Source organism: Lampetra planeri, chromosome 2 (assembly GCF_965212315.1).
Source record: "Lampetra planeri chromosome 2, kcLamPlan1.2.h2, whole genome shotgun sequence".
In the NCBI taxonomy this organism is placed as follows: domain Eukaryota; kingdom Metazoa; phylum Chordata; class Hyperoartia; order Petromyzontiformes; family Petromyzontidae; genus Lampetra; species Lampetra planeri.
The window spans coordinates 36,685,477-36,802,461 of NC_136108.1; the positions used below are offsets into that span (position 1 = coordinate 36,685,477).

General features: G+C 46.7%; 5 protein-coding genes across 9 annotated transcripts; all 5 read left to right on the top strand.

The window, feature by feature from the left end:
• The first annotated feature begins 15,358 nt into the window (after positions 1 to 15,358).
• LOC144733117 (transmembrane protein 200A-like) lies at positions 15,359 to 21,704 on the top strand. Its single transcript, XM_078614884.1, has one exon. The coding sequence runs from the start codon at positions 15,501 to 15,503 to the stop codon at positions 17,082 to 17,084; it is 1,584 nt and encodes a 527-aa protein (XP_078471010.1). The 5' UTR covers positions 15,359 to 15,500; the 3' UTR covers positions 17,085 to 21,704.
• A 16,198-nt stretch (positions 21,705 to 37,902) lies between these two features.
• On the top strand, positions 37,903 to 46,325 carry PPP1R8 (protein phosphatase 1 regulatory subunit 8). Of its 4 annotated transcripts, none has more exons than XM_078614893.1 (7): positions 37,903 to 38,023; positions 39,480 to 39,540; positions 40,871 to 41,024; positions 41,470 to 41,693; positions 42,968 to 43,112; positions 43,719 to 43,783; positions 44,530 to 46,325. In XM_078614893.1, the coding sequence occupies exons 1-7, from the start codon at positions 37,965 to 37,967 to the stop codon at positions 44,932 to 44,934; spliced, it is 1,113 nt and encodes a 370-aa protein (XP_078471019.1). In that variant the 5' UTR covers positions 37,903 to 37,964; the 3' UTR covers positions 44,935 to 46,325. The 4 variants fall into 4 exon arrangements, with proteins under 4 accessions (XP_078471019.1, XP_078471023.1, XP_078471042.1 ...); XM_078614897.1 differs by lacking the exon at positions 37,903 to 38,023 and adding an exon at positions 39,055 to 39,078; XM_078614916.1 differs by lacking the exons at positions 37,903 to 38,023; positions 39,480 to 39,540 and having other exon boundaries at positions 40,893 to 41,024; positions 41,592 to 41,693.
• Positions 46,326 to 47,314: 989 nt separating this feature from the next.
• LOC144733149 (tRNA selenocysteine 1-associated protein 1-like) lies at positions 47,315 to 69,282 on the top strand. Of its 2 annotated transcripts, none has more exons than XM_078614938.1 (9): positions 47,315 to 47,782; positions 50,386 to 50,483; positions 53,134 to 53,233; positions 55,631 to 55,692; positions 56,841 to 56,909; positions 60,357 to 60,488; positions 64,376 to 64,495; positions 65,999 to 66,022; positions 68,159 to 69,282. In XM_078614938.1, exons 1-8 carry the CDS (start codon positions 47,759 to 47,761, stop codon positions 66,006 to 66,008), a joined length of 615 nt encoding a protein of 204 aa, XP_078471064.1. In that variant the 5' UTR covers positions 47,315 to 47,758; the 3' UTR covers positions 66,009 to 66,022; positions 68,159 to 69,282. The 2 variants fall into 2 exon arrangements, with proteins under 2 accessions (XP_078471064.1, XP_078471054.1); XM_078614928.1 differs by having other exon boundaries at positions 47,347 to 47,782; positions 65,964 to 66,022.
• Positions 69,283 to 70,146: 864 nt separating this feature from the next.
• Positions 70,147 to 82,555, top strand: LOC144733162 (myelin and lymphocyte protein-like). The gene is made up of 4 exons (XM_078614948.1): positions 70,147 to 70,473; positions 72,249 to 72,419; positions 79,568 to 79,690; positions 81,911 to 82,555. Exons 1-4 carry the CDS (start codon positions 70,366 to 70,368, stop codon positions 81,983 to 81,985), a joined length of 477 nt encoding a protein of 158 aa, XP_078471074.1. The 5' UTR covers positions 70,147 to 70,365; the 3' UTR covers positions 81,986 to 82,555.
• Positions 82,556 to 85,630: 3,075 nt separating this feature from the next.
• On the top strand, positions 85,631 to 107,094 carry LOC144733171 (syntaxin-12-like). The gene is made up of 10 exons (XM_078614961.1): positions 85,631 to 85,871; positions 90,565 to 90,705; positions 91,227 to 91,296; positions 92,274 to 92,373; positions 92,955 to 93,098; positions 97,276 to 97,334; positions 100,257 to 100,359; positions 100,703 to 100,775; positions 101,689 to 101,771; positions 104,147 to 107,094. The coding sequence occupies exons 2-10, from the start codon at positions 90,582 to 90,584 to the stop codon at positions 104,237 to 104,239; spliced, it is 849 nt and encodes a 282-aa protein (XP_078471087.1). The 5' UTR covers positions 85,631 to 85,871; positions 90,565 to 90,581; the 3' UTR covers positions 104,240 to 107,094.
• Positions 107,095 to 116,985: the final 9,891 nt, after the last annotated feature.

A 116,985-nucleotide genomic window follows, 5' to 3' on the forward strand; every position in this document is an offset into this window, starting at 1 on the left:
CTTTTGTAGTTTATTACTTTAGCATACATACTATAATCACCCAGGAATGGCTGTCCTTAATGCTCGTGACGTCACTCCACCAACTAGTCACCCCTCATTAATATTCATGAGCAGGTGACGCCCTCCAAATGGACCCCCCCCCCCGCCATTATTATTAGCTACTATAATGAGCCAAGAATGTCTGTGTGCAACGCTCGTGACGTCACTCCACGTCGACCAGCTCCCCTCATTAATAATCATGAACAGGTTACGTCCTGCACATTGTTGTAAATATGCCCCTTTTTAATTTTTTTTTAATATTAAGAATAATTAGGCCAATTTTTATATATATATATCTTTTTCTTGTTGTTTAATTAAATAATGAAAACAACCCTCCCAAGCACACCAGGAATCTGTAAAACGGGGAAGGCCATTAAACAACAAGATTCCAGAGCAAAGAGAGGTCAGAGACCACTTAGAGATATGCAGATGAACGAAAGGTCAATGGCCTAACCTTCCCAAAACGGTCTGGAGATGCACAGATAACGTAACGGTTTTCCTTAACGGAAAATAGGGGCCTTCTATTAGTAATTCCTTATATTACTCGTACTCGCCGCACATATATTATTTTGTATTATATCTTTCTATCTACCTGACCAAAACAATTTTAATTACGAATTCCAACAGTTAAGGAAGCGTAAGTGGCAACTTAATTACACTTAACCTCAAGACATAAAAAAAATAACTCGAGTTAAACAGTGCAATCCCTGTATACAGATAGACAACAAACATCAATAAATTCTATGAAATACGTGTTAATAACCATGGTAAATCACAAACCGAATAATAATTATTAAGTGTTAGAACAACGGTCATCCAGAAGAATAGGAAGTCAAAATAGGTCAACCACGCACAACTAAAGAATATGCATTCCATAGAACCAAAAATCTCCTCGGCCACCTTTGTCTCCCCGGAGTCGGGGCGAACACAGATGACAACCATGAAACCCATAGAGGGCGTCTGTTCTCTTGTTGTTTGTTTTCCTTTCGCAGAGAGGAGAGGTTGTTTTACGTTTTGGGTTTTAAACACAAACAGACAAAGGCTTGACGTTAAACAGTACACTCTGGGTCACCAAGGACGAGGGGAGGGGGCAATCAGAACATAGACATTGTTTTGCCTTTTCGCTCTCCATCTACGTAACTTCAGCAAATGAACCAAATATACGAACCCCTCCCATCACGAAAAACTTAAGTTCAAACTAAAACTATTCTCCAGCATCGAAATATAACTTAAAATAGAACTCCAATCCCTGGAGACAAACGCATAACCAAGCTTGGCAAAACCCTCAAAATAATGACGTAACGAGGATCATTACGAATATCCATTAAACATAAACCGAATAATAACCACGGTACACTAAGAACAAGGGAACTCATAAAAAAAATATATCAAGAATAAATGTAACACACAGGACCACATAAATGTATTGCATAAAATCTCCTCAGCCACCTTTATCTTCCAACAGCTTGGCACAAACACATACCGCCTGAATACGTATGGGGGGTCTGGCCTCGAGATGACCCCCACTCAGGGCGGCCATAAGGAGAGACCGCAGGGAGGGGCCGAGAGGGCACCTGGGTTTCGTGTTTTCGAAGGGTAGGGGACTTCACCTCTTGGTTTAACACAAACAGATAAACTTGACGGAAACCACCCGCTCGGGGTCACCAAAGGATGGAAAAGAAAGGGGGGGGGCAATAACTCATGGCCACGGGGTAAGAGCAGAACAGAATACGCATATATTTTTTATCTATTTTTTTTTCCCTCTCGCAAGAAACACAAGGGAGGAAATTCAGATAAAAGGGGAGACACTGACACACATAGAGCATCTCGCCCATCATCACCGACGGAGGAGCGCCACCATCATCTCAGCATCTCAACACAGAAGACTCAAGAAAATCAGCAAGCATGATGGGGCCCGCTGAATAGCGAGTCGTCGAGGTGCGAGTGAAACTGACGGAGACTTCAGTTATCATCCTCGAGCAATAGCGAAGACACTCAACGACAACTCAACTTCAACCTAACGTCACCCAACAACGAACGAGAGCTTCGTTCTTCGCCAAAGAACCCGGAGTCGGCGAGCGCGCACAGCCGCGCCGTCCATCACCGAGCGCCAAGGTGCCAGCCTGCCCGCGCACGAGTGAACGAGCTTCGCCCCTTCTTCCTGTCACCAAGCCGAGGTGACAGCCTGCCCGCGCACGAGTGAACGAGCGCTGCCGTGCCGTCAGTCACCGTACGGGTGTCCGCTCCGAGGGAGGAGTCGGAAAGCGAGCAGCTCACCGCAGCCACGCTCGAGCGAGAGGGACCTTCTCCGAAAGTCGTTCATATCCACAACCCCCCCCCCACTCAAAAACCCACACACGCACGCTTCGACGTCACGAACTTACCTAAGAGACTATCTATTCCACCCACACCATCATATCAACCCTAGTCAATTATCAGAAGACTAATTACCAATTACATGAACCATCAGCTGGCCGTGAGGAATCGTGGCCCATCGAGTGATTAAGAGTCCGTCGGTTATAAGAGTGTGAAGTTTGTTTTTGTTCTCTTATCGCATAAACGACCAATAGATTCGTCGACGCAACTCTCGAATCTTCATTACGAATCGACACGTTTACAGAGAAAGAATATATTGTCAAACCTGTTTCTTTGCCATAGAGTCTCGCCGAAGAATTAATCAAAGCAGAGCCAGATACGCACTACCACGAATACACGCACCCACCCACTATTGTCAAACATCTCGTTAACAAATATAATCTTGCCGACGAATCGATTGACGTATGCTTCGCCTTCGGGGTACAATAAGTGCCTTTACTGCCCGTCATATGAATATCGTTGCCTGCTTGTTTTAAAACTCGGCCGTTCGCCGGTTGTGCTCGATACATGGGGGAACTAATGAGATGTCTGGTGGAAAAGTAGAATTACGATTGTTAGAAGAATGTTAGCCTTCGGTTTCGTTAATTGCATAATCTCGCCAATGAATCTATTGACGTATACTTTGCCTTTGTATGTTAGAGTATCACATGTTTGTTTAGAATAAAATTGTTAACACAGAAGTATCTCGAGTGTTTCTTTCCAAGTCCATGCAAAACTGTATCCTGCGATGAGATATGAAATTGGAGACCTAACATAACATAAACACACTTAAGATAATCAGTAAATGTTTAATCAAAGATAATCGTTTTATCCCGATTGATACAACTCTGGATAACGAAGCTAAGCCTAATTATCATAACTGCACACATTAACATAATCGCAAGCATCCGCATAAATTACTACGATTATCTCCGTGATTATCATAATGTATGCATATAATTACACACATTATCATAATTTATGCGAATTACGCATTTTTCGGAAATTTATTATGTTTTATTACTTTTATCAAAATTTCATAATTACAACATATACAACAACATGGAGCACCCTCCCCCCTCAATAATCATGAGCAGGTAACGTCCCTACACATCGAACAGTCCCCCTCATTAATAATCATAAGGTGACGTCCTCCAAATGGACACCCCCCCCCCCCATTCATAATTATTAGCGGCTAACGTCACACCACACCCGAGAAAGCTGTCTCGAGTGTGGACCAATCAACTTCAAGGACAGTGCATATCATTACCATTATCAGAGTTTTTTCTTTTTGTGTGCATTTTGACTGCTTGTGTTGTGGTTATTGCAAACATGATGCCTTGTATCAAGGTGTCAGTTGTGTACCAGTTTAAAGGGTAAAACCTACTATTACCAGACGTAATTTTCCCTGGGCTAACAAGAGCAGCACGAATGTTTTCCTGTGTGAATCTCTCATGCATTCAACACTTAATGTCAATGCTGCTCTATTTATTTTTCCACCGTCTTTTGACAAAAACTGTGGGCGATGGGATGCACACAACGTGTGTCCCCTCTGCCTGCCCTGTTCCGCTCGCCAGCCCTTTCCAGTCAAGGTTGTATGTTTGTCAAATTGACATCTCTTATCACAGCTAGCAGCGTGTGTCTTCACAGATACATGCCTCCATAATAACGTGTCTAGCTCACACTGGCACATATGTGCGTCTGTGTGTGTGTGCATGACGGCAGGCATACACTCTGGGGAGCGGTAGTGTTGCAGTTTGCTCGCTGTGCTACGAAACCAGCGACGCGAGTTCGATCCCCGCTCACAGCCTCAACTGAGTACCTGGTGCGCTGTGTAAGCATTTTCGCTAGAGATACAAAGGCGGCCCAGCGTTGTGCTGGCTAACCCCCCCACCCCCCACATGTGCCGTTACAGTTATACGGGGGGGGGGGGATCTTTGTGTTTGTTTGATGGGAGGCATCCACTGAGTCGTGCTCCCCAAATCCTCCCTCCTCCGCGAGTCGATGGCTCAGCATTCCATTCGCCTAAGGTAACAGTTTTCTATCTTTTTGGCATATATTAAATCTTGACTTAAAGCTTTCGTGACTGCAGGAAAGTCACGTAGATAGGTTCAAAGATAATTAAATAAACGACGGCGTTTCAATCGCAACACAAGCGGTCGTCTTCAGGAAAAGGGGGGGGGGGTTAGCTTAATAGCTTCCAATTATTATTTTTGAACCTATCTGCGTGACTTTACCGAAAGACCCAAATAATATTTGGCATATATTATAAACTAGCTTATATGTTGCCCGGGCCAAAAAAATATTTCAAAACTACTCTAACAGCAGTGCGTACTGACTGTGGTGGTACCTGCTATTATTAGAACAGTGCATACTGTGGTGGTACCTGCTTTCACTGCAGCAGTGCATATTGTGGTGGTACCTGCTATGATTACAGCAGTGCATACCGACTGACGGTGCCTGCTATCACTACAGTAGTACATGCTGACTTTATATCAGTGTTTATCGACTCATGAGCACAAAGTACTCACCTGACAGAGTGGCGTGGTGACACCTAGTCCCGAGTAGAGCCTCCGGCCTCGCCTAGATTGTCCAGCCGGCCAAGGTGGCACCTTGGCAGGCTGGGGCTGGGCTGCTAGCCCTGACTCCCCCCCCCCTCCAGCCACGATCTCCCCGGTCGCTCTGCAGTAATATCTCCAGCCTATAGTGGTAGCATCTACCGACTGTATAGTAGTAACTGCATGCATCGGGGTGGGGGGGGGCATCACACAGTGAAGAATTCACCTGAGCGTTTAGTGTATTTTTATAGCATTTTTAACCCGAAAGAATATGTCCCCCTCACTCCCACCAAAGGCCTGAAATTTGGTATGGGCCGTCTCCCCCACCAAAGGCGCGTGAGTTGGTACAGTCATGCATGCGTCATAAATAAATAAATAAAAAGGAAGTGCACGCAAATCGCACTAAATCGCTAATTAAATTAATTAAAAGTTAACGGATGTGAAAAAGGAATAGCGCTTGCTCACGGCGGGGCTTACGGCGTGGTGCATGCCTATTTGTATTTTACGTAACCCCACCGTTGGAGAGCCAAATCCTTCGCAAGCGCGCGAACTCACAAACAAATCCACAAACTCTGCCACAAACCCACAAACAATTTTTGACTTTTATACATATAGATAATCTTGATTTGAAGCTTTCATGACTGCAGGCGCATTTGGCGTCATATGTTCCAACACCATGTGAGACTAGGCTCGAAAAAAAGCTGTCTCGGGTGTGGACCAATACATTTCAAGGACAGTGCATACATTATCAGAGTTGTATTTTTTGTTTGCATTCCGACCGCAGGTATTGTGGTCAATGCAAACATGACTCCTGATTAAAAAAAAGGTGTCAGTTTTGTTGCCAGATTAAAGAGTAAAAAAACAATTATCAATACATTCACTTTATGTCTTATGGCTCTTACATGTCTGGTGCTTTCTGCCAAGTCTGAGATGCAGTTGGAGGAGCTACTGCTGAAAATGGACCTTGCTTCTAAGAGATGGGGTCTTATAAACCTGCCTGGGTAGTTTATGTCATTGAATGCTCACTTCCCTCTACTCTGCATGAGTGATAGGGCAGTTGATAGAGTTCCTGAGCAGTGTGCTCATGCCCAGCTCCGGTTTGGCAGCAGATGTCTTGCTGCGTCGAAGCTGCCTGGTCTATTGTTTCATACGAAGCTCCGAGTCTTCTCAGCCTCAGTTATGGTCTCCCTTCTCTATGCTTGCGAAACATGGAGCCTTCAAAATGAACATCTGCACCGATTTGAAACATTCAGGCTGGCCTTCCTACGATCCATCTTTAGTTTAACCTGCAGACTGGATCACAGTGTGAGGAGTTCACAGATCCTTGCAATCTCTGGACACATTACCATCAGTGAGCTCCTCGGCAGACAAGGCTTCGTTGGCTGGGTCATGTAGCCCGCATGCCCAGCCACCGCATGCCCAAGCAACTTCTGTTTGGCCGGATAGAGGGGGCTAAACGGGCTTGGCACGGGCTACAGAGGAGATGGACTGATGTGATACAGAATAATTTGGAGCTGATTGGACTTGACGATGCCTGGTACCAGCGGTGTCAAGATCGCCTCAGTGGAGGAGGTTCGTGAAGGACGCTACTTGGCAGTTGGAGGCAGTCGCCCTCCAACAACAACGAGCAGACCGCTAAAGCGCAGCAAGTTGGCACAGTGGGGAGCACAGTCGGTGCATCTGCCAATCATCTCAGTCAGTCAACCCATGGCACCTGGGTCCGTTCCGTGAACCTCCTGCCAGTGAGCCTTTGACACTTCACGTGGCCTCGAGGTGCACCTAGCCTGGCACAAACGCCGTGGTGGCGGCACCACCACTTAGGGGCGAATGGCGGTTGGGAAGCAGTGGTATGGTGATTAGCGCACAACGTTACCAACGCAGCAACCTGAGTTCGATTGCAGGCCATGGCTAACAACAATGGTGAATGATATCCGTATTGGTCCTCGGCCTCCCTTGGGTTGACTCGGCCTAAAATATTACTTTATGCACTGTGTTACCATCAGCACTGGGGAGACAAAAGCGGAAGGGTCTGATACTGACCACACCACCTCGTGCTCCATACTGGCGTTTATAGGAGCTCACGAACAGAAATTGTTCCTTTGGTCTGTAAGGCAAATGGACGATCACTGCTTTCATCTTTTCCACCACACTGCAGGTCACAGCAACACACCCACCCACTCACTCACCCACTCACTCACCCACCTACTCACCCACCCATTCACTCACTCACACACTCACCCACCCCACTGCAGGTCACAACACTATTTCTGCTTTTTCCCTCACATTGCTCTATTTTGGCATTCTCTCAGCGTCTCCTTTCCCCAAGATCTTATAATCGCCGTGCTCAGTCCTAGTAAAACGGTAATAGTTCTGCTTGTTGCCGGCCGCTTTGTGTTTTCGGCCTGTGCTCAGCAACCGGAATGAAATCAATCTCGACAGAAGCCTTGCTGTGCCACGCGCTGTCGAGACGCCTCCCCGTTGTTGTTCAGCAGCAGCAGCGATGCCAACAATCACGAGGATCAGTAATCACCTGTTTCTCGCCACTCGACAATAGGGGCCCACACTTAGAGCGCAGCCATTCGCAATAATTACGCGATTAGGGTGCATCAATGTGTCATTCTCAAGCAGTACCCCTCACACACGATCACCAATACAGGCATCAGCGCTACCATCGCCATCACTATCATCACCAGCATCACCTGCACCATCGAGACCATCAACAGCAGCAACATCAACACCAGTTTCACCTGCAGCGACACCAGCACCATCACCAGCACTATCACAGCCTCAGACAATCACCAAATCTCCCTAAATGCTCCTGATCTCGTCAAATTTGGGAAGCTAAGCTGAAATTAGCCTGGTTAGTATTCAGATGGGACGCTGCCTATGAATCTCAGGTGTTTTAAGCTTGGACTGCGAGGGGGTTTTCTCAGGGTTGTCGTATTTATTACCGCAAGCTAAACACTCATTCATGGAATTGGCCAAACATCCAATGAAGGACCCTGCTACTACATAATCTTAAAACTCTGTGAGGATTTTCTGGAAAATTAAATGCATTCTTTGTATTATTTTCATATTCCAGCATACCCAGATTCAAGGCATCGTATTTACTGCCACGAGGAGTAAGTGGGCTTGGGCCTGGCGCGAGTGATGGTGGCCCCTGGTGCAGTGGCATGAGCTCGCATGCAGCTTCTGAGTGGATTGTTGCATCGCGGGATCGTGAGAGATGGCGATGGAGTGGGGGAGGTCCTCATCCAGCATTGGATTGGTCACGGCTGATGATGATGATGGTGATGATATTCCGTCTCCGTCATGAGCATCCACGCCAGCTCATGGCTCCCAGCGCAGCGTGTGGTGGCTGACGTCGCGAGACACGAGCCCTGGTGACTCGGCGTTTGATCTCGCAGCTCCGCGCCGCGCCTCCGTCTTGATCTTTAGCGACCCCTATTTCCGCGGCACTCAATTACATCTGAGTAAATATAATGCGGGGAAATGAAACCTACAGCAGCCTCATCGCACTCGTGATGATTGTTAATGATTTTAAAATAATGGTTCTACAAGCTCCCGTTTCTGTGATGTATTGAGCGCGCCATCATCTATCCAGTGCCGATCAAATTGGCACAGCCTGGTGAGGTCCTGGGAAGTGGTTTCCGTTTGCAAGGCCTGTCCCCCGCCGCATAAATGTGGAATTGCCGTCGGTGGTTCGCTACCACCGACGGGGTTGAACGCTGCTCATTTGAGGATTGGTCACACTTTGAGACAACTGTGATGAGAGTAGGTTCATGGCTCACGCAGCTGATGCCACTGCGCTGCGTCGATGCTTCCTTCCTTCTGCGAGATCCCTTCGCAAGGATGATGAACACGTGTGGTGGCATGGGCGCTTCGCATAATGACGACGGCGATGATGGTGGTGGTGATGATGATGATGACGTCAATTTTCATCTGTAGATATTACATGCTGCAAACATTGATGCTGATTTAGGACAATTACCCGAAACTTTCCACGTCATACGTTTAATTACGTCTGATAATGACGACTGCCACGTTGTCATATTCGGTCCCACCATGGGAATGAGGAATTCCCCCCACTCGCTCAGCGCTGTAAACGGAAGATGAGCGCCGCTTGAATGCTCATTTGAGGCGCAGGAGATCAGCCGGACTCGTGTTGTGTGATGAAGATGTCGGGGGCATTCGGACCCCTCGCGTGCCCCGGGAGAAGAGTCCCGTGGGCCTGGCAGCCGCGCGCTGCACGAGAGGGAGAAGCCTCCGGGGAAATCGCGAAGCGCAGGTGGCAGCCGCGTTCACAAAGCCGGAGCGATGTTCGGCTCAAAGAGCACCGGGGCGTCGGTTCTCAAATCCCGTTTACAGCCCTGAGCCAGTGGTGGAAATTCCTATGGTGAGGGCGAGTCCCCCACAAAGTGGTACTATTTTAACGACCCATGAGAGATGATGGGCCAGGATTGAACTTGTAACCTTCCGATTGCGAGCAGCTGGCTCCCCCGCCGTGCCACGAGGAGCGAGCGCCATCAATGATGCAGTCGTTACAAATTACATTACACGAGGTGATGATGACGATGAGGGCTATGAACTGCGACAGTAAGGGGGTGATATTATTGATAATGCTGATGATGTATAGCAGTCGGGTTCTGATGTGATTATGCCTGTGATTATGCACATTTAATCGTGATTATCTGGAATATTTAAATGCACAAACAAAACGCGTCATTCCGTCCAGCGGACGAATCTTCTCACTTAGCCCCGGGTCGTGCGTGGGTGGTGGCGAAGGCGGTGGCGGCGATGGTGGTGGTGATGTTAGCTGAGTGCTGGGGTAGCAGTGGGTGGTGAGTGAGAGGCGGGGGGAGACGGCGATGGGGGGGGGGATAAGCGGATGAGGAGGAAGTAGTGGGGGGTTGGGCCGCGCAGCAGAGATACAATTAATGTAATGAGCGCGGCCGCGAGAGAGATGATGTCGTCAGGACTGTGAGAGGCTCGCTGACTCCCCTGCCTCGCGCTCTGGGCACAGCTCCGGACTCCGGATAGCAGCAGCGAGAGTTGTGGATGGAGGCAGGGGAAGGCTGGTGAGAGGTAATTGTCTTATCCGCGCGTCCGCCTTCTCTCACCTCCACTCCTCCCACGCTCTCTGCTTCCCAATCTTCTTCCTCCTGCTCCTCTTCCCTCGAGATAGCCACGGCGGCTTCCTATTCATCCAGCTGAGCAGGGAGGGCGGTTCGTCTTAAGAAGACACGACTGACTCTCCCCTCTATGGCGAGATTTCTCCTCCCTCCTCTGCCTCTCCCCCAACCCTCTCACTCCTTTAGAAGATTAATACCACGGAGCGCCGCTGGCATAGCCGGCTTGAGCATCATCCCCGTGTTTCTCTCTCGCTGTGTGGGAGCGCGCCTGTCAGTGTGTGTGTAGATTCTGCACATCGGCTCTCTTGCGCACGATTCATCATCAGGCGTGGGGCAGCAGCATCTCGCGCCCGACTCCGCCTGCGCCGACTCTTCGCCATCCGAGACGGAATCAATCCACGCGCGCCCACGCCCATTATCTCCACGTATTTATCCATCTGGCTCATTTATTAACTGGCCAATTGCAAGCGCGAATATTTTTATGATCATTTTCTCGACGTTATTTCGCGAGCGGAGAACAAGGGGGCTCGATGCCGGAGCCCGTCTCGACCGCAGCGATGGTCGGATGCCTCTGCTGAAGAGACCGTCCGCTTGGTGAGTACGAGACGAGGGGGAGAAGCTGTGGCGGCCAATGCCACTGCTGGACGATGCGTGCCCCCATAGGCGGCGAGCACAGCAGCGATATCTCGAGGAGGTGGTGCTCGTGACGAGGCTGGGAGATGCGCTTTGTGTTCGCTCGGCACGGGAGGGGGGAGCCGCGGTCGGGGAGCGGGAGACGAGGCTCGTGCCTTGCGCTGCTGCTGCTGTGGGCTCTCGGTGCGCTCATTACGGGTGCCTCGCATCGGTGCGTGGGTGCGTCCGTGCGTGCGTGCCTGTGTGTCTGTGTGTGTCTGTGCGTGCCTGTGTGTGTCTGTGCGTGCCTGTGTGCCTGTGTGTGTCTGTGCGTGCCTGTGTGTGTGTGTGCCTGTGCGTGCCTGTGTGTGCCTGTGTGTGTCTGTGCGTGCCTGTGTGTCTGTGTGTGTGTGCGTGCCTGTGTGTGCCTGTGCGTGCCTGTGTGTGCCTGTTTGTGGCTGTGTGTGTCTGTGTGCGCCTGTGTGCGCCTGTGTGTGCCTGGGTGTGCCTGTGTGTGTCTGTGTGAGGGGAGAGTGGTGGTGTAGCGGTTAACGTGCTGCGCTACGAACCTGGCGATCCGAATTCGACTCCCGCTCACGGTCAGCATCAGTGACGAATATCTGAACTGGTCCTGGACCTCCCCTAGGTCGACTCAGCATCAAAATGAGTACATGTGTGTAAATATCGCCACTAGGGAGACAAAGGCGGCCGGGAGTGGTGCTGTTAACCCACTCCCTCGTGTGCCGTTCTGGCTTTCATAGATGCTCGTTAACAGCACTTGCCCAAAAAGTCTGTAAAGGTTATACGGGGGATCTTTGTCTTGTATAGTGGGGACCAGTGCTGCAGTGGTTATCACGAAACCGGCGACCCGAATTGGATTCCCGTTCACGGCCAACACCAGGGACGATTATATGAACCGGTCCTGGGTCTCTTCAAGGTCGACTCAGCCTTCAAATGTTTGCCTGGTGTGATGTTTTAACATATCGCCACTAGAGAGGCAAAGGCAGCTAGACGATGTTCTGGCCACCCACCCCCTCGTGTATCGTACTCGTCCCAACAGTCTGTTTTGGCTATGCGGGTTATCTGTATTTGTTTGTATGTATTTCTATATACCTCTATACCCGAGTACCTAATGCGGTATATAAACATCAGCACAAGGGATACAAAGGCGGTCGGGAGTGGTGTCACCCACACGAACCCCTTGTGTGCCGTTCAACCTTAATAGGTGAACGCTAACAGCACTGGCGAAGCGAGGATCGATGCGTGGCTGTGTGCGTGTGACCGGTGGTCCGTCACGCTAAGCGCCTTAAATCATCGCGATCATCGCGATGATCGCGATCATCGCGTTGATGATCGCCACCCAATTCAGCGCCTCGCGGACCTCTCGGCGGCACGCGGCTCGATCGCACCCCGCCCCTCTCTCTCTCTCCCTCTCATCTACCTGTCCCTCTTCCCGTCTCTCTCCCTCTCAGGGCAATGCCGATTATCTCGGTTGGCTACGTGCGGTGCGAAAGAAGTTCAACACGTACCATACGTATAGGGATAGCGCGTTAGCCACTTGTTGGTGCGAATCCAGCGGCCCACTGATTGACGCCGCCGTGCGCATTCACCGCAGTGACTCCACGCGCCGCGTGCTTCACAGCGGACGTCAAAGACCCATTGTGTGCCGGCGTCCGGGTTCAATTTTGCCAAATTAGAGAATTACTCAATTGGGACTATACGTAGTGATCATTGCCCCCTACTGGTTGACTATTGCACATTTGCAGATTTGGTGTTGAGTCGCCTTGTGCCCACAGGGACAGCTGCCACTGGAGGGGTCCCTTTTTTAATGTGTAAAGAAGGGAGGTCTCTTAAAAAACCAACACATCATGATCAATATCTCGCTCCCTCCTCCCCATGTCTCTCCTCCTGTCTCTCCCTCCATCTCTCCTCTCTACCTCTCTTCTATCCCGCTCATAACACTCATCGTATCCCTCGTCTCCTTCCATCCTCTCCACGTCCCCTGTGTGTGCTTCTCCCATCTCCTTCTGTTCCTATGCTCCCCTCCCCGCTCCCACTCTCCATTCTGTCGCTTCTCTCGCGCCTTCCTCTCGCGATCCCTCCTCTGCCTGTCTCTGGCACTGTCCCTCTCTCATCACTCCACCTCTCTTCTCTCCCTCTAACAGTGATGACGATATCCGGTATATAGCGCGCACAAATACCGCGATGCTGACATGACCCTTCTCCGCCTCTCGACCTCATTGCGTGCGGCAGTCGGTACAGACATTTTAACCCAGAATAAAACAAGACGCCGCAGCCCCTTCAACGTCGAGGCGATGTCTGTGAGCTGACCGTGGATAGACCATGGTGAATGATGATTAGAACTGCGTGTATTTATCATCACGTTTTTTTTATCTCGGTGCGGGAGCAATGATGGGATCGAGTCCGTGGGGGTAGCAGTGGAGTGATGCTCACAACAATGAACAGAGCTTCAGGTATAAAACACAAACAACAAAATGGTACATTTGCCACTCAATGATCAGCTAACCCATAACACATGGGTTTGGTCACTGACTTCCTGCCAGTGAGCATTCAAACATTCGTTACTCTACATGGCTTCAGGGTGCACCTAGCCTGGCACAAGCACCAACGAAACCCCGGACTGGGTTCGATTTAATTGATTGTCATCCGCAAGATGTGGCCATATAAACTAAGATAATGCGTGGAGCGGCGCTTATCTCTGATGACAGCCCTGAGGCAGTGGTGCAAGTTCCACATTCCTATTGCAGGAGCCACAAACAGTTGTGCGTCATGTCAAGAGATGAAGACATCTCAATGCAGAGAGCAGTGCACCACTCTGAGTCAGAGAATGTCCCCGGAGTCGCCGAGCGAGTTGAGTAGGCCATGCGAGGGACAGTCCTTGTGTATGCCCGGCAGAGACTGCTTGCCACTCGAACCCACATGCTGCCATCTGCAGAGATGGCATGACCCAAATTGTAAAATGCAACGTGGCCGTTCTCTTGGTCGCTCGAGACAGAGCTGACACTGCCCCCTCGCGACACTCGAGAACACGGCTGAATCGCAATCGGTTGAAACCCAGATACGAACACATCCCCCTAGGGTGCCGGTTGAGAGCTCTTCCGCAGTTATTATGATCTCCCTTACTCACCCCGTTCCTTGTTACAACAACAGGGGATCACTAATTCCATAGAACAGGTGACATCACCTTCTAGGCCAGGTTCCACAAGCGTGAGCCCTCGCACCAATTGTAACCCGACTCCCCTTGGGTTCCGATCCTTGCATCATTACGCACCGCACACGCCTCATGATTGCCACATGAGTCCCACATAGCAAAGCGAGTCCAGAATAAGAGCACTCCCAACAGCCGCCGTTTGTCTTATTCTCGGTGTATTGGAACATTATTATTTGGTTCTTTCGGTTAAGTCACGTCTAAAGATAAAATAATAAATTAAATTAAATAATAGAATACGACGTTTCGATTGCAACACAAGCAATCATCATCAGGTATAATGAAATAGCGACATAAAATCTAACCAGAAAACTATAGACAGACATATTAGCAGACAGATATCACCAAGATACATAGAGAGAGCAACACAGGTAACAGAGAGAGGTGGTCGTCTCTGTGGGGTGGCCTTAAATAGACAGAGGAGGGCGGACGCAGAGAGAGGGAGGGGGGTTAGAGAAAAAATTAGCATATCAATGAGTGGACAACAAAACGTGGTGCTGCAAGTGCGATGACACGGCAAGCAAGCCTGAAAATCAGGAGAAGGACACACTAAAATTAAATAACCTAGTAAAATATCGAAATGTAATGTAATACAACACAGAGGGTCGGTCAACACAGTTCTAAAATTAAGATTGAACCACTTCTACGGGGAAGTTTTAAACTTATCTTCTTTTTTCTCTCTCTCTGACTACTTGTTCTCTCTGCCTGTGTCCTCTTTTTGGAATGTTCACACTTAAATTCTAACTTAGCAATCTTTGAAATACGTAATCAACCAGGCTATGCGTTAATTGTGTGTTGACCGACCCTCTCTGTTGTATTACATTACATTTCGATATTTTACTAGGTTATTTAATTTTAGTGTGTCCTTCTCCTGATTTTCAGGCTTGCTTGCCGTGTCATCGCACTTGCAGTACCACGTTTTGTTGTCCACTCATTGATATGCTAATTTTTTCTCTAACCCCCCTCCCTCTCTCTGCGTCCGCCCTCCTCTGTCTATTTAAGGCCACCCCACAGAGACGACCACCTCTCTCTGTTACCTGTGTTGCTCTCTCTATGTATCTTGGTGATATCTGTCTGCTAATATGTCTGTCTATAGTTTTCTGGTTAGATTTTATGTCGCTATTTCATTATACCTGATGATGATTGCTTGTGTTGCAATCGAAACGTCGTATTCTATTATTTCATTTAATTTATTATTTTATCTTTAGACGTGACTTAACCGAAAGAACCAAATAATAATTCCTGCAGTCACGAAAGTTCTAAAATTAGTATTGGAACATGTTTAGCAACCATCCGGCACGTATAGCGTGCAAGGACTGAATTTGTATTTTAACAGAGAAGGCTGCCACTTTGTAGGGTTCCGTGGTTCGTATGCTTCACTCTCAGAACTATTGCTGGGTCATGGAGCTCCCAGCGTCGGATGTTGTGCCGAACAGTACGAGGCTAACCCGAGGCGCGCACGTGAGCACTGACAGAGAGGGTTGGGGCCGCACAGAGCGGCGGCGCCGCGGGTTTGGGGAACGGCTCGCTCAGCCGCCGCGCTCTCCCCCCAGGTGCTCGGCTCGCCCCGCGGTGATGTCCGCGGCCGGGGCACTGCTCCGCGGATTCAGCTCCCGGAATCGGAGCCAGGGAGGAGGAGGAGGTGGCGGGGGCGCCGCACAGCCTGAAGGCTCCAAGCGCCACCTGCGAGGCCGCGGCCGCGGCCGTGGCCGGCGGAGAAAGTACGACCCGGACGTGGTGGTGGTGAAGGGCAAGGTGCGCGTCCTCAGCTTCTCGGGGGTGTTCACCGCCTTCGGGGTCCTCATCTTGGTGGTCGGCGTGGCCATGGCCGCCATTGGCTATTGGCCTAAGGGCAGCGTGACCCGTGCCCTCTCCTCCAGCCCCACGACCGCATCGACCGCTTCCTCCTCTTCAACCTCATCCTCCGCCGCCGGCAACGCCACCTCCGTGACCGAGCGGCACAACGGCACCGGGGAGGCTGCGCCCAGCCCCAACGTGACCTCGTCCGCGACCCCAGGCCGCACCTCTGGCCCCGAGCAGGGCTTTCTGGCCGCGCAGCTTCACTCGTACCGCATGAAAGTGCTGGGGCCGCTCACCATGGGCATCGGCATCTTCATCTTCATCTGCGGCATCGCGGCCCTCTACGAAAACCGCGACCGTGAGACCAAGGTCATCCACTTGCGTGACATCTACTCGGCCATCATCGACACGCACCACCACCACCACAACCACCGCGGCGCCAAGGGGGCCGCGGCGCCATCTCGCGGCCAAGTCAACGGCCTCGCGGGACGACAGGGCGCCGACCAAATCGCTCGCTGCTACGATGCTCAGTGCGCGGCGCGGCTCACGGCCAGCATGCTCCTCACCCTGCCGTGCGCTATCAGCGACCCAAAGTTTTCAGCGGATCTGTGCGACGACCTCCGCCACGGAGACCCCTTGGGCATCCTGGGCGCTCCGTTCCGCGGCGGCCGCTCTGGCTCACTCTACACCATCCACTCGGAGACCTGTCCCCGCAGCCCGCGCAGCCCCCGCAGCCCCCGCGAGGAGAAGGGCCTCTCCAGCAAGGCGTCCAAAGCTCCGTGTCGAGCCACTTCCATCGTGTCCTCGTCCATCACCGCGTTCACGCTTCCCGTCATCAAGCTCAACAACTGCGTCATCGATGACGCCGGTGACCTCGCCGTCGCGCCTCCGCATCGCTCCGACGCGACGGCGGAGGGCGGAGGCGCTGATGGGGACCGAGAGAGAGCCAGGTCCTTGTCTCTCGTGGACGTTAGCATTGCCTCCGGCGCACAGGGACAGACGGAAGGTTCCCCCGTGGCCACAGATGGACCTGAATCTGTCCCGGATGCGTCTCCTTACGGGGAAGGGGGAGACGTGGACGTTGAGAAGGAAGACGTGGTGCCGCCACTTCGCGTCGGCTCGGGTGCGGAGCCCTCGGAGCAGCCGAAAATCGCCTCCTCCGCCGCGTCCTCGCCTCCTGCCTCGTCCCCCACCTCGTCTCCCTCCTCCTACCGGCCCATGAAGCGGCAGTACTCCAACAAGGAGAAGCTCATCATGATCTCGCGCTTGAACCGCAACGTGAGCTTCGAGGTAGAAGAGGAATTTGTGCGTCCCGCCTCTCCGCCACATTGCCCCAACCCTTCCGAGACGCATCTCTAAATAAATACCGAAACCCATCGTGGCATGAGATTTGAGGAGGCTACCAATGCCGCCCTGGGTGAAGTGTGCTATCCTTCCACGAGTCCGCCCGAGACTACGAAACCAGGACAGGAGTTGGAGCCTCCTCAACCTGGAAACAGGAGCCAATGCCGACTCCGTGTCCAACGGATTAGGGATGCTGCTCACGACTCAGATACGCATCCTCTGTGAGCCCCATAATTCATTGGGGACAGCATAGACACGGAAGGATTAGTTGGATATTTGGGGGCCGCATTTAACTTTTTATTGCACGTCCCACGTCTCGCACAGCTAGCAATGTTTACATTAAGAGAGATAATTCTGATCTTGCCTGATTGCGCCCACGCTTACACGGTGAGCTGGTGTTTGTAGAAATCAACTTCACAGCCACGTGGTGTATGAGAGGGTGTCTTATGGGAGGGTGTTGTATGTAATAGGCAAGCGGCCCACGCACGTGAAGACTCAACCAAGACGAAGTTGCGCGCTGCTGTTCCCGAGGTCTGCGGCCCGGGGGAAGCGAAGCGCGATGAAGCATGCTGACAGTCAACGAGTCGATTAATTGGTCAATTAGTGAAACAATCGCCATGCTGAGTCTTTAACATCTGCCGTTTTCTTTGCAGAAAGCGATTAAATGCAGCGGTGAGTGGTTAGTGAAGAGAACCTCGAGACGAAGAACATCACTGCCCCATGTCACTGTGTCTCTCTGTCTCTATGTGAGTCTTTGTGTATATTTTCGTCTCTTAGTGCGCATTGGTCCTATGTATGCCACAAAGTCTAATCTTTACGTGCCTGTAAATCTTCATCTCTGTCTCTCTCTCACTTGGCGTTTTAATTGTGACTGTGTATCTGTTTCTGTGTATCTGTCTCTGTGTATCTGTCTCTGTGTATCTGTCTCTGTGTATCTGTCTCTGTGAATCTGTCTCTGTGTATCTGTCTCTGTGTATCTGTCTCTGTGTATCTGTCTCTGTGTATCTGTCTCTGTGAATCTGTCTCTGGGTCTCGATTGGAGGTCACTGTGTGGGTGGACAATCCCTCTGTCGTGTTGAAGTCACGCACAAGAGGAGGGCTAATGTCTATTTTTATAGCTGTTTTTGCGCCAGCGATTTAGAGAGCGGTGATGGTGTTTATCCAAACACTGGACAGAAATGTATGGCCTCTGTATATACCTTGAATATCTAAATATTTTTGTCCCGCCAGGGCGTCTATAGGGAAACTCAACGAAGTGAGATTTATTTATTTATTTGCCTCTTGCAGGGGAGTTCTGGCAGAGGACGACAGAACATGCTCTTACAATTTGGCACAAGTCCGGCGCGCTACGATTGTCACTGTATGAATTCCCAATGTCGTAAGTCTCTTATTTATTCGGAACTACGACAAGGCTTCTCTTGAACCGAACGTACGCCACCTCTAGGACGTCGTACGTTGTTCGGTACTATTATGGAGCCCCGGAGCAGAGGGACACCTGTGAACAACATGGATCGTGGCATTGTATGGTGGATGGTGGAGACTGAGGGGAGACAATGGTTCATGATGATGGTGATGGTCTCATGAAAATGCCTGTGCATGAACCTGATTCGCTTCTTGATGACAACGCAGCTTGCTTACTCGGGTATATGACCGCACCGCTTCACTTAACTCATTCGCAAAGCCTTCCTGAGTCTCGTGGCTCGTTTTCTGGAGGCACCTGCATTAGACGCATTACTTATTCCGTTTTGAAATTTGTATTCGCATAAGTAAATAATCCTGAGTGCCAGGATATATCCTACGCATTCTTCAAATCAGCAACATACTTGCTATACTGGCTGCCTACCTTCCATGCACTTGTGTATGCTCTTGGAAAAATTGACGTTCGATCTAAATGCTTTATTTTGTGTAAATATGCTTTTAATTGTTAGCGCAGACATGAGCCGAGTCCCCGGCGTATTGGCCACGCAGCCCGCGTGGCACCCGCCGCGGGGTCTCTGCTTGAGCCGGGGCTGTCGCTCGGAGCTGCTTTCAGGGCTCCGATGGTGCGTTGCTCCGCCGAGCGCGTTGCGCTACTCAGCAGAGGGAGGCGGTGGAATGTCGCCTCGCACATTCGCGCAGGCTCTGGTCGCCGTTGATCTGGCTGCGTCATCCCTTCGTCTTGCCCAATGGAGCACGGAGGCTGCGCCGTGTAGCATTTGACTTTCTAGGTCAGGGCAAGCGGCACACGCAAACAAATGCACGCGCAGGCACAAACACAGTATTTACACGTTTGAACCAAGTATACAGCAGTTTGTTTTGGCAGAGTAACTCCTGCCATTATTCGCACGCGTTACATGTGCGTCAACAGCTGGCACATGCACGCGTGGACACATTCTGACACTGGAACCCTGTATTGAGGCTTATTGGAGGTAAAGACATTGGGATATATATGAGACAGATACAAACATGTATAACTATTTTAAACCTATATATATACCACTATTACAGGTCGACTGGGCCTGAAATGAGTACCTGGTGCGGTGCGCAGACATCAACAAAGACGGCGGAGCGTGGTGCTGGCCACCCACCCCCACGTGTGCCGAGCTGGCCTTCACAAGGTCTCGCTAACAGCACCTGCACCAACAATCTGTTAAGGCTATACGGGGGATCTTTGTCTTTTTTTACGTATGGAGCCGATGCTGCAGCGGTTCGCAAGGTCCTACAAGCCCAGCAGTCCAGGGCTTGATTCGCAGCCACGGCTAACATCAGTGGTCAGCCTTAGCATCGGTCGACCCAATGAGTAGCCGGCGCGGTGTGTAAACTTTGGTTCCGTAGGGAGACAGAGGCGGCCGTCGAGTGGCGCTGGCCACACCGAAGCGCCTTAACTGGTGCTCTTCCATAGCACTTGCCTCCAGCAGCGTGCGGCTTCAGCGGGGGATCGTTACCTCGCTTCATACAGGCCTACTGCTACACGTGTGGTGGCAGGCACGTGCCACTGATGGAGAGACAGAAATACTCTGTGTCCCATGCGGCTGAGTGTAACCTGCAGGAGAGATTGGTGCATTGATGTGTTCGAGTGAGGCGCGTTCACATCTGGCCGTGTAGAGTAACAGGCGCACGGGGACTTGTGTTCATTATTTAGTGATGTCACCCGACCCAGCAGCTGACATTCCCAAGAGCGCAGGAGAGCTCAGCTAAAAGCTCATTCGCTTCCCTTTTCCTCCAACTTGCCTGCACCGTTGCCATATCATTGTACAGTCCTTTGTCGATCCACTGCTAGATGAAGGCCTCTCAATACCTTTCGGTTATGAAGTTTGTTTGACCATACTTCACCACGCTGGTCAATCCGGCTTGGTGAAGTGGGGTGCGACCAGGATGGCTTCTGATATCATGCGTCGCTGGTGTTAGCCGTGGCTGGGAATCAAACTCAGGTAGTTAGGTTAAGTACATGGGAAGGCAATCTCACTTTCGTTTGGCCTGCACTCCTCGCTACTGGTGAGCAGGGGAGGTGTGCGAACCCACACCTGGTGAGCGAGCACTTTGGCATTGCGTGTACATTGACGCATGGGGTTCATCCCTCTGATTAGCACGGTTGGCTACGTGCGGTGCGAAAGAAGTTCAACACACTGTACATACATACAATGGGAACTGATTGTCAAGAGGAGGAGGAGGAGGCTAGGGGCGCAGTCATGGTGAGTGTTGGCGTTCATGAATACAGGGCTCGCTGCTGGGTTCAAGCAAAGTTGTGCCTCGGATTCATGGAGTCGAGTTATGCTTTGGAATGTGGCAAATGCAACGTTTATGGTTGGGCTAAGACTACGGTTTATGATATGGCTCTAATTATAAGGCGAGCGGCTGGTCGTATACACAGCGTAAGTGAACAATTCCATTAGTTTCCCACGTGAATCGCTCGCTGTAAAACACAGAACGCAGTCACTCCATGTGGTCATACGAACTCGACCGGGCCTTGGAGGGCGAGTTAATGAAACCTAAAGCCTCTGTCTTGATCGCGTTGTAGCAGGGACTGTGTTGTTTCTTCTTTCCTTATTTCACATCTACAATACAGCGCAGTGTGAATATACCTGGTGACCTGAGTACATATATATTTTACATACACAAACACACATCATTATTCACACACACACATTATTATTATTATTATACACAAACATCACTCACCATGGACTCACGGTTCTGCGAGGGCTTCGCCACAGTCCATGAGTTGACACGATTCAGTCTCAGTTTATTAAAACGTTCCTGGGAAGAAATGAGGTATCCACATTTTGGACATCACTTTTGTTAAAAAACGATCCTCAAGTTGGGCACTCGCCGTGACGTTGACATTGAGAGCAGGCTGGGCCGCAAGTTAGGCTGTCGGAAGGTGCTGGCTTAGCCTCACCTGGTGTAGAATCTGGGCCACGTATACGGGCAGGTTTAGCCTCACCTGGTGTAGAATGGGCTGGTTAAACCTCACCTGGTGTAGAATTGGCTGGTTTAGCCTCACCTGGTGTAGAATCTGGGCCACGTATACGGGCTGGTTTAGCCTCACCTGGTGTAGAATGGGCTGGTTAAACCTCACCTGGTGTAGACTGGGCTGGCTTAGCCTCACCTGGTGTAGAATCTGGGCCACGTATACGGGCAGGTTTAGCCTCACCTGGTGTAGAATGGGCTGGTTAAACCTCACCTGGTGTAGAATTGGCTGGTTTAGCCTCACCTGGTGTAGAATATGGGCCACGTATACGGGCTGGTTTGGCCTCACCTGGTGTAGAATGGGCTGGCTTAGCCTCACCTGGTGTAGAATCTGGGCCATGTATACGGGCTGGTTTAGCCTCACCTGGTGTAGAATGGGCTGGTTAAACCTCACCTGGTGTAGACCGGGCTGGACTAAGCTCACCTGGTGTAGAATCTGGGCCACGTGAAACGCAAAGAGTATATTTAGATTTGCCTGATGCGCAAACGCGGGATGTGTGCGTGCGAGTGTGATAGTCACGCGTCTCCGTCTACAACAACAATTTGTGTTAATTAGTCGCTATGTTCCTGCACTTGGTATACTTTGTAAAGACGTAAACGTGCAATTTTTCAGTACTGTAATTTTAAATTGAAATGTTAATTGTGTGGAACTTGACATTGGATGGCAATCGGAAGGCTTTGCTGTAAACGCGTTTAATTGGTGGGTAGTGAGTGTGTGATTGAGAGCAGGGTGATTTGTCCCAGTGTGGTGTCACAGTGGGACGTGCCAACACGCCAGCACGTGACCCTGGGGAGGGGGGGGGGGCACATTGGTTCCACTTGAATGGGACAATTGTTTTCATACCTTTTTTTGCATGGCCAATAAAGTTAGTTAGTATGTGATATGTTTTCAAATGGTTAATCACTCACAAATATCGACTATTGGTATAGGTGCTTTTGGAACCCGTATGGTGGCAACATCCGCTTGCCACCCCAGGCCCGATTTCCGTACCAGTGATACATCTGGACGAATGCTCTCGGCCCACCGGGAACGAGGTGGGACCAGGCGGTTGTGTTAACTGGATGCTGTTCCTGACATTTATTTACACATCAAAGCCTAACTGAGTCTCAAGACTCTTTTTTAAGAGATCCTGTATTGGAATGTTTGGCCAATTACATTTTAAGAAAAAATAAGAACGGAGTTTACATTACTGCGAATAAAGCAGCCGCTCGCCTTTTGGCGTTGTTCTCTGGTGTGACCCTGGTGGTGAGACGAGGCCCTCAAGAAGGCCGCTGTCTCTGGTGTAGGCCAATCCGCTTCAAAGACAATGCAGAGATTATCAGAGCATGTTTGTTTGCATGTTCACAAGTACGCGTGGTTCATGCAGACTTGATTACTTGCAAAATATTTTTATTTGGTATTTGAACATCTTATCACCTGTTTTATTGCCAGAAAGGGTAAACCCTATTCTTATTTTTCATACTTTGATACTGACAAAATGGTCCCATTTTGTACATTTTAAGAGTTTGTTATAATGTGGAAAGACACTGAAGTACCCAGGGAAACCCCTCACGTGCGAGGGGGCAACAATCCGGCATCTGCCACACTCGTGGCGTTGTCCACTTGCTGATTGGTCCAGCTGAAACGAACGATCTTCACCTGCAGTCTGTGCGTGGAGCTGAGAGATCGATGGAGGCTATACGTGAGGTCTGGTTGAATATATGGTGGTGAATGTTGGTATATACATCATGAAATGTGTCAACACGGAATAAAAACGTGACGTTGGAAAATGTTACCACGTGTTTGTTCATCACGTGAAGGAGTCGCGTTCGTTACGCATCTGTGTTCCCACTTGGATGACATTCATGTGTAACTGTATTTAGGAAGAGGGCATTGACTGGGATGTTTCGATAAATATCTAGGAGCTTTCTCATATCGAATGATAGCAGTCCACAGAGGGGACCACCACAGACACTCGAGAACACCACGACAATATATTGATATCCTTCCACAAACTCGCTTTCTGTACTGCCTTCTAGAGGAAACTGCCTCGTTATCTTGCCTTACGGCTTTCATCTCTGTATGATCCGCCAACTCCACTACCACCCTGGATTGCAGGGTCATCTCTCCAGAATGCCCCATTAATCATCAAGCGAATGCTTAGAATTCAGCAATGAACCTAAAGTACATTGATCATTCAGGCGGTGTTGAGAGATTATGGGCCGCATTGACGCGAGGGATTAGTCATCACAATAGACCCTTTGTTTCATTCGGCCTCGTGGCTCGGCGGTAGAGCGAGTGGCTCGCAGTGGCAAGGCTGCGAGTTCACATCCTGGCTGGAGGTTGCCCCAGCCCATCATCTCTCCGTGGCCAATGATAAAATATGTGACCACTTTGCGGGGAAGTCAACAGTGGATGTCCTTTGGATAAAAGTTCCCCCATCATAAGAATGTGGAATTTCCGCCACTGGCTCATGGCTGTAAACGGGGGATGAGCACCGCCTCAATGTTCATTTGAGCAGGAAATCACTTTGATTTGTTTTAACTTGAAATCGTGCATTTCATGACGCAGTGTTTGGCTTGTGGGAGGAAACAGGAGTAACCCGGAGACATTCCACGCATGCGAGGCGGTAACGCCTCGCATGCGTGGATGCCGGATTATGCTGCGAGCACTTGGCCTTCCCCTGGCCGCCACTCAGGAATCATGCCAAGACAGTGAATTTGACCGACGGTAATTGTCCGTGCAAAGCCACGTGCATTTAAACACAGGGCAGACAACGCGGTGATTTGCGAGCCGCGTGTGGCCTCGGCGCCTCCTCGAAGCAGCAGTCACGACGCGCATGCCAACACGCCTTGCTGCAGGAGACGCACCGCACGCCCCATACGAGACAAAGATCCCCCGTCTAGCCTTCACACAAGTTTGGGACATGTGCTGTTAGTGAGCGCCTATGAAGGGCAGCACGACACACGAGGGGGTGGGTGGCCATAACGACGCCCGACCGCATTTGTCTCCTCAGTGACGATGTTTATACGTCGCACCAGGTACTAATTTGAGGCTGAATCGACCTAGGGGAGAACCAAACTCGGGTTGCGGGGTTCGTAGTGCAGCGCACTAACCGGTACGTGACACGACGCCATGCACACGCGAACGCCCCCCGTGTCGCCTCTCTTGACGAGGGAAGCGAGCGCACGAGGGGTGGCGTGGTCAGCATCACGCACGCACGGTCAGGCTCTCTGCGTAGCAACGGTCAGGCTCTCTGCGTAGCAACGGCCAAGCTTTCTGCGTAGCAACGGCCAAGCTCTCTGCGTAGCAACGGTCAAGCCCTCTGTGTAGCAACGGTCAAGCTCTCTGCGTAGCAACGGCCAAGCTCTCTGCATAGCAACGGTCAAGCTCTCTGAGTAGCAACGGTCAAGCTCTCTGCGTAGCAACGGTCAGGCCCTGTGCTCAAATTCTGTTGACTTGATGACCGCAGCAGAATTTTAGGCTGAGTTGAAATTGATGGAAAGACAGAGATGGTTCAATTTCTAATGTGTGTTATTGTGCATTTACGGGAGCCGAAACCGGGATGTTTGGACTCAAAGCGCAGGAGCGCGCGAACCACGACGACGCCTCTCTGCCCGTTATTAAAATGCGCCGGGATGTTGACGCTTTTCCAAAGGGTCCCCAATCGGGCGTCATCTGGGTTCACTCTGCATCTCACCCATCCGCACTTCTCCCTCCACCACTGCTCATCGCGCGATTCAGGGTCACCAGTCGAGAACTTCCAGCGTCTGTCTCGCCTGGTCGGTGTCGTCCGTGCTGCGTGTGGTCTCTGCGTGCTGTCTTGTGTTTGTGTCTCGCATGGAACTTGACGGCGGTGTTGGTGAGTCACGTTGTGGTGCAGTCTTTGACGTAGCACAGAAAGTAGGTTGCCGACATTACTCGATGTACAACAGAGGTCGAGCATTATCCATTCCATATCTGTGGGCTTACTCTGCACTCCTCAATTTATTCCAACATGGAACACAATAATCAGCCATGGTCAATCCACTGCTAGAATATGGTTTCTCAAGGCGCCGCCACCTCTCACGGTCCTGGGCCAATATCAAGTGAAAACTAATTTTCTAAATTCACAAAATTAAATTCTTTAGAACTGCTTTTTGCGTTTAGTTTGTTATCCATGCCCCGCACCTGCGATTAGCGCGGTTGGCTACGTACGGTGCGAAAGAAGTGCAACATAAATACACCCACATCACGAGCGGATTTCATCGCTCCATCTCCGTGGTGGATGCCCTCTCGGACGGGTTTCCTTCTTTGAATTCCACGGTCATTGATTACATTGTAACCACGTGGATGTATTTATATACAACGATACTGTATTTTAAAAAGTGCATTTAGACCTACCGGTAAAATCGGTGGAAAACACTGACGGTTTGGAGTAAGTATCTGATAAACAAAGCATCTGATAAACAAAGCACGCATCGCACAACATATCGGAGTTGGGTGAGGCGTGAATGACGGCCTCCCCGCGGCTGCGGAGCTGAGCGAGCGACGATTCCCACCTCGCGCCCACAGCGCCCGTGGCGTGGGCGCGGCGCAGATTGCGAGTGGGAGTGGAGCGTGGTGTGTGTGTTGTGTGGTGTGTGTGTGGTGTTGGTGTGTGGTGTGTGTGTGGTGTGTGTGGTGTTGGTGTGTGTGTGGTACTCATTTTAGTCCGCGTCGACTTAGGGGAGGCCCAGGACCGGTTAAATAATGCCGTCCTACATGTAGTGTAGCCTTACACGCCGATGGCGTCAGTGCTGTTCGCCCTATTAACGCCCGCAGGTAGCCAGCATCACGCGTGGCTGTCCCAGATTAACCCCGTGGGGATAGCCCAGCCCATTGAGATTCACTGACCAGGTTTTCGCGAGGGGTCGCTGGGAACACCGCGGCTACGCGAAGCCTCCACTGTGATTCGTCACCTCCACTCTCAATAGTTAATTACCCCTCGCGGCAAGAAGCACTTCTTCGATTCCCCGGGGTGCCTCTTTTTACAGGCATTCATCTCAATGAACTTCTCTAACTTGCTAGCCCTACGCACGGTCACATCTCCGAAGCTGACGCGGTATTGAGCCATACATAAAACGGATATTGTATGAACTTATTTCCCACCGTATGTAGCCAACTGGGCCAATCGGAGGCTGCGGGGCTACAGAGGGTAGTGCACGAGTCCAAATGTTGTAATGTACTTCTATACGCCCTCACGTGTGCTTCCCGAAATCATCAACCTCACTGAGCAGAAGAGTGGTGCAGTATGGAAAAGTAATCCCTCATCCAGCAGTGGTTTGACATGAGTCCTGTTCGTGTGTAGTGCAGTGGCTTCGAAAACGATATTTGTAGAGGAACCTTCTTTTATTGAGACACACCATCTCGCCTTGCACACACTCTGGAGCATCGGCGGCGCTGACTGAGACAGCTGACAGGCTGTCCAGCAGCGCAATGTCGACGAGACGAAAGCACCGACGAGACGATCCAATCCCAAACCGGCAGCCTCGAGCTCCCACTCTCGGCCAAATGGGCCCCTCAATGACCGTTGCCCCAGTTCCTCCATTCTGCCGACACGTCCGTGTATCCTGTCGCTCACTGGCGTGTTGTGCTCTTTGATCACCGCAATTGTCGTTTCTGGTCACCAGCTGGCGCTACTACACTACACATGCACAGTACGTGTCTCTCACTTTGGAAACATGAATCGATAGCACCCAGTACACAGCACAACACATCACGAATTATGCAAGTCCCATCAATGAATACATATTTTAAAATTTAATCTGGGAATGTTACAAGACAGGGTGTATCGCAGTCGAGGCAGATAACCAGAGAGGCCGATTAAGAATATTAAGCGATTATAACAGCTCATGGTGAAAGCAGTTGTTGTTAGGTGTAGTGATGTTAATGGTGGTGGTATTGGTAATGTCGGTGGTGGTGTGTGGTTGTAGTTCATGTCGCTGTGTTATATTGGTAGGTGTAGTGATGTTACTGATAGGTGGTTGTTTTGGTGGTGGTGGTAATAATGGTAATGGTGGTAGTCTTAGTGGTAGAGCTAATTATTTTTGTCAAAGTAAAGGACTGGTAGGAATGGACAGGTAGATGAGAGAGATAATAATTATGAATGCGATTTTTCACGTGTGAATACTTCAAGAATCAGACACAATGTCCTCTCGAGGGGTGGAGCCATAGGTAAAAGTTCCTCATGAATGATCAGCACGAGACTAAAAGAACACCAAATAAATATTAAATACTCCCAAATACAACTGTCAGCAGTAGCAGAGCACGCGTGCCAACAAGGACACTCAATTGATTTTGATCATGTTGAAGTTCTGTGCAAAATCAGCTACTACTGGCCAAGACTAATTAGAGAATCTATCTAAATTGAAATAAATTTTTTTAACCGTTCGGATAGGTACTGACTTAATGCTGCATGGAAGCTAATCAAATAATACATTGTGGCCTGTATAGACAGGCCACCATACTTCAATAGGGATTACCGTTGGTACGGCTATTTTAATACACACAATGGACAATGGATAAACAGGAAGGACAAGATCAAAGTGCTTGCATAATGCGCATGCATAATGTACGGTTGCCTTATTAATCCCCCCCACCCACTTTGCGCAAGAGCACAGAAGTGTGGTCACCACATCTACGCCTCCATTTAAGGAATGAAACAGGTGGACTTCACAAATCTGGCTATCGCCTGATGAAGCTAGTTGGCGAAACGTCGTACTCAGATTGTAAATGTTGTTGCTCGGCTTTCCAACACACCGGTGTGCTGTACTAGTGGCGAATTGGCATGTTTTGTTTACGTGACAACCCAAAAACACTTTTATTATGGAAAGTCCCTCATATTCTAGCCTGAACAGGTGAGGGCCTGAACATGTGAGCCTTGACCTGTTGCTTGAATATGGTTGGTACTTGAATGCTCCGTATGTGCATTGGGGGAGCGTTCCAGTTGGTCAGTGCAGCTACGGAGAAACTCCACTCAGCCCGGGCGTCTTGGTTCTGGGCACAACGAGAAGAGTGGAGAGGTATGGTGGGAGACCTGGAGAGCTCGGTGACATGGGACATCGATTCTGTAGTCTATCCCTGATTTGATGGGAAGCCAGTGCAAAGTTTTTAGCAAAGCCATAAAAGCCACGTGACCGCGTCTGATGCGCAGGACGGCGCGTGGCACATTGCTTGTTTGTTGAGGTGTTTTTCAGACGTCCGAGTTAGGATGGCATTGCAATAATCAAGGTTAGTGCAGAAAATGCTATATAAGCCAGAGTGTTTGCTTGTAGCAGCAGTCAACATGAAGCGGATGGACCATATGGCCCTGAGATGGCCATTGCATTCCCTTATTGTATTGAGAATATGGTTGTCAAGTGAGAATGTAAAGTGATTCCAAGGATTTACAAGTGAATTGAGGGATTGGTGGTGGAGCCAGAGATGAGTACATCTTGGGGAGTGGTGAGCCGCTGCCTGACCAATACAAATGACAACGGATTTTTTTGGATTCAAAAGAAGTTGATTTGTGCCAAGACCAGTGCACAATTTGCGAGGTTGAGTGAGCCCTGTGTGGAGTTTAGGGAAGGGTATTATTGAGTGCCATCGGCATCGGTGTGATCGATTATATTATATTTCTGTGTATGATAGAAATATCTACCAATGTGAAATGCCAATGTGGAGATCTGCTCGCCACGACATCTGCACATCGGCTACTGTGGGCTCTTTGCACGTGTTTGTGACGTGTGTGAAACCCGTGGTGTTGCAGCCTGCACTATTATTATGTTTTCTTGGTTCTTTCGGTAAAGTCACGTTGAATGGAAATAATAAAAGAATAAAAATAAAACATAATAAAATAATAAAAATAAAACATAATTAAATAATTCTCACGACGTTTTCTTTTTATTATTTTATTATTTCCATTCAACGTGACTTTACCGAAAGAACCAAGAAGATGAATCCCTGCAGTCACGAAAGCTTTAAATCGAAATGTATTATTATGTTATGATGATGATGAGGTTTTTCTCGTCATTTCCAGATTTGACTCCCGTTGGCATTTTTAAATCAGCCTTACGTGTGGTGGGGTAGAGTGTGGATAAACACACCTGCTCTTTGAAAGCGACAGCGTGCGGCGGTTACGGAAGGGCGGTGTGTGGGCTCACGCGGTGTTCGCGCTGCGTCTCTCCGAGCGTGTGAATTGGCAGGACGCGGATGCAGCAGGCTTAGAGCCTCTAAGGCTTAGAGCCTCTAAGCCTCGCGTTCCCCGTGCACGCGGTGCGTGGTGATTCATCCTCTCGGTTATAGCCTCCGCGAAGCGCAACGCAATGGCTACGTAATCTAAATGTATTTGGCGAGTGTGTGAGTCTTAGTATGTATATGCATGTGCGTGTAAGGGGGGGGGGGGTAGTGGTGGCCCAGTGGTTAGCGGATTGCGCTATGAACCAAGCGACCTGAGTTTGATTCCCGCTCACGACCAGCGCTAGTGACGATTATCTGACCTGATCCTGGCCCTCCCCAAATGAGTAGCTGGGGTGATGTGTACACACTGCCACTAGGGAGACAAAGGCGGCCGGGCATAGTGCTGGCCACCCCACCCCGTCATGTCCCGTGCTCGCTTTCATAGGTGCTCGCTAATGGAACTTGATGTAACAGTCTGGGCAGGCTATACGGGCAACTTTGTCTTTGTTTATTTGTAAGTGGGTGTAGGTGTCTGTACATTTGAGAGTGAATATGTTTGAGAGTATGCATTGGAGAGTGTTAGGGTTTGTGCATGTCTGTGTGTATTATCTGCAGAGTGTGTCTATCTCATTATTGAAATGAGTACCTGGTGAGGTGTGAAAGCATCAGTATGGGGGATACAAAAGCGGCCGAGAGTGGTACTAGCCTCATCACCCCCTCGATGCACAATTCTGACCCTAATTGGTGCCCACGAACAGCCCTTGCCGAAACGGTCTATGTCGGCTAAGTTCGGGATATTTGTCGATGTGTGTCTGTGTGATCATTTGCTGATTTATAATGAAACTGCGTGTAATGAACAGCGAGATCTATGCAGGGAATAATTAAGAATGAATACCCACACGTAACTTGCTGTTGCGTAATCTAACATTGCACCCAAATGAGTACTTAATGACTCTGTAATGCAATCTTCCACGAGTGAATACATTAAACAGCGTGAGCTGATTCCCAACTCTGTCCTCTCTGCTACCTCACCCCACAGCCTCCAAACGCCACTCACCCCACAACCTCCAACCACCACTCACCCCACAACCTCCAACCACCACTCACCCCACAACCTCCAACCACCACTCACCCCACAGCCTCCAAACACCACTCACCCCACAACCTCCAACCACCACTCACCCCACAACCTCCAACCACCACTCACCCCACAACCTCCAACCACCACTCACCCCACAACCTCCAACCACCACTCACCCCACAACCTCCAACCACCACTCACCCCACAACCTCCAACCACCACTCACCCCACAACCTCCAACCACCACTCACCCCACAGCCTCCAAACACCACTCACCCCACAGCCTCCAAACACCACTCACCCCACAGCCTCCAACCACCACTCACCCCAAAACCTCCAACCACCACTCACCCCACAACCCCCAACCACCACTCACCCCACAACCTCCAACCACCACTCACCCCACAACCCCCAACCACCACTCACCCCACAACCTCCAATCACCACTCACCCCACAACCTCCAACCACCACTCACCCCACAGCCTCCAAACACCACTCACCCCACAACCTCCAACCACCACTCACCCCACAGCCTCCAACCACCACTCACCCCACAGCCTCCAACCAACACTCACCCCACAGCCTCCAACCACCACTCACCCCACAACCTCCAACCACCACTCACCCCACAGCCTCCAACCACCACTCACCCCACAGCCTCCAACCTCCACTCACCCCACAGCCTCCAACCACCACTCACCCTACAACCTCCAACCACCACTCACCCCACAGCCTCCAACCACCACTCACCCCACAGCCTCCAACCACCACTCACCCCACAACCCCCAATCACCACTCACCCCACAGCCTCTAACCACCACTCACCCCACAGCCTCCAACCACCACTCACCCCACAGCCTCCAACCACCACTCACCCCACAGCCTCCAACCACCACTCACCCCACAACCCCCAACCACCACTCACCCCACAGCCTCCAACCAGGTGAGAGCTTATTGCGACCAACATTATTTTCAAGGGAGACGTAAATATTTAAATATATTAATGAGTCTGTCTGTAAATTCACGTGAATTCAAACCCCAAATATCGCCTACCCACCGTCTTCCCATGCACCTTAATTTCTCTGCCTTCACTGTTCTGTTTGATCTACAAAATATTCGGCCCATAATTTTTTTTTTATTCCTTGCACGATGGAGCTGCCACCGCCAATGTAATATTCTCCTTGACCTTGATCTATGAACTTGCTATGAACTTGGCAATCTAATTGGAGCAGAGTAGAGGCATACCAAGGTGTGCGTTTGTGAGGGTGTTTGGATGGTACCATGTACGCTTGAGGAAACAGCAAATGTTGAACTCAAAAAACAGCTCAAGACTTAGTAATGTAAAATATAAAATATTTCACCTGGATAATTCCTTGAGATGGAACATCCCATTGGCAAGGACGTAATGTACTCTTAGGTTTTTTCGGTAAAGTCACGTAGGTAAAAAAAATACAAATAATAGAAATAGTAATAGAAATAAAATAATAAATTACGACGTTTTGGAGGCAACACAAGTCTCCGTCATCAGGTGGGACCGTCACAGCTAAATTTACTGTATCAAGTGAGGAAAAATCCAACAGACAAGCTCTTAAATACAAGTTGAGGGGGGGAGGGGCTTATCTGAATGTGGTAGCCAGGGAATGGAACAGGGGGGGGCGGGGCTTAAAGAGAACAATGGTGCACATCGACTCGGGGTTGTGGCCGGTGTTAGCTGATAATAAACATAAAAGAAAGCAGTACTGTTAAACGCTGGGGATGTCAACACTCGGTAAAGTATAATAGTACCTGTCAAATAAGATGGTACAAATATGTGTAGTTAAATATTTTTTATATGTGTAATGCGAGCGTAAATGGGGTTTGCTGCTGGGCTCTGGCCCAATCACACGGCCCGGGGTATTGAGGGGCAGAGCCCGGTATGGGGGGCGTGTGGGAGGGGCCGCCGTTCACCTCGGCTCCAATGGGAAGCGAGGTGAATGGGGGTGGAGCCAGCAGGGCAGTATGGGAAGGCCGGATCTGACGATCCGGAAGGGGAGGAGTCAGGGTCACGTGGGGGAGAGGATATAAGTGGGAGCCCGGAAGAGATAAGGGGAGTTGCGGGAGTTAAGAGGCTGAGCCACGTTGGGTGGTGAGAGGAGATCCGCGCCATCGGCCACGTTGCGGAAGGACGTTCAGCACGCCGTCGGCCAGCGGTGTGCGGAGTGCGGGAGTGGAGGAGCTAACGGAGGAGCATGCGTGGGCGCGCGCGAGGAGACGCTGGTCCCTTGTCAGGACCAGCGGGGTGTGAGGAAGAGTAGAGGAGCTGACAAGGGAGCGCGTGTGGGGCGCGCGAGACGATGCTGGTCCGCGGACAGGACCAGCAGGGTGCGGAGAAAAAACCCCATAAAAGACCAACGGAGACCAGCAGTGCCTGACGGAGTCTTTTATTACACATGGTTAATAACATCTTTCCAATGATTACTCAGTTTGCACCCATCATCACTTTTGACTTCACCGAAAAAACCTAAGAGTATGAATCCTTGCAGTCACGAAAGCTTCAAATCTAGAATTAAGGACATAATGTGTTTTCAAAGTGACTTATTGTGTGATGCACCAGCCTTAATAGGCGGTTACTAACTGCACAGGCCTCAACAGTCTCTACAGATAAATGTGGATCTGTGACTTTGACTGAGTAGTTTGGTGAGACGATGAATGATGCAAATTGAGCGAGCGATGTGTGCTGATGTCTTCTACGATGTATCTGAATGTGAGCATCCAAGCGGGCAAGATGAGTGATGCTGAGTGTGTATGTCCTGGAGGATACGTAAGGATATTCATCTTCACCAAACCATATTTTCTCAGCCCGTAAAGAGACCCTATCAGGCGTGGCCAATAGGGATGGGCGATAGAGGGTCACAAGCTGTGAGGGGCGCTTGAAATGTATGATTAGAGTGCTTTAGAGTTTTGAGCCACAGTTCAACAGTCGAGTAGATACGATCGGTAACTCTCATACATACACGTTATGCCGCAGATTACAAATGACCAAAACAATTGTGGGATCATTACCAGATGGTGGCTTTCAAATGCAGCGATTTGCTGCTCAAATGCGCATTGAGGCCGTGCTCATCCTCTGTTGATATTCCTGAGCCAGCGGTGAAAAGTCCACGTTTCTATGGTGGAGGCGAGTCTATTCATAGGACAACCACTGTTGACTTCCCCATAATCGACCTTGAGAGGATGGTGGGCTGAGTCAACCTTGAAGCAGGATTAACTTGCAACCTGTGATTGCGAGCCGCTCACTCCACGGTTGAGCCACCTGGCCCGAACATGCACACTCCACAGTTTTCTGCAAGAATTCTAACCCCGACTCTAACCATAGTGCCCAGCTATAGTGCTTCTTCGCACAGCCCACTTTTCTCTTTTTTGGCTTTTTACTTTTGCTATTCACAAGAAGAAAGCCAGGAGGGCAATGGAATGCTGACGCTGCAGTTTGCATACTCGTATTTATCCACATACGTTTCTATGTCATGTAATGAAGTGTGACCGTTCGGATGATGAAATTAGTGATGCGGTCATTATTTTAGCCGCATGGGGCCCATTCTCAGATTACATTTACATAAGAGTCCGCTGTGCGACAGTTCATTAATCCTCACGGCGCCGCACAGGCCATTGGGTGCGCAGGCGAGCGGGGGCCGCAAAATCGACAGCCGTGGCCGAGCATTGGGTGGTAATTATCTCCATTGGTGATCCTCAGGCGAGTGGTGGAAATTTCGCATTTTTATGCCAAGGACCATTCTCCCATGACACCATAACTGGTCGCTTTCCTTCAGGGGATTAAGCCTCAGGAGGTGGCGCTCGTATTAAGGCGAAGGACGCCGGCCAGCATTTGAACTCACATTGTATCGACTCTGGGTCACGTTGCTCGCAGGACAAGGCAATGTTTTTCTCCCTGCACACCAAATAGCCATGATTTATTAATTGTAGAATACCGTGCACCGTCTGCTTCGCAGTGGACGTTAAAGATCCAGCGACGTCATTCGAAACGAGTAGGCCACTGTGTACCGGCGTCATGGTCCAACACTCAGAAAATTCAAACGTTTACCTGCAAATTACTCAATTGCGATTACACGTGGCAGAAATCAGCGCCCCCACCGAGCAGACGACTACCCACTGGTCTAGAGTCACCTTGTGCCCGAAATGAGGCTGAGTGCCCTTTCGTTTGTTTGGGATGAACATGTACTCATTGTAGTGTCGCGTTGTATAAATAGCTCTAAGATGCCCCGGAGTAAAGGGCGCTTGATCAAAAACAAATCGTGATCATTGCCTCAAAACGTTTCTCGAAGAGGAATTGGCAAAAAAATTCCAAAACAGTATCGTCCTGGGAGAAAAAGTATTCTCATTTACTGGGCTTCCATTACGAATGAAAACGAAATAGATTTTTTTACAAATATAAAATGTATTCTCATCGGTTGAGTAACTTATAGTAGTGTTCTCTATCACAGCCACTACTGGTATAGTGCACTGTGGTTAAATTCGTGCTCTTATTTGAATACGCGTTTAACTGAATATACCCTATTTGATGAAAAAAAGTATAAAGTATGAGTGCATATCTGCATCCTGTTTGCAAGTCGAACATGTATTTTTTCAAAATGACACACGGATTACATGCATCTTATCAATGTTCCAACACATTTTATGTGAGATAAACTGCTTATGCAACAAGAACAACAGTTATGGTGTGACGGTAGGGTGAGCCTGACTCAGCTCATCATCCCTATGATATCAGTAAAACTAGTATCACTTTGTAGTCAAAACTCCTAACTACATTTTTAACTCTAGATTTGAAGCTTTCGTGACTGCAAGGATTCATATTCTTAGGTTACATTTTTAACCACTAAAATCTACCAAGTTGACAGTAGGGGGCACAGCTGGCGCATCTGCCATGCATCTCAATCAACCCATGGCACCTGCGTCTGTCCCGTGACCTCATATCAGCGAGCCTTCGACACTTCACGTGGCCTCAAAGTGCACCTGACCTGGCGCAGGCTCCGTAGTGACGTGGGTGGTGTGAGTGTGTGTGGGTGGAGTCGGTAGTATGAGGGTTATGTGGGTGGTGTGGGTGTCTGTGTGAGTGTGTGGCTGGAGTGAGTGTGTGGGTGGCTGTATTTGTCTGTGGGGAGCGGTAGTGTAGCGGTTAGCGCGCTGCGCTATGAACCTAGCGACCCGGGTTCGATACCCGCTCACGGCCAACACCAGTGACGATTATCTGAACCGGTCCTGGGCCTCCCCTAGGTTGACTCAGCCTCAAATGAGTACCTGGTGCGGTGTGTAAACATCGCCACTGGGGAGACAAAGGCGGTCGGGCGTGGTGCTGGCCACCCACCCCCTCGTGTACCGTTCCGGCCTTCATAGGTGCTCGCTAACAGCACTTGCCCCTACAGTCTGTTAAGGCTATATGGGGGATCTTTGATCTTTGATTTGTCTGTGTGAGGTGAGTGTGTGGGTGGTTGTGGGTGTCTGCAGAACCGGCCCTAGACCTTTGGGGGCCCTAAGCAAAATTTGGTTGGAGGCCTCTTTGATGTATGATTTTTTTCACCCACTAGCTAGCAGTGACTCTAGGGGGCCCTCTGCTGGCCACGGGGCCCTTTGCAATTGCAAAGGTCGCTTAGTGGCTGGGCCGGCTCTGAGTGTCTGTGTGGGTGGAGTGAGTGTGTGGGTGTCTCTGTGTGTGTGGGTGAAGTGAATGTGTGGGTGGGTGGGTGGAGTGTGTGGGTGGGTGGAGTGAGTGTGTGGGTGGTTGTGGGTGTCTGTGTGGGTGAGTGGGTGGAGTGAGTGTGTGGGTGGTTGTGGGTGTCTGTGAGGGTGAGTGGGTGGAGTGAGTGTGTGGGTGGTTGTGGGTGTCTGTGTGGGTGGAGTGAGTGTGTGGGTGTCTCTGTGTGTGTGGGTGGAGTGAGTGTGTGGGTGTCTGTGTGTGTGTGTGGGTGGAGTGAGTGTGTGGGTGGGTGGAGTGAGTGTGTGGGTGGTTGTGGGTGTCTTTGTTAGTGAGTGTGTGGGTGGTTGTGGGTGTCTGTGTGGGTGGCTGTGTGGGTGGAGTGGGTAGAGTGAGTGTGTGGGTGGTTGTGGGTGTCTGTGTGGGTGGAGTGAGTGTGTGGGTGTCTCTGTGTGTGTGGGTGGAGTGAGTGTGTGGGTGTCTGTGTGTGTGGGTGGAGTGAGTGTGTGGGTGGAGTGAGTGTGTGGGTGGTTGTGGGTGTCTGTGTGAGTGAGCGTGTGGGTGGTTGTGGGTGTCTGTGTGGGTGGAGTGGGTAGAGTGAGTGTGTGGGTGGTTGTGGGTGTCTGTGTGGGTGGAGTGACTGTGTGGGTGTCTCTGTGTGTGTGAGTGGAGTGACTGTGTGGGTGTCTCTGTGTGTGTGGGTGGAGTGAGTGTGTGGGTGTCTCTGTGTGTGTGGGTGGAGTGAGTGTGTGGGTGGAGTGAGTGTGTGGGTGGTTGTGGGTGTCTGTGTGAGTGTGTGGGTGGTTGTGGGTGTCTGTGTGAGTGAGTGGGTGGAGTGTGTGGGTGGTTGTGGGTTTCTGTGTGGGTGGAGTGAGTGTGTGGGTGTCTCTGTGTGTGTGGGTGGTTGTGGGTGTCTGTGTGAGTGGGTGGAGTGAATGTGTATGTGGTTGTGGGTGTCTGTGTGGGTGAGTGGGTGGAGTGAGTGTGTGAGTGGGTGGAGTGAGTGTGTGGGTGGTTGTGGGTGTCTGTGTGGGTGGAGTGAGTGTGTGGGTGGTTGTGGGTGTCTGTGTGAGTGGGTGGAGTGAATGTGTGGGTGGTTGTGGGCAGAGCCGGCCCTAGACCTTTGGGGGCTCTAAGCAAAATTTGGTTGGAGGCCCCTTTGATGTATGATTTTTTTCACCCACTAGCTAGCAGTGACTTTAGGGGGCCCTTTGCTGGCCACGGGGCCCTTTGCAATTGCAAGGGTCGCTTAGTGGCTGGGCCGGCTCTGGTTGTGGGTGTCTGTGTGGGTGAGTGGGTGGAGTGAGTGTGTGGGTGGTTGTGGGTGTCTGTGTAGGTGGAGTGAGTGTGTGGCTGTCTCTGTGTGTGTGGGTGGAGTGAGTGTGTGGGTGGTTGTGGGTGTCTGTGTGAGTGGGTGGAGTGAATGTGTGGGTGGTTGTCTGTGAGTGAGTGGGTGGTGTAAGTGGGCGTGGTGAAGGTGAAAGTGGGCGGAACGGAAAAGGGGCGGAGTGAAGTGGAAGATGGCCGCGTCGAGCAGTGGGGATGCGATCATCAAGTCTCTCTTCGAGTGCCCGTCCTGGTGAGGCGACTGCGCCATCGCGACCCCCCTCCCCGGGCCCCGCGGGCTGCACTCGGCCTCGGCCTCCGAGGAGCCGCGAGGCTCCCGCGGTCCCCGGCGCTTCTCGCCCGTTGGCTTCGCTTCGGGCACCCGCCACCTCGCCTAGATGAAGCCTCGGGGCGCGGGCCATGCATGCTCGAACACTTAAATGAGCGAGTATTCGTGGTTGTTTATAGAATGTGTACATTTATAGCTTTACTCAATTTGCGCAATGGACAGGAACGCGCTCAAGTGAGCGTGTGCCGTGCATTTTCAGAGTGGGCATCCTGAGGATGAACAGGGCCCTGTCATGGGAATGTAGAATTTCCTCCTCTGGCTCAGCGCTGCTGCATGGGAGGGGAGCGCGGCCACGCTCGCTTGAGCAGCAGGACGCTCCGACTCGACGAAGAGCCGTAGTGGTGTGCATGGTGCCACACGCGGCACGCAGGGCCGGTGCGGAGGAGTAGGCCAAGATACATTTCAATGGGCTCTAGTGGATAGCCTTCCGCCAGCAGTAGCTTGAGCAAGCAATTGCAGGGCTGCGCCGTATGTTGATTTGAAGCTTTCGTGGCTACAGGAATCCATCCTCTGGTTCTTTCGGTAAAGTCACGTAGGTAGACAATATAATAGATCACGACGTTTCGATCGCAACGCAAATGGCGTGATAAGAATGTGGAATTTGTCTCGCAAGGTTTGGACTCTGCAGCGCACTGATTAAATTCCACGTTCATATGGCGGAGACCAGCCTCCATAGGACGACTGTTGTAATCAAAGGTAGTACAGTGGTGTACTTGTTTTATCTACCATCGGGAAAGATTGAGCCATTGCCGACTGACCTTCGGGAACGTGTGATGTGTATAGCCCTATACTTAACGGCGTGGTAGGGGTGGTGTATGTATACAGTACATTGTGGGAGGTGGTGTATGTATACAGTACATTATGGGAGGTGGTGGAAATTGCCAGCCTGGAAGGTGTTGTCGTTAAAGTGCAGCAAGTGCTCAGCGTGAGGAATTCTTCCTGCATGAAAGATTCGCAAGGTGAACCATGTGCTCGTCTCAGTGCCTGCGTGTGTGTGCATTGCATTGCACACGTTACCGATGTTTCCTCATTAAAGCGGTCATTGGTGTTAAACAGTCAAATCTATCTGTAGTTTACGACTCGGCCCATCATCTTCTTTCGAGTCAATAAATTGGGCGCCACTTTTGTTGAAAGTTAATAGTGGGTAAGATTTACATTCACAACACGCCGCCCCATGCTTGTTTTTTTACCGAAAGAACCAAGAAGATGAATCCCTGCAGTCACGAAAGCTTTAAATCGAAAAAGTAGGGAGACTAGTTAAGATGCTAAAATACATTTGACCGCTGTATTTGTTGAAGTAATTGCCCTTATGTTGTGGTAAAATGTTGCGCATACACTCAACCTTGTGTCTTCCCCACAGGGCTGGAAAGCCGCCACCCGGGCTGCATCTCGATGTGATTAAAGGCGACAAAATGATTGAGGTGCGATGGTTGTCGTTGTGTTGCTGTTAACAGCTGCAAATCACGCGCTCTGTGAATGCATTCTGCTTCCTCCTGCCCTTTACCAAATTGAATTGTTCCCACACTAATTTTGACCATTGTAAATATTCTATAATTGACGTGACAAGGGGTTTCAAATTCTCAGTAATCTATTGCTTACACATGCACTGAAGAATGAATGACGATTGAATGTCAATGTTAAGGTGATTCTCTAGAATTTATAGGGGTGATATATTTTTTCACAGTATTTTCTCAGATTTAATTTGGCATATGAAGTTTTTAATGCTCACATTGTCATCAATAATTTAACCTGTACATTTCGATTTAAAGCTTTCGTGACTGCAGGGATTCATCTTATTGGTTCTTTCGGTAAAATCACGTAGAAGGGATGTAATAAAATACTAAAAATAAAACATAATAAAATAATTCTCACGACGTTTCGGCCACAACGCAAGCAGCCGTCCTCAGGTGAAGAATGAAACACCACCAAGCTTGGAGCGTATATTTAAGCTGGGTTGGAGGGGGGGAAGAAGAGCGCCTTGACAAAATAATTTGCATATCAAGAGGAATTTAGCATATGTATGGGAAATGCGTAGGAGGTGGGCCGGGGGTTTTCAAAGTCATATTATGCCCATGCATTATGCAGGATTAGCAGCATCAAAGGGAGGGGATGGGGGTAGCATTAATATACGCTCCAAGCTTGGTGGTGTTTCATTCTTCACCTGAGGATGGCTGCTTGCGTTGTAGCCGAAACGTCGTGAGAGTTATTTTATTATGTTTTATTTTTATTATTTTATTACTTCCCTTCTACGTGACTTACCGAAAGAACCAAGAAGATTAACCTGTACATTTTCTTTGTTTCCTTTCTTATCTATAGATGAATCTGTGTATGACTATTTTGTGATACAATTTGGATTTATATAGCATCTAAATGCTACCAAGTCGGAAGGCAGTGGACGGTCTTCAGCCTGTACTGGCACAGAAGTTAACAGAATAGATGGCATAGGGAAGGGAATTCGAGATTATGGAGAGTAAACTTTCCATGAAAGAAGGTTGATATTTGGCTTCAACAAAAGCTGGAATTGAGAGTTTGTGGGGGGAGATTAAAGTGAGATGATAGGCAATATTGAAGTGAATCTGTGACTTATTTGGAGTTAATTGAGGGATCGGAGTAATATGGTAATGTTGCGTGGGGGTGTGGATCATATATCTGACATTTTGTATCATGGAATTTAGAGGTCAAACGATTTGGGGAGGCTGTCGAGGATAATATTTGAGTGTTAATATTGAATGTCGATCTTGTCATGTTTAGAAACTGATAATTGATGAGAAGAAATATTACCTGTTTGGACGGAATCAAGACCTGTGCGATTTCCCCATTGACCACCAATCATGCTCACGTGTCCATGCTGCCCTCGTCTACCACAAACACCTCAAGAGGGTTTTTATCATCGACCTCAATAGCAGTGAGTTGTTTGTTGCATGCTGTGATACACATGGAAATATAGTGAATTCCGTTATCCTGGGTACACTGTCGAGCTGATAACCGTCAGCGTATAATATGGAAATGATGTGATCAATTACGCATTGTCTGACAAAGTTCAAGTTTATTTGTGTAGAACCAGGTGAGATCGCAAGAGACCAGGATAGTCTTATTTTCAAGAATGACCTGTCACCAAAATTACCAAAGCAAACCAATATAGATTACACAAATGAAGCAAATAGAACTCATAGCAAACACCTGTCACGTGATAAAGAAAATATGGCATTAAATAATAAAATGCCTGTTGTGTAAGTCGGCTTTTACATGTTATTTTTAGATTGATTCTAGTACAATTTTATCTAAGAAACGTTAAACATATAGGGTGCCTATTGAACAGATAACGCTCGTGTACCTCGTCACTGTGGCAGCACATGGCTCGTTCCTGGGCCAGATCCGTCTAGAGCCTCACAAGCCACAGCAGGTTCCCGTGGACACCACTCTCACCTTCGGTGCCTCCACACGCACCTACACGCTGCGCGAGCGCCCTCAGACCTTGCCCGGTGGTGCCACGGGCAAGGGGGAGGAGAAGAATGAAGAGGAGGAGATGAAGGGTGGACTGCTTGGCCTCCCGGAGGAGGAGACAGAGCTAGATGTGAGTGAGGTTCCCACTTAACCCGTGTCATCATCAACATCAGCCATTTGTCACAAAATCACCATCCTTCACTGGTCCTGCTGTGTGACTAGCCAACTCCTGCTCATGAATTGACCTCACAACTCTACATCAAATGTGGTTGCCCTCTCGGGCGTCACTAATCTTGTCCATCAGCCGTCCTTGTTTCGAGCGATGTGTCCTGCCTACACCCAACAATTTCCCTTCATCTTAACTTACTGATCATATCTGATTTGCGTTTGTATGTTGGTTCATCTGCTCTTCTGTCTCTCAGTGCAATTTTGAGGAGGGTATCTCCATGTTCGTGCACTTTCCAACTTATGGTCTATTTTTGTTGTCGGTGTTCGTGTTTTTAATTAATGTCAGCAGGTCGCATACACCGATTACAAAAATAATTAAGCAAACTGGGATGCGAGATATATACAGGCAACTAAGAAGTCACGTACAAAAAGTTTACTAAAGTGGGAAATAGGCATTATGGGGAACTTGGGGGAGGGGTGTACGGTGGTGCTCGGTGGTTCTCGCTGGTGGACGTAGACTGGTGATTCAAGCTAATTGTGGTTGATGTCAAGAGCTTGAAGCAATAATTGTGGCTGCTGGTGTGCAAATACTGTAATTCTGAACTCTACAGTAGCAGGGTGTTGGGGATATTTTGCAAGGGGGGGGGGGGGGTGCATTGCTTTTTGCATTATAGGAAGTGGACAGCTGTGCTGCTGAGGCTGGAGGGTAACAACATGGTATCAGATTCCAGCCTGCATTGTCAACCTTTTTGTGCATGCAGAGTTAATGTGCAACTAAGTAACGGTGACTTATACATTTGATATGTAATGTTTTAATGCTTGGCAACATAAGACTCATCTTTAATAGGCATGCAACAATCGACCACCATCTGTCATTTTACGTCACGATTGGGATCTTGATTCGGTTCAAGAATATTGATTTTCATCTTGATTGTACAATCATGTTTGTGGTGCTTATCATTTGTTCTGTCTCATACAGTGTCATTTATTATCTTAGCATCAATGTTAAAACATCAGAAATGTATATGCAACATAATGCATAAATAATAATAAAAAAATGCATGGTTACACGAACCAATCCATATATATTGAGCGTATGAAACAATTATAGTCGATCGATCTTTACACGGCTACTTAATGTCCAATGCAGGGGAGTACTGAGCTTTCATGATTCACTTCGTACGAGGTTTTGGAATTGTCTTTTGATTGGAAAATGTGTATGTTGTGTGCAATCAGAACCTTACGGACTTCAATACCGCGCATAATAAACGCATAGCAACGCTCACCATTGAGGAGGGGAACCTGGACCTGCCTAGGCCGAAGCGTAGGCGGAGGAGCTTCCACGTGAGCTTTAGCGAGGACGAGGAGGTCATCAATCCAGGTACGCGAGTCCACTCGCTCACGCCTGTGATCTGAGCTCTCCCTGCGGCTGCAGACGCAATCGTGTGAACGTGTCTAGCTACAAACGCGTGCGGTTTACAACGGTTAAAAAACACAATTTGAAAGGCAAACTCTTCAGTGATATGTCGGTTTGGAAATCTATATGTATTCGCATTACAGCCTCTCTGACTAAAATCACCCAGTTGACCACCGTGTGTGCAAAGGACAGGTATAATGTGAGCAGCAGAGGGCAGTGCACCAAAATCCATTGTTCTGATCTCCCCTCCACTTTCAACCCGCACTGACCAGTGTGGTAAAGTATGGTCAAACTTCACTAACGGCATGCAACACGAATGCGTATGCCCTCATCCAACGCTGGATTTGACATTTTGGTCAGGGGTAGATTAACCTTTCACGCCTCTGGAGTTGTTACAATTAATACCAATGCATTCCATGCATAGACCTACCCCTTAACTTCAATAGTGTGATGTGTTTTTTCTGAAGCATAATAACAGATATGTAAACTGAAGGCATTATTTGTTTTCCAAAGTTTTACTATATGAGTTTTGTTTGTGATTGTGAAAGGTGCTTTTTGATTTTTTTTCAGAGGACATTGACCCGTCCGTTGGCCGTTTCCGTAACATGATTCAGACGGCCGTTGTCCCACTGAAGGTGCTGTGTATCGCCTACATGACTTCCCACACTGAGATCAGCAAGACAAACACCATTTTCAAGTGGATTGCTTTTGCCGCCTACATAATATTAACCTTTTAATAATATCTATAACCATTATAGTTATTTATCCATTGGTCTTATTAAGTAGAATTTGTTGGATGTTCCTGCATTGGAATGAGTATCCAAATCCATATTTTGTATGTAGGAGAATAATGGAGTTGCCAGAGACAATCTAAGTATACAAGCAGTTGACACTACAACAACTTTACAGATTGGTGAGTGACCAATTTTCTATGCTGCTATCTAATGGCTGCCTCACAGCCCAACAAATTGAAAATCTTCATGATAGGCACTTTAAACCTCACCCCTGATTAGCACGGTTGACTACATATGGTGCGAAAGAAGTTCAACATACATTTAATAACCGGGATCAAAGAGTAGTCGAACACTGAAATAGATATATCAGTTTGTAAGGAGTGTGAAACAGTTTTTGACGGGATTTATAATGAGCCAACCAACTTTTAGCCCTAACCCCGAAGTAGCTAGTCAACCAGTCATTAGTTTTAGCCCTCCAACTGACCATAACCCAACTCCTAACCCCATCTCCAGTGCTTTGCTCATCATTTCACTTTGTCAGCTTTCCAGTGTGGGCATGAAGAGCACAGCCACCACGTGTGGCGTGCCCATGTGCCCTCGTGCACGGGTCGATAAGTCCCGTTCCCCTGTGTGTTTGGCTTGGGCAGAGGAAGCAGGATGGGCCCGGCACGCCGACCAGCCCCGGCGACAGCTCGTCCAAGCGGCTGCACGGCTTCCCGTTCTCCTCGGGGCTCTACTCGGGAATTCCAGGCGGGGAGTCGGGGATGCCCCCAACTTCGCCCAGTGCCCTGGGACCGGGTGCTGGGGCCACCGCGCTCATTGGGGGGTTGCCCCTGCCCTTACCCAATCCGGCACCCGACGTTGAGGTGTTTCCCGAGCAGGACCCTGCACCGAATCTTAATTCGGCTTCCGCGGCGGCCGCTGCGGCTGCGGCTGCTGCCGCTACCGCCGCAGCGGCGGCACCGGAACCCGGACCCACTCTGCCGCGCAAGAAGAAGTATGCCAAGGAGGCGTGGCCCGGCAAGAAGCCTACACCCTCCCTGCTCATCTGATGCCCACATTCCCACACGTGTTGATAAGAAAAACGCGGCCCTCTCGCTGGAACCCCCAATTTTACATACATGCCATTTCCAGAGGCGTTTTAACTTCCATGTATCTGCTTTTGTTCACAGTTCAGTACGGTAGGCTTTCTGCAGAACTGTTGCTGGTTGGCTGTGACATTGTTACATTTAAAATGCCTATGTTGTAAGACTTGTCAGCTGGAGGATCATTGTTGGACTAATATTGATGCTCCTCTGGCAAGTTGTGATGGGTTGGTGTTAAGAGGAAATATATATTATGGAAGCAAAGACGTTCCGTGTGGGAGGTGTCAATCCCAGTTCTTCATGGTTATCACGATCAGTGGTTCCCAACCTTTCTGGATCTGCAGCTACTTCAACCCTCAACATTTTTCTGGACCTCCACGCACCAGTAAGATTTTTAAAATGTCAGCTACGAAATGATATCTCCCAACAATTCTGCTGAGCACTTCCCACGTCATTGTGACCATGGGTTGGGAACCACTGCTCTCGTGCATGCTGGCATTTGCAGGTGTGTGTAGTATTACATTGGAAATACGTGCAAAGCTGAAGCACTCAAGACCAAGAGGGATGCATATTTTAGAGTTCTCATACTTTAGGACTAGGCTTGAATGGTGGCACCTTCCACATGAAATGGGAAGACAACTTGATTGGTGTAATTACATCAGTTTGTACTTGATGCTGTGTATGGTTTTGGTCATAGCTATGAGTGGATATTGCGATTCATATTTTTGATGGTCATCCCAGCACGATGTTTAATAAATGTTAGGACAGAGGTTGCGTTGTCGCCCCGGTGTTCGGTTTACTGTCCTGTTTGAACAGATCAGAGTTGTACTTTTGTGTGTAATTGGCTGCAATGTAAACCTGTTGGCAGTGGTAGCTGTTAAACTTATTTAACAATAATTTTACATTAATTTTTTCCCAGTTTCTTTTGATGAATGTATATTGTGCCCTAAATGTGATGTGTACATTAGGTTGTAACCGAACGTCATCAGTACAGTGATGCCTGCTGGTAAAAATTGGCATCGTTTGTCATATCAGTGCTCAAGTCGGCAACAGACCATACACAAGTGAGGCCACTACTCTATTCTGTGTATTGTCCACGTAAAAGAAAATTTGCAGAGCGAGAATGGATTTGCCATGGCCTATTGTAGACAACAGTGGTATTGTCTGCAGCTTGTAGTTGACACCAAGTGTGGACGATGGTGGGCGTCAAGGTGCAGTTGAAGTGGCACTGCGAACGGGGGCATACCTGCTTCTGGAGTTGTCCAAGTAAGAGCTGTAACGAGCTGTACCAAAAAGGTGCCTATTTTGTATAAATGATGGTGGCACAGATTTTCTACCAAAATAAAAACAAAAAAGCATTTGGTCTGTGATGCATTTGTGTATACAGTCGTGAAAGCAATGATAACGAAAATATTGATGTTTGGCCTTTTTGCAATTTCATAGCTTGGGAGAAAACCCTAAAACTGGAAATCAATTTTGGCATTTAGCGGGAAACTAAATTTAAAACGAGCGGTACTTTTGAGACCTCCATCTGCACATCTGACCCTAACCTAGTTCTTTTTAAAACCCTCATGCCTTCACATCCCAGCTCCACTGCTGTGACCACATCACCACAAAACTCCATGCACTCTCCTCTAATTTCCCTCAACTCCCCTTCGGCAACCAACGCCTTGAGTCAACCTTCGCTAATTGGGAGTTGCTCATTCTCTGCTACCCCTGGTCTGGGAACTCGTTCTCCCAACAATCTGTGCTGTGGAATCCCTGCACCTGTTCAAGTCCAGATTCGATATCTTTATATTTTCCTCCTGTGACTGCCTATATCTTGATAACATGACCACGGTTTTGTATCGTGGGCATATTGCCTGTGATTGTATATAGGTGCTATATAAATCCACATTGTATTATACTGTAATAAGTTTCACTGTTTTAAATTAACTCAATTGGTTAACCCTCAGTCACATTAATATGTGAGGATCCAGATTTAAAATGTGTTATAATAATACGTTGCAGCCCTTTGTAAATTCACTACTAGACGGAGACCTCCCCATGCCTTGTTAGTCCATATTGACAAATTCACGCTGGTCAAGGAGGGTGCTCAGCAATAACCCAGCGGCATATTGGAGCTGGGTCTGCCCTGGTCCATAACACGAAAGCAGTTGTCCAGTAACTGCACGCGGCACACCACACCCAGCATCCCTCGCTCCGTGTGGCTGCTACTGTACAGGAGTCACGTGCCACCCACTGCACTCGACCAGCGACAGAAAATATTGAGTGAGAAACATGAACCCCGAGCTGCAGAGCCCTCCTCCTCGTGTTAGCCGAGGCTGGGAATTGAACCCCGCGGACCATAGCCCAGCGCGCTAACCACAGCGCCACCACTCCAATGTTTGTGTGGAGGGATAAAACATTTGGTGGGCGGCGATACCCTCATCGATATTGCGGTGGGGGCGAGCGATAGTGCGTGTCGGTGTTCCTGTGGTAAACACCGAATCAAGCACCCCCTCAACACTACCACTAACACCACGCCACCACTACCACCACCACAACGCCACTACCACCACCACAACGCATGCCGGACCCCTTCGCCGCCGCTTCGCGATGACGCGGCGCCCGACCTCTGGCTGCCATTTTGCAGTGACGAGAGACGAGGCCGCAGCAGCAGCAGCTCCACCACCACCACCATCACTACTATCACCATCACCACCACCGTCGTCGTATTCTCTCGCTCGTCAGAGACCTTGCTTTGCAGTTGCTTCCCCAGCGAGGAGACACAGAGACAACCAAAGCTACGATGTCAAGTCTCTGGATTGGCGACGTAGGTACCAGGGAATGTCTCGCAGACGCACGGGGATGGATTTGTCGATGCGGCGGTGGGACTTGTGGGGGTTGCGGGCGGTGATTTGAGTCGTCGCTGGCTCGCTGCAGGATGGCGATGGTGGTGGTCGTGGTTCGTCGCGGGCCCTGGGGGCGCGAGTCTGCGGCTGTAACCGAATTTGCAGCCGCCGCCGCGTGAAGCGCGCTGCACTGAAACATGTGCGGAGAGGCCGGGTCAGGCGATGGGGCAGGGAGACAAAGGCGGTTGCGGATGAGGAGGGGACGAGGTCCTCGCTACTCTGTGTACGCGTGGACTGGAGACCAGTGAGGACCTCGGGGTGGGCGACACGAGAGGCCGGGTCCCCCCGGGGAGCAGCAGCAGCGAGCAGCAGCAGCACATGGGCTGGGGGGGGGCTCGGCCTTTGGCGACCCTTTGTGGGGTTCGATTCCGCCTCTTGCGGCAACGCGCTCAGCGCACCGGGTCCGATCCACATCCCAGGTTGGGGACCAGGTCCCGATGAGGCGTTTATCGATCCCGGGCAACCCTGTGAATCACGCACCCTTGCCGCACGATGCTGCCAGCAGCAGCAGCACGGGTTGGTGAGAACCACCAGGGCCCTCTCGGCGGCTCCAGCGGCCCCCCACCGCTCGGTTCACCACCGGCGCCCCCCGCGGGCTGCTGCTGCTGCTGCTCCCCATGCAGAGAAGCGTCTGGGCGACCCGCACTCATTGAAGGGAGATTTGGCTTGTGCCAGGACAGGGCTTGGTAATCGAGTTGGTGTAGAATCAAAGTGTCACGTCAGGTGAACGTGGACTCGCGCCGTCTCATTGACAGCTACGAGTCCATTGATGGAAATTCCACGTTCCTGTTGTGGGGCTGTATCCAAGGGATGGCTCCTGTTGGCTTGCCACAAAGTGGCACCAACGCGACTTGTTTATCTGAGGAACCCAGGGACTGTCCACATTGAAACAGCCCTCGCCCCCCACTATAACCGTGTGTGAAGTAAATGGTAATCCCTTCCTCGGGACTAGAAGTCTTACATTTACAACGATTATAGTTACATTATTACTAGAAAATATATAAAGCCAACATTTGGGCCCCAAAAAATGATAGCGTGGAGTTTAGGTTCACCCGGGTTCAGGGTTAGTCCACGGTTCTGCATCGCTCCAATTGGTGCTAAACGCGATTCCCATCAGTCCACCAAGTAATGAGACCCAATGCAGTCTGACGCTTAAGCTGAAGGAAAGCAGCCAAAGCCGACATATCTATGTTTACTCTACATTATGGGTTGGGAACTTTTAATTTTTTACTATCGAGGGCCAAACTAATTCCCAAACAGATGGGCCGCACGCTGTTAACACGCTAACACCAGTGAGATGAACGCGCCGTGGGTGGCGGAGTCGAACCTCCTCCCCCAGAGCCACGCGCTCAGTGCAGCGGCAGATGCGGACAAGTCGCGCGGACCGCTTACACCAGAGGCGGCACGTGCGTGCGGTGCGACAGACACGGACCATGTCCAACTTGTCAATGTAGCGATTGGAAACAGGAACGTTCTGCGGAAGCGAGACCAGCCCGTACAATGACGACTCGCGCAGCGCTCGTACGGATTTCTGAAATTTAAAACTCGACAGCCAATCAGCGAGAGCCACCGGGCCACGTGACCCGCTCGGCACATGTGGCTGGCGGCCATGTGAAGATGTTGAAGTGAGCCTCGTGGGGTCAGGAGATTTGGCCACCCCTGGTGGTATAAACTCTCGCTCGTCTTCTTGCGTACCTCTCTCGATACAATGCATATGTAGAGTACATGGGTGTAAGACAACCTAACACGCTCAAATCAGTGCGGTTTGTGTGAAGAAAGTTGTGTCATTTGGTTGGTAAAACACCTTCCTGAAGCATATCCATCTTAAAACCAAGTAAAATTTACAGTCGTGGGTTCATTAAACTGTCTGTTACCCACCGTTGATTTGCTACCTGTCATTCCTTTATACATTTTCTCCAGGCACTTTGGTTGCCTTCCACATGACACTAAACTATATTTAAGAATACAAAAGTGATTGTCTTGATCGTAGATAATATAAGTAACAATAAATAACACTGTAACAAGTATTTGTTACCTATTTTCAATGAGAAAGCGGTTGAATTTGTGTCTTTTCGCTCACAAAGTCAGAAAACAACAACATATGAATCAAAATGAACAAGTATTTATACTAAAGTAATACACAAATGGAGAATATAAGTACCAACATAAATAGACGGTCTCCTACCTATATCTGTCCCTCTACATAAAGTATTTTCTACACTTGGTTCATAATTAAGTGGCCAAACATCCCAATGCAGTGATGTCCTCAGAGAGTGTGGAGATCACTCTGGTATTGGGAGATAAATGGTATTATACGACACATTTCTGCGGCTTGTAGTTGTAAGCCCAGTGATGCTGTATGCAGGACACATCAGCTTGGTGTGTGTGTACGATGGGATGTTTAACGGGGGATGTGTTCTTCATTGTTGGCTCTTCCAGGTCGCCTCCAAGAGTGATCGGATGTCTCCGAGTACGACATGTCCATGTACACTCGTGCCTTTTGTCTCCCGCATGCTGAGCCCAGCTGGACCCAGCCATGGACCAGAGTTTCGTGGCACGAGCATTCGCCTCTGTGGGCGAAAATGTTACGGGCGTCAAAATCATCCGGAACCGGCTGACCGGGTAGGAAAGGGCCCTTTGACCTCATTGCCCATGAACTGCAAACACCAAACGTGAAGAGTGTGCTGATGTAAATATATTCTTATGCCCACTATACAGTAAAACCTTGAATTGCGAGCATAATTCGTTCCGGAAACGTGTTCGTAATCCAAAGCACTCGTATATCAAAGCGAATTTCCCCATAAGAAATAATGGAAACTCAGATGATTCGTTCCACAACCCCAAAATACTGTATTCATATAAAGATGATTATACAAAAGACCTTTTTATATTTTTATTATTTAAATTAAATATATAGTAATCAAATTAACTAATTAAATGTAATCGTGGCTGGTGTGAGGGAGACGAGAGAGGAGAGGAGGGTTATTGTGTAGGACGACTTTCACTTGCAGTACAGTTACTAAAGAACAGTCACTACACTTGGACACAAAATAATTTTTTTACGCACACACACACGTGGTCACAACACTATAGTAAACAGTATACGCTCGCACGGATGTTGACTATACGAGTGAGGCACGCCGACTGAGACCGAGCATGGGAAACGATTACCCACAATCCCGCAGCGAGAGAGAGAAGAACCATTCGCTCAGTTGTGATCACGTGACGCTCGGCAGACAAAGCGTATACTGTACGTACTACAGTACTCGTATTGCAAGACCTCGCTCGTTTATCAAATTAATATTCATGTAAAAATTTTGCTCGTCTTGCAAAACACTTGCAGACCAAGTTACTCGCAATCTAAGGTTTTACTGTATATGTATTTAGTCACGTGTTATTTTTTTATTCATGTAAGTTCTACTTGCCTTATATGATACTGTTACCCTAATGCTAATGGAATGTAACAGAATAGACGAGACAGTAACAAGACTAAACGTCTTGAATCATATTAATCTGAAATATAATATTTTATAGAATTGCATTATGGGTGAATCATTTATGTTGAATTCGACTATTTTGTCAGTTATTGTTCTAAGTGTCTGAGCCCTTGGAATTTCAACTGAATTCTAAGAATTCTAAGGTAAGGATTAGGATAGGGTCAGGGTCGGGCAGGTATAAGAGACTGATTGGCTCGTTATGGCTTAGGGTTATACGGTGAGTAGGGAGAGTGCCTAATGTGGTTAAGGGACAGATGTTTGGTTAGGAACAAATCTCAATAGGCTCGTTCGGTAGAAAACTTGATTTGAAGCTTTCGTGACTGCAGGAATTACTCGTTGGTTCTTTCGGTAAAGTCACGTAGAAAGAAAATAATTTATTTTAAATAAAAATTAAAATTTCTACGTGACTATTTTCTTTCTACGTGAATTTACCGAAAGAACCGAAGAGTAGTTTGGTAGAGTTAAGACTAGTGCTTGGTTTGCAAGGTTTCTCTATCCGTTCAGAGTTGCCAATTAAGGCCTTTTGACTCAACTGTTGGTTTCATCCAATAAAAGTTGCACAATCAACTCTTCAGGGTCATGACCACTGTATATTCCAAATCATACTAAAGCTAACGTGTATTTTCCATGTTTAGTCAACGTATTCAGATGGTAGTGCCAACTGATTTAATTCATCAAGTCAGATTAAATTGTCTGCCTGCACAAAACGATTGGCCGCTCTTGAGTTACAAATTCCTATAATAGCGCTTCATAACATGCCCCCTAATAATACATAAAGATACACGGCTGCTTTATGATCAGAAATATTATTTAGACTCATCAGTTTAAAAATCTTGTTTTCAAAGTAAAACTCTGAACCAGTTTCATCAGCAGGGTGTAGATTGCTAATGAACTCATTCTGGTAATGAAACCAAAGATGTCAAAACCAGACTACGATTCTGACAAAATCAGAATTAGAAAGCCAAATCATTGCAGAGTTTGATTGCTGAAACAAAAGCTGATTGAAAACATTGATGTGGGTGTTTTTTGCTGATGGACCTAATTGTTAATTGTATTTATAAATCTATTATCCACAATTCACCAAATTAATATTACCCATTAATTGTTTGCTGCTGGAATGTCTAATAGTTTCTACCATAAAGTTTGAAAAGCTCATTCAATAACTGGTATAATATAAGCTTTTATAATTTTGTTATGTTTTGTCTTGGTTACATTACTGATTTCATATTTTAAACTAAAGTTCTCATATTTTATATATTCCAAGTGTTGGACATTTATATACACTTTTAGTTGTGATCTAGTACATATTTATTAATGTAATTTTTTGAAAATGTAAATTAAGATGATTATCATTATCACACTTTATAAAGGAAAGCTTAACTTTGTCTTAATTGACAAACAGACAATGTTTGCTTTATATATTTATCTCCACATGAAAATAACAGTGTTACTCATTAGGGACGAGAAGGAGGGGAGGGAAGAGGAAGAGAATGGGCAATGGAGAAGAAGTAAGCTTTGAGAGAGAAACGAAAGGAGGTTGAGGGAGTGCTTAATGTACAGGGGAAGAACTTGTGCAACAATCATTGAATACGCTACCGCAGTTGCATGTCACAGTGCTACCACACTCAAGTTTTTGAGCAGCGCTGCGGTAGCATTGGATGAGGATCAATGGGCGTGCAAGACATCGCGAACGAGCCGGCGGAGGCGGTAGTTTACGCAGTGCGGGTGTTGGTGGCTGCACGACAGGCGCTAATTAACGGTGGTGTTTGTCGCAGAGCGCCGGCAGGGTACGGTTTCGTCGAGTTCCTGGATCAGTCCACGGCCGAGCGTTGCCTCCACAGTCTCAATGGACAGCCCATTCCCGGCGCGGCGCACGTGAGTTCCGGCTGCCCCCACCGCCACAGCACACGACCCCTCTACTACACAGATGCCCACTACACCTCGCAACTGCACCTTTCCACCACGTCATGCTTAGCCATCCAGTCTCCCTACGACGTTGAAGATGCCACGGCGGCGAGTTGTTAACTACCTCGCCTGGTGTACAGGAAGTCGTGGGTTCGGTCCCGACCCTGATGCATGTATATTTGGAGTTTGCATGTTCTCCCTGTGGTTGCATGGATTTTTCTTCGGGTCTTCCAGTTTTTCCCTCCACATTTAAACACGTGCGTTTAGAGTATTTGGCTGCTATGTATTTCCAGGTGATGACAAGCCACTTTGTTTAGCTACCATTTGTGGCCAGGTCGCTTCTGAAAAATAAACAAATAGCTCAGTGGGCCTTACCTACAAAAACTTAAAAAAGTTAAAACAGTATTTACCCACCCATCAACACTATGTCTAACATTCCTGGCTGCATGTGCAGGAGCACACCATGGTACTTGATGAGCAGTGCCACGAAGTACATCTTTGCAGTATCAACCACTGCTTATAAACACTACCCTAGGTGCTTGTGCCTGGATTAGTTGTTTCACTTGAATTACAAAAAACCTCTCGTGATACCCATTCAACAATTGTTCATTTGGCAATTGGAAGTGAATGATGTGGTAAGATTTTCAGTTGAGTCGATTACAATGTAATTTTACTTTTATTTGCCATGTTAAGACACTGGTAGGGAGCATTCAAGTTGGCCATCTAAGTAGTGATAGTTAATGTTTTGGACCAGGCCTCTTGAATGTTGCACCTTACTGTGTCCCAGTGGTCCAAGTTTAAAAAATTAGCTGGAACCTCCTGCAAAAGTCTTGAGACTTCAGTGAGGCTTTCCAAGGTAATGAAGCATAATAATATAAAACATTCTTAACAAATAACTAAAATATTAAGTCTCAGTTTTGGTATAATTTTATATTTTGCATCATTTCACCTATTTACGTGTTCAATCCTTAATTGTCTTTGCATTTTGGGATTTTTTTGCCTTTCATTTTCATCCTGAGAAGAGAATGCTCTTACACGGCTCTCACCTTGTAACAAATGAAGGATGTGATTGTGGTTACTCAGTCATTCTCACGCAGGCAGCTCACAACCAATGAGGTACAGATGTGCGAGCCCCTAGAGACAAAGGATAAACACCCACGACGAACGCTCAGTGTCCCCCGCACGAGATCTCTCTGGAACTCTATAAACCCAATGCCTGCGCCTTGAGTGGATTACTAATGCCACGAGGACTTTGTTATATACAAGGCGTGTGCAGATCAATGGTAGCCTGTGGCAGAGCCATATGCAAATTCATATGAATAACTTGACTCAGCTGACCTCACCCAGGGGTTTGTGGTTGAGCTCGGAGTTGTACCCGCAAGGCTACCACAACCTCGATGCTTGCGCGTGCTGTCCAGCCGATGACGTTTTAATTTCCTTGCTTTCCCCCAAGCATTGGTCACTCGTTTTATTGCCGCCATTACGAGTAGGCATGTGACACGTCGTCCTGCCACTCTTGAACATCGGTTCAATCTGATGTTGAAGAGTGGCAGGACATTTGGGGGCTTTGTTTGTCAGCACGATAGACGATGTGTAGATATACACCGTTCCGCTTTGTTGGTTCGCTCCTGATTTTACCTATTCCCTGTCTCTTGACGTCACCCTGCTACCCTCCTCCTATTTTACTTTTCACTTTGTTCTGTCTCCTATTTTACCTCTTGTTTCACCACTTTTGCATTTTCTCAATCTAGAACGCAGCATAGGAACGCTGCGGTATTATGCGTACTGCCAAGTGTCGGTTACTTGACAACTCTCGACTCTGGTACTCAGATTGTAAATGTTGCGGATTTGCTCTCCAACACAATGGTGTGCTGTACTAGTAACGAATTGGCACGTTCTGTTTACGTGACAAATCTTACTAATTTGCTGTGTCGGGTGGTGGCGGGCTTAACAACACATTTATATTTATGTGATTTCACCCAAAAAACCTATATTACGGACTCTGGTTCTGTTTTCCTCTGTACTCTTGTTAAAAACCACAAATAAAAGAAAGTTAAAAATAATTACGAAAAAAGCAAGAGACTCGTAGTATCCTATACCTTATTTAATTATTCATCACATAATTTTGCCATCTCATTTGTATTGTTTTTCATTGTATATATCCTGTTTCTCATTTGCTACATCAGAATAAATGTAAATTGAATGTAATTTCCATTGTGCATAATAATGATGAATAGTGAATTCTCATGAGTGTGATTCTATGCGTGTAGCCTGAGTGTCATCAATGAACTGATGTGTCATTGCATGCCTTGTAAATTGAGTTTTGGATGAATGGTGGCAGAACAAATGCGTGTTTTGACTTTGCAGCACAAACTCTTCAAGCTGAATTACGCGAACCACAACAGGACACCGGTGAACGACGGGGCTAGGTAAGTGCAGCCTCAGGCTCTTCACCTATCTCCCACAATCGTGATGTGAGCACTTTACATTCGAGGCAGCGAGGTGTTGGTGGATCGCACAGATATTGTGTAACTCTCTTCCCGTGGGTATCGGGGTGCCATCACTTGGCTTTCCACGAGAATGTGATTTAGCAAAGTGTGGACTTATGTCCATCTGTTCTAACTCCCTGTGGGTGTGGACGTGCCATACCCTAGCTTGCCAGGAGAAGGTGCTATAGCAAATGTGGATTCCACCTATTGTTTCTATTCTCGCGTATGGCAATACGTTCAGGAGCTAAATACCACTGCCGAGGTCTGATAACCACACGATGGTTCAGGAAAGAGTGTTTGTAGTTTTGATAAACCTAAGAGTAGTTTTGATATTCCTACATTGTAGAAGCACTAAATACAGTTATTTACTATATGGCTCGTAATTTGGTTTGCATGGCCACGATCACACTGTGGCTTGTCTTTAATTCACCATTAATGCACATTGGGCTGTTGATGTTCTGATGGAGTTGATGGTTAAACTGACGTCTTTGAGGAGGAATGTAAAAGCCAGGGAGTGTGGTAGTTGGGTTTGCAATAAGGTGTTTATTCTGGATGTTGGCATTGTTCCACTTTGTTCGCCAGAATTCTTTAGGATCTTGGTGAGATTCTAGGAAGGTGACAGCATGATCCCAGAAGGGAAAATGGGACTTTCAATGGCACCGAAAAAACCTAAGAATATACTTTCAACGGCAACTAGGTATATTTTTGAGATCTTGGTTAATGATGGGTAGGTTGTTGTCGTTGACAACAAAACTTACAAACTCCCTTGCAGTTTGCATGTCTCTGTGGATATTTGGTGGCAGAATGTTCAACAGAAGAGCAAGCCAAGGGGATTGTTATCGGTTCAAGTGTTCCAGTTATAATTCGTATTGCGTTATTTAACTGTGCAACTTGCACAGTTGTGTATGTTTTACGGGTCTCCCTTGATTTCTCTTTGCTTTATTGTTGTATCTTATTTTATTAATTGCTTTAGTCATTTTGTGACCCGGGTCACTCTTCCAAAGCAGACTCTCCTGATTTATTACTTTCTCACCTGGTTAAACAAAATCAACTTGGAATATTGTGTGTATATGTGTGTGTGTTGGCAGGAGTTACTGGGCACAGAGACCCACAACCATGGCTCCTCGGTCAGACGGATTTACGCCTCGCCCCCAAGGGTACGCTCGTTCACCACCTTTTTGTTTTATTTCAGGCTGGGATAATTGTAAGTATTGTAATAGTAATTCATGGGCAGTGACAGGGCCGAGTGTTAGCATATTCTCCGCTCGTTCAGAATCAGAATCTTTATTTCGACTGCAGGAGGAGGAATCCTATGAACGACGACACTCTGTCTCACAGATGTCCGGTGTGGGCGGTTCAGTGGGCGTGTGACACGTCGTGTGCAAAATTAGAGAAGCAGGTAAGCAAGTCACTAAATATCAATACATAAACAAGTCTTATTTATCAAGCTTTAGCAATGCAGCAAAAACAACAACAAACCAGTCCAAGACCACTCGAAGACAACGGCACGCAGCAGTAGTGCCTCAGTACAATGTTACATTAACATTGAACTATCGATACACAGGTAAGGATCAACTCTATCCAGCACTAATCTTCTGCTTCAGGATATTTTTTAAAGGAAGATTTACGATGTTAAGGGACGAAACAAGGTTTCAAGGGTTATTTGTGCAAACCCACCAGGTGGCGCTGGTTACACTGGTCTACAGACAAAATGCTTCAAAAATAAATGTCCAATTTTACTAATTCTGGGTCACTGAGAATGAAAATTATGCTTAAAATTGTTGATTGGCTCTAGTATTCAAGATATGCTCCTGGGTCAGTATATACGACCCTTGACTTGGGAATGGCGGAGGATAAGTGAGTTCTAAAGGGAAGGGATCTCAATTTAAACCAGAAATGACTAAAATACATCTTTGACTGGATCTATGAATACATCTATGACTGGGTTTGGACAGCACTTGCTTTTTGAGCAAAACAGTGAATGATGCAATCTGAACCTGGTATTGCATTATACATCATATGAATTGAATCATGTTATTCCTAGAAGTCATGGATGATGCAATCATAACTAGGCTTACATCCCTCTGCTGAACAAATTGCCCTACATCAGCTCTAGAAATCATACAGTGTTGTGCTCTCTTATTTGTCAGTGTTTGATTTTGCAAAGGGACACATTTCTGTTTAGCCAAAGTGAGCAGAGATGCCTCATACTTGTGTGAACAAAGCAGATAACATCTGCTATGTTTGTGGTGAAGTGACTTTGGCATCACACAAGCGCAGTATAACCACGATGGTTAAGAAAGCATATCACCTTTATTTTGACTGCAAAATTGGAGATCAGGACAAGATGTGGGCCCCACACATATGCTGCAACACTTGCAAAACTAATCTTCATCAGTGCTTGAACAAGAAAAGGAAATATATGCCTTTTGCAGTGCCAACGATTTGGAAAGAGCCAACAGATCATATCAGCAATTGTTACTTCTGCATGGCGCCTCCAGTTGAGAAAGTTGTGTCAAAGAAGAAAAAGTGGACTGCATTATCCAAACATTCCATCAGCTACACGCCCAGTACCCCATGGAGAAGGACTGCCGGTTCCTGATGCACCAGAATCACTTACTTGAGTCAGACGAGGAAGAGGATGAAACTTCTGGTCCTGAACAATCAAGGTCACATGACCCAGATTTTCTCCCATTCTCTTCCTCTGAACCATATCTCATAACACAAAGTGACCTGAAAGACCTTGTCAGGAATTTGGAACTCCCCAAGAGTAAGGCAGAGCTGATGGGCTCCAGACTGCAGCAGTGGAATTTCCTGGCAGGTGATGTTAGGGTTTTCATGTTCTGTGACCGTTAAAAGGATCTTGTCCCATTCTTCTTCAAGGAAGGTGTTCTTTTAGCCTGCAACAACATCGATGGTGTGATGGCAGCCCTCAACCTCGTTCATGATCCAGATGATTGGAGACTGTTCATTGATTCATCGAAGATGAGTCTTAAAGCTGTTTTATTGCATAATGGCAATGTTTTGCCATCAATTCCAGTTAGTCATGCAGACCATATGAAGGAAACCTTTGACAACATGAAACAACTTTTGAGGTGCATAAATTATGACCAACATCAGTGGCAGCTTTGTGGCGATTTGAAGGTTGTTGCTCTCTTGCTTGGTCTGCAGACTGGATACACAAAGTACTGCCTCAGCAGTTCTCCTGCTGTGTTTGTCTCACCTGACGATGATTGCTTATGTTGTGATCGAAACGTCGTGATCTATTAATTTTCTACCTACGTGACTTTATCGAAAGAACCAAAGAGTATGGATTCCTGCAGTCACGAAAGCTTCAAATCAAGAGATGCTCCATTTACTGAATACAAGAGACAAGCCAAGAAGCTTCCCTCCTGATGACGATCGCTTGTGCTGTGATCGAAACGTCATCGTTTTTTGTTATTTTCTTTGAACCATCTACGTGATTTTACCCGAAAGCCAAGAAGCGCCGAGTAGACACTGAATAAGGACTAAACTACGTACTTATATATACGTAATCGTTTTTTTGCCTTTTGTTTCATAATACATCTTATTTTTATAACTTTTTGCTGATACTTTAAGTGTCAAATGAACAGGAGAGATGACATGTAATAATGTAAAGCAACAATAAACGTAAATATCTTGGGAACAGTAGCCAATCAGTTGTTTGAATTCTCATATTTGAATTAAGCACATCAAAATCCATAACAAACAGCACATTTAATCTCTAAAGCATGCGACGTCTAAAAAATAATTTGCGCTGTCTCCTTCACAGTGGATCACGTGACGTAATTTTGAAAAGAAGAGGCCATTGTGGTCCAATTACAATAAAAACAGAATCTGGATTGACTTCGTCTCCAAATATGATCGTATCGCAAGACTACATGCACATCGTCTCTTTTCAAGCTTTTGGCAATATGTTCAGTCGCTAAATGCCAATGTCAAGGTCTGCTAGCCACGACGGCTTGAGGAGCGAGTGCGTGTAGTTTTTATCTTCTTCTTTTGAAGGAGCTCAGAGTACAGTGCTTCACTGTATGGTCCATAGTCTGAATTGCATCGGTGGGAGATGGTCGCCCCATCTCACGGTGGCGCCACTTGTTAAGTATTTTCGTGTCACCTTGAACAGAAATATTAACATAGTCTAGGCGAAATGGAGGTCATTAATTTGAATCCAAATACCATCAGTAGAGCGGAATGTACCTTGTGGGGCTTTGGAAAGGAGGTGAATGAGTGTGTAGCTGCTGTGAATTAGATTTCTCTGTCTGAGGGGCGTGTGTGTATGTGCGTGTATTCACCAGTTGCGGAGGGGTAGTGCATTGCTTAGCGCGCTGCGATACGAACTCGGCGATTTGGATTTGATTCCTGCTCACGGTTAACACCAGTGACAATTATCTGAACTGGTCCTGGGCCTCCCCTAGGTCAACTCAGCCTTAAACCAGTACCTGGTGCGGTGTGTAGTCATTGCGACTAGGTGCTGGCCACCCACCCTTTCGTCTACCGTGCCAGCCTTCATAGGTGCTCGCTATTAGCACTTTCCCCAACAGTATCTTAAGGCTATACGGGGGATCTTTGTCTTTGTTCACCAGGTCGGACTTCTCGCTCTACATTGGTGACCTGACGCACGACGTCGACGACTTCCAGCTCTACGACTTCTTTGTGCGGCGCTACCCTTCATGCCGCGCCGGCAAAGTGGTGGTGGACGACCTTGGGCACTCGCGGTGAGTGCTTACGCGAGTCGTCGCTTTTCCAGGCCAACCCTCGCGGTCAAAGCTTTGTCTATTGGGGTGGTGCTCATCCATAACGCAGTTGGTTTTTTTGCTTTGATATCTATTTGCTTCATTGCTGTACTTTCATATTCGATAAGATTTTTTAATCTTGTTGAACTAGGTCACTATTGCAAATTTTGGGCATTTTGAGTTCTCACTTGGTTCAACAGATAACCTTGAACTTGGAAATTCGACATGCTCATGGCGGAGGCAGGCTGTCCATGTATTGACTGCCGTCCTACTCATTTAATTGACTGCTGCCCTATACATTTAATTGACTGCTGTCCTACGCATTTAATTGACTGCTGTCCTACACATTTAATTGACTGCTGTCCTACGCATTTAATTGACTGCTGCCCTACACATTTAATTGACTGCCGCCCTACACATTTAATTGACTGCTTTCCTTCACATTTAATTGACTGCTGCCCTACACATTTAATTGATTGCTGTCCTACGCATTTAATTGACTGCTGTCCTACACATTTAATTGACTGCTGTCCTACGCATTTAATTGACTGCTGTCCTACACATTTAATTGACTGCTGCCCTACGCATTTAATTGACTGCTGTCCTACACATTTAATTGACTGCTGTCCTACGCATTTAATTGACTGCTGTCCTACGCATTTAATTGACTGCTGTCCTACGCATTTAATTGACTGCTGTCCTACGCATTTAATTGACTGCTGTCCTACGCATTTAATTGACTGCTGTCCTACGCATTTAATTGACTGCTGTCCTACGCATTTAATTAACTGCTGTCCTATGCATTTAATTGACTGCTGCCCTACGCATTTAATTGACTGCTGTCCTACGCATTTAATTGATTGCTGTCCTATGCATTTAATTGACAGCTGTCCTACGCATATAATTGACTGCTGTCCTACACATTTAATTGACTGCTGTCCTACGCATTTAATTGACTGCTGTCCTACTCATTTAATTGACTGTTGTCCTACGCATTTAATTGACTGCTGTCCTACACATTTAATTGACTGCTGTCCTACACATTTAATTGACTGCTGTCCTACGCATTTAATTGACTGCTGTCCTACGCATTTAATTGATTGCTGTCCTACTCATTTAATTGACTGCTGTCCTACACATTTAATTGACTGCTTTCCTTTACATTTAATTGACTGCTGTCCCACGCATTTAATTGACTGCTGTCCTACGCATTTAATTGACTGCTGTCCTACACATTTAATTGACAGCTGTCCTACGCATTTAATTGACTGCTGTCCTACACATTTAATTGACTGCTGTCCTACACATTTAATTGACTGCTGTCCTACACATTTAATTGACTGCTGTCCTACACATTTAATTGACTGCTGTCCTACGCATTTAATTGACAGCTGTCCTACGCATTTAATTGACTGCTGTCCTACGCATTTAATTGACTGCTGTCCTACACATTTAATTGACTGCTGTCCTACACATTTAATTGACTGCTGTCCTACACATTTAATTGACTGCTGTCCTACACATTTAATTGACTGCTGTCCTACACATTTAATTGACAGCTGTCCTACACATTTAATTGACTGCTGTCCTACACATTTAATTGACTGCTGTCCTACACATTTAATTGACTGCTGTCCTACACATTTAATTGACTGCTGTCCTACACATTTCATTGACAGCTGTCCTACACATTTAATTGACTGCTGTCCTACACATTTAATTGACTGCTGTCCTACGCATTTAATTGACTGCTGTCCTACTCATTTAATTGACTGCTGTCCTACATATTTAATTGACCCTAGTGGGGTGAAGGCCGGAGTTCATGCCCCAGCTAGGCTCTCACTAAATCTCTTCAGATTGTGGCTCAGACATCTGTAAAAACAATGCCAGCTGCCTCGGTCATGATTATTATTATATTATTACTCTCATTTTTACACATTACCCAGAAAAGCCTCGCTGAGATACAACTGTTTTTCAGGAAGGTTCTACCATGTTTTTTGTAGTAGAGGGTGATTGCTATGTATATCACAGTGAAGTAATTGGCAAATATGTATTTAAATTTGGCAAATTTGGTCAAAAGTCAGTCTCTATTGCTCGAGCTTTCCGTGGGGTGGTGGTGAGCACAATGGACTTGCAATGCAAAGGACGCCGGTTTGATTTCCTGGCGCCTCTTTTTTATGTTACACAGTTGCTTAGCACAGTTCCAATGCCCACAACGTCTAGCGGTCAGCAACACACAGCATGGTCAAAGTTATAATAGATTAGGGTTAACATGTTTTTTTTTTATAATTGAGCAAAGTTAAACAAGCTTATAGAAAGAGACAATGGGAAATAATTCAAAAGTGGAGCAGTTGGAGGGGAAGAAGCAGAGCAGTGTTGTGACCTGCAGTGTCGTGGTTCATAATCAGAATATGTATTTATATTGGAGGAATCCAATGAGATGTCCAGTAGTTGCACACCGTGTGGATGAGATAAAACAGTTAAAACAATGAGGAAGCTTTCTCAGATGCCCCTAGCTTTTGTCCACCCAGCTGAATTAATAGGCATGCACCGGATAGTTGATCAGCAGATCACGTGTGGTGAGGTAAAGTGTGGGTATTCACACTTGGAATAGGCCTGGTCAACGTGAAAGAGTAAACCAAATACCTTCTTAGAGTTTGCTCAAGTGGCGGCCCTTCCACCAGCAGTCAGCGAGCATTGGCAGGTCTGCACCTTGACCATTTTACTGTCGTCGTGCGATACACGCCATACATAAGCATTTTCGCACACTCCGTGCGGCGCACTAAGGCGGTCTGTAAGTTATTCTTGTGTGGTTTGGAGGTAAACGCAGGAGTGGAGTCAGCACACTGGTTCACGTATATCCCATGGACAGCACGCACTAAGTACTTTGGATGTCGCCATTGCATTGTGTGCGGCTTTAAATCAGGTGACTTTGGGACCAGCTTTGCCCTGTTCCAAGTGCCTGTGCATTGTGGCACTAGCCAGAGCACAAGATGGAGCTGTTTCACCGTGCCCATCTTGTGGGGCCCTGCGGAGTGCAGTGAGTTTGTGCTGATGGGATGTGCTTCACTGCATGGCTTTCTTGAGCCCGCCTTGTCCTCCTCACCTCACATCTGTGCATGTGGGGAGTGGCGGTGCGTCGATTCACGCACTGTCACAAACCTGGCACTTTGCTTTCAATTCACAACCTTAAATTACTACTTGGTGTGGTGTGTAAACATGATAATAATGTTTGCATTTATTTATATGGTCTTGCTTAAATGCCTCAACATATCAAAGCATATTGCATAAAATATAATCTCAAACATTAGAAGGTAACCCCCAATGGGAGCTGTCCTTGTGTGGGACAAGGTGACTGTGCCAGCTTGCTAGTGCGCATGTCTGCCAGAAAGAGACGTTGATTGCTGCTATGTGTATACCTATTTGAGTAATTGTCGCAAAACTTTTCAAATGTGAACCATGTTACACTTTTAGAATGACGTCATGGGCTCTTTCACGTTCACTGTGAAGCAGACAGCACATATGTAAAGGTTAATACATCTGCAGTAATAACCAGGGTGGCCTGCCGGGTTTGAACCATTGACCTCTGCGATAAGTGGCAAATGTGCTACTGCTGGGTCAAACAAAAGCACACTAGAGACAATGGGAGGAGCCATTATAGTGCTGCTCACACCACCCCATCTTATGCCACGTGGGCTTTAATAGGTGCTTGCTAAGAGCATTTGTCTTGTGTACATTCACGGGGCTAAATGTGGGATATTATTTTATTCTGAGTTAAAATTTCTGTATCGACCGCCACAAGCAATCGCTAAGAGGTCAAGAGGCGGACTTTGCGTGTGTCTGAACCTGTGACGTTCGCCTGCGTGCAGGGGATTTGGGTTCGTGAGGTTCCGAGACGAGCGGGAGCAGAAGGCTGCCCTGGTGGAGATGCAGAGCGCCGTGGGGCTGGGCGGGAGGCCTCTGCGCATCAACCTCGCCAACCCCAAGCGGTGAGTGAGAAGGCCCTCCCCCCCATCACCCGCACGCACTTGCCCCTTTCCTCAGACGCCCCTTTTCTCCATTTATGTCAACTTGAGTCATAGTAAATTCCTGCCCAAAATGAGCATCAAGGCGGTGCTCAACTCCCGTTTGCAGCCCTGAACCAGTGGTGGGAATTCTCCATGCCTATGGCGAGGGCAAATCTATCCTTAGGACAACCACTGTTAGCTTCCCCACAAAGTGGGACTCGTTTCTTACAACACGGAGGGTCAGTGCGTTGAGTCGACCACTTCACCAGGATTTGAATTCACAATCTTCCGATTGCAAACCACTCGCTCTACCGATGAGCCACCTGGCCAGGTATTTATAGCTGTGCGCCTTTCACCCTTTCTTCCCTGTGCCTTGTCCCCACCTGTCAATCACTGAGAGATGTTATTTATTGCCCAACCCTGAAAGGTCAACATTTTCCCATGCTTTTTTCCGAGCACTGGGTGGAGCGTATCTCTTTTGGAGGTCCTGGCCCCAAGGTGGAAATTGGATATTCCTGTGGCAAGGCCCAGTCTTGCCATGATACAGGAACCACCACTGGCTTCCAATGCGGTGGGGCACGCTGTGGTTAATCACGAGGGTGAATGGACAGGTGTAATGTTGATAAAAACAAATAGAATATAGATACGTAACATTAAGTGTTTAATTTATATTATAAAATGCATCCCTCTTTGTGAATTAATTCATAGGAATAAAAGCATTTGTATTGCAGTTTCACTTTCAAAATCAGGTCCTGAGAGTCCATACATAGTTTAAAGTTGTGGCTAGAGATGTAGCTTCCAACAATGCACCTTCATAATATGCACCAGTTTGTATCACTGACACCAATTCTTTTAACGTTGCATTTTCTAAATAGTGCTGGTTTTATTCTTACAATTTTTGTTTTTTTATTCAATGTGTATTGAGATCCATAATCTGTATGTATCCTGGAGAAATCTGATGAGCTATTAAGCTCTTTTTCACAGATGTCCAGAATTTAGAATGCATTGTGATGGCTTGTGAAAGCGCCCTGCAGGCGTGATTTATTCGTTTCTACTTTTTTCCACTAGGCCTGTAATTATTCACTCTGCGATTCATTGACTTGCCACGATCCGGGTCACAATTTAGGAAAATGTATTTTAATATTTGTTTCATTTGCATAATTTTGTTTGCATTGTGTGTACTGTCTTTCCTGTGTAGGATCAGTGGTGCTTGTATTGTATCGCCAGTCTTTATGTGCAACGTTTTTCTTTCTTCTGTCTTGTTTATTCCATTTGTTGTCACGGAAAATGTGCATCAGTTGTGCTTGAATGTTAAATAATCGATATTAATACATGATTTTGGCACGTGAAAAGTATAATAATCGGATTAAAGCAGTGAATATATGACTTGTACATGCCTCAACAGTTGACCCACACTTGTGTGTTTATTGTCAATCTCACTGCACTACAGCGACGACTAACTGCTCTCGTCTGTGTCTCCGTCAGAATCAACTGAAGCGCATAGTGAAGGTCAGTCCTCACCCCCACTCGGCTACACTCACTCGCACTCAGCTACACTCACACTCAGCTACACTCACACTCAGCTACACTCACACTCAGCTACACTCTCACTCAGCTACACTCACACTCAGCTACACTCACTCGCACTCAGCTACACTCACACTCAGCTACACTCACACTCAGCTACACTCACACTCAGTTACACTCACTCAGCTACACTCTCACTCAGCTACACTCACACTCAGCTACACTCTCACTCAGCTACACTCACACTCAGCTACACTCACACTCACTCAGCTACACTCTCACTCAGCTACACTCACACTCAGCTACACTCACTCAGCTACACTCTCACTCAGCTACACTCACACTCAGCTACACTCACACTCAGCTACACTCACACTCACTCAGCTACACTCACACTCACTCAGCTACACTCACACTCAGCTACACTCACACTCAGCTACACTCACACTCAGCTACACTCACACTTACTCAGTTACACTCACACTCACTCAGCTACACTCACACTCAGCTACACTCACACTCACTCAGCTACACTCACACTCAGCTACACTCACTCAGCTACACTCACTCACTCAGCTACACTCACACTCAGCTACACTCACTCACTCAGCTACACTCACACTCAGCTACACTCACACTCAGCTACACACTCACTCAGCTACACTCTCACTCAGCTACACTCAGCTACACTCACACTCAGTTACACTCACTCAGCTACACTCACACTCAGCTACACTCACTCAGATACACTCACACTCAGCTACACTCACACTCAGCTACACTCACACTCAGCTACACTCACACTCAGCTACACTCACTCAGCTACACTCACACTCAGCTACAATCACTCACACTCAGCTACACTCACTCAGCTACACTCACACTCAGCTACACTCACTCAGCTACACTCAGACTCAGCTACACTCACTCAGGCTCAGCTACACTCACTCAGACTCAGCTACACTTACTCAGCTACACTCACTCACACTCAGCTACACTAACTCAGACTCAGCTACAGTCACACTCAGCTACACTCACTCAGCTACACTCACACTCAGCTACACTCACTCAGCTACACTCACTCAGCTACACTCACTCACTCAGCTACACTCACTCACACTCAGCTACACTCATACTCAGCTACACTCACTCACACTCAGCTACACTCACTCACACTCAGCTACACTCACCCCCACTCAGCTACGCTCACTCACACTCAGCTACACTCACTCACACTCTGCTACACTCACTCAGCTACACTCACACTCAGCTACACTCACTCAGCTACACTCACACTCAGCTACACTCACACTCAGCTACACTCACTCAGCTACACTCACACTCAGCTACACTCACTCAGACTCAGCTACACTCACTCAGCTACACTCATTCACACTCAGCTACACTCACACTCAGCTACACTCACACTCAGCTACACTCACTCACACTCAGCCACACTCACACTCAGCTACACTCACCCCCACTCAGCTACACTCACTCACACTGAGCTACACTCACTCACACTCAGCTACACTCACTCACACTCTGCTACACTCACTCACACTCAGCTACACTCACTCAGCTACACTCAGCTACACTCACTCAGCTACACTTACCTGCATTCACCTGCGTCTGTCCCGCACCTCCGCTTAGCACGGTTGGCTATGTAGAGGGCATCATACGTCCCCTGTATGTGACTCCTTGTCTGCCGTCAAAACTTATCTGAAGCATTCTTGTGATTGGAGGATAATGGCCAATCCCGATTAAATGGCTGCTTCTACAGCTAGCAGACAGGAGGCGAAGCCTCTTATCAGGTTATACAATCAGTTCACAAGTTCGCTTGGTATTCCCTCTGTGATCATAGCGCAAGGCTATCATGGAGGCACTGTTTCACAGACACAGTCTGCAGTGGCTTCACTCATTATAAAGATGACGATGATGGTGATGATATCTATAGGACCATTTTTTGACGATATCAAGATGATGATGCATGTGTGACAATTACAAACTAGTGTGTTACTAACGCTAATAGAAATTAGGAAAAGCCCTCTGCAAAGTATTATAAAGCAGATTAGGATGATGGTTGTGTGGTGATGCTGATGATATTTCCTTCCACAGGGTGTGATGACGGTGGAGATGATTCACAGATGTGACAGAACGAGTGCTTTCCAAGCAAGAAAGCTCGTCAGCATTTGGAGGTCGGCGGACCATGCCAACCCATTAGTGATTTTTCTTACGACAAAAAACAACTTAAGGGACTGCATTGGCAGCAGAGTACAAGCATAGACCGCAAGCACCCATCACCTTCATCATTACCACTGCCTTATAACCAGAGATCACCTGATAACAGATTGCAGTCGTTAAAGTCTGGTGTCAGCCATTAAACGCTCGGATCTGCCTTGGTAACGGTGATTCGATTTTCACTCTCGATATTCCATCGGCAGCATCCGATTTAACAAAGAATGGCCATTGCCCAAACCATTGGCCCACTATCTATTTATCCATTGTAAGGTATATTTATCCGTTAAAAGGCATTCGTAATCATGATACTGATGAGGTTTTTCTTTTTTTCTTATCGTGTTTTCAAACTTATTTCCTTATTAACGTAAATTTACTGTACATGTTAGTGCCTCATTTTTATAATGCACTTATTTCGGCATGCTTCTGTGTGGTTGTAAAAATGAGAAGAGGCTTTGGAGGGTTGTGGAGAAGCATCAAAGCGTGATCTACAATGGTCCTGCGTCTTGACGTTACAAACATTTCTTGATTAACGCGGTGAATAGCGGTTTTCGTTCCTGAAGTGGTTTATAGGCATTGGATGATGCACAGATTTCATCGATTAAAATCGATTTTTACGCTCACGATGTACATCAAAGCATGGGTGCGAGGATCGATTCTTATTGATTCTTATATGTTGTATATGATTGATTCGTGTAAACCCTGCAGCCGCTAGAGGCGCTACACTCACCGCAATGGCATCACATGCATTTATCGTTGAATCCAATTCTGACTGAATTGCGACAATTTATCTGATTGCAAGGGGGGACAGATTGTTACACGCCTCGTGGTTTGAGTCACTGCAGTATTTCATGAAATTTTTAGGAAACTGCCCCTCAAGTCATGATGGGTATCTACTGTACTCTGTAAACGTTATGTGAAAGTGTTTTAAGTTTTGTGAACAGAAACATGATCTTTTGAGTATCTACAGTGGTCTAAATAAATTCCTGCTTTTAACATTTAAACATTTGGCCTTGTTTTGTTTTTCAACTGCAAAACTGACTGCACCTAAATAGTTGATTGTTTGTTTGCTCCTTGAACGTGTCAACTGGTTTATAAGTAAAAACAAATGTTTTTATTTCACTGCACCGTTAACTAGATTTGGTCCATTTGTGGTTCGTATATGTTGACAGTGAGGATTTAACAAGTACATTTAACTTGCACACAGAGAGGCCTTTGTAAATCTAAATGGGGTTTTTGTTTACGGTAAAGTTTTAGTAATGCCACATCGGAACCACTTGCAAAATGAGCATGCTATTAGCCTACTCTTGTGTGGATTTAAATGAACAATTTTTAGGAAATAAATCCTTAAGATTTGTGATGAAATGAAAACCAGAATGGAGTTTCCCTGGCCGGCCACGTAGCTCAGCAGTAGAGCGAGTGGCTCATAATCGGAAGGTTGCCGCGTTCACATCGTGGCCGGTGGTTGACTCAGCTCGTCGGTAAAATGAACACCACTTTGTGGGAAAGTGCACAGCGGCTGTCCTGTGGATAGGAGTGAGGAAGTGCCACGACTGGGTCAGGGCTGTAAACGGGAAATGTGCACACCAGTTATTACTCGTAAGCAGGAAATCTATTTCACATTTGTACTTGTTTCCCATTAAACAGCTGCCATATTCTCACATCCCTCATCCACCGCTCCTAAATCCCCAGTACTGCCGCAGCTGTGGGGAGCAGAGCGTGGCTAGAGGAGGTCAGGGTGGCTGTATCCGCCTGCCTCCCAGCTGAGGGCCAAGCCAGGGTGTGGCTGCGTGCGAGTGATGACTCCCACCCATGGCCGGTCCGACCACCTGGGCTCTTCACAGCCGGCGGTCGGCCACGCCCTGCGTGCGGCGTGTTTTTGTTCCAGTCGGGTAAGGGTTCGGCAACGTCCACACCTGCTCTGACCGCGGAGGAATGGGGGAGGTCGCAGGGCAAGTTGATGCCCCGCCCGGATCCCTTTGGCATTAGCCAGAGTATCAGTAGTAGTAGCAGCAGCAGCAGCAGTGCCGTCCGGCTGAATTTGAGTCCCGCGTAAAGCAGCAGCAGCAGCAGCAAGAGCAGCAGCAATGCAGACCGGATCCCACGACATCTCTGGCCTCAGCCACAAGCCATCGCTGCCGCTGGGCTCCCTGCTGTTCCGCCGGCTCGATGGGCTGCTCATTGTGGGAGAGCTGGTAAGTGATTGCGCTTTTTCATCGCTGGCTTGAAATTGCGTTCGACAGGTTTACTCTATATTTGTTAAAGTCGCTAAAACTGACTCGGTGCCCGACGGGACAATTTTCACTTCTCGCGCTCTGTTAACTGATTTCAAAGTTAACGGCATTCTATTATTATACAGAGTACACATTGGAGGGACTAATGCTGATCCCTAAAAGACTGCGAGAGATGGAGAGGGTGGATTGCCAAAGCATCGCTTGCGCCCCTATGCTGCCCATGCTTAAGTGACCCATGATGATGATTGCATCGCAGTATGCATCTATGGGGCTTTTGTATACAGCCAGGTGGCTCAGCAGGAGAGCGGGCGGCTTGCGATCAGAATGTTGTGAATTCAAATCTTGGTTGTGGGTTGACAGCCCATCATCACTCTGGGGTTGATAAAACAGGTACTGCTTTGTAGGGTAATCAACAGTTGTCATCGATAAACCCACCCTGCCATTTGAATGTGGAGTTTCTGCCACTGGCTCAGGGTTGTAAATAGGATATGATCACTGCCTATTTGATTTAAACACTTTGACATATTTTGTATATCGGGTTAAATATGTATCTATTTCACGTGACAAATCCTTTTGAACAATGCCCTTTGCTGTAGTGTGTTTTTGTATTGTATAAAACAGTTCCCTATTTTTATGCATTTAAGCTAAAGTGTGTGCATTAACCCAGTGCAGTGTGCTGACCATTAAACATTACGCCGCGGCCGGGCGGTGCGGTGTTGAGAGTCCTCTCTGCTGTGTGTGCCAGGCGGTGCGGTGCTGAGAGTCCTCTCTGCTGTGTGTACCAGGCGGTGCGGTGTTGAGTCCTCTCTGCTGTGTGTACCAGGCGGTGTGGTGCTGAGAGTTCTCTCTGCTGTGTGTACCAGGCGGTGCGGTGCTGAGAGTCCTCTCTGCTGTGTGTACCAGGCGGTGCGGTGTTGAGTCCTCTCTGCTGTGTGTACCAGGCGGTGTGGTACGATCCGGTGCTGAGAGTCCTCTCTGCTGTGTGTACCAGGCGGTGTGGTGCTGAGAGTCCTCTCTGCTGTGTGTACCAGGCGGTGCGGTGCTGAGAGTCCTCTCTGCTGTGTGTACCAGGCGGTGCAATCCTGTGCTGAGAGTCCTCTCTGCTGTGTGTATCAGGCGGTGTGGTGCTGAGAGTCCTCTCTGCTGTGTGTACCAGGCGGTGCGGTGCTGAGAGTCCTCTCTGCTGTGTGTACCAGGCGGTGCAATCCTGTGCTGAGAGTCCTCTCTGCTGTGTGTACCAGGCGGTGCGGTGTTGAGTCCTCTCTGCTGTGTGTACCAGGCGGTGTGGTGCGATCCGGTGCTGAGAGTCCTCTCTGCTGTGTGTACCAGGCGGTGCGGTGTTGAGTCCTCTCTGCTGTGTGTACCAGGCGGTGTGGTGCGATCCGGTGCTGAGAGTCCTCTCTGCTGTGTGTACCAGGCGGTGCGGTGCTGAGAGTCCTCTCTGCTGTGTGTACCAGGCGGTGTGGTGCTGAGAGTCCTCTCTGCTGTGTGTACCAGGCGGTGCGGTGCTGAGAGTCCTCTCTGCTGTGTGTACCAGGCGGTGTGGTGCTGAGAGTCCTCTCTGCTGTGTGTACCAGGCGGTGCTGAGAGTCCTCTCTGCTGTGTGTACCAGGCGGTGCGGTGCTGAGAGTCCTCTCTGCTGTGTGTACCAGGCGGTGCGGTGCTGAGAGTCCTCTCTGCTGTGTGTACCAGGCGGTGCGGTGCTGAGAGTCCTCTCTGCTGTCTGCTCTCCGCAGGTGTGTGGGGCCCTCGTGTGGTTCCTGGAGGCGGGCACCAACCTGCCGATTCCCACATACCAGGGCTGGGTGATGTTCGTGGCCGTGACATTCTTCATTCTCACCTTCATCCAGTTCGTCATTTACCTCTCCCACGTGCCCGAGCGCAACATCGACGCCTGGAAGATGGCCGTGAGATGCCAATTTATACTTTACGTATATGATACCTCGACTGGCTCCCAATTGTCTTACTCCCCTCTCTCTGGCTTCTCTTATCTCTCAACCCATGCACACCACTCCAGTGACAAAGGCGCGCTGGCAAACCCCCACAAGTAATATCTGATCTGCAGAGGTCACTTCTTCCCCTTTGCCACCCCCATTTCCTGGCACTCCCATTTGGCTCCGCACCATCACCTTTATCCCCCTCTTCTAGTCCAGACTCTTGCTTTCATCCTTCGCTGCTTCTCCAGTCAACCCCTCCCTCCAATGCCCAACCCTCTGCCCCATAGTCATCACTCCATCACCTTGCACGTCCCCCCCCTCTCCCCCCCCCCCAGTGATGATACTCAGACGATTGATTATCCAGCGTTCCCTACCACGACGTTGTGTTTGTCAGTGAGACTAACTTATCGCAGCACTCGTGATTTCCGCAATCACTGCACTGGGTGGGCATTGGTCGAGAGGTAAGGGATGTTTCTCAGGGATTTGTTTCTGTGGGTTGCAAAACCGCAGTTGCAAGCCCCGACAGAAATCTGAGTGAGCACACACCCCCACATCATCTTTAATACTCATAAAGCTATAGCACACACACACTCACAATTCTAAAAGCTTACCTGTAAAGCAGTCAATTTGGATTAGACACACAGCGACATCGCCCCTACTGCCATACATTTTGCAGGACCCTCCTAAAAAAGAGTCCTGAGACTCAGTGAGGCTCTCCTGGGTAAATAAGCGAAATCACAATAAAGTAACACAAGTGCTGGGGACCACGTTTTGATGTTTTCATCATCCAATGTAAATTCCTATGGGTCATAATTAAAATCACAGTTTTTGTCAATATCCAGTCTTTTAATTGCCTTCATATTGGATACAGTAATCAATTTGACGTATTTTTATTAATGAGTTGTATTTATTTATAATCAGGTGAGAGTCCTTCAAGGCAATGCTGTTGTGCAAGGGAGGCCTGGGTAAATTGATTTAGACTCTGTGCAGAACAAAAGCAGGGAAAAACTTAAAACATTGTCCAAATGTGAGCAAATGTACGTGTGCTGACTATCAGACTAGCCTGCTACAAAAACAGAAAGTGAACATCAACACAGCAATTGTATCTTGAAAAACGAACACCGAAGACATTACTGAAACAGTTGGTTGGGGATAACCAGTCGCCTGTAGTGTCTCGCGTGGTTATAGGGGAACGTGTGAACGCTACCGCACCATCTGCAAATGTCAGCTGCTTAAGGCAGAGTTGCCGCCACCGCCCAGGTCTATTTTAAATGTTGGGCGCAGCAACGTTCCAGTGGTGAGAGGCGATTTCAGCCGCTGGTGGCGGCGGCGCCGCAACTGCTGGCACGCGTGCAACATAGAGTGAGCAGCCAGCGCGCTCGTGTCAATCCCGGGAGCGTGAACCGTGGGAACCTGCGAGGCTCCCAAACGCGTTGGGCTGCGAGGCGGTATCACAGCCAGTGGGTTCGTCATCATTTATTTACCCAGAAAATACACATTGAGTCCTATGACTTCTTTTCAGGTGCATTGGAATGTTTGGCCAACACCAATTTAGTTTGTATGAGAACCTGGAGGAAACCGATGCATAACATGGGTTGAACATACAAGGTCTATACAGAAATGTGCCCAAGTCGGAAATCCAACCCAAGTGTTTCTTGCTGAGGCGAGACGATTACCACTCTGCCGACCTTGCCGTTTAAATGGAGGTGGTGTAGTGCTGCAAGTGGGATCAGGAATATCTCTGTGAGAACCTTCGAGTTGTATCTCCCCCAATATGCTCGGTGTTTCTCCAGATAACCTGGGCTCCTCCCATATGCAAAACAATTAGTAAAGATAATTAATTGACAAATATCCCCAATGTAGGTTCAAAAATGGTTTCCTGGATAAATAAAATATTTTTTTTTAATGTGAGATTGGTTCCCACTCAAATTCCTGTGGTGTGCTGCTCATCCAAATTACAACCCTGAGCCAGCGGTGTAAATATGGCAGGGGCGAGTCGATATAATATAACAGATGTTTTACCTCCCACTAAGCAGCACTCATTTCACCAACACTAGAATGGAGAGGGGATACATTCACCGCTCACCAGGATTTGAACTCGCAATTTTGTGATTGCGGAATTTGGTCACTAGACAGTACCGTATGGCCAGAAACCCAGCCCTGTACCACTTTATTTTAACTTGGATGTGTGTGGCAACGCCCACGTGTGCAATTTACTAGTTCTAATATAGCTGTATAGTAGCCAGTTTATGTTTTAGTGATAATTATAAACGAGTATTACATTGCACGTGATCATTAACAACTATGTCTACTACTAATTGGTAATCATAGTTATACCATTCACACAACCATTTATAAACCACTTGACAAGTCTCTTCTTCAAGGGAGACATGAGAATATTTAGGTAAAATTCGAGGTACACATTTGGTGCAATCAAATATTCGAAAATTGTGCAATTATTTTATGGAAATCACAAACGTTTTTAAAATCAACATTTTATTTAAGTTGAATATTTTAAAATTACATTTTAAAAGCAAAGGTTAAACTTTTGTCTAGAAACACAACTTAACATTTCACAAAATCAGTCTTCTCAATAGTAACAAGAGCATGCACTTATTCTCAAATGTGAAACTTGAATGGAAGCTGATATCATAGCATGACCTTTACAAGTCACAGCATTTCACTATTCTTGCGTTTGCGTTGAGGCATGCTTTGTGTGTTGTTGCTTTTAAAGCCTTTGTAACCATCGGGCTACTGCAATGATGCATGCCCTGGGTTCACTTTGCATCTACAGTAATACCCAATGGGAATTTGACTGCCTATCAGTTCATTCAAAAAATGAGTGCGCTGCCACTGTGGAATTACATTGACATGGTCAGTAATTAGTTTAATGCTCGACTGTTGTGTGCCTGGGCCATGGACCGTATCGGGCGTGGTGGTTGGTGTTGTAATGTTACCAGTCGCTGGTTAAGCCCAGGACACAACTGTTAATGAAGCCACTGAATTACAAAACGACAACTCGATACTCATGAAAAGTGAGCAGTCCTGACGGCCCCAGTAAAGTGATGGCGAGGCAGCCGCCGCTGCGCCGCTTACGGTGCCGCCACCTAGGAACGCAAACTGCTGCACCCGCGGAGCTGATCGACATTGCCCAAGGCGCATGACACGGTGCTGCTAAACTCGTTCCCCGACTTCCACTCCGCATGCTCTCCCCAGTGCACAGCTACAGTGTCGTTTATGTCAATATTGCGTCTACAATGAGGCCTCGTGCCCACACAAGCTCTGGGTAACGCTCATCCCCGCTGGCTGTCTCAAGCCACTGGTTGAAATGCCACATTGCTGTGGCCATCATTGGTTCTGTCAACGTGACAATCACTGGAAGTGTCCCACCTGGCGGTTGTCCTGCTGCAGCGACGGCTTGTGGCTGGAGTTCGAAGAGGCAGCTTACGCCAACTCGGATTGTCCACCCTCGCATGGCGCAGGCAGGTGGCTGAATCGATCATTGGAGCCGAAAGACAATAGGGGCTGGTGATGGTAGTGATCCATTTTTTTTGCATAGTTGCTGAGCACAGCCCCAGAGGTCCAAAACGTTAAGCGACCAGCAACAAATGGCACTATAAAGTTATAACAGATTAGTTACGTTTATTGAATTAATGTCCGAAGTGCTGGGAAAAGAGACGATGGGATGGAATTCCAAACTAGTCTAGCGTGAGGGAAGAAGAAAAAATACAAAAGATGCAAGTTGCAGTGTGGAGGTTGAGTGAGTGGGTGGGTGAATGGGTAGAGGAGTGAGTGGGTTAGTGAGTGTGTTGTTGTGACCTGTGTGGTGGTTGAGTGAGTGCGTGGGTGAATGGGTAGAGGGGTGAGTGGGTTAGTGAGTGTGTTTTTGTGACCTGCAGTGTGGAGGTTGAGTGAGTGGGTGGGTGAATGGGTAGAGGGGTGAGTGGGTTAGTGAGTGTATTTTTGTGACCTGCAGTGTGGAGGTTGAGTGAGTGGGTGGGTGAAGGGGTAGAGGGGTGAGTGGGTTAGTGAGTGTGTTGTTGTGACCTGCAGTGTGGTGGTTGAGTGAGTGGGTGAATGGGTAGAGGGGTGAGTGGGTTAGTGAGTGTATTTTTGTGACCTGCAGTGTGGAGGTTGAGTGAGTGGGTGGGTGAAGGGGTAGAGGGGAGAGTGGGTTAGTGAGTGTGTTGTTGTGACCTGCAGTGTGGTGTTATCTTCTCAGGTTTTTTCGGTAAAGTCACGTAGAAAGTAAAATAAAATAAAAACAAAAATCACGACGTTTCGGAGGCAACACAAGTCTCCGTCATCAGGTGGGACCGTCACAGCCAGATTAGCTGTATCAAGTGAGGCAATGATTCAAGATGTAATCCATTAAAAGCGAGTTGAGGGGGGAGGGAGAGGGAGGGGGGAGCTCATCAGACTATGGTAGCCAATGAAAGGAACGTATCGGGAGGGAGGGGGGGCGAGGCCAAAAGGGTGGGCGATGGACGTGGAAGCGCTTGTGCCCAAGCGGCCAGCCACTGCACCCGCCAACACAATGGGCAGAGAGGAGGAGGGGGAGGTCTAATACACATGATAGACAAAAGAACGAAAATGATGATGGGTACAAACTTCTTTTGTCTATCATGTGTATTAGACCTCCCCCTCCTCCTCTCTGCCCATTGTGTTGGCGGGTGCAGTGGCTGGCCGCTTGGGCACAAGCGCTTCCACGTCCATCGCCCACCCTTTTGGCCTCGCCCCCCCTCCCTCCCGATACGTTCCTTTCATTGGCTACCATAGTCTGATGAGCTCCCCCCTCCCTCTCCCTCCCCCCTCAACTCGCTTTTAAGGGATTACATCTTGAATCATTGCCTCACTTGATACAGCTAATCTGGCTGTGACGGTCCCACCTGATGAAGGAGACTTGTGTTGCCTCCGAAACGTCGTGATTTTTGTTTTTATTTTATTTTACTTTCTACGTGACTTTACCGAAAAAACCTAAGAAGATGATTCCTTGCAGTCACGAAAGCTTCAAATCTAGAAAGAATGCAGTGTGGTGGTTGAGTGAGTGGGTGGGTGAATGGGTAGAGGGGTGAGTGGGTTAGTGAGTGTGTTGTTGTGACCTGCAGTGTGGTGGTTGAGTGAGTGGGTGGGTGAATGGGTAGAGGGGTGAGTGGGTTAGTGAGTGTATTTTTGTGACCTGCAGTGTGGTGGTTGAGTGAGTGGGTGGGTGAATGGGTAGAGGGGTGAGTGGGTTAGTGAGTGTGTTGTTGTGACCTGCAGTGTGGAGGTTGAGTGAGTGGGTGGGTGAATGGGTAGAGGGGTGAGTGGGTTAGTGAGTATGTTGTTGTGACCTGCAGTGTGGAGGTTGAGTGAGTGGGTGGGTGAATGGGTAGAGGGGTGAGTGGGTTAGTGAGTGTGTTGTTGTGACCTGCAGTGTGGTGGTTGAGTGAGTGGGTGGGTGAATGGGTAGAGGGGTGAGTGGGTTAGTGAGTGTGTTGTTGTGACCTGCAGTGTGGAGGTTGAGTGAGTGGGTGGGTGAAGGGGTAGAGGGGTGAGTGGGTTAGTGAGTGTGTTGTTGTGACCTGCAGTGTGGTGGTTGAGTGAGTGGGTGGGTGAATGGGTAGAGGGGTGAGTGGGTTAGTGAGTGTGTTGTTGTGATCTGCAGTGTGGTGGTTGAACACTGGATGACACGAAACGGTGTCCGGTTGACCGAGTCCTCATTACGAGTGAAGTTCACTGGAACGGTAACTGTGGTGTCAGCAAATAGAAGAGTGATAAGGAGGCAACCGACCACCAGTGAACGAGTAACTGGAGTAAAGTAGTGAGTGCTGCACCGTCAATCACCATGACTGGTTCCCATTGAATTATTTTATGATGCACAATCGTTGGACTCGAGTGAGCAGTGTTTTTAAGAATCTGCATGGACTGTACGTACGTATGTTGAACTTCTTTCGCACCGTACACAGCCAACCATACTCATCGGAGGTGCGGGAGAACGACAACAAATTAAACAAAAAAGCCGACTGCATGCCCCTGCTTGGATTCACGTAACTCAATTAATTCAGCTACACACGTCGCCGAGATTAAAACCAGAGGCAGATTCTGTGGCCTCCTCAACCTGGAGCCAGTGTGAGGTGGCTGGGAAGCTCAGTCGACTCGCGTTGTGTCAGAGTGCAGAGTTGGCACCGCTGAATATCTGGGTTAAAATCCAGGCAACTGCTCATGATTAAACCTGGTTCTCGGGTGTAACAATTAATCGGTCTCTAAATGGTCTCAGCTGCGTTAGCAAATAATGTATACTCAGTTTAGTTTTTGACTTAATATTGCTATATTCAAGATTGAATGAGAAACGTGTTAATGTAGCTTTGCTTACCGTGTATCTCTTGACGAGACGCCCTTAAAACGGATCGAGCCTCTTCTCATTCGCTTCATCGTCTGTGTTTAAACAATTACGATTTCAATCTTCTGAGAGATGGGTCATGAGCCTCGTCAACAACGCATTCTCTTCACGGGTTTTACAATCATAGTTTCAATTTACTACTGCTGCATCAAAACATATTGGAGGTAATTGTACGGTTGTTTTGAGAGATTTATAAATTATACATAGGAGGTGGTTCGGGCACCTGGTAAGGATGCCCCCTGGTAGACTCCCCCTAGAACTCTACCAGGCAGCACGTCCCACTGGGCGAAGATCCCGGGGCCGGCCCAGGACATGCTGCTGGCAGGACGATGTCGCTCAGCTGGCCTGGGAACGCCTGGGATTCTCAGACAGAAAGAGCTCGAGTCTGTCGCCAGGGAAAGGGAGGTCTGGACCACCCTACTTAACATGCTGCTGCCGCGACCCTCACCAGGACAAGCGGATTGAAAATCAAATGAACGAACATAGATGGTATAATTAGGGGAAAAAATTGGAACTGACAGTAAAAGTTATTTACAATCTATAATTCGCACAGTTTTTGTAAACTCTCAGAGAGAGAGAGAGCGAGCGAGAGAGTATAGAGAGAATGATCCAGAGATGTGGGATACCACTGATAAGTGGGAAGCAATCCAGAACCGGCACTCTGTGGTCCTATGTTGGGATGTTGGGACAAAATCTGCTTCCCAGCTGACTGCCTCTTTGTTGTGCATGTGCCCAGGATATCCTGTACAACTCAGTGGCGTTTGGCATGTACCTCAGCGCGTCCGTCTTGCTGGCAAACTTGCTGGCCACCTTCTCATTTCCAGGGAACTCTTTCTACGGTCTCAACGTGGCTGCTGTGGTGAGTCCTGCTGCAGTCCGAAGACGGCACCCACAGGCATGGCAACACAGGTTGCAGACGCTGCTGCCAGTGTCATGTCACGATACCAAGTGTCCGGTCGGAACTCGCACATCAGTAGCCGAGGCTGTTTGTTTTAATTAAACGTATAAGAGAACTCCTACTGACGCCTTTTCAGTGACATGCCACACTTTGCCACGTGTAATACACGAAACCAAACACTCGTTATTAGAATTGGAATAAAAAATATTACGGCGCCTTTGTTAAAACAGTTGATATTCGGTGAGGCTTCCCAAGGTGAAACACGTTCTTTTTATAATTTCAAAGTGCAAATACCGCATGAAGGCAACATCACCTTTTATGTGGTGTATTATAATTGTGTTCAATTATTTGTCAATCTAATATTGGATGAAACTTCACCACGATGGCTTTTTATTTAATTTTATCCTGGAATTGTTTGTATTGCACCCTGCTTTGAGTGTCTATCACTCCACTGTCACCTGCACGTCCTCCCTCCGTTGGGGATGTAGCCCTCTCCATCTCCAAGCACTTGCCACTGGCGGGCACTTCCACTCAAACGTCACGGAGCAAAACGCCTCACTCAGCGGAATCAAAGTTATACATTTCTTTCTAATTCTCATAAATGTGAATTTTGCATGGAAAACTAATTTTTACAGTTAATGAAATATGAGGTTGCTAATATTGCTCATGTTTTGCGTTACAATAAACCATCTACAGCACTCTCAGGTGCATTCATATTACAGGCACCACGGGGCATATTTCATGAACGACCTTAATTCTGACTGCTAAAGCACTGTGATGCCTCATTTAAATAAGTAGCCTTTTTCAAACATCATAACATTGATGGTCTCAGGCCAGTCACCAATACTCTTTGTTTTTTTCGGTAAAGTCACGTAGGTAAAAAATTAAAATAAATTAAATTACGACGTTTCGGAAGCAACACAAGCCTCCGTCATCAGGTGTAACCTACGTGACTTTGCCGAAAAAACCAAAGAGTATGAATCCTTGCAGTCACGAAAACTTAAAATCTAGAATCAGTCACCAATAAATGGACAAAAATAATTGCAATAAAACTTAGCTCTGCACTTAATTTGGCTTCAGTTCTAAGAATTCGAATATCGGTTTGATTGGCACGCGATGTACATCTCTGTCATGTGGTGCTGCCCTCTACTGTGTGTGGACCAGAGGACACTCGAAGAAGGGATCTCAGATGTAGCTTTGATATCTGCTGTCATCGGCTTTTCTCCATCACGAAAGGTTGCTCTGCTCTATGAGAGATCCAAAGAGCTTCTTCATCTAGTTCCGTGATGCTGAAAGCAAGATTGGGATAGCATTAGGGCAGGCGCGAAATATTAAAAGAACCATCACAAACAAATCAAACATTCCTATTGAGCTTCTCGAGTCCCAAATGCCGATTTTTCCAAACACGCCACTGCCGACAATGCCGCCTCTCTCAGCATCCATGCTGTCATGGTGTGACTATACTTGATCCTACCCGTGTAAAGCAGTGTATTGCCTCACATATACAACCAAGCGGAATGAATTGCTTGCTTACCATCCCGTTTCAAATATGGAGTGTCCTGCATTGGGGCAAATTCTTTTGGGTGTTTTTACTTGGGGAAGGAAACTGGAGAAACTGGAGTTTCCTGGAGAAAACTTACGCGTTTTAAGGGATAATACTCAAAGCTTTGCACAGTTGGATTCAGTTATACATTTGATGTACTGTATATAACTTGACCACCTTGCAACCTAATGGGTTTGAGAGGTTCACAAATCTCTGTAATTCACCAACCCTTGGCTCTCAATTACTGTGTTATAGGCGTGCACCTGTAATCCAGCAGTCTCGTCATCGAACAAGGATGGTCACTGCATCGCGGGCTTTCAGATGTGCTTCTGCGGCTGTTGAACTCTTTCGCACCGTACTTAGCCAACAGTGCTAATCTTAGGTGATGAACGCTCTTCATTTCAATAATAGGAAGCCACTGGAGCTAAGCTCTTTTAATATAGACTGAAAACTCATTTCTTTAGAACTGCTTTTTGTGTTTAGTTTGTTGTCCTTCCCCCACACCTCCGATTAGCACGGTTGGCTACGTACGGTGCGAACGAAGTTCAATATGCAACATACATGCACCACCACACGTGCAGGCATTGAAGGCTGTGGAGCGAAGTGTAACTCTACATTGTGTATGTTCATTTCAACAGATATTTGCCTTCTTAACGACGTTGTTCTATGGAATGAGCATTGTCTTCGGCATCCGGAGAGGAAAGTTTGAATGAACAAGATCGATGTGGCACTGTGCACACCTAAGGATACGGTTGTTGTCGTGGTCTTTCCAAAGTTGTTTCAAACGTTTTAGTGTTTCACCAAAACCCCAAGTGTATATTTGTCTGCACTGGTTGAAGCAGGACACGTTTTAGCCTTAGCTCTAGAATTTGCAATTGTCTAAACTCGTTTATATGTTACCAGCCGCTTTAAATATGAATGCCGGAACCCACGAAACGTACAGTGGGAAGGCTCCTCGTGCGTCACGGATTACAGGGTCGTGGGGATGAGTCCATCAGCACAGCCACCCACACACATCGCTCTTGGTTATTGGATTCCCCAAATTCATGACATGGTGTAATAAAACAAGAATGGTAATAAAATGTGGATTTACTCGTCTTTAATAAATGTTTGTTCTTAAAGCATATAATTTTGTTTTTAACATACCTTCTTGATAAACTTGTGGAACATTTGCCAACACTGAACGCCGTTTCGCGAAGTGACCGTATTGTGTATGGCGAGGGCGCTTGATGTAAAACGTGACATCAGAGGGACGCCACATAAAGAAGTATTTTTACAACCCCTATTTTGACTCCTGCCCTTATGTTACCTCCTTAATTCATAAATCGCCAAAAACTTGTTTTTAAATGACATTAAAATCGTGTGAAAAAGTGGCCGAAAGAAGATCTTTAGCAGTCTTGAATAAAAAAAAAGTGGCCGAATTATGGCCCATGGTGTGTCACGCACAGGGGCCAGTGACAGTACGTATTTTACAATCAATGAATCAATACATTGTCGATCGATTAATTGGCAAACATGAACGTAAATGTAAAACATTTGACATTATGGCCATGTTGAGGAGCTTAGCATTCTGTGTAGCAAAGGTCACATTTCTTCAGCATTCCAGTCATTGATATCTCTCATTGACCAATACATGTACGGTGTATATATATTTTACATTTATCGGCATTGCAAATCGATCAACAACAATCAGATGGGAATATTTACAATAAAATGTGAAATATGGCCATGTTGGTCTGATAAATACAAGGACCATTGTGTTGCGTTTGACTAGTGAATTGTTTATCATTGCTTAACAACGATCTCATCGATCATTGCAAATGGCCATAGTTCCTTAAATGGTTTCCAAACACCAGGCAAGTGTTCTAGTTATCAATATTAACACTGATTAATCGATATCTCCTGCCAGTAATCGATATCAACTCTGATTAATGGATATCCACGCGGATTAATCCATGGCCACTGATAAATCGATACCCACTGTTTAATCGATGGCCATTTTGAACAATTGATATCAATCTTCTTGGTTCTTTCGGTAAAGTCACGTAGAATGGAAATAATAAAATAATAAAAAAAAAACAATAAAATAATTCTCACGACGTTTCGGCCACAACGCAAGCAGCCGTCCTCAGGTGAAGAACAGGTCTGTCAGAAAGACAGCTTCTGAATGAACACCACCAGGCTTGGCAGCGTATATTTAAGCTGGGAGGGAGGAGGAAGAGCGCCTTAGCATATTTATGGGAAATGCAGATATGCGACTAGTACTACGCATTTCACAAATAGTATGCGACTAGTACTATTTGTGAAATGCGTAGTACTAGTCGCATATCTGCATTTCCCATAAATATGCTAAAATTCGTAGTTGTATGGTGAATATGCAGCAGTGTGGTGTGCAGTAGGGTGGGTAGAATAATACATAGTGTAATATTACATAAATATGCTAAAATTCCTCTTGATATGCAAATTCTTTTGTCAAGGCGCTCTTCCTCCTCCCACCTAGCTTAAATAGACGCTCCAAGCCCAGGACGCGTCACAGACTCGGTGGGCTCTCATGAAATTGTCTTTTCCGAGACCAAGGTTCTCTGCAAACCTCCTAGCTACCATCAAAGGTTTGTACACGAAGCCATACAAATATACAAACACAGACATAATTTCAACCGTGATGACGGTTACAAACTGAGTAATCATTGGAAAGATGTGATTAACCATGCAAAAAAGATTTAACTACACTTATTTGCCAATCTTATTTAACAGACAACTATTACAGTTTTACCATGTTTAGTGGTGTCTCCCTGTCACAGGTTGAGTCACAAGCCGTGCCTCTCCAAACAAAGGCTCAGTTTGTTATGCAGTCTATTCTTAGTCTTAAGCCTCACCTTACCATATTAATAAAAAGTATGCGGCCCTTGCCCCACCACCTTCTCCAACCATTATATTGTAGTGTTGTACAGACGGACTCTTCAACGTCTTTTGTAGCACACACTTTTATTCGTCTTATTAACACAGTCCCTAAGCACTGAGGGGTATACGGTCCCCTCACCCGTTACACTCAGAACGTACAAGCCCCCGTACCCTACAGGCTACTTAATATCCCGCTCTTTCAGTGTCCTCTGACTGGACCTAGGGAGATGTCTCCCGACCACTGGTTACTCTGAACCCTAGCCCTGATAAGGGCTGGAGGGCTTGGTCCAGGGTCCTAGGCTTCTTCCGCCGTCTTGGGTCTTCGTGTAGTCCAACTCCACGAGAGCTCTCAGCGCTCTGGCTTTATACTTGTTCGTGGCCGGGTTGTCCAATCCCCGGCCACCTTGTGGAACCCTATGATTGGTCGTTCCCAATATGCTTTTCGATCCCAATTCACCCTATCTGACCCTGACCGTTTGGTCACGCGGGAAAACCTTGTTTACGGTCAGCTCTCACAGCTTGTGAGACCCTGACCGTTAGTTTGAGCGGGAAAACCTTGTTAACGATTTGCTCTCCGAGTTTGTGAATATCGAGTGGGTAACTCTACTACAATATAAACAGAGTGGTAGCTCCTGCAATCTCTCATTTACTTGATACAGCTTTCGTGGCTGTGACGGTACCACCTGAAGACGGAAGCTTGTGTTGCCTCCGAAACGCCGTGATTTTTATTTCATTTTATTTAACTTTTTAATGTTTTTTACCTACGTGACTTTACCGAAAAAACCTAAGAATATAGACTCTGTCTTATCGACAGACCTGTTCTTCATCTGAGGACGGCTGCTTGCGTTGTGGCCGAAACGTCGTGAGAATTATTTTATGATGTTTTATTTTTATTATTTTATTATTTCCATTCTACGTGACTTTACCGAAAGAACCAAGAAGATGAATCCCTGCAGTCACGAAAGCTTTAAATCGAAATGTATTTTATGATGTTTTATTTTTATTATTTTATTATTTCCATTCTACGTGACTTTACCGAAAGAACCAAGAAGATGAATCCCTGCAGTCACGAAAGCTTTAAATCGAAATGTATTTTATGATGTTTTATTTTTATTATTTTATTATTTCCATTCTACGTGACTTTACCGAAAGAACCAAGAAGATGAATCCCTGCAGTCACGAAAGAAGCTTTACATCGAAATCTTATTGATATCCACTTCTAATAATCGACATCCACTCTTGAATGGATATCTGCTGATTAATTGAAATCTACTCTGATTAATCAATATCCACTTTCAGTAATCGATATCCACTGTGATGAATCGACATCTCCTCTTCTTCATCGATGATCGATCACTGATTAATCGATATGCGTTTTGGGTAATCGATGAACGCTCTGATTAATCGCCGCGTGTAATCGCTGTCGCGGCTCCGCCCCCGTGACGTCACGTGAACCCACCTGACGCCGCGTGAACCCACGTGACGCCGCCCACACCCGGAGTCGCTGCTCAGAGTCCGGACGTCGCCGCCTGTGAATAGAAGCGGAGAAGGCGGCGAGGGGCGAGGCACGCGACAGACGACGTCCGTGTCCCCGCACGGCCCCCCACGACACCACCCCCCCCCCTGCCCGGTGGTTCAATACCCCAGGCGCTTCCATCGGCGTCTGTGGCTGTCTGACGCTGCGGCCTTGCTGGGCGGGTGAGTCCCCAGTCTTGCCTAGATATCCTGCCAGCCAAGGCAGAGCCGCCCCGGCAGGGCCGGGCCGGGCCCCCACGGGGAGTGTCGTCTTGTGTGGTGTGTGGTGGGGGGCGCTAGTGTAGCGGTTAACGGGCTGCGCTACGAATCTGGACACCCGGGTTTGATTCCCGCTCACGGCCAACACCAGTGACGATTGTATTATCTGAACCTGTCCTGGGCCGCTTCTAGATCGACTCGGCCCCAAACGAGTCCTTGGTGCGGTGTGTAAACATCGCCACGCGGGAGACAAAGGCGGCCGGGCATGGTGCTGTGCCGTCGCGGTCTTCAAAGGTGCTCGCTAACAGCAACTTGTTCAGTCTGTTTAGGATACACGGGGGGGCGGCGTGTGGATGAGAGAGACCAAGAGAGACGGGAACTGGCTGGTTAATCATCGACTCCCAGTGTGGTTCCGGCTTGTGTCGTGTGTCGTGCGTCTGATGAAAGTGTGGATCTCGACTTTCCCTTACCGCAGGATTTGGGGATTCCACCACTGGCTCGTGGTTGTAAACAAGAGATTAGCGCCATAGTAATGGTGGCACTGTAACAAAGACAATTGTCCCTGGGTAGTAAGTGTTATTTCCTAATTGCTTATGCCTCAACAGTACAGTAATTGGCTATTATTCCCCACAAACTTTGCTTTTGTGACCAGGACAGTGATATTTAGAAATGTACCTATTTTCAATGAGAAAACGTGGGGTGCATTTGTGGCTTTGATTCACATAAAGTCCTGGTCACAAAAGCAAAGTTTGTGTTTAATAATAGCCTTTTTCTATACTTTTTAGGCATAAGCAATAAAAAATAACACTTAGTACCCAGGAACAAAAATTGTTACATAGTGTGATCATTTGAGCATTAACTCGTTGAACAACGAATCGTGTTTGTGTTATGTTGTGTGTACAATGTACAATATGACTGTAGATGATTGTGTTTCGCATTGTGTATCGTAATGTGTGTACTGTACACAGTATTTGTGTATATTACAATACTCTGCTTAATCCTGGAAACTCTGAGTTGCTGGTTGGGCTCAGGCAACAACATTTGTGGGAGGATCAGGTGAGTCGGTGGCAGACTCCAGCATCCAGTGTCCGACTCCTCTACGGAGCCTCGGCACCAGACTCGACCAGAATGTCGTTTGGTCACTCCGTGTAAAATATAATCAGGCCCTGCAATGTTCATGTCGGAGTTCGACGAAACATTCATCGAGACGTGGCATAGCCAACACGGTGGCGTGTGGCATCGTGTCGACAAGGGTCGATATTGCAACTCACTCCTCTACGGGACGTCTGGCAAAAACATTAGTACGACACGTGCCACAATCTCTGTCACGTGACGAAATCTCTGTCACGTGCCGCAATCTCTGTCACGTGCCGCAATCTCTGTCACGTGCCGCATTCTCTGTCACGTGCCGCAATCTCTGTCACGTGCCGCATTCTCTGTCACGTGTCGCAATCTCTGTCACGTGCCGCAATCTCTGTCACGTGCCACAATCTCTGTCACGTGCCACATTCTCTGTCACGTGCCACATTCTCTGTCACGTGCCACAATCTCTGTCACGTGTCACAATCTCTGTCACGTGCCACAATCTCTGTCACGTGCCACAATCTCTGTCACGTGACACAATCTCTGTCACGGTGACGAAATCTGTCACGTGCCGCAATCTCTGTCACGTGCCGCAATCTCTGTCACGTGCCGCAATCTCTGTCACGTGCCGCAATCTCTGTCACGTGCCGCAATCTCTGTCACGTGCCGCATTCTCTGTCACGTGCCGCATTCTCTGTCACGTGCCGCAATCTCTGTCACGTGCCACAATCTCTGTCACGTGCCACATTCTCTGTCACGTGTCACAATCTCTGTCACGTGCCACATTCTCTGTCACGTGTCACAATCTCTGTCACGTGCCACAATCTCTGTCACGTGCCACATTCTCTGTCACGTGCCGTGGCGGCTCCTGCAAGATCTCGCCATGTCTGTCCCGTGCTCGCCGAGCTGCATTGTGGTTTCCGGTTGCACAAAGTTGCTGCCCACAAGCGCGCGGCTGTCTTGCTGATCTCATCAAGTGGCATAAACCATCACGCGATCTCCGGTCATACTCGCAATGACTTTTGGCTCACCATCAAAGACGGTCACTGCATCGCGCATTTTCAGATGCGCTTCTGCGGCCGTCTGGATCCTCTTCCGACATTAGGAAGCTATGCACTTTTACATCTAGAGCAGGGGTCGGCAACCTACGGCTCCGGAGCCGCATGCGGCTCTTTACGGGCTGCTTCTTGACGATATGTACGTATGTACATAGATGCATTGCGGCTCTTGAAATACTGAATTTTGTACCGAATTGGAAAGAAATGGCTCTTCTTGTTGTTTTGGTTGCCGACCCCTGATCTAGAGTGACAACTCGTTTCTTTAAAACTGTTTTTTTTAGTTGTCCTTTCCCCACCGTTGGCTACGTACGGTGCGAAAGAAGTCCAACATAAATATGCGTGAATTGTGCACGTATAGTGTTGGATTGTCGTACTGTGTGTGTCGTTTAGCATGTGTAGTAATGTGTGTATAGTAAATTGCACGGTACTTGTTTTACGGTACGGTGTGTAGAGTAGTCTGTACGTAGAATAGGGCATTCAGTACACGTCTCGATGGAGGGACTTGGCTCATGGCCCATGGAAAGTCGCTTTTACCACGGCCTCAGCAGTCTCACCCGCGTGCAGTAGTGGCTCACGGAACGCCAGTCTGTCAATACACGATGGCAGCGTGCGCGTGTACACGGCCTGTACCGGTACAGTATGTTATTTTCCACTTCACGTAACGTAAGGGGCTATATTGGCGTTGGGCTGGAAACAAGATGAGACATTTGCCACCATCAACCTAAATAACACATGCACTGCTGAACAACTAGAACATAACGTAGAGTCTCAAGAGGCGAATGATTCGAAAAGCATCTGTAGTACAGTCCAATCGGTTACATCTCATGTAGTGGCCTTCCTCAGAATATCTGCAGCACTGGTTTATATGTGTTTTCAGTTATTTTGTATATTGCAGTTGTGTACGGATGCTCATGTTTACCACGTCCCATGATTGCGAGAGATGAAGAAATACAAAGCATAAAAAACGATTTCTATAGTCATTTAACGAAGTACTGTACACGCTGTTGGTACAATTACCCGCAATATACGACATGGCTAATCATTGCTTGTGTTTAATTCAATGACAAACGGTGAAAGGCTGCCACCTGGCGTCCGTGCTTGTGTTATACAGTACTGTAAAGCACTTTTGTTTAACACGGCATTCGGTTTGCCGCTGTTAAGAGTAAAAGTGCTTGCGTGTTAAGTTTCGTAAGTGCGCGTGAGCTGTCGTCATGGTTCGGAGTGGTGTGTATCCTGGTTGACACTCTCACGGCCCTCCTCCCAGCTCCTCATGCCCTCAGTGAAGTTGATGTCATCCCTCAACCCAGCTTGTTCACTGGTACATTACGGTACAGTACTCGACTTGTTTGAAGTAGCGGCGAGTTTTAGGCAAAGACAACATTCTCTGAAATGTTTCTACCACAACTCGCATTGCGCTGAGGACTTCATCCAGTGGTATAAGCAACATATAGTATATGATCTACAGTGTAACATTAGATACTATAAAGCCAATGTGAGGTGGCTATATGTGTATTCATAATAGAGGTTTTTGGGTTCGATCGCGAAAATATATAAATGTGTGGTTAAAAACCGCCACCACCCGACACAACCAACTAGTAAGGGTTGTGATGTCACGTAAACAGAACGTGGCCAATTCGTCACGAGGACAGCACTAACCGGTGTGTTTGAGAGCCAAGCCACAACATTGACAATCTGGCTCTCCAACACACCGGTTAGTGCTGTACTAGTGACGAATTGGCACGTTCTGATTACGTGACAACCCTTACTAGTTGGCTGTGTCGGGTGGTGGCGGGTTTTAACGACACATTTATATATTTACGCGATCTAACCCAAAAAGCTCTATTATTGATGATATTGGTCGCGAAAGCCTACGTATTAAATGTGTACGTTGAGCTTCTTTCGTACCGTACGGATGCTAGCTGATTTATGGTGAAAATTCTACCTCAGATCAGCACTGACGAGAATTTTGGTTTGACATGCAAAACAAACACTTGACTAGGCCTTTTGAAGCGATTGAAGAAGTATGGGGTGCTGAAAAGTGGTCTGCGCTCTAGCACAGTAATTTCTGAAAATGGGTTTATTGTGTCCAACCAAAACCTAACACGAGCTCACATATTGTGAAGCACACTTCTTCTGGCTGTGTTTCTTTACCACATGGGTTATTTCCAGTGTTGGTTCATTCAGGGTTTGATGGTTTCTTTCATTCTCTGCCCAGACTTTTTGATCACGGATTTCTTTGACCCATTTCTTTGGTGGTGTTCTGATACTACACGGTACCCTGATAGCTGCAAAAGGTCTGAATTGAATTGTTTGTATGATATGACTTTACTCGCTAATGATAAATATAGAGTACTTAGTAAAATAGTACAAATCTAAATTGTTCACTCTTTTTGGGAGCTGTGGTCTGAAGAAGGGGACGTGCTCAAATGGCGTGGCTGAAGTAAGTTGTTCTGCATGACAGTGCTACTTTTGACAGGACGACAGTTAACGCTGCCACCGACGCTCTCTCCCCCCAGCTCTCCATTCCCCAGCTATGTCAGGATTTCCAGGCAGCGATGGGGGTTACACCTCGTACCGTCAGGCCACCAATGGCGACCTGGATTTCAGCGGACTCGCCCAGATCATCAGCACCAACATCCAGAAGATCTCGCAGAACAGTGGGTGTCGCTGCACATTGTCTGCACATCTCACCACTCGGATATGTGACTGCTCCCTCCATAGACCCACTTTGACTTGTCTGTATTTGCCTCTCAGATTTTCATCTGGGTTTGGTTACAAAGATATGTTAATTATAGGAGTTTCCAGCCTAAATAATCGGTTTTCTATCTCGGCTGTGTCCTCAGGTGTTCAGCTTGAGTTGGAGTCTTTTTACAAAGAGAAATAAGATGAACATGTCATGAAGGTTTGCCACCGTCTATGCTCCAGTGATGCCTTTGCAGTACAATTGCTGCACGTTTTAATCCAATATCATCTCATCATCGTGACATCACTATAGCAGGCTAAGGTGGCATACCTGCAATTCACTTTCAAATCCCTTTTTGTCGCTATTGAAAAATTAACCTAATCTCTAACACCGCGGGACACAGATTGGATACATTTACTTACAATGTTTGTTTCTTGGGCTGTGTTTTGTGTTAAATGTTTTGTTGTTGTTATTCTGCCTCTTCGTGTGTGACAGCTGCTCAGATCCAGAAGCTGGTCAGTCAGCTGGGGACCGCACAAGATACCACACATCTGTTAGAGCGTCTGTACGTACCTTTTTCTCTGGTCACAGTGATTGTGTATTGAATGTGGCCTACTCAATATGGTCACTATTATAACTACTGAACACATTGTGCAGATGTAGAGGAGACATAGCATAAAAAGGGTTGTCTGCTGCGATTTTAACCATCGTTTGTGAGAAGAGTATTTAAATTCATTGTCAAGCACATCATTTTAGATCTATAGTTATGTTATTCCCTCATTGGTGGTGACTTGGCTGAGTGGTAGCGCTCTTACCGCTAGTTTCAGATGTTCACAGTTCGAATCTGACAGGCTGCCCTGGTTAATACTGCAGGTGTATTATCCATTAAATGACGTTTGTTTAATGATAACTGGTAACCGTTTTGAGAATCGATTACTTGCTCTGAAAATCAGATGATTTTAACAACCCTACATAAAATATGCACCGCCTTCCTAGTGAAAATTAAAGATTCTGTGACATAATTCAAAGTACAGTTGGCCTTTGTGTGCCAACATGGTCCAAATTTGCCACATTTGAAAAAGTATTTGCAAGTTCATTAATCGAGAAACAACATTCGTCACCGCCTCTGTGAAAACATAGGACCTTCCAGAAAGAGTCTTTGTGACTCGGTCAGGCGTTCCTGTGTCAACAAATATAATAATTCACTTTGAATACGGCATCAATGCAGTGATGTTTCTAGAACACTTTGACATCACCCTCACTTAAAAGTCTTGTTCATCAACGCCTCACCCATGAACACAGCATCAGTACATGCCAAGAAGAGATGTCTGATTTGTTAGTACAGCTTTCCTTTAATTGCACGGTCATTGGTGAAACAATTGTACTTGCATAATATTAATCTCAGCTTTCATATTTTCACAAAGTTTTTTTACCTGAAACATGTTGGTGTCACAGATTTCTTTGAAGCATTCATTTCTCATATGTTCATCAGTGCAATAGAAATGTGAAACTACAGGTTAAAAACCTTGTTTTTTTTTGCAGGCAACAGCTGCAACAAAGCGCAAACCAACTTGCTAAAGAAACCAATAAATACTTAAAGGACCTGGGCTCATTGCCTACACCCTCGAGCCAGTCTGAGCAGGTAAGGTTTCACTGCTCCTGTCGTAGATAACCGACTGAGCACTTGCACTATTTCAGTCAAGCAAACACTTTGTCCCTTATTCTTGCATGTGTTGATTCCAAAATAAGACCTAATAGTACACTTTTAAAAAAATCAAAGATGCACCCATGCAGTTGCATGCTGACACCACTGCTGGTGGAAGGGCTTCCGCGAGAGAGCTGTGTAGGGTTTTTGGTCAACTCTTCCATGCTAATTAGATATTTTGTAAGAAGTAGGAATACCCACATTTTACTCCACCACCTCACACAACCTGTCTGTCAACTTACTCGTTTACCTATTTATACTGCTTGATGGATGCACTGTATTTTTGCAATTATACGGATATGGATTATTGTGCTGGCATATTGCTGTGTATAGGACCAGATTTTTGCTGGGATTTATATTAAAGCAGGCGCTATGCCTTAGCTGCTTACTGGAATTATCGTTTAATAAGAAAATATTTAAAAAGACAATGAGGGTATGTTAATCGGAAATTAAGTGATGGAAAGTTGACACAGATGTCCATGATTACGGTGGTCATGTCATCCTCGCTCGGCACACAGCGGCACAGGAAGATCCAGCGGGATCGTTTGATGAACGAGTTCTCAACGGCGCTAAACAACTTCCAGACAACTCAGCGACGCGCTGCCGAGCGGGAGCGCGAGAGCGTGGCACGTGCCCGGGCCAACTCGCGGCAGTCCCAGGGGGTGAGACCATCAGCCACATGGCCCAACGCATGCCCATTTCATTGCCCCCACACACTCACTCCTGCAGTACAGATACAGTGCAATACATTGTTGAAAGAGTGGGACGTGCATCATAGTCACAAAAATGGAGGTATTTATATTTTGTAAGTAAGGTACGATTGAAATTATTTTATTAATAGGAAATGGTCAATGGCAGTGAAGAAGATGATAGTATTGAAACTGGACTTTAATTGGGGCAGGGAGTAGGCAGCATGAATTCCCATGGGTAGGGAATTTCAGACCATTGTGGTAGAAGCAGAGTAGGACTAGCTTCTCATTGAGCAGTGGGCATTTGAGGTTTTTGCCAGAAGGCATAGGTACTTGAGCAGTGAATGTGTGAAGGGCAGTGAATGTGTGAAGGGGTGGAATTCAGAAGAATTTAAAGGGAGAAGTTGGCTTGGGTAAATCTGTGAAAGGGTCTTGAAAATGGTGAGAGTGAGTTTGTAGTTGGCTTAGGATTGGATTGGAAGCCAGTGGAGGAATTGGATTAGGGGCTCGGCAACAGATGAGCTTGGCCCTGATCTCGAGAATTAGACTGCTCCGCGCTGAACTGGATCATGTAGACAAGACACTCTTAAAATCACACTTAACATTGACAGAAAAAATGTCTACATCTCATTGGGAACATCTAGATAACATGACCGCTTCATCAGCCGCTACAATGTCAGCTAAATGTGAAGATAATCTGAAAGAAGAAACCAGATCTACACATTAAAAAGTTAGACGTTGACAAGGTTGTTATTAATCTGAGTAATAGCCCAATTTCTGATAGTCTAAAGTCGGTTTTGGCTAAAGGATTGAACTTCGCAGTCACCCCCAAACACATACCAGTGGATGACATTATTGCTCAGGTCGATGTAGCTCTTAAGGGTTTGGGACACATCGCTGCAGACGTCACAAGATCTGAAATCGCTGCAACCCTCACAAGTGCTAAAATACCAGTCGGCAACATCAGTAGTAAGGAGGGGCGCTTTGAGTTATTTCAATTAAAAAAGAGGGAGGATACCGTCATCCTCTCAGCCGACAAGGGCAATGCCACGGTCATCATGGACAAAAACACGTACAATAACAAAATTCTGGACCTACTTAATGATGGTAGCTACACAAAAATTAAGAGATCCCACCAACAGCCTCGTTACAAAAACTAACAGTATTATCACGGATTCAGCTTAATTAATTGAACAGACCAAACAGTTCTCCTTAAAACCTTCTGCTGCTATACCACCCAGATTAGATGGCTTACCAAAAATCCATAAAGAAGGTACTACCCCTTCGTCCCATCGTCTCCACCACTGGCTCACCCACCTACAAACTGGCCCGATATCTGTCTGAGAACTTGCAGCCATTCACTGGTAAGACCACCTCTTCTGTACTTAACTCAGCTCACCTGGTATCGTCAATTAAAGACATCTCTCTGTCCCCAGGTGATTTGCTCCTTAGTTTCAATGTAGTTTCTTTGTTCACCAAAGTTCCTGTACCCGATACCATTGCAATAATTGAAGATTTGGTCCAACAAGGACTGCATGCTGATGTACCAGCTCTGGTGAGACACTGCCTCACCAATACATACTTCACCTGGAATGGAACATTCGACAAACAAACATTTTCATGGAAAAATTTAAGACGGACGCCATCCAGGCTTCCACTCTATGCCCGTCCTTGTGGAAGAGATACGTGGATGACACGTTTGTCATCTGGCCACATGGCCGACCGGCTCTGAAATTCCATACACCCAGCAATCAAATTCACCATGGAGGAAGAAAAGGATGGCATGCTACCTTTCTTGGATGTCCTAATCAAAAAGATACCAGATGGCTCATTGAGCCACTCTGTCGACAGGAAAGTAACCCATACTGATGCCTACCTAAAACCTGATTCCCAACACCATCCATCCCAGAAGAATTCCCTCATCAAAACGCTACACCATCGAGCTCAATGTATCTCCGACCTTGAACACTTGACTAGTGAACTCAAACACGTACACCAGGCTCTCAAGGCGAATGGATAGTCTGACTACCGTACACAATCCGCAAAGCCATCACCCCAACTGAGGAAGGAGCCATCTGAAGATCCATTCAAAACCATCACCTTGGCTTACATAGCAGGGATTACCAAAAATATTTCTAAAATCTTGAATAAACACAAGATCCAGGTCCGATTTAACACGGTGCATGAAATTCGTGATCTGATCCCATCTGTGAAGGACAAGATTCCTGACATGCAATATCCTGGCGTCTACAAACTAAGCTGTATCTGTGGCAGCAGTTACATTGGGGCAACTAAACGACATGTCTCGGACCGTGTTCGTTAACATAAGGCAGATCTGAAACGCGGCAGGACCAATACTGCTGCCGTGGCTGATCATTACTTTAATGCGACTGGCTCACACGAAATGTATTTCTCTAAGACGAAGGTACTTTGCAAGCCAACTGGCTATCAACAAAGATTCGTTAACAAAGCCATCCATATATACAGACAAGGACACAATTTCAACCGAGACGACGGTTTTAAACGCGGCATCATTGGAAAGATGTCATCAATCACTTTGGGTTATGACTTGATTTGTGTTTTCTTGTCAACCTCTACCGTCCGTGTGGATGTGTGTAGCGAGGTGCAATGCCCCCCCCCCCATCTCTACCCCCCTCTCTTCCCCTATCTCTACCCTCCCCCTCTCTCTCCCCCCCTGTCTCTGCCCCTCCCTCCCCTCATTGTCTAACACACTGCTTGTACCTCCCTCTATCTCCCGTATCTCTACCCTCTTCTTCCCCCCAATGACTAACACACTTGGACTGCGCCCTTGATTTCAGCTCCCCCTCCCTCTTTCCCCCTGTCTCTGCCCTCTCCCTCCCCCCATTGTCTCCTACATTTGCGCTTATAAGCAGTTGCATTTGCAGTCACCAGAGGTGGCACTTTCACCATAGTTGCAACAACAAAAAAACGTTGGTTCTGGAATCAAATCATGATCCTTGCAGATATGCCCTATACACACATGCGCAATATACACAACCGCACGCCTGCAATCTACATACCCCACACCCACATACAGGCATCCATGCTTTCCGAATGTTATTATTCTTAAAGGACGACATCTCAAAACACAAATTATATTTTGCAGATGTATCACTTCGCTCTGCATTCTGTCCTATCTAAGTCGTGCCCAAAGTTTGGTTCATGTGAAAAAATAATTAAAAGTTGGTCATGTCACTGACATTTCTCCCATGCAAGTTTGTCCGTGCAGTGGTGGCGCCACTAGAGGGCGCTGGTGGTGTTAGTGGCTAGAACTGGTTTCTTTTTTTCTCGCAAATTAAGCTTCAGACTGATTGCAATTGTCGGACAGTCTGGCACACTGTCGCTATTATTTGTTTGGGTTGCATTTTATGGAGACGCTTGTCCCTGCCACTGGAACATGGAATTTTTGCCACTGGCTTAGTGATGATAACAGGAGATGTCCACTGCGTCAATACTCAGTTGAGCAGCAAATCATTTTGACTTGACTCCTTTCAGGCTCCGTTTTAAAAATCATCTTTAGTCTACATTATGGTGTTCTGTAACAAAGCAGTGTTGACGGTGCTGAATGTTTTCTTGTGTGTACTTGTGCATCATGGGCAGCATAGAATTATATTTTAAGTCATTCACTTGAGCAAGTGATTTGATACAATTTTTATACGAAATCATAAGTCATGTGAAACAAGAAAAAGTAGTTTAACATTGAAAAAATACAAACTGACGAACTTAACGTCCTGCACAACATTTTAAATGAATAATTTTATATTCTTGTTATCAATTATATTATTTAAAACTGAATCTGTAGACTTTACATTGCTTACACTGTCTCTTCCTTAGATTCCCTCGTCAATAACACTGAGTGGTGACAATGCTTCTTTATCAGCTACTTGAAACCCGTTGCTGTGTTAAAGCAGTGTGTGCAAAGTCCCATGGTTAAAAGATGCCATTTTTGGAGCAGTGCAGTCCTTGCGGATGGAGCAGGGAGTCAGTGTTTATAGCGCCGCTCCGCACTCTGGCAATGCTACGGGCAAGTGAGAGAGTTCGCTTTAAGGGCAGCGGTTGGGATTCAAGGTCTCCGATTCGTCATGAGTAATGCCATCTTTGCCCCCTTCCTCCCGTGTGGCTCACTCAGGGAAACTATTTGGACGAAACTGCAACACGGGATGGACACCTGGTGAATGTCGGGGAAGGGTGAGTGCAGACCCGTCAGCAGAACATTACACCCATTGGGGAACTCTCTTTACAATTGCAAGCATATGCAGCCAGCTGCATTGTATGCCACTGCACGAGCATGCACATATTGCCATGGCAATTTACATTGCAATATAACGATTATACTGCTTCCTCGATAAACAGGCATGTGTGTGCATGGCCCAGCTGTGTCGGCTGCAGCAGCACACACCGTGCATCACAAGACCACTCTTGACATCGTGAAAGTGATGGGGCCCATAATGAACACAATGTCCGAAACTGTTTCAGTAATGCCGTTGATAACACGTGACCTATAAACACAAAAACTTGTATGTAAACCAAACTTTCATTCCTAGACCACACATTAAGGGAACATTAACGTAATGCACCCAACCGCACAGTGACGTGCTATGTACGTAAATATTTGTTCAGTATTTTTTTTCTGTCTTTGTTTGCTTTTTGTAAAAAAGGAATAATGGAGGCAGGGGTGCGCTACCACCCACCGCCTTGTGTGGAGTGCTCTGTGTCGATCGGCCTTCGTGTCTGGTTTTGGTTTTGCTAACGCCCTGCTCAGAATAATTCATAAACACAGCCATCTGGAAGGGCCGGCACTTTGAAGCCACCCGAGGTCTTTGAGCAGCGAGCACTGGGCTATCTCGTGCGTGAGCGAGCAGTTGGAATTATGTTGGGCGCTGCCTCTTCCAGCTCGCATCCATGGGTGTTTTTACATAAATGTAATGAAAAAGAATGAAACACATTCGTGGTAATGTTCCTTGGAACTTTGTGCTGAACAGTAAACCATGTTGTGTTGCTTTAGTGGTGATTTAAAACACAGACATAACTGGTTCTGTTTTGTGAAATCTGAAGTAGTGGGGACTTTTTTTTTTCAAGACGAAAACTTCAGACAATAACGTAACATTTTAGCTTCAAATGCTAGTGGATTTTTTAATAGTGGAGGAGAATTTATAAAGGATCAATATTGTTCCTAAGAAATTAAGTGTGTGGAGTAATGTTTGTGCTTGCTATATGCTAGATGTGTGGGTGGTACAGTGTAACATTACTTGTCGTTTCTTTGTGCAGATGTGTTTAGTAAAATCTCAGCCAGCCATCTAAAGTGTTGCTGTAGCTTGTACAATGTTTGGCAGCTTCACTGCAGGCCAGAACATAATTGGCAAACTCTTTTGTCGTCTCCCAATTGAACAGTTGAGTGTTATCTATTAGAGTAGCATTACATGACCTGCACAACATTCTATGAAGAATAAATTTTAAATCATGATAGATAACTTCTGTCGTTCACTTCCATTGTCTTCTCTTTTCGTTGTCTCTGATAATAAATACGATGGTTTGTGTTTCCGCACAGTACGATGTTGCAGATGCACAAACTTTCCGCTCAAGCCGGGCTTTACGCATGATCATATTTTCCCGCGGTTTAGGTGCGTTTTCCACAACTGTCTTTGAAGTGGTATGCAGTGTATTAAAGCAAACGCATGCAAAAGAAGCCTAACTCGACACACAAACAGATATTGTCTAATTCTGTTCAGCTCTCAGTGAGGATTCAAAGGTTGGCGTGTGGGGTGGGCACGGCTCCGCACTCCTTCCGCCACCTGGCTGGTCACGGCAGCAGCGCTCGCAGCCACACTGAGTGCTGTGTTTTGGAGCACGTGCACATGACAGCCGTAGTACAGTGGTTCCATCGATAAATGATCCTCCTCCCATAGGGTCCCATTGTTTCTATTAACGATAGATTTCGATTATCGATATGTTTACAATATCACGCGGCTGCCGATTTCGGCCAATCGGAGTGCTCCTAAGTGGACTCGGCAGACCTCAGCCAATCAGCGACGGCCTTTTTATGAATGTTTTGAGAGCAACTGGCTAGCTTTTAACGTTTGTACTGTTAACTCTAATCTGTTTGGTTAGTTAAACCAGATTGTGGAATAACTATGCAGATTTCTTGCTCGTGGTCTTTTCCCAAGTTATAACCTTACTTCATTCAAGACACATGCTGTTTGTCGCTGGCCATTTTACATTTTGGGCCTTTTAGGCCTGTGCTTGGCAACTGTAAACAAAACGTTTCATTATTATCCAATGGTATTATCCAATGGTATTATCAATGGTATTATCAATGGTATTATCAATGGTATTATCCAATGGTATTATCAGCTCGTCACTATTTAAGGGTTAGTAGCTTGGTGCCCATGTGACCGAAACATCAGCAAGTCAACCGATTGAAGAAATGATCAAAACAGAACAATACGTTCTCCGTCTACACCCCTTTTATACGTGGTTAAACAATAACTATGTTGCCCTGAATGAGCAAGAGTTCACTGTGAAACCGTAGTGCAAATACCGCTGCAGCAGAAGAAGTGCTAACGACAATGGTTCAAAAGGGGGTTTTGTTTGTCCATGTGTCTTTTGTCTGTTTTGTTACGTGGGTGGATGTATGTTCTTTTGCATGTCTGAATGCCGAAGTGTATGTGATTGTGTGGTTGTGCGTGTCTGCCCGCGTGTGTGCGTGTGATGGTATGGTTGCGTGTGGGTTCACGTGTGTGTGGTCATGTGGATGTGCAAGCTCGTGTGCTTGTGGACACTTATGTTTTGTGTGCTTGCATGTGGCATGCGATTCTTCTTGTTTATATGGTCGTGTGTACGTTGTGTGTGTGCGTCTTCATATATGCATATTCAAACAAAAAAAACTAAGAAACATTTAGATTTTACCAGGTGAGGCCCACGAGCTGTATATCTCTTCAGAAGCGGCCTGGCCACAAATGACAGCTCAATGATGAGGTGGCTTATCACATGGAAATGTATAGCAGCCAAATACTCCTTAAACGCACGATTGTAAATGTGGAGGGAAGAACCGGAGGACCCGGAGGAAAATTGAACCTATGACCTCCTGTTTACACGTGTGTATGTTTGCAGGTTTGAGGATCGCACGCTACAGTCACAGGCGCAGGATGAGGGTATCACAGAGGAGGACCTGGAGGAGATCAAAGAGAGGGAGGTGGCCATCCAAATGCTTGAGGTGCTTGATCGCTGGTCACTGATTCTTACATTACTTTTTTTGTAATAATTTCTCATGGTTTTTATCTTATAAAAATTAAATAAAATTTTCCGCCAACTTATTGCAATCATGCAGGAACTCCGTAACGGATGTTTCCTTTAACATATCATAGATATCATGCTTTAATTGCATACAATTAGCCAATTAACCCTGTGCTATTTACTGGAAATCGTAAACACGTGAATTTTGTCTTGTTTTTACGCAATAACAAACTAAACAAACTAAACATATCGTTATGGAAGATCTGAGGCCTTGCAGAGGAAAGTGGGCCAGCGGCAGCTGATGGTATTTCATGGGTTGCCAGGCTGACATCATGGACATCAACCAGATCTTCAAGGACCTGGGAACCATGATCCATGAGCAGGGGGACATGATTGGTGAGGATCCATATGTACACGGTGCACCATTGTTGACCCTGCCAGGCAGTTTAACCACCTTGCAGTGACCAGGCTGACTTGTTTTTGGGTGCTCTTTCTGTTCAGGCAATCGGTTCATAAGCCACAGGCATTTTCCTGCTGGTCTCGAGTTGTCATCTGTGGTTTTAAGATTTAAAAATAATTTAGATTACAAATAACATGGTTAATGTGATGGTACCATTGTAAGTGGACTGGTACATTATACCTTAGAAGAGCTTGTAGTTGGATGGCAGGATTAAAGCAGCAACATTCAAATTGGAGAGGTGTCCTACAAGAAGATTGCCTCTCACCAAAGCTGTCATCAACATTTTCCTTGATTGGAAAAATAAATAAACAAAAATATAGACTATGCATATATTTGCTGATGACCATCATAGCAATTGGTGAAAGTTATCCACAAAAATTATTGAAGAACTTAAAGAAGGCTGCAAAGTTTTGCTAAATATAAATAAGATGGAGGCATTCATCTAGCAGTAGATGATCAAGGCTGATGATGACACCACATTTAATTGCAATGAAACACCACTAAATTGGACCTCCCCAGTGTAAGCCAAGTCATTGGTATACTGTCAATTATTTCCGAGGAAAGGCTCTCATTCCCAAGACTTTCATGAGAGTCCTACATTCAGATTTTTGTCCAACATCTTTAATGAGTGGCTTGCACGTGGGAGGAAATCGGAGCACCTAGGTAGAATTCACACGAGGAGCGACAAGTTCATGGACATGCTTACTGTACTGCCATTTAGCCACGTTGCCACCCAACAGGTTTGGAAGTTTTGCAAACCTACGTGATGTACCAATCTTCTCCAAGTCACTGGATTGCAGGTGTGTGCAGCTTTGCCCGGCTGTAACCCTTACTGCGTTCCTCGTGCAGACAGCATCGAGGCGAACGTGGAGACTGCGGAGGTGCATGTGGAGCAGGCGAACCAGCAATTGCGCCGAGCAGCACAGTACCAGGTGTGGCAGGGGCTCTCTTTGTGTCAGCCTGTCATGTGGCAGTGGCTGCCCAGCAGCCCCCTCACTCCCCACTCTCTTGACTGGCTAATCCCTCGTCTCTGGGCGTCTCATGATTGCAATGTTTTCATGCACGTTGCAGACTTGCATGATCTTGTTATACCTCTGTGAATCTGACGCCCTACAATTAACAACATTCCTTTGCACAGCGTCTTGGCGTTTTGATCTTGTGTTGTAGGTTTTTTCCACTTGATGTAGATTTTTCAAATTCGTAAATATTAAATAAATGTAAAAAATAGGAATTTTCCTCAACATGAGTACCAGTGCTGCACGTGTCAGGCTACGGTGTTACCACAGGTCACCCTCTAACACGTAAGAAGTATAATATGTATGTATGTATGTTGAACTTCTTTCACACAGTATGTAGCCAAATGGAGGTGTGGGAATATGCGTATTGCTACTCTCATTAAATTCAGTTGAATTGGTTTCTTTTTACAATTTCTGTTTGGCGTTCCGATTCATTTGACCGCATTGTTTCCTGCACCCTTGCCTGTTAACTGGAAAGAAGTGTTTTGTGCCATATGCTGAGAAGTTTTTTCAATGGGGATGGAAATCAATTCTTTAAACAAACAATAAACGCATGAAATCTCTTTTGCAAAAGTCCACTTTTCTAATCTGCAAACTACATGCACATATTATGATAATGCCATGGCATTTTTTTAATGCCTGCCCTGACATGGCATTTAGAAATGGGTAATGTGATGATCAATATCATCCATGATACAGTGAGGGAAAAAAGTATTTGATCCCCTGCTGATTTTGTACATATGCCCGCTGAAAAAGAAATGATCAGTCTATAATTTTAATGGTAGGTTTATTTGAACAGTGAGAGACAGAATAACAACAACAAAATCCAGAAAAAACGCATGTCAAAAATGTTATCAATTGATTTGCATTTTAATGAGGGAAATAAGTATTTGACCCCCTCTCAATCCCTCATTAAAATGCAAATCAATTTATAACATTTTTGGCATGCGTTTTTCTGGATTTTGTTGTTGTTATTCTGTCTCTCACTGTTCAAATAAACCTACCATTAAAATTATAGACTGATCATTTCTTTGTCAGTGGGCAAACGTACAAAATCAGCAGGGGATCAAATACTTTTTTCCCTCACTGTAGAGGTTTGTTTTTGGTTAGAAGGGCTCGCATGCACATGCATAATGTACGTTGGCTCATTAATCCCCCCCCCCCCCCACTTTGCGCAAGAGCGCAGAAGTGTGGTCACCACATTTACGCCTCTATATAAGGAACGAAACAGGTGGACGTATCCACAAATCTGGCTGTCGCCTGATGAAGCTAGTTGTAATTACTGGCGAAACGTCGTACTCGGATTGTAAATGTTTTAGCTTGGCTCTCCAACACACCGGTGTGCTGTACTAGTGACGACGCTTGCTAGTTGGCTGTGTCGGGTGGTGGTGGGTTTTAACGACACGTATATTTACGCAATCTAACCCCCCAAAAAAACCTCTGGTTAATGTGATGGGTACAAAAATTAGTCGGACAAAATAGAACAATACACGGCACAAATTTAAAACATTCAATTATACTACAGACGAGATAGTACAAAAGTGAGGACAGTACAAGAAAGACAATACAACGTCTATGCACAAATACAGTACAAAATTGAAAGAATACAAAACATGTGAAAGATAAGACAATGGTACTAGTTTTCATCAGCTAGCAAGTCAACTTTGTGGGCCGGTGTGTGTATAACTATAAGTTGAAATTCTGGCCCTTGATGTAAAGCAATGGCAATTGGAATGTGAATAAGACTTTGGTCTCCCCTAGATCATCTCAGCCAAAAATCAGTGTCGGTAGCAATGCGGAGATATATGCAGATGCATAGTAGTTGCTTAAATTACCCTGTTACGAGCCACACTGATCTTAATGCTGCTCACAAATTAAAATCACTGCCTCTTCCACTCATGGTAATGTCGTTTTATCACGCAATAAAGCCTTGCTGTATCTTCATCTGACAGTAGATTGCAGATATTACGGTGATTATGATAATATGATAATGCCCTCTTAGGAAAACTTCACATTTCCAGGAGGGTTCTGCATTGGAATGCTCAGCCATTCCATTCATCAGTATTCCTAAGAAAGGAAACAGCAATATACCTGGAGAATATATACAAGGCAGTGACTTCTCACACTACAGATGGATTCAATTGTTGTCTTTTCTCTCTGACCACCTCGCAACCCAAACCAATAACACCTGGATATTCTCTGGAGGTAAGGGTTGGGGAATGTGTCCAGGTGTGTGTTAAAGTTTGTGCGTGTGCATCCGCTCTTTGCACCCCCCCCCTCTTCCCCGGCAGACCGCATCGCGTAAGAAGATCTGCATCATTCTTGTCGTGCTGGCGGTTGTTGTGGCCATCGTGGGCATCATCATATGGCAGGCAACCAAGTAGCCGTTGGGATCGTGAACACTCGGCCTGGGCGATATGGAAGGAGGAGGGGGTAGGGAGGTGAAGATAATCTCTCACAATACGATGACGTTGGTGTGCATAGGGCTAGGCTTTTTTTCTCAGGGGGTAGAGGCAAAGTGATTGGGTTAAAATGAAATTTGCAATTTAAAATAAATGAATATATTTTGTAGATTGTGGCGTGTCCCAGGCAGTCTGTCGTGAATTTAAAGCTACATTATTGAGAAAATACACAACCCTTTCCCATTCCCATCATACGTGTACGTCATCGGAAAGGAATGCATTTCGAACGGAATCGGAAGTGAAAGGCCACACGGGAGGGCATGTGGCACAGTTTGGCGCCAGCTATCATTGAGTGCGGTCCTGTCGCTACAGTTCTCTGCGATGAGTATGGTACAATGTCTTTAAAAACAGCAGCGCTATGCCTCTAAATCAAATTTACTCTAACCGCTTACGCGTTCCGAGATTTGGCGGTGAACGAGACCCACCCTGCAACTTGCAGACCTCTCGGAATGGGAAAGGGTTAAAATGTACACTAGTAACATCACTCCCATACACTTATTTACAACACCAATGTGCCATTGGCACTAGATCTATAGTGGCATGCTTGACCATGACTTCAAAGCGTTTTGTGTATAACACTGCACGATTGCGTTGGATGACCTGGGACACACCGCTTTGGTGTGTATCCACAAAGTAAGAGCTGTTGGTTTATTTGGGTTGCGTCTACCTTTAATCTTAGCGACACAAGTGCGATCGTGAGTGTTTGCCAGCTCCGTGTGGGGATGGGGGAGGATGAAATGGGAACACGGGCTTGCCGCCAATCCACTGGCATTACGGCAATCCACTAGCATAACAGCTGCTTGTGTCATCTCCCTAGCACTTAACAATCACTCGACTCCAATGGCTGGCCATATGAATGAACCTGTACTGGAACTCCTACTCCTATGCTGAGCACAAACCCTGCACCTTGAACCACAACACTGCACCTAACCTTTCGCTTTGCCCCAATTGTGCACTTAGCCCAAATGCTAACCCTTCTTATAACTTCAACGCCCAAACTCACCATGTGTCTAACCTGAACCCCTATACCTGCACGTCACCTTTGGGACCTTGAGCCCTTATGAGAGTAGCTCGTGGAGTCTGAGACGGAGCATCTGTATTGCTGTGGAGGTCGATTTTAAGTCGGCTTCCGTTGGCTGTTAATAGCACATGTTGTTTAAAGGAGTCTGGCACATGATGGTGTTAGGTAAGCCTTTGTGTGATTACATATAGAAAATAGCCAAATGGCAAAAAGAATAACAAAGTAAATAGATTAATCTTAACCATACTCTTAGCGATTATCATATTGCAATGTATGTAGCTGTAGAGAATGGTGTAATTTAGTCTTAACACAGCCTTGTAACATTTGCCAAAGCAGGAATTCTGTTTAACACTGTTAACAGTTGTTTGCACATGCTTTGTTGCCATATGTTTTAACTTGACCACTCTGTCCTTTGCTGTAAAGGCCTCTTGCGCACCCACTCCAGTTACCATCCCGTTTTAAATTTTCTACGGTTGCTTAAGTGAATACAGTGTCCATGCACCAGTGCGTTTTCCAAAACCCACATTCAATCACATTCTCTTCATGAACTTCAGTGGCTTTGCTGCTGTGCTCATTGGCTTGTTTACATAGAAGCACACCTGTTTGGCAAACCTTATAGACAAAAACATCAATGTTTAATAAAAGTCTTTTTGTTCCATATTGAATAATGTTTTATATAAAACGCTCCGTATACATGCTGGTGGACACAGCTGGAAGTTGTGCACGTGTTTACACGTTTGTGTTTACACGTTTGTGTAAAGACGTATAAAACCAAGCCAGGCATGATATTGGCTGCGGGCGGAACTCCTGCCTCGGGCAGCACGGCGGCATGCCGGGCCCCTCTGTACTTTGCCTTGATATTGCACTGCGTGTTACACTGTCCTTAACTTAATTTCAGCAAAATCGCAACCACTCTTGCGTCTCGAGTCCATGGTTGTGAGCAGGTCTGATTGCACACTGAGTTGTCATGGTGGTCCATGAGAGCGTACCGTGTAGACCCCATTCATCGCAGGTATGAAGACCAGTGCACAGGACGCTGTTGACTCCACATTCGTACCTGCGAGGAGGCCGTTTGACGACGCATGCAACATTTTTTTTTGTCAGCAGAGTTGAGCTGTTTCCAAAAAGTTACGATGTCAATTACGCAGGATCACCGTCTTGCTCCTGTGGCAGTTGTCCTTTTAGGCAGTGTCAGTGGCTGCCCTCTTGTCTGATTTTTGTCAGTCTCAAAATTAGAGGCTTTTGTGCAAGCTTGGTAAAAAAAGATTTTGAGAAATAGTGACAGTGCTTCACGTAGTTTGGTCATTTTTTTGAGAAGTTTAACCAAACACTAGAACATGTTCAGAGTTTTGCAAATTGTGATCGCATGTGACTGCACATGAGGATGGTTTTGAGGGCAATTTTCATTCTGCCCTGCCAAAACGGTTAAAACTTGAATTTCGGCTGCCATAGTTTATTTATTATCAAAGCCAATTACCATGATGGTTTTAAGCAGTTTTGACTTGTGCTCGTATGTGTGTGAAGCCAGCGTACGAGCCAACCAGTATGATGGGCACAACGCCGTGTCAAGCACGATACATATTGGAGGGCACTTGGCGTGATTCCTTTCCCTCCGGGTTGCACCCTGTCCATTCATATATGAATAATTGTTTCGGAGTAGCGCACTGTGTGTGTTTATAAAATAAGAAAGAAATTGCATTCCACGCTGATCAAGGTTGTAATTCAAAGTGTAATAAATGTGGTCCAGATCATGTCATTAAGTTCCATGCATTCCTGTTTTCAACATACAGCTTTAAATTGATACATTTTAATCTTGATTTGAAGCTTTCCTGACTGCATGAATCCATACTCTTTGGTTTTTTCGGTAAAGTCGTGTAGGTAGAAATAAAATAATATAAAATAAAATACATTTTACCTTCTAAAAATGCAAGATGTCTCAGTGTTGGTGTTGCACTCAATATGTCACGAGTGTCTCAAAGCCATTTGGAGGAGAGCATAATTGTGTAATCCAGGGCTTTGTAGACAAAGGATGGATTACAGGTTTGTGATACTCCCACACTGACTGAGGCTGCAAGGTGGTGAGGATATTGCAATATATGCTTGTGAACCCATCTGCACACGTTTTAAGTCTCCCATGTGGATTCTCTTTGGGTACTTTAGTTTTCTCCCATATATAAAATGCTCCTTTCAATGTAATTGACCTTGCATATTAATGACGAACCCTCATGAAAAAGTGGAGATTCGTGGTTCGCTGGATAACTAAATAAATGTATGTATGTTGAACTTCTTTCGTATCGTATGAAACCAAACGTGCTAATCGGAGGTGCTGATAAATGATAGGAAGAGACATTTCATTGGGAATGGGAGGAATGACAGCAATCATAACGAGCTGTGTTTACCCACAACGCAATCACTGGACCCAATACAGCGGCCTTGAGTCGAAATTACAAGTGTAGTGTTGTAAAGGACGGACTTATAAACTTCTTTATGGCACACACTGTTTATTGTATTAATACAGTCTATCACACAAATGGGTATATGGTCCCCTCACCCGTTACCCTGAGGAGGTGCAGCCTCCGGACCTTGCAGGCTATCTAATCTCCCTGCTATCCCAGCGTCCTCTGGCTGGACCTAGGGGATCTCTCCCCGACCACTGGTTACACTGAGCCCTAGCCCTGATAAGGGCTGGAGGGCTTGGTCCAGGGTCCTAGATGTCTTCGGCCGACTTGGGTCTTCGTGTAGCAGAACTGGTTAAGAGCTCTCAGCGCTCCGGCTTTTATACCTGTTCGTGGCCGGGTTGTCCAATCCCCGGCCACCTTGTGGAACCCTCCGATTGGTCCTTCCCAATCTGGCGTTTGGATCCTACCTCACCCCATTTGACCCTGACCGTTTGATTGAGCGGGAGAACCTTGTTTACGATCCGCTCTCACAGTCCACTACACAAGTACTCATCAGTAAATTCAGTTATCCAAAGTTCAGAATACGTTCATCACCGATAACAGCACTTTGTTGCATTGTTGGCATATTTGAAAATAATGCAATTCTGGATGCGACCGTGGGAAATTTGTGAAGTTAATGATCGTTCTTGTGGCTGCAGGGCGCATTGGTTGGGGCCCGTGACTGGAATGTGTGCAGTTGATGTAGTTCCCACGGATTCATGGCTTCGAGCTGCGCAAGCAGCAGCAGTAGTGAGGCAGATGTACTAGCCAGTGTGGATATTTCTTCTGCTGCTCTTACGATTCTAGACACTTGCCGTTGGCTCTGCTTTAATACGGGTTTATATGTCCTGGTGGTTCAGCGATTGAGCGAGCAGCTTACAATCACAATCAAATTATGTTTTGGGGTTGACTTGGCCCATCATCTCTGGGATAAAATTAGTACCACTTTGTGGGGAAGTCAACAGTGGTCCTTTGGATAAATTAGAATTTGCACGCAATGTGAATGTGGAATTTCTTTGCTGTAAATATGGCAATTGCCTCTGCTTATTTCAGCAGGAAATAACTGACTTGGGCTCCAGCATTTCCACTGCACCTTAAGGATTCTATTGTTGCTAATTTGAGGTATTAGCATTTCCGGTGAATATTAAAAACGCCACTATAAGGTAAGCACGATAATGTAATCAATAAAACATTAAGATAAATGTATACATACAACGGAATAAGAATGCATATGTTGCTTCCTCGAGTCGGATAGTAAAATGGTGAAGAAATGCGTTGTCTAGTACAGTATTGCAAAAGTGCATCCTTTCCATGGGTGAGGATTTGTATGTTCCCACAGTTGCTGTATTCAAAGCAGGTTAATTCCATAGTTTGAGGCCTTCTGTAGGTCCATATCGGAGCATTTTCGCTGAATCTTAAGGCTTCTAGGTGGAAGTTTGGAGCAGGCAGAGTGTGGCGACCCAAGTCCTTCAAACATAGCATGTGCAAGTGTAGTGGTGTACTGTATATTGAGCCACTGCGGCGTCTAGCGCCAGCCACTGAGGGAAGTGCGGAACTGTTGAGTCTCTCTGTCATGTCCTCTCTGGCCGTTACCAGTCTGGGTGAACCCGAGAGGGCACGTGACCAGGTGAGGGTATCAAGGGGGAGGCAAGAGGGACATGTGACATGTGGCCCAGAACCTTTTAGAAGGATCCAGACAGGGGTGGAGCCGGGCCACGCTCAGGGGCATATAAGGGAGGTCCCGAGAGCCGATCCGGGCTGTCTTCAGGAATCAACCAGCGGTGCTTCGTCTCCTCAGTCATCGGTCATCACGTTTGGCATCGTGAGTCGGGCAGTACATTACTGACCTGACTCAGATGAGTAGTTATCCCGTTGGGGTCTGAGTTAACCGTGGTAGTTACCACCTATATCGTTATGTGTTATGTAGTACCCTTTTGGGGTGTAGTAATAAAAGTGTTGCCTCCAAGCGAAAGTGCGTGCCTCCGTGGAAACCACTACATCTGGAGTCAAGTGAAAAATAATAGCGAGGTGGTTGCCTTAGCGTAGGTAAAATGTTTATGAGATGAAGACAAATCACCAGGGCGTCTTCTGATGAGGAGGATGACGAAGGGGTGATTCAAATTGTAAATGTTGTGGTTTGGCTTTCCCAACACACCGGTGTGCTGTACTAGTGACGAATTGGCACGTTCTGTTTACGTGACAACCCTTACTAGTTGGCTGTGTCGGGTGGTGTCGGATTTTAACGACACATTTATATATTTACGCGATCTAACCCAAAAACCTTTTATGGATGATATTGGTCGCGAAAGCCTACGTGTTAAACAGGTGTTAAGATGTTCAAACACTACATAGATACCTTTTGCAAGGTATCAAGTCTGCATTAACCACACATACTTGTGGGCAAACATGCTCTGATAATATATGGCATTGTCTTTGAAACTGATTGGCCTACACCAGAGACAGCCTTCTTTATGGCCTTGTCTCACCAATGTGAGACCAGAGAATGCCAAAAGGCAAACAGTTCAAAGGCAATCGGAATATTGAGAATACCAAAATTCAAGTCGAGCAGTTATATCTATGGAACCTTTTTGCCAGTATCGTAATTTTTATACTGATATTATTATTATTTATTATTTATATATATAAAAGTCAAAAATTGTGGCTTTGTGTGTGGTCGCTCGCTTGGCTCTCCAACCGTGGGGTTTACGTTAAAAAAATAGCCTGTTACCACGCCGTAAGCCCCGCGGTCAGCAAGCGCTATTCCTTTTTCACATCCGTCAACTTTTAATTAGTTACATTAGCGATTTAGTGCGATTTTTGTGTGTGTCACCATTCTTTATTTACTTATGACGCGTGCACGACCATACCAACTTACGCGCCTTTGGTTGTGGGGACGGCCCATGCCAAGTCGCACGACTTCGTGAGGGGAGTGAGGGGGACATTTTCTTTCGCGTTGAAAATGCTATGAAAATACACTAAACGCTCACGTAAATTCTTCACTGTGTGATGTCTCCCCCACCCCGATGCGTGCAGTTATTACTACTATACAGTAGCTAGATGTAGCAGGTACCATCACAGCCAGTATTCACTACTGTAATCATAGCAGGTACCACAGCCAGCATTCACTACTATAATCATAGCAGGCACCACAGACAGTATTTACTACTGTAATCACAGCAGGCACCACAGCCAGTATTCACTACTGTAATCATAGCAGGTACCACAGTCAGTATGCACTACTCTAATCATACCAGGTACCACAGTCAGTATGCACTACTGCTATCATAGCAGGCACCACAGTCAGTACTCACTACTGTAATCATAGCAGGCACCACAGTCAGTATGCACTGCTGTAATCATAGTAGGTACCACCGCACGGGACTAGGCCTCACCACGCCACTCTGTCAGGTGAGTACTTTGTGCTATAGAGTCGATAACTACTGCTAGAGAGTCAGCATGTACTACTGTAGTGATAGCAGGTACCACCTCAGTCGGTATGCACTGCTGTAATCATAGCAGGTCCCACCACAGTATACACTACTGTAATCATAGCAGGTAACCACCACAGTCGTTATGCACTGCTGTAATCATAGCAGGTACCACCTCAGTCGGTATGCACTGCTGTAATCATAGCAGGTACCACCTCAGTCGGTATGCACTGCTGTAATCATAGCAGGTCCCACCACAGTATACACTACTGTAATCATAGCAGGTACCACCTCAGTCGGTATGCACTGCTGTAATCATAGCAGGTACCACCTCAGTCGGTATGCACTGCTGTAATCATAGCAGGTACCACCACAGTCAGTACGCACTGCTGTTACATATTTACGAGTAGTTTTGAAATATTTTTAAGACCCGGGCGACGCCGGGTACTTCCTGCTAGTACTGATATAAATAATTTCTTCTATTAACGAGGCCTGCCCAAGCCCACTTTTATTCAGTCAATATGTTTCTGTCTTGCTGTGCTTTTAAATCCACGTGTCCCTCTTCTTGTCTCTCGGTAAATCTGCCCATGCTTTGTTTTATACCGTTCAGCTTTTGATACATTTTCCTTGTCTGTCTGTTTCTGGACAATATCTCATCGCAAATATACACCGATTAAACACTTTGATCCCGGTCCGCCTTTAATAAGTACCCTCAGTATAAACACCAACGTGTTTCCACAAGTTTGTGAAACAATTTGTATATCTAAGGGATACAACTGGAAAACACTGCTGGGAATGCAATTGTAGGTTTATGGTAATTCCTCGCTGAACGCGTGTTAACACAATGCGCGTGCGCTATAACGCGGTTCTTTCATTAGGGAACACTTCACAACACGGAACGCGCCCGTTATAACACGGTTTCTGAGCAGTCGACAAACTATTATACTGTACTCTTTGGTTCTTTCAGTAAAGTCACGTAGGTATAAAATAAAATAAATCACGACGTTTCGATCGCAACACAAACGGTCGTCCTCTGGCGGAAAAAACTATACCGTGTTGAGCTGCACGGCTGAGCGGTGCGATAAAAGTACGTGGAATGATAAAGTAATGTGGTGGTGAACCCTCAGTCATGTGTCCCGCCATCTTACTGTGTGTGTGTACATCGTATCTCGCCAAACGTTATCGTTACATTGTTTATGCGAAAATTGTTTTCACTTCACGCAGCACTTTTCAAGAACACATCTATCGCGTTAAACAAGGACTTGCTGTAATTTAAAGAAAGCTGTTTTACTCCTTGAAATAAAGGTATTGTGTGAATAAATGATAGTGTAGCTGTGTTGTCTTGCGTGTATTTTATAAGAATTCCAGATGTTTATTTCAATCAACCCGGTGATCGTGTGAATATGGGTTTACACGGAAGTGTAGGTGACTTTCAATGCTTCTTAATGGGAAATGTCTCATGCATCGGGCACCACTCTACCACCCACCCCCTCCACAAGTTCCCATCAAAGTTGGTGTCGTGATCAATATTTCTGCAGTGACAGACTGTGTTTTGTCCAGTGGTAGAATGCACGTTTGCTTCTGTTTACGCCGCGTGTACAGTATTGTGTGAGCACCAAGGGCTATAGATGGCCAAATGGCTCTCTCATCTTTGGTTGAAAAATAACAAAAAAAAGTATTTCTACATTTGCGGAGATTGTTCCCACAATTATTGCATTATGTAAGCAAGTGAATTACGAATACAATTTGTAAGTATATTAGGGACTGATTTTCATGAATTATCTTCTCATTAAGGTGCATATTTTCCTCCAATGCATTAACCACCTAGAAAATATTCAATATTCAGTGACAAAATATGGCTTAGAGTAAGGTGTGCTCACCACACCACTCTCCTGGAAATCCACTGCTCTCCTTCCAGCTCACGTACTTTATTCTGCACTCGCCTCTCTTCAACCCAACTAAATTTGCTGACAGCGAAAGCTGTGATGCGATTTACAGGCAGGGGTAAAAAAAACTGCACACACCGAAGCACAAACAAAGGCGGCTTTGAGCAGCGAGGTTTTTAATAATATGTCCCCGCCAGCCGGGGAGCTGCGCTCGCAGCGTTCGTGCCACTCGTGCAACCCCCGTGTCGTGCTGTGTGTGGTGCGGGGACTGTCGCTTCTACCTCGGCAGATTAACAAGTTCGGTACACAGGCACTTTTGGCCAAGACTGACAATATAATTGCGACATGGCACAGCTGTTGAAGGCGTGTACCGCATTCTAGAACATGGTATACAGAGGTGGACGAGAACAGGTTGGAGTTCTTCTGGAAAGTTTTACTTGATCATGTAAATGGTTCGCGATGCACTCCATTCAATGACTGACGCGAGCAAAACCAATCAATTGTCGTTTCGATTTGTGTTCTTCCAACAAATATTCTCTTTCAAAGTTATACTTTTGTATTATTTATATTGAGTCTAGCTTGTCTGTCTTATTTATTTTGTTCTTGAATAATTTCCGTGAGTTCATCTTCATTGCTTGTTATCATCACCGTCATCACAAAATCTGAGATGGTTCATATGTTATCCTTTTTTTGAATGCCTTTATTTCTGTAACTCAGTTTTCAGAAGACAACTAATATCGCAGTGAATGACTTCGTGAGAGTCGATGCATCCCTTCCTCTGATACGCAGTTCCGATTTTTGTTGTTCTAAATGTTTAACCAATATATTCCAACTGAGCTATGTGTTATGTTGTATGTATGTGGAACTTCTTTTGCAGCCTACGTAGCCAACCTGCTAATCGAAGGCGTCAATCTCGGTCTTTATGCATACGTTTATCGGTCCAATGTTAGTTTGTGTCCACTGTAAGTCGGTGGTTCATATGTATTATAAGATTATAGGTACCATGCTCGTTTATCGGACCTGAGTTACTTTATGGGTACAGAGTATACACGTGGCATTAAGGTTTCGTATATGGGTTATGCAAATGAATGAATGAACAAGTGAATGAGCAATCATAATAGTGGGAAAATAAAGTAACGAATCAATGTACTCATGCAAATACCTACTGGTGTGTGTATTGGGAGCCCACGATGTGGATACAAGGGGGGGTCCATGAATGACATTCATTGAGAGTGCACAGCAATTGGCGTTCCCCCATTCTAAAATGTGTGGGGCGGCAGCTGCCTTCTTCTGGCCCCTGTGTTGTCACACACACGGACCACGACTAGCAATACAACGAAGCTACAGCTCATTGCTGCTCGTTCTCTGCTTCCGCGATATAATCAATCAATCAATTCAAATGTGCATTCTGACGTGCTGCATTGCGTTTCACGCATGTGTTGATTGGTATCCATGGCCGGTGGGGGTAGAGGCTGAGAGGGTTGTGGGGTTGCCGAGTTCCAGAGTCGCTGAGATGGATCGGGAACATCACGCGGCTGCCACTCTTCTCGACGCGTCTCATGCGGGCAGTGGGCGCGCAAACCCCGAGCGCTTTGATCCTGCGAGCGGCTCCACGGTGAGGGGGGAGACGATGCTGTGTCTGCTTCCATTCGCGGCCCTCTAGGGGCTGCGTGTTCACCTTAATTAGAGCATGTCTCTCTGCATGGCTGAGTGGCCTCGGGTGGGCTCATAGCCATGCCAGAGCGTTGCTTTTATGAAGGCATTCGTGTGAAGTTTGGGTTTTTGTTTATTTTCTACAGCCAGTGCTGCCCTCAAGCCCCCCCCTCCCCCACCTTTATTGAGGCCCCAGTCATTGTTTCTTTACTTCTGGCTCTGCGTTTTATTTGTGTTTACCCCTCTAAATATCAAAAGCATTATAATTTCCTGAAGAAGTTCATTATGGTCCTGTTATGTTAGGTCACCATCAAAGTAAAAGTGACTGACTGACAGAAGTGATGCAGAGATAAACAAATGTAGACCGGTTTTGTCAGCACAGGAGTCGCCAATGGCCACTGCTGCAAAGTCTACCTCTGTGTCTGGATATTTTATTTACGTGTATTTCTGTGTTCTCGTTGCTTATGCAGTTAGTCATCACTTAATGCGTCTTCAGGCAACGCGTTTTCGTCATAACGCGGTTCTTCCATGAAAGTAACACTTCACACAACGCGCCCATGTACCCCGGAACGCTCCCGTTATAACGCGGTTTCTAAGTGGTCGAAGACGAAACTACCTTGTGGAGCTAGTAGGCCGAATGTGGTCCTGGCCACCCACCCCCTCATGTACTGTACCGGCCTTTATATATGTTTGCTAACAGCACTTGCCCCAAAAATCTGTTAAGGCTATACGGGGGTCTTTGTCTTTTCTCTCTCTGTTTCTGCGTCTATATTTATATTGTATGCTTATCTATTCCGTGATGTATGTTCTCGACAAAGACGTTAATTGTTATTTGTATTATGTATTATATAATTTTGCGTTGAATTGGGATCGTATCTTAAAGAAAGGGTTCTTGTCTCGAACTCATGAATGTTGGTGAGCCTATTTATGTCAAACCGCACCTCCGATGTGAATTAAGTTCAACATACATCAAACTGGCCCACAGTTTGCTTGTACTGAATCAATGCTGCTAAAATGATGCACTTCCATAAATATGTTGGGCCGATGGGTTGTCTAAGAAGTTATTCATTTTTGTATGTCGAGAGACAGACATGTGAAGCTTCAAATCTAGAATTAATGTGAAGGAGACATTGTCTTTATATACTGGATAATGGCGATGGGTTCATTGCAATGATAGCCACGGTCTTGTAGTGCGGCTATGGGCAGACGACACTCCCTCCACGCCTTGGCCTGCCCGGCAGGACGCAGAATCTGATGGGATTCGGGACCATATCCCGCATCTGATTCGTGCACAACACCTGAGGGCTTTGATGTCATGGGCTGCGGGAGAGGCCACAGGGCACTGCAGAATGTGGTGAGAGCGCAGAGCGCTGTCTACGTCTGCAAGACTTCAGTCTTTATTCTGAAGCCTGTGCCTCGTGGAAGAGTGCTGCTGTGTTGGAGACCGGGATATTATGACTTGAGTTGAGTCTTAATGAATGCCCACCATCACAGTGCATGCATTTCTGGCGTATCGGTGCTTGGATATGGCAGCAAACGGTCAGTGGACGAATCTTCTGCACGGTAGGTCCTGGTGTCTGGTGTCAAGGAAATGGCCCCCACATTCGCCGTTCCGTCACTAGTCCAGTCGAAGTTCTTGCTCGGATCCGGCATGCATCCATGATCTGTGGATGTACCGATGCCGGAACAGCGAGTTGGTGACAGTAGCAGCCTCCTACCGTTATTGAGATGACCTGGTCCATGTGTTTCAATCACTCCTGCCCAAGTGCTACTGTCATGACCTACTCGGACATTAGAATCAGCAAATGAGATGACTCCTGAGGGGCCACTTTAGCCATCTTCTGGACGAGGTCCATAGATCCACATTTTTCGGTGTGAGTGCAGACTCTCGCACATATAAACAGGCATATGCAGTACACAAGTAGACATACATATTGTACTTAAAACACACACCAACCCAGGCACACACACACACTGGACACAAAGACATACACGGAGACATACCCACCCAGAGATACGTATGCGCACACAGGCAAACACATACAGACACATGGAGCAGTCATGGACTCACACACGTGCAGGCGCTATAGGCGGGCTCTGTTTATCTTCGACTGGAGTATTCACAGGGAATGTTCTCTAGCAAGAGCAGTGAACTTGCACACACGTCTTCCACTCCTCCTCACGCTTGGAAACCGATTTACATTTCTCTGCCGGGTCCTTGTTCGAAAAGCCGGGCAACAAT

Coding starts and splice junctions, on each gene's coding strand:
- LOC144733117 (XM_078614884.1), top strand. CDS start 15,501: ATGTCCGCGGCCGGGGCACTGCTCCGCGGATTCAGCTCCCGGAATCGG.
- PPP1R8 (XM_078614893.1), top strand. CDS start 37,965: ATGGCCGCGTCGAGCAGTGGGGATGCGATCATCAAGTCTCTCTTCGAG. Junction 41,025..41,469: donor TATCATCGACCTCAATAGCA/GTGAGTTGTTTG, acceptor TCACTGTGGCAG/CACATGGCTCGTTCCTGGGC. Junction 43,113..43,718: donor CGAGGAGGTCATCAATCCAG/GTACGCGAGTCC, acceptor ATTTTTTTTCAG/AGGACATTGACCCGTCCGTT.
- LOC144733149 (XM_078614938.1), top strand. CDS start 47,759: ATGTCAAGTCTCTGGATTGGCGAC. Junction 47,783..50,385: donor CAAGTCTCTGGATTGGCGAC/GTAGGTACCAGG, acceptor TGCTGAGCCCAG/CTGGACCCAGCCATGGACCA. Junction 56,910..60,356: donor TTTACGCCTCGCCCCCAAGG/GTACGCTCGTTC, acceptor TTTGTTCACCAG/GTCGGACTTCTCGCTCTACA.
- LOC144733162 (XM_078614948.1), top strand. CDS start 70,366: ATGCAGACCGGATCCCACGACATCTCTGGCCTCAGCCACAAGCCATCG. Junction 70,474..72,248: donor TGCTCATTGTGGGAGAGCTG/GTAAGTGATTGC, acceptor TGCTCTCCGCAG/GTGTGTGGGGCCCTCGTGTG. Junction 79,691..81,910: donor GTCTCAACGTGGCTGCTGTG/GTGAGTCCTGCT, acceptor TCATTTCAACAG/ATATTTGCCTTCTTAACGAC.
- LOC144733171 (XM_078614961.1), top strand. CDS start 90,582: ATGTCAGGATTTCCAGGCAGCGATGGGGGTTACACCTCGTACCGTCAG. Junction 91,297..92,273: donor ACACATCTGTTAGAGCGTCT/GTACGTACCTTT, acceptor TTTTTTTTGCAG/GCAACAGCTGCAACAAAGCG. Junction 92,374..92,954: donor CCTCGAGCCAGTCTGAGCAG/GTAAGGTTTCAC, acceptor CTCGGCACACAG/CGGCACAGGAAGATCCAGCG.